The sequence below is a fragment of the Bufo gargarizans genome, chromosome 1 (genome assembly GCF_014858855.1).
Source record: "Bufo gargarizans isolate SCDJY-AF-19 chromosome 1, ASM1485885v1, whole genome shotgun sequence".
Classification (NCBI taxonomy): Eukaryota; Metazoa; Chordata; class Amphibia; order Anura; family Bufonidae; genus Bufo; species Bufo gargarizans.
In genome coordinates this window covers 396,785,985-396,930,163 of record NC_058080.1, presented here as the reverse complement: position 1 = coordinate 396,930,163, position 144,179 = coordinate 396,785,985, and the positions used below count along the sequence as shown (strand labels likewise).

At 45.1% G+C, this 144,179-nt stretch overlaps 1 protein-coding gene across 1 annotated transcript; it reads right to left on the bottom strand.

Moving 5' to 3' along the window:
- Window positions 1–59,765: 59,765 nt before the first annotated feature.
- LOC122920961 (maternal embryonic leucine zipper kinase-like) lies at window positions 59,766–128,704 on the bottom strand. The gene is made up of 18 exons (XM_044270811.1): window positions 128,628–128,704; window positions 118,583–118,675; window positions 118,158–118,243; window positions 101,963–102,079; window positions 96,282–96,425; window positions 96,122–96,190; window positions 95,259–95,351; window positions 93,061–93,159; window positions 92,914–92,982; window positions 92,675–92,773; window positions 92,064–92,150; window positions 82,351–82,479; window positions 81,939–82,076; window positions 81,168–81,381; window positions 70,067–70,154; window positions 69,108–69,276; window positions 68,888–68,991; window positions 59,766–60,129 (listed from the first exon to the last, which is right to left on the bottom strand). Exons 2-18 carry the CDS (start codon window positions 118,644–118,646, stop codon window positions 59,943–59,945), a joined length of 1,956 nt encoding a protein of 651 aa, XP_044126746.1. The 5' UTR covers window positions 118,647–118,675; window positions 128,628–128,704; the 3' UTR covers window positions 59,766–59,942.
- Between the last annotated feature and the right edge of the window lie 15,475 nt (window positions 128,705–144,179).

Genomic DNA, 144,179 nt, shown 5'->3' with positions numbered 1-144,179 from the left:
CCGCTATTTGTTTGCTCAGAACCGAATGTGTAGACACAAAAGGTAATCTCTTATTTTCGGTTTTCGTTCTAGTCATGGTCAGCAAATGAGTCTGCGTATGTTGCCTGACTTTGTCAAGATGTCTCTGGACCAACTTTTTGGGATATTGTCTGGCTATGAACTTAGAGCTCATTGCCTGCAATCTGTCATCCACTTTTTTATCATCTGAAATGATACGTCTTACCCTAAGGAGTTGGCTGTATGGGAGAGAACTCAACATATTTTTTGGATGGGCGCTATCAAAACACATGTTATTTCGGTCCGTTGGTTTGACAAAAATGTCTGTTTGAAGACCCCTCTCAGTCACATAGACTGATGTGTCTAGAAATTGTATAGAGTGTGGCGAGTCCACTCTAGTAAACTTCAGTTGCGTATGGACACTATTGATGTAGTCATGAAACTCCCCTAACTCCGCGTCTGTCCCTGACCATATGAGGAAGATGTCGTCTATATACCTCATCCACCCGGACACAAATTGGAACAGGGTGGATGGGTATATAGACGACTCCTCCACATGTGTCATATAGATGTTAGCATATGTCGGGGCCATATTAGACCCCATGGCGGTCCCACGATTTTGGATGTAGAACCTGTCGTCAAAACTGAAATAGTTGCACGTCAGCAGGATCTCCAACAGTGAACTAACAAATTCACATAGTTCCGCGGGATAGTCAGTGTGTCGCAAGGCCCACTGAACCGCCTCCAAACCCTTTTCATGTTCAATGCAAGTGTATAGACTGGTGACATCAAAAGACACCAATCTATCACCTGCACCAAATGTTAGCTGTTGGACCCTGCTGAGAAATTCAGTCGTGTCCCTCACATATGACTTCGCCCCTGTAGCCGAAGTCCTCAACAATTTGTCGATGAACACAGCTGCAGGGGCAAAGACTGAATCTATACCCGCCACTATGGGACGTCCTGGCGGGTTATATAGGTCCTTATGTATCTTTGGTAAGATATAAAAGGTGGGCGTAACTGGATGTTTCTCTATCAGATAACTGTGGAGTTTTACATCAATTATGTTATTGGCATAAGCATTATCTACCAGTATTTTTATTTTTTTCATCACTCCGAATTTCGGATCTTCATTGACCTGTCTATACACTTCTGTGTCTTGCAGTTGTTTCTCTATTTCAGTAGCATATTTAGTGGTATTTGTAATGGAACGCCTGGCACGCCGACCGGGTACCTCCATCGATAGATGCTCCTAGTGCTTTCCGAGGACTCCAAGCACTCCACTTGACACCGTACGCACTGCAGACCCTACGAACCGCCGTAGCTTGGTTGGGGTCTCACCGTCCTCCACCCACGCTGGACCTACTACAAGGCTCCAGGCTCCAGTGGGTAAACCTCTCCTACATCCAGAGAGCAGAAACAGCTCTTACAAGAGCTAGTAGTTATGCCAGGGGAGTATAGCAAATCTTCAGCGTATAGCAATCCCCCAGTTTGATCAGTTATCCAAACACCAGTCTCAACATGATGAAGGATAAAACAGGAACCCTTTATTGAGGGCTACCCGCCCGTATTTATGCAGGTCCCCATCTGGTGGACACGCCCCCAGGGGACCAGAATGGAGACTGCGACACACCGAACAGATACAACACATCCCCACAATGCATCATGGTTTCCTCCTCTCTGCCCCAGAGACAACCGAGGAATAATCCAATTATCTCTCAGGACACAGGGGAAATCGCCAATACACATGTGGGGACAACAGGACAGAAATCACCATTTAAACACACAATGTCACACCTCTCCCAGCAAACACAGACATTTAACATATTCCCAGATAGCTCAAGTCTGAGTGCATATCATTAGGCGAATGGCACTCAGACCACACGAATACAATAAAACTAGCCATCTGGGTACCCTCACATAACAAAATACAATTCCAAAGACAGATTTAAGCTGTGCGGCCGGCCTGTCTTCTTTAAAGTTAGTATGGGCCATAATCCTGAGGCAGGAGGCTGGCAACCAGCCCCCTCCAAAACACAGTGGCGAGGTTGGTTTCGTCACACATCTCCCCCTCCCAGGGAAGACTAACCAGATACCTGACCTCACGGTCAGTACCTGAGTTAGTCTGGCAGCCCAACCACAACCCCATACTGGACCTGTTGAATTTTGGGGCCTGGCTCTGTTCTGTATGTCCCCAGCTGTTGAGTGGGCATCTGCGACTCTTTGCTGCCTTGTGGTTCTCAAGCTTGGAGCTGTAGGTACTTGGTGGGCAGAGGCCGACTGCGCTCTGCCCAGATGCCAGCTCTTCCGCTGGGGTCGCTTGTAGGGAGTCCGGCTCTGAAGAAGAGGATAGGGGAGGGCAGAGGCCGACTGCGCTCTGCCCAGATGCCAGCTCTTCCGCTGGGGTAGCCTGTGGGAAGTCCGGCTCTGAAGAAGAGGATAGGGGAGGGCAGAGGCCGACTGTGCTCTGCCCAGATGCCAGCTCTTCCGCTGGGGTAGCCTGTGGGAAGTCCGGCTCTGGAGTAGAGGATAGGGGAGGGCAGAGGCCGACTGCGCTCTGCCCAGATGCCAGCTCTTCCGCTGGGATGGGGTCAGGAAATCCTATCCCCAGGACCTTGTTGCAGATCGGCTGTGGAGAGGAGGAATCGCTTACCTCCTCCTCCAGGCATTCCTGCAGGGTTGGTGGGGGATCTGAACCGGCTGTCCAGCATCCCGGTAGGCCTGGTGCAGAGACCACGGTCCCATCTGCACCATCGAAGTTAGGGGTGCTGTCCCCCTGTGGTTGGGCATAGAGACCGGTTGTCTCTTCTCTCTTTACAACACACTGCTGCTAAGGAGTCAGACCGACTGTCTCAACTCTCTGTAACGCTGCCTGGTGCTGGGTAGTGGGTGCGACCATCTCCACTCCTAGTAATGCTGGTTGCTGCAGGGACGGGGGACTGACAATCTCCTCTCCCTGTGATCCTGTCTGCCGCTGGGGAGAGAGACCGGTTGTCATCTCTCCCTGTAAGTTAAGCTGTCGATGGGAAGTCAGACCGACTGGACTCCAGGTAATGCTGGCTGTAGTTGGGGATCTGGGACGGCTACCCAGCATCCCTGTAGGGCCGGTGGAGAGACTTCGGTCCCATCTCTACCTGCCGTCGGGACGTCTTCCCAGAACCAGTCAATGAAGTTCCCTACTTTGGGAGTTGGTAGGGAAGCAGGGGGTATCGCCGGCAAGTCTTCCCAGTTGTAGGAGGGCAGATCTGGCTCTACTTGTCGAGTAGGTTGGGGATGAACAGAGCTGAGCAGGTGTTGGTAGGTCTGCTCCAGCTCCCACTCCCTTGTTACCAGGTGGATCATGTCTTTGCTCACCTCCCTTCCGTCAGCATAATCATGCATGCCCATCCGGTAGTCGTAGATGTCCCAAAACCTAGACTCCTCCGTGCTGCCAAGATCAATGTCCTCCTCCAAGGCATCCCATAGTAACCCAGGTCCATCATAATCCTCACCCTCGGGTCTGTCGTGCTCAGCCATCCAGGGGGAATGTTGAATGACATGCCACCTTAGGGCCTGGTAAGCGTCCTCTAGCCAAAGCTCCTTACATACCAGGTTCTGGAGCTCTGTTACCCAGTCATCCAGGGGCTGCTCTCCCAAGAGACCCATCCGCATCGCCACACGCTTTTGTAGCCGCTGCTCATAACTGGGGAGACTCTCACCTCGCCGCCGCTGGGCATTTTCCAGGGCATCATACCAGACTTCCTTTCTGTCTGCATCCCTGTAGTCCGCGGCTGCCTCCTCCTCCTCGTCATAGAACGCTGTCCGAAGACTAGCCGATTCCATCCTGTTGTAGCCAGGGGCACTGTACGGATACTAGCGTTGCCCTCAATATACTCCACGAACGGTGTCTCCGAGCTGCTTCTCCTCACACTAGAACGCCATCCCACTGCTGCCACCAATGTAACGGAACGCCTGGCACCCCAACCGGGTACCTCCGTCGATAGATGCTCCTAGTGCTTTCCGAGGACTCCAAGCACTCCACTTGACACCGTACGCACTGCAGACCCCACGAACCGCCGTAGCTTGGTTGGGGTCTCACCGTCCTCCACCCACGCTGGACCTACTACAAGGCTCCAGGCTCCAGTGGGTAAACCTCTCCTACATCCAGAGAGCAGGAACAGCTCTTACAAGAGCTAGTAGTTATGCCAGGGGAGTATAGCAAATCTTCAGCGTATATCAATCTTCAGTTTGATAAGTTATCCAAACACCAGTCTCAACATGATGAAGGATAAAACAGGAACCCTTTATTGAGGGCTACCCGCCCGTATTTATGCAGGTCCCCATCTGGTGGACACGCCCCCAGGGGACCAGAATGGAGACTGCGACACACCGAACAGATACAACACATCCCCACAATGCATCATGGTTTCCTCCTCTCTGCCCCAGAGACAACCGAGGAATAATCCAATTATCTCTCAGGAGACAGGGAAATCGCCAATACACATGTGGGGACAACAGGACAGAAATCACCATTTAAACACACAATGTCACACCCTCCCAGCAAACACAGACATTTAACATATTCCCAGATAGCTCAAGTCTGAGTGCATACCATTAGGCGAATGGCACTCAGACCACACGAATACAATAAAACTAGCCATCTGGGTACCCTCACATAACAAAATACAATTCCAAAGACAGATTTAAGCTGTGCGGCCGGCCTGTCTTCTTTAAAGTTAGTATGGGCCATAATCCTGAGGCAGGAGGCTGGCAACCAGCCCCCTCCAAAACACTGTGGCGAGGTTGGTTTCGTCACAGTATTCATCACTACAATTGCCCCTCCCTTGTCGGCTGCTTTGATCGTAAGCTCTTTGCGCCGACTAAGGGAGGTCAACACAGCTTTTTCTTCCTTGGTCAGGTTAGATCTGGAGACATCATCACTCTGTTGTCTCAATCTAGTAACATCCGACCGGACCAAGGATATGAAAGTATCTATTGCTTTATGGTATATAGGGGGTTGAAAATCACTCTTAATGTGTAACCCCAAATCAGTCAAGGTTAAAATACTGTGTTCAATATCGTCAGAGGCCTCAGGAGGTAATCCATCCCTAGGTCTCTGAGTCTGACCATCGAAAAAAACTCTCAGCTTAATCCGCCTAAAGAAATGTAACAAATCAATCTCATTTTAGAACCAGTCAACCATAGATGTAGGGCAAAAAGACAGTCCCTTATTCAATACTCTTAGTTCCACATCGGTAAGATCATAAGAGGAAATATTTACCACCAATTAATTTACCATTCATTGTGTCAACTTCTGTACACCTCTCCTCCCCTGTTGTAATACAGGAGTTTTGGTTCCCACTGGTGGTTTGGCTGACCGCGTTGAGCGAACATTGATGGATGTTCCTTCTGTAATGGCGATGTTTACATCCTCCCCTCCGTCTTCTCCTGTGTCTTTTGGTAGTCCCAATCCTAAAAAATCAGTCCCATTGCCGCATTCAGTAGAGGAGTCCGTATCCGTAAGATCTGTGCGTCGTCCCCTTGGCCTCTGGAATCTGCGGTTCTTCTGTGACCTAAATTTGTTGACCTCAGGCTGTGTTCTTTTGTAGATATTGCCCTTGGCATAATCCTCCTCATCTCTAGACCACTTTTGTCTTTTAATTTCCTCAATATTTAGACGGTACTTATACAAATCCCCTTTAATTTGTTCAAGGAATTTATCATAGTCCTGAGCGCTGGTAATTTATTTAAGTCGCTCCTCGTGTTCCTGGACCCTTGTGTTGATCTTTATTGTGTCCTTCTGTAAGTACTCCATGTTTAATAACATAATGTCCATAGAAAACCGATTCGCTATTTCCATGAATTTATTAAGAAATTCTTGATTCTCAGGGAACAAAATTGGCCTGAGGTGGGTCCTCAGACCGGAGGTATGCCACTTACCCTATAGTATTCTCTTAGGGTTAGGAGATGTAATTCCGTATTGATGAGTTGTTTTCTTTCATTCACCAACCTGCGCTTGATGGAATCAGCAGTCGGTTTGTTCAGGAAGGCTCCCTCCCCCTCGTCGCCACTTAGGATGTGAATAATTTGTTCACTTGAATAAACAGAGCTGTGTGGTGTGGCCATTGTGCTAATGCCGCTCAAATCCATGAAAAATAAATAGAAAAAAACTATTTTCAATCCATGGACAGTGTGCAAGTCCTCAGGCCCATGCGGATCAAACAAAAATGGATGGTAGGACAGCACCACTTACTTGGATACACTCAAGAGGCTTTGCGGCGGTGCTCGTGACGTCAGGTCTCGGCCTCAGAGACCCCAAAAATACCAGTAAAGATGAAGAAGGTCACGGCACTCCACAAGCTTGTTCAATGTTCTTTAAAACACCAAAAGTTCAGCAGCAACGTTTCGACAACAGTCTTTATCAAGCTACATACAAGTTTACAAGTGACTCACATTATATAAGGGTACTAATTCATACCAATTACTCAGTGGGTGTGCTCCAACAATAGTCCCGCCCCCTCTCAGGTACATACAATCATATGATTAATTCAACCTACCAACCACAGTGTATATTAATGTAAGGCTTACCAAGCGTTCATATGAGGGCTGTTACTCTGTGGTGTATCCATGGTGCGCGGCGTATCTTACCAAAGATACATAAGGACCTATATAACCCGCCAGGACGTCCCATAGTGGCGGGTATAGATTCAGTCTTTGCCCCTGCAGCTGTGTTCATCGACAAATTGTTGAGGACTTCGGCTACAGGGGCGAAGTCATATGTGAGGGACACGACTGAATTTCTCAGCAGGGTCCAACAGCTAACATTCGGTGCAGGTGATAGACTGGTGTCTTTTGATGTCACCAGTCTATACACTTGCATTGAACATGAAAAGGGTTTGGAGGCGGTTCAGTGGGCCTTGCGACACACTGACTATCCCGCGGAACTATGTGAATTTGTTAGTTCACTGTTGGAGATCCTGCTGACGTGCAACTATTTCAGTTTTGACGACAGGTTCTACATCCAAAATCGTGGGACCGCCATGGGGTCTAATATGGCCCGACATATGCTAACATCTATAGGACACATGTGGAGGATTCGTCTATATACCCATCCACCCTGTTCCAATTTGTGTCCGGGTGGATGAGGTATATAGACGACATCTTCCTCATATGGTCAGGGACGGACGCGGAGTTAGGGGAGTTTCATGAATACATCAATAGTGTCCATACGCAACTGAAGTTTACTAGAGTGGACTCGCCACACTCTATACAATTTCTAGACACATCAGTCTATGTGACTGAGAGGGGTCTTCAAACAGACATTATTGTCAAACCAACGGACCGAAATAACATGTTGCGTTTTGATAGCGCCCATCCAAAAAATATGTTGAGTTCTCTCCCATACAGCCAACTCCTTAGGGTAAGACGTATCATTTCAGATGATAAAAAAGTGGATGACAGATTGCAGGCAATGAGCTCTAAGTTCATAGCCAGACAATATCCCAAAAAGTTGGTCCAGAGACATCTTGACAAAGTCAGGCAACATACGCGGACTCATTTGCTGACCATGACTAGAACGAAAACCGAAAATAAGAGATTACCTTTTGTGTCTACACATTCGGTTCTGAGCAAACAAATAGCGGGTTCGCTCAGACGAAATTGGCAAATCCTGACACGCTTATTCCCAGATATTATGGAGTTTCAGACACCACCGCTCATGTCCTACAGGAGGTCCAAAAATCTGGGGAATCAGTTAGTACATTCTTTTCTGCAGAGGCCTGATAAATCACGCATCTCCAGAAAAGGGTGCTACCCCTGCCTCAACTGTTGCAATTGCAATAATGTACTGAAGGGACAGACCTTTTTCCACCCACACACTGGAAAGAAGTATGACATAAAGGGTTTTTACACATGTTCCTCTGAATTTGTGATCTATACATTGCAGTGCCCGTGTGGTCTCATCTATGTGGGTGAGACCACACAGGCCTGCAAACTGAGGATTAACCAGCACAGGTACTCCATCCGGAAATTGTTTACAAGGATGGAGAATACGTCTGGTAATTTGGAAAGTGAACTCCCGGTCCCGGAACATTTTTATAGACATAAACACAGCGTTGCACAATTGAGGTTCAGGATTATTGATGGCGTCCCCGCGCCACGGAGAGGTGGTGATCGGGAACGACTATTAAAACGTCTGGAACTCAGATGGATCTTTGAACTGGACACCATTGAGCCTAAGGGACTCAATCGGGAGTTCAAGGTGGGTTCCCTCTTCTGAGTCGGCATATGGGATGTGAAAGTAAGTTTTTTTTTATATTTATTAAGTAACAGTACCCGATATTGCATCGAGATTATTTATAAATTTTATTCTTCCTGTTTCACTTTTTTTGTTTATCACTAATAGATAAGGCATCCATGCGGAATATGGGCGAGAGATGGACTAAGGTGTTCTGGGAGCAGTGACCTGGGAGCCGCCCAGCAGGTTTATTATACTATCACACGAATTGTGTGTCAGGTTTTATTCCATTGACTGGATATGCGTGGCGGATGTGTACCACATATATGACGGGTGATTTGACAAATCCTAAATTATTCATCTTGGGAGCTGATCTATGTAGGCGGGCTATCTCGAGGTTCGGTGGCGTAGGGTGTTGCTTATATGAAATATCACAATTTTTTTTTTCTATATTTATAGGACACAATGGGGATAAGCGTGGTAGGGGTCTTCCACCTGGCGGTGGGGCCCAGACCAGGCAAGGGCTCGCATCGGTGGTCTCTCTTTTGACAGAGGGGGGCGATGGTTGTAGCCCTAGTATCCCTTGTCCAATAGTATTCTTTAGCATGTTTGGGGTATAGCACACCGCTACACCCCTGGGTATTTACCTATGGGGGGCAGGGATTTGATTACTCTGTACCGTGCAAAGCACGGGATCTCACCCTATATGCCATTCTTGCCACTTCTGAACTCATTCTCTTGTAAATGAGCGTCAGGAGGACCGCATCTTTTGAACAGCCCCGAGCCTTTTTTGGAAGGATCCCCTTTATGGCTATATTTATCTGTGGCGTTATACATTTCCGCTTTTCGTATACCCAGTTAGGTACTGAACCGCAGTATTGATATGATTGAGTTTTTTTAGATATCCTGCCGGGATCGGTTCCTATGTCACTGTCAAACAAACCTATATTGTCATTAAATGATGTCACCTCTCTGGTGTTGTGTCCGTGGTGACCGGTGTCTTTATAGTTGGTTATACGCATTTGAAATAATACTAAATGAAAAGCTCCACACGGAAGGATATATTTTCTCTGCAGGACCTGTGGTCACCATGACAGCGATTAGACGCCTAGACGCGTCACCAGTCAGGTGACCGATGGTAGCGTCACTGAACATGTGACCATTCAGTTGATGATGTGATACATGAGAATCCCGTTTGAATACTCGCGCAGCCGCAGTTGTATGCGGAAGACGCCGCGCACCATGGATACACCACAGAGTAACAGCCCTCATATGAACGCTTGGTAAGCCTTACATTAATATACACTGTGGTTGGTACGTTGAATTAATCATATGATTGTTTGTACCTGAGAGGGGGCGGGACTATTGTTGGAGCACACCCACTGAGTAATTGGTATGAATTAGTACCTTTATATAATGTCACTTGTAAACTTGTATGTAGCTTGATAAAGACTTGTCGAAACGTTGCTGCTGAACTTTTGATGTATTAAAGAACATTGAACAAGCTTGTGGAGTGCCGTGACCTTCTTCACCTTTATGGTACTAGAAGAGCACATAGATGTCATTGGTGTGTCTGAGACATGGTTGGACTCTTTGCATGACTGGGCTGTTAATAATGTGGGTTTAACACTATTTAGGAAATATCGGGTCAATAGAAAAGATGGTGGCATGTGCCTGCATGTGAGCAGTGATCTGAAGACAAGAGTGAAAGAGGCAATGGTGCGTGAGGATGGTGAGGATGTGGAAACCTTATGGGTGGAAGTTCAAAGGGATATAAACACTGAAAAAATAATACTTGGTGTAATCTATAGACCCCCCTAACATCACAGAAGAGATAGAAACGCAACTGTATAACCAAATAGAGCAGGCTGCACAGGCTTCAAATCCACATTGAGTAATTGCACTACAAAATGTATTCCTTTAGGTAAAAAGTATAAACAGCTAAAATTAAACCCCCATGGTTTACAGCTACTGTAGAAAGAGCAATAAAAGACAAAAATCGGGCATTTAAAAAATACAAATCTGAGGGATCAGCTGTAGCGTTTGAAGATTACAAAAGGCTTAATAAAATCTGCAAAAAAGGAGATAAAATTAGCAAACATACAAAACGAACAGCAGGTAGCAAAAGAAAGCAAAACAAATCCCCAAAAGTGTTTTTAAATATATAAATGCTAAAAAACCTAGGTCTGAGGAGGTAGGTCCCTAAATATTGGTAAGGGGGGGGGGGGGTAGTCACTGAAGATAAGGAAAAAGCAGAGTTCCTAAATAGGTTTTTTAGCTCCATATATAAAAAAGAAGAGAAAGGAGCTGATATCTGTGGCGCTTGGGCTGTTAGTACATCCAGTAATATACGCAATTAGCTAACTGTAGATATGGTCCAAGAGAAGTTTAATAGGGTTAATGTAAACCGGGTCCAGATGGATTACACCTAAGAGTGCTTAAAGAGCTCTGTTCAATCATTGCTGTGCCCCTGTTTATAATTTTTAAGGATTCTCTAGGGACTTGTACAGTGCCAAGTGATTGGCGCAAGGCAAACGTGGTGCCCATATTCAAAAAAGGATTAAGGTCCTCCACAGGTAATTATAGACCAGTTATTTTAACTTCTGTTGTGGGAAAAATGTTTGAAGGAATCTTAAAGGACTATATACAGGAGTATGTGACTATAAATAATATTATAAGTGATAACCAACATGGGTTTACCAAGGACAGTAGTTGTCAGACTAACCTGGTTTGTATTTAAGAGGACGTGAGTAGAAGCCTGGAGAGAAGGGGCGGCTGTGGATATAGTGTTTCTAGATTTTGCAAAGGCTTTTGATACTGTCCCTCAGATGCTTAATAAGTAAAGTAAGGTCTATTGGCTTAGAAAGTATAGTTTGTAATTGGATTGAAAACTGGCTGAAGGACTGTGTCCAGAGAGTTGTGGTCAATGATTCCTATTCAGAATGGTCCCAGGTATAAGTGGTGTACCCCAAGGTTTAGTGCTGGGCCCTTTATTATTTTATTTATTTATTATTGATATTGAGCACAGGATTAATGGCACCATTTCTATTTTTGCAGATGACACTAAGCTGTGTAGAACTGTACGGTCTATGGAAGATGTCCACAAACTACAAGCTGACTTGAACACTCTGAATGATTGGGCATAAACTTGGCAAATGAGGTTCAATGTGGACAAATGTAAAGTTATGCATCTTGGTAGTAATAATCACTGTGCTTCATATGTCCTAGGTGATGTAGCACTGGGAGAGTCACTTATAGAGAAGGATTTGGGTGATCTTGTGGATGGTAGATTAAATTATAGTATACAATGTCAATCAGCTGCTTCTAAGGCCGCCAGGATATTGTCATGCATTAAACGAGGTATGATATCTCGGGGCAGGGATGTAATACTACCACTTTACAAAGCGCTGGTGCGACCTCATCTGGAATACGCAGTCCAGTTCTGGGCACCAGTACATAGAAAGGATGCACTGCAGCTGGACAAAGTACAAAGTAGAGAAACTAAAATGATAAGGGGCATGGAGGGTCTTAGTTATGAAGAAAGAGTAAAAGAATTGAATTTATTTAGTTTTGAGAAGAGACATCTAAAGTGGGACATGATTAACCTATACAAGTATATAAATGGGCCATACAAAAAATACGGCGATAAGCTGTTCCATGTAAAATGTGCTCAAAAGACAAGGGGCACTGCCTCTGACAGGAGAAGAAAAAGTTCAGTCTCCAGAAGCGTCAAGGCTTCTTTACTGTAAGAACTGTGAATCTGGGGAATAGACTTCCTCAGGACGTGGTCACAGCAGGAACAGTGGACAGTTTCAAAAAGGGTTTAGAGAAATTCTTAAAAGTAAAAAAACATAAATGCTTATGAAAACGTGTAGAAATCTTAGTCTCACTTCCTTCTGCGATTCGTGTCCCCACCTATCCCTTGGTTGAACTTGATGGACGTTTGTCTTTTTTCAACCGTATTAATTATGTAACTATGGTCTTGAGTACTATTAGAACTTGCCCTGCAATCATACTGATGTCTTACTTTAGGCACTACTAGATTTACAGATGTTCACAGCTGTCGGCAGTGGGCAACATCACTGCAGAATGCATGAGAGTTCATACATGGAAAGGGTTGCACAGCTGGGAAGTTTTTGCTTGCTCGGTGCTGGGAGTGCAGGCATTATATACTATGACAAAGTGCCACTTTATAGCCAATAAACCATCAAATTGCACTATGCATTCTGTCCTAGCGCCCAGGGAGATCGATTGAGTGCAAAAAAAGGAGCAGATCTGCAAATACTGTAGACATTTATTAGAGTCAAAATGAAACTTATCTACTATTTCTTGCCATGATAATAGTTTTTTGATGATTATATCCTGTAAAACTACAAACTGTTTAAATTTCCGTTGTCCAAATAGTTTATTGGGCCGAGAGGGACCATAAAGGCATAATGTGCTTTATATAGATCTATAATTTATATAATTTCAAATCACTTTTCATGCAGCTAAAATGTATTTAATTAATAAGCTATGCTTAAAGGGAACCTGTCATGAACTTTTTGGTGACCTCCCTGAGGACAGCATAAAATAGTGACAGAAATGCTGATTTCAGCGGTATGTCACTCATGAGATAAAAGTAAGTGGTTGCTGAGAACCAGCATCATAATCATTGCAGCCCAGGCCTTGAGAAGAGTCAAATGCCATCCTCACCAGTGTAGGCATTTTTCACCAAGGTGCTGGGGCACATTATAGTGGCGGTATGCAGTATATGTGGGCAGAAGGTGAGCGGCAGCCAAAGTGCTAATGTTGGGATGATGGCCCTGCGTCAACACATGGAGCGTCACAATAAAGTGGTGTGGGAAAACCATGCCAATCATTTAGTGTTAGTGCACCAACCACTGCATCTCCCACCTGCCAACATCCCCTCTCCAGCAGTCAGAGCTCGACAACATCAGTAGAAGAAAGCGGTTGTTCCTTCCCATTGACTTCAATGTCGTCTATTGCTCCTGACGGGCCTCCTCCTTTTCACTTATTTCAACAGCAATGGATCACCAAGGCGATTCCACCAAGATAATAGTATGCATGCACTCATCCAACGGTGCAGAAGCTGAACGTGCACCGGGCCAAGTTGCTGGTACTACAGTCCCTTCCGTTCCATGTAGTTGACTCTGCACATTTCAGAGAACTGTTGGCTTGTGCCCACCCAGTGTTCCTAGCCGGCATTACTTTTTACAAAAAAGCTGTACCAGCCCTGCACATGTACATTGAGCAGAAGGTGGGCTAGTCCTTGTGCATCTCGGTGTCTGGTAAGGTTCATGCCAGCACTGAATTATGGAGTTGTAACTATGGTCAAGGAAATATATGTCATTCACAGCCCACTGGATTAATGTTGTTCCAGCCCAGCCATACCAGAAACTTGGCCAGATGATGGCAATGCCGCCTCCGCATTGTAATGCTGGGATTGTTCTGCACCTGGTCAGCCTTGGTGAACAGAGCCACTCCGGGGAGAAACATCTCTGCATCATCAATGAAGAAATTGAACACTGGCTGTCCCCTCGCCATCTGGAGATAGCAACCATGGTTACTGATAAAGGGAATAACACTTTGCGTATGCTGCATCTGGGAGGGCTGACCCATGCTCCCTGCATTGCGCACGTCTTCAATCTCATTGTCAACTGGTTCCTCAAGTCTATCACTGAACTGCAAGAGCTGTTAAAACTGCGCATACACTTCAGCCACTCTTACCATGCAAAACATGCCCTCCTTGAGCTGCAAAGGCAAAATGCTCTTCCCCAACATCGCCTGATATGCAATGTATCCACCCGTTGTAGCTCCACACTCCATATGTTAGACCGCCTGTACAAGCAGAGTAAGGCAGTCAATGATTTCTTAATGCTGCAGATGGACAGGTCTACTCCTCGGTGTAACTTCCATGTTAGCCAGTGGCAGCTGATGAATGACACGTGCCATTTGCTCAAGCCATTTGAGAAGGCAACTCCATTTCTTTACCACCTGAGCCTCGAGGAGGATGAACTGGCAGTGAAGGAGGACAAAAACACCCAGGAATTTTATTCACAACTAGGTGGTTTATCTGCCCAAGAGACAAGAGCAGAAGGAGCTAGAGAGCAACGATGAAGAGGAGGTAGATGACCCCAACAGGACATGGCAGTATCCAGTGGAGATGGAAGAAGGGAGGCCCTCTGAGTCCCTTGCGCAAATGGCCAGATGCTGTCATGTTTGTCTAGATAGCCGCATTGTCATGACTCGTCAGAGGGATGACTACTGGCTATCCACATTTTTAGACCCTCACTACTGGTCAAAAATGGGGGCATTTTTCAGACCTTCTAAGATTTAAACCTCTCCGTGTTTTTCTTGTCCTATCAGAGGAAGTCAGTCTCAGGATGTGGTGTCATGGAGACGACTAGGGAAATGGACTACTATAGAGACATGCTATGTAGTCAGTTGGTCACTGCCTATGAGCGCCATCAGGAAGGTCTGACCAGGGGAACCTTCTGCGGTTATGCTCCAATGCCATGACTGGTGGGTGGGGATAGGATCAGCACCAGCTCCATATGCAGCAACTTCAGTCTGGAGTCTATGATGAGCAGTTTTCTTCAGCCGCCTACTGATGAAGCCACCCAGTAGCAGCAAGGAATACTGCAGAACCTCAACCAGCAGGTGGTGACATACTTGGACTGCACCCTGTCACCCCCGATCCAAGATCTACTGAACTTGAAGTGTGGCTGCAAATGCCCATGCTTTGCTGCTAAGTCAGCAGTGTGGCATCAGAGTGGGTGTTCAGTGCGGTAGGGTCAACCTTCATAAAGATGAATCTGGCATGGATTAACCCAGATTTCCAGACTCTGGTGTCCAATGCAAAAGAATAAATCATTCTGCCACTAATGATCACACTAAAAGTGTGCTGCCACTTCTGGACACATGCTGCTGCCACCATTCTGATGCTGTCACCCGCCTGCTGCCTCTACAGCAATTTCTACAATGGGGCTTATTGGGCTGCTGGAATGTACGGTACATGTTACATTTTTAAAAGGATATGCATGCCACTGGCGCTATCACACTGCTGTTTTTGGGTTATGCTTGCTACTGTGATCTGCCACCCTCTTGTGCTGTATGCCACCCACTGATGCTGCCTCTCTCCCTACTCTGTCATGGGGCCACTATTGTCCCTGTTACTGCCACTGCTGTTGGCCCCCATCCCTACTCTGTTATGGTGCCACTGTTGTTCTTGTTTGTCCTTGTTGATATCATTTATTTTTCTGTTCTTCTTATCCGTCTTTAATAGCCTCTTTGATCAGTATTTATAAGCAAAAAGCAGGAGTGGGTCCAAAACACAAAAGAGATGCAAATATTTATATTATATTTTATGTCTGCATTGGACCCACTCCTGGTTTTGGCTTACAATTACTGACTAATTCGTAATGAATCGAATTTCTTGTCAAAGTTCGGCGAATTGGCCGAATCAAATTTTTTAAAACTTTGCTCATCTCTAGATTTTATGTTGCTCTTTGAAACTTATTTTGCAGGATCCCGGTAAAGAACCAGGTTGTCAATATGTTCTTTATTGTTTTGGGCATAGTCCCACCACCACAATTTGTCACTTAATATTCCGATAGGCGCCACAGACAGTCCATCCCCTTCGGGGTGGCATCTACTATGTTCATCAACACTGGTGTTTGATCAGATATGACCATGTCTACCACTGTGACAACTGCAGCAAACGGGGCGAGACCAGAAAATAGTCAATGCTCGATCATAATTGCTAGGCTCGAGAAAAGTGCAACCAATTGCAAGGCTCGAGAAAAGTGCAACCATACATCTACTAATTGCGTGGATTCTATTAATGATTGTAAGGAGAGAGATTCCAGTCAGTCCTTCCAAATATCATTTGACTGCTCTTGCTGTACTGCTTTCTATCTTCTGATCTATTTTGTACTTACTTAAAGTCCCCTTCTATCAAGATACCAATGTCCCCTTCCTGCAAATTGTTACTCTCCATGGAAAGAAAAAACGGTTTGGCTTGTTCATATTAACTCTATGGGTATCTTCACATGTAGCAAAATTGCTGTGTATTTTCTGTAGCAGATCTGTCCGAAATCCACAGTGGGGGAAAAGCCCCAAATCGTGTGGATTTTGTTGTGTTAACGCTGTAGATTTGACACAAATTTCACCCTCTGCATTGCAAAGGTTGAAATCCACAGCAGACATCTGCAACATAAATTGACATGCTGCGAATTTAAATTCCGCACCAAACGTCATATTAGGTACAGATTCCAGTGGAGACACAATCACCAGCACTTGGATGGGATTTTTTAAAATCTCACCTACTTTGCTACCATTGTATATTTATGCAACAATAGAACATGCCTTTAAATAAAGTTTCAGGGCTCTAATTCCAGCTTTGCAAATCGACCTGAATTCCACAAGGCTAGAAAAAAATGTTTTTAAGCTTTTCATCTATTCTTCTGTATCGTACTATTATCTTACCGTATTTTTCTTTTTATATTGCTGTTTAAATTTTTTTTTAAATCATACGTTGTGAGTGTGTAAGTTATTGTTAACCAATATTTGATGTAAACATGCCAAAAAAAAAATAAAAAAAAATTAACTCTTTCTGATAGCAAAGTGTACTTGTCACATGGAAATATAATTAATTTTTTTTCATCAACAGTTCTCCATGTGTTCAGCTGTTTCTGTGACAGACCAAACTCTAGGCTTACTCCCCAAGGAAAATTACATTTAATCACAGGTTGCAAATCTCTATAAAGAAAGGAGATACAAAACTAACAAATATGTTCTGGTTGTGCATGATCCTTTCCATTCAGCTGTCTGGCTGAGCAGCTTGCTAGCTAGAATTTGTGCTAATTTTCTATGATGAAAAGCCGCTTTTCTCTAGGGAACTACCTACAGTCTTCAACAGTGGTCAGGTCTGGCAGTTTTATCATGCACACTAAGAGAAGACATAATCAATTCCCTGGTTGGCACTTTACACTGAATACCTACTTTTTCAGCTCGATAGCAGGACTAAATTAGTTATTTAGCAACCAGATCCTAATTTAAAGTGAGTCAGTGCCTTGACAGGAATCATTGTTCAAGGCTTTTCTCCTTTTGCCTTCCTATAAGAGGTCCACAAATCCCTGGAAGGTGATAAATAGACAATTAGAAAATAGATATATTTTGCTTGATGTGCAAAGCTCCTTGGCGCTGTCAGACCCACAATAAAGGGGGCTTCTGTAAATTGGTGGGCAATGAAAGCCAGCTGTACTGTCATCACTTCTGTAGACATGCTGCCATATGTGGCCATTTATAGGACATTCTCAAGAATAGATTTCACCAGCAAGACCAGAGGGAGCTAAAAAATACTCGATAAAGCTGACTGCTCTTCATTTAACAAGAATAAAAATATCTAATGGAGTGTAATGAGGAATATACTTCATTTCTTGCCATGCTTTACTTTAATATGCTACCTTAAATACCAAAGGTAACTTTTCTAGATGGTAAGTGGAAATGAATATAGCCACACTGAATCAAGATTATGCCCTGTAAGTAGCTATAAATATTATGTACACGATAATGACTGTGTATAATTAACTCAGAATAGAAGGAGGAAAATAGAAATAAATTACCATGAGTCCGCCTGTAGCACAATGCCCACATATTAAATTTTATTGTAATGCAATTGGGAACAAAAGTAAATCAAATGTATACATTAAGATAACATCAATGGACAAGTTACTGTAGACCGTTATTTTTGTATTATGTTCTATATTACAATATGGATTCATCTCATGCAAAACACTTATACAGTACTTACTGCATGGTATGATATGGACCTGCAGGAAAAAATATGTATTTCTAAGTAAAGTTAATTATGATTATTATAAAAAATTAATGCATAATTAGAAAATGGCATATTTAAATCATGTTTTCATTATAAAAACATTTTTAAACATTTAGGCGCTCTTTTTATTTTTTATGCAGTTACCAATTGTCTTTGCTAAAGTACTGGAGGGTGTTTATATCTCACCCAGATTGCTTAGGCTACTTTCACAGTTGCGGGAAGGAACTCCGCCAGGCTGTTCCGGCAGGTAAATAGCCTGTCAGACCCGTACTGCCGCTATGCGCGCGTGCTCCCGGACTACCGCTCCGGCCCCATTGACTATAATGGGGGCGGGCCAGGCGGCCGGAATAAAACTACGACATGTCGTAGTCAATTGGGCCGGAGTGGTAGTCCAGGAGCACACTTGCACTAGTGGCAGCACTGATTCAGCAGGCTGTTCCGGCGGGTGAAGTTCCTTGCTGCTAGTGTGAAAGTAGCCTTAGATGGGTGAGATAAAAGGAATTCAAAATGCTTTATGGTTTCAGCAAACGATAGTTTTCTGTAACTGGTTTATTCAGCCTTTGTTTATAAGCTGATTTTTATTTTATTTTTTATGGTAAGAAGGATTGGTAGAGGGACCTACTATTCTACCCACACCAGTAAAGTTATTCCCCCTAGACTGAGGTATTCTCTGGTGTGGTCACTGGTATTGTTACTGGGGAATAAATAGATGCCTCAGACTGTCAGACTGGGTCAGAGTCTTGAAGCTGGTAGAGCTGTCTCCTCTGAAAGCCTGATCTCCTTGTGACGTGTACCTTGCTGAGGTACTGTTTAGTAAGTGCCCAGACGGGCAAGGTCTTTGATTTGTGCTTATTTTGGTGACGTGGCCTCACCCAAGTGATTGCACAATTTAGGCCTGTATAACACCAACAAATTATCTGAGCATTATCTGTCCAATCAGACCAATAGTTGGCGTGTATAATAAAAGATCTGTGTGTAATAGGCCATCTGACCAATGATTGGTTAGAAAATCTGTCAGATAATCTGTTGGTGTAATATAGGCCTTAGTTGTCCTGGAGTTTGCTTGATGCTATTAAAAAACCTGAAATGGACTGTAACCGCCGGCCTTGTTCACACACACAGATCCCTGCACCATATGAAACCAATTATAACACAATAGTCTAAATCTTGGTTTTCTCAGCTCACTTGTTAAGTTTGCTGTATAGATTGGGAGAAAATGAGCAAAGTAATCTCAATATAATTAGAGGGTGAGTGGTTTAATGATAGCTCTGCTGTATTGTTGGAGACCTAGATAAAGCAAAATAGTTACACATAGCTTAGCTAGGATTTCTTTGACCAGGGTAAAAGATGCATAGTTGCTCCCTACTCCATCTAAAATTTCCATTCCATTTATTTGAAAGGAGCTGGTTTGACGTTCTCTGGACAGCCTGGTGGCCATGAACTTCCCTTTGTAGAAAAAAACTAAACAAACGCTCAATTGAAATTCTTGGTATTCTGGTGCTGCTCTAAATGGAATTAAATTAGGAATTGTATTTTAAGCAACATCAATATTTATTAACTAGAAACATGGTTAAGGTGTGGACATGGCATGCACTTCATCAGGTTCATACTAGGAATAAACTGTGAAGGGGCCACAATGCTGAAGTGTTTCATTCTCCAGATTGCAGAACAAAAATACCTCCACACAAAGGTTACATATTACCACCACATATTAACTGAATTGCACCATTTGGTTTCTGAATCATGCCACTATATGGATACCAAATGTTATCACTACATAGTAACTGAATAATACATTCCTACAGTTATTAATAATACCACTACCCAGGGACCAAATAATTACTCTACACCATGCCAACATATAGCCACCAAAAAGACCAATATAACCAGTAATATCACTGCACAGTGCGCATATAGTGGATATGTACCAGTACAGAACTGGCTACTGAGTATAATAAAGTGGTAGACCTATAAGTAAATACAGTTTAGTTACATGCAGTGACTCTAAGGTCCCCTTTCCCCTAACATTTCCATTCAGTCCAGAACATCATGGTGATTTCTTCAGGCCATGACATATCTATGCATCTGTCATATGTTTAATGCCCCACACATTAGTACCTTATTATATATTAGTGCCTTACATAGTAACTGTAACTCCTTATTGGCCCATAATAGTAGCCCCCCTTTGTGTCTCACACACTAACTGTGCCCTCTTAGTGTCTTCCACACAATAATAGTGTCCAATGCCTGCCTCCTACACTGTAATTGTGCTCCCAAATAGTATCTATCTATAGTGTCTATTCCATGGCTCTCTCCATGCTAGGAGAGAAAACTCCTCATTAAGACAATTCCTCTCCAGTGCCATGGACAATTCCGGAGTGCATCCATGTGATTGGCAGCATCATGCTGTTCCCTGCTTCTCTGAGCATGACTGAGTAGATAGGCACCAGCCAAACAGCATAGTAAATGGAGCTGGAATTACTGATGGAGATGTTCGGCTGGTGCCCCCATTCTGTTCAGTGTTTACTACACCCATTTACAGCACTTACTACACCACGGTTCTGAGGTACTAGTCAGAACCAAAGCAGAGTTCAGATCCAAGTTTTAAATTGGTTTCTAGTTTAAAAATCAAACACCGAAGTTATTTCCTGAAGTCTTGCGAAACTTTGGGAATCACTGACTGTCTTATTGGAGGCCATACATCTTAATGCTGTACGGAGATGGATCTCTGTTCAGCATTAATCCAAATGTATGATGCTCTCTCTGGTTGGCGTAAATGATCTCGCTGAAAAAGTTGCTGTGCTAAAAGTCCAAACAAAGAACCAGGACAGAAGGCACAATATATTAGGTGAATTCAAAAATTATATCCACAAAACCTGAAGGTCTATGGCAAACATGAAATGCAGACCACACAACATTTTTTTCTTCTGGCTTTTCAGTTAATTTGGTGGAGTATCTTGTCTTTCTGGTTTATTCTGGTTTATAAAAAAAAAATGCAGTTTGCTGGAGCCTTGGTGCATTTTCACATCACCTTTGTATATAGGGGGAAAATGCTGTCTCTTCACCTAGGATCTGTCTAAAAATGGGTGCAAATTGGCGCATATAGGGTTTATACAATTTTTTTAACTTGCTTGAAAATCGGTGGAGACCAACAGAAATGAGAGGTGGGAAAAGAGCATGGCAGAAGATGCAACAAGTTAAGCCTAAAATGTTCCTTGATTCTTGCGTAAAATCATAACTCAAAGTAAGCCAACCAGTACAGAATTAGACAAAAGTGTCTAGCCATACACCACATTTGTCATCCAGCTTGAGTCACTGTGGTGCAGGTGTAGACAGTCGGTCTAGATTTACACCATCTATGTTTAGTAAATTTGCCCCGTTTGCAAAAAATGCCCTAAAAAGTCACAAAAAGTTTGTAAAAAAGGCATGTGGTTATTCTGACATTTTTACAGCCCTTATATAGTACAAAATGGCTCAGAACTTTTACTTTGCTCTAGTTTACTTTGTAAGACACGTGGCAGTTTGCAATATTTCTAATTCCTTAAATGCAATGAATACAATTATAACGCACATATATTTTAGTTGGTTTTATGATGAGTTATGATCATGTCACATTTTTATTCTTTAATTGGATTCACTTTTTAATCCGACCATGAGCTTCCAACTTAATCCTTGCTCAGTTTTAGAATTAGCAAGTGTTTACTTGTTTCCAATTATCACTAAAATTTAATCATGGAACTGTAGAGCACAACAAAGTAATAGAGATTAGTGGATGTAAATAAAGACAGAACGACTAAAACAATGTCACCTATATTAAACAAGATTTCTAGAAAAGAATTTAAACTCACACATGGACACACTGAAATGAAAACCTCTGGGGATGTGAGAACGTAGCGTCCGGCTATTACAGAATCATTTAAATTTAAATTAAAATGGTAACTGTTTGCTGCAGAAGAAATAGGTGGTGTTATAATTGCAGTTTGTGGGAACCATCCTCTAGGAAATGCAACAATGACTAAAAATACTAATACCTTTCCTTACAAACACAATAATTCTATAAAGCCAAAATGTCTGGGATTACATGATATTCTTTAATGAAGCACATGTCTTGCATAATGATAGCTTGTAATTCTCATTTAGGTTTCAGGGCTTGATTTCATTTTGAATTATATACATGGAACAAGAGATGAGTGAATCGATTCTACACAAATCAAATTCATTACGAATTTCCCAATAGCTTTGGTTTTCAGCAAATCTAAAACTTTTGGAATTCATTCCGCATGAATATCAGAACAACGTTTTTTCAGATCAGAAGACAGAGAAGGTTAAGAAAGATAATCTATGACCTCAAACAGAGCCTTGGGTTGGAGGGCTTGCCCATAATGCCTTGCAGTCAGCATCAGCCAATCATGAGGGACTGTAGGTGTGATGAGTTTGGACAAAGACACTATATAACATCCCAACGGGGAAATGCACGTGTTTTCTGGGGTTAGACATAGGAGTGAGAGGACATCTGGTAGATATAGATCTTAAGGCTTGTTTCACACTAACGGTAAAACAGATCCAGTAGGCTGCTCCGGCCAGGAACAGCCTGTCGGATTCATCCTTGGCAGGCCAAGCCATGGGCTGCCGCCACCCTGTCTGGCCCTATTGACTATAATGGGGTACGGCGGAGATCCAGCCACAACCTGGCAAAAAATGCAGATGAAAACTGCTGCCTGACATACCACTATGCATTATAGTTATTTAGGAATTTTAGTGGAAATAAATATATCAAGTTAATTAAAGTGTGCTCTAATCTGACGTATTGTGTCAGCTTTATTGCAAATATAGTGAACTCTGTCAGAGTGAAAAAAAAAAAAAAAAGACGTTGATAAAGTTAATTGAACAATTTTGGTTTCTCAGAGTGCACCCCAACCTGGCATATTGTTCTGCACATCAGTTATATCACAATTATAGTAGACCATTGAAAAAATCGTCCAAGTGATAATTTTATTTTATATTTTCCAAAGCTAATAAAATAAATTCAGTTAATCAAAGTATTCTCTAGTCTGACGTATTGTTCTGCATCACAGTTATTTCACAATTATAGTAGATTCTGTCCAAGTGACCATTGAAAAAAAATGTCAAAGTTAGGCCTCATGCACACGACCGTTGTGTGCATCCGTGGCCGTTGTGCCGTTTTTCGGAAAATGCACCGTTTGGCAGCCGCATCCGTGAGCCGTGTTTCCTGGCCGTGAAAAAAATATGACCTGTCCTATTTTTTTCACGGCCAACGGTTCACGGGCCCATTCAAGTCAATGGGTCCGTGAAAGAACACGGATGCACACAAGATTGGCATCCGTGTCCGTGATCCGTGGCCGTAGGTTTTAGTTTCATACAGACGGATCCGAAGATCCGTCTGCATAAAAGCTTTTTCAGAGCTGAGTTTTCACTTCGTGAAAACTCAGATCCGACAGTATATTCTAACACAGAGGCGTTCCCATGGTGATGGGACGCTTCTAGTTAGAATACACTACAAACTGTGTACAAGACTGCCCCCTGCTGCCTGGCAGCACCCGATCTCTTACAGGGGGATATGATAGTACAATAAACCCCTTCAGGTGCGGCACCTGAAGGGGTTAATTGTACTATCATATCCCCCTGTAAGAGATCAGGGCTGCCAGGCAGCAGGGGGCAGACCCCCCCCCCTCCCCAGTTTGAATATCATTGTGCGGCCCCCCCCCTCCCCTGTTGTTAACTCGTTGGTGGCCAGTGTGCGCACCCCCCTCCCTCCCTCCCTCTATTGTTTTAATACATTGGGGCCAGTGTGCGCGACCCCCCCCCAACCCCCCCCTCCCTCCCTCTATTGTTTTAATACATTGGGGCCAGTGTGCGCACCCCCCCAACCCCCCCCTCCCTCCCTCTATTGTAATAATAGCATTGGGGCCAGTGTGCGCACCCCCCCCCCCCCCCCGATCATCGGTGGCAGCGGAGTAGAAGATTTTCATACTTACCTGGCTGCTGGCTGCTGCGATGTCTGCGTCCGGCCGGGAGCTCCTCCTACTGGTAAGTGACAGCAATGCGCCGCACAGACCTGTCACTTACCAGTAGGAGGAGCTCCCGACCGGACACAGAGATCGCAGCAGCCAGCAGCCAGGTAAATATGAATCTTCTACTCCGCTGCCACCGATGATCGGGGGGGGGGGTTGGCGCACACTGGCCCCAATGCTATTATTACAATAGAGGGAGGGAGGGGGGGGGGGGTTGGGGGGGCGCGCACACTGGCCCCAATGCTATTATTACAATAGAGGGAGGGAGGGGGGGGTGGGGTTGGGGGGGCGCGCACACTGGCCCCAATGCTATTATTACAATAGAGGGAGGGAGGGGGGGGGGGTTGGGGGGGCGCGCACACTGGCCCCAATGCTATTATTACAATAGAGGGAGGGAGGGGGGGGGTGGGGTTGGGGGGGCGCGCACACTGGCCCCAATGCTATTATTACAATAGAGGGAGGGAGGGAGGGAGGGGGGTGCGCACACTGGCCACCAACGAGTTAACAACAGGGGAGGGGGGGCCCACTGGCCACCAATGAGTTAAAAACAGGGGGGGGGGGTCTGCCCCCTGCTGCCTGGCAGCACCTGCCAGGCAGCAGGGGACAGTCATGTACACAGTTTTTTTTGTATATTCTAACCTGAAGCGTCTCCATCACCATGGGAACGCCTCTGTGTTAGAATATACTGTCGGAAATGAGTTTCACGATGTAGCTCATATCCGACAGTATATTCTAACATAGAGGCGTTCCCATGGTGATGGGGACGCTACAAGTTAAAATATACCATCGGATTGGAGAAAACTCCAATCCGATGGTATAACAGAACTCCAGACTTTACATTGAAAGTCAATGGGGACGGATCCGTTTGAAATGGCACCATATTGTGTCAACATCAAACGGATCCGTCCCCATTGACTTGCATTGTAATTCAGGACGGATCCGTTTGGCTCCGCACGGCCAGGCGGACACCAAAATGACTTTTTTTTCATGTCCGTGGATCCTCCAAAAATCAAGGAAGACCCACGGACGGAAAAACGGTCACGGATCACGGACCCACGGACCCCGTTTTTGCGGGCCGTGAAAAAAAACTGTCGTGTGCATGAGGCCTTAATTAAATAAATTCAGCAGATCAGACTGTGCCTGGCATCATTTTGTGAATCAGTTATATAGCAATACTATTATACAGCGCACATTTAGTGGATAGATGGCATGACTTCTGATTATTTTTCATTATAACTAAAGTTAACACTAAAATGTCTGGTTAAAGACAAGATAGCAAGAGATGGGGTAATGTAAAACAAAACACCTGTGTCATGTTATCCACCAGAGAGAATGTGAGTGGCTGCAGTGCAAGCAGCAGCACCATAACGATGAGCGGCATAGGCAATATTCAAATTCGCTAATTTTTGGCCGAATATTCGGCATAAATTCACAAATGTGAGAATTCGTGATCTCCAGTCATTGTTTACTTGATTGCGATAATCAGCAATGTAAAATATTTGCGATACATTTGCGATTACAATAGTCAACACTAGGCGCGAATACGAATATATAGCACTATAACTTAAAATTTGCAATTCGAATATTCGTGCTCAACACTACTACACCAGCCTTCTGGTCAGCAGTAGCAGGCCACAGTAGTAAACAGCATATTATTGCAAGGGAAGCAGCTAACATTGTGGAGTATATGGCTTATTCATCATCTCAGTCACATCAGGATGATGTTGATGTTACTTCTGATTTAGAGGATTAGGTTTAGGATATGACTGACTGATATGCATAGCTGCGATGGTAGTCATTGTAGTAGCATTTGTAGCCATGTTCATAGTCAGTGGCATCCTAAGGGGGAAGTGGCGTGCTAAGGGGGTGGGGGCGGTCCTCACTGGGTTCCCGCATGCAGGGGGGTGCCAGACGCAATGATAGCCTCCATCAATGCAGACTCAGCACTGGCCGCTCAGCTCCTCACGCTCCTTCGCTCCTCCAGCATGCTGCTCCTTGCTCCACCATTCAGTCTACAGACACAGGTCATGCTGCTGGCCTGTGTGGGAGGAGCTTAAAGTCTGGGAATCTGCCTAAGCTCCTCCTACATAGTGCTGGACTTCGATCTGTGTCTGCAGGGGAGAGCTGGATCTGAGCTCAAGGAACGGGACAAAGTAAGTAGGTACTGTGTTTTTAGTTTTTTTTTAACACAGAGGAAGCAGAGATGGCATTACTACTACAAAGAGGGCACAGAGGGCATTACACTATTAGGGGGGCATTACTACTATGAAGGGGCACAATGGGCATTATTACTGTGAAGGGAGCACAATGGGGATTATTATTATGAAGGGGGCACAATGGACATTACTACTGTGAAGGGGAACAATGGGCATTACTACTGTGAAGGGGGGACAATGGGCATTATTACTATGAAGTGGGCACAATGGGCATTATTACTATGAAGTTGGCACAATGGGCATTACTACTAGGAAGGGGGCACATAGGGCATTACTACAGTGGAGGAGGCACAATGGGCATTGCAACTGTGAAGAGGGTACAATAGGCATTACTACTATGAAGGCGGCACAATGAACATTACTACTGTAAAGGGGGCATAATAAGCATTACAACTGTGAAGGGGGGTACAGAGGGAATTTATCCTATGAACAGGGTGGGCATAAGTTATCGGGCACAGAGTGGGCATTATTACTGTGAAGGGGCACAATGGGTATTACTACTGTGAAGGGGCACAGAGGGTATTACTATTGTTATGGGAGCACAGTGAGGGCATAACTACTCAGAATGGGCACAGATAGGGCATTACTACTGTGAGGGGGCACAAATACCATGATGGGGCACAATATGGGCATAACTACTGTGAAGGTTGCACAATGAGGGCAATACTACTGTGAGGGGGTAATTATTATTTTTTAAGTATTGGGGGGGGGTCGATGCCAGAGAAAGGACTCGCCCCGGGTGCCAAACACCCTAGGCACGCAACTGGTCATAGTAGTTGCACTTGGGAAAAATATACAGTGGGAATCATTAGAAGGCACGGAACCCATGACATATCAGACTGAGAAACGTCTCAGGAATGAAGATGATGATGACTGTGTTGTACAGGATCTGGGAACTGGATAAGAGCAATGAGGAAGTGAAGAAGACATCAGAGGAGGGTGGTGGTGGCGCGAACAGAACAAAGCCAACGTACAGCCAAAACATCAAAGGAACCTGGGGAGGGGGCAAGGGCAGAACGCTTTTAATATGCTCAACTTGGGAGGAGGTGATGCCACTGCTGCTGTTGGCGTAGGTTCAAAAGTTATGAGACCTAGGGCAAGCTCAGCTGGTGGTGGTGGCAGAAATGTTGCAAACACTGCTAGTGATGGCTGTTTGGGCATCTCCTGTATGGGAATTTTTCTGTACATTGCAGTATGCAAGCTCTACATGCAGAGAACAAGATATGGGCATTCACGACACAAATGTAAGAACTACAGCTCTCCTTCAGCACATGAAGCGACACAACAGGCTCACATGGGACAAATCAAACTGCTCAGCAATATGAGCAAGACCACCCTCCTCCTCACTGTCATCATTCTATTAGCCAGGCCACCTCCACAAGTAGTACATGGCCATTGCCACTGCCTTTAGGCAACTGATGGTGTGTGCTCAGCCAGGTTGCTACAAATTGTTTAAATTACAGTTTAATCACAAACCCAAGGCTGGCTGGTAGACTGAGTACACATACACAAATCTATGCCCTATGCTCTGCTATACGCTTTTCAACACTCTCAACTTAGTGTATCATAAGTGTATTATCAGGAGCAACATCATCACCAGCCAAATTTGATATCATGTGGCGGTGTCTCATGTACTTGTATGGCCATCAGACGTGGATGGTGCACACAGCTCACTTCTATTATACTTTTAGCCTACCAGTGGGCATGGTTGAAGTTGAGTATTACGAGCAATCTGTGTATATACTTAACACAAGTTCATTAGTAGCAGTATACATAATTGTCTCACAAGTAACATTTTCTGATGTGACTAATATTAGCAATGATTTTCAGAAATGTGCAATCAACTTTTATTGTAGATTTTTTTGTGGATTTAGACGAGACAAAAGTTAAATGGAAAATATTTGGAAATAAAATTATTATTGTTACATGTAAATGGGCCTTTAACCCCTTAAGGACACAGGGCGTACAGGTACGCCCTTGTGCCCTGGTACTTAAGGACACAGGGCGTACATGTACGCCCTGTGTATTTTCGATCACCGCCGCGCGGCCGGCGGCGATCGGAACCCTGTGCCTGCTCAAATCATTGAGCAGGCACTTGGGGCAAATGCGTCAGGGGGGGTCCGGTGACCCCCCCCCATGTATGCGATCGCAGAAAACCGCAGGTCAATTCAGACCTGCGGTTATCTGCGTTTCCGGGTTATTCGGGTCTCTGAAGACCCGATAACCCGGAACAGGATGGTCATGGTGGTGTGATTTCACCCCACCAATCACCATCCAGCGATCCTGAGTGGTGATGGTGACATCACCACTCAGGATTGCTTTCTGATTGGTCTGTAGGAGGTCCGGCACGATATTCAAAAGAGGCAGGCGCTCCTCTTCTCCTCCTTTTGTGTTCCGGAGCCGGAGGAGAGAGGAGCTGCCTGCACGTGTCTGCCACCGCTGCCTGCACCCCGATCTGTGCCCCCAGGACCCGATCTCTGCCCCCAGCACCCCATCAGGTACATAGGGACAGCATAGGGAAAGTTTGGGTTAGGCAGGGGAAAAAAAGGGAAAGGTAGTTTTTTTGAATTTTGATTGCATCACCCCAGTTAGGGTGTCTGGGGTCCACAGCACAGCTGTGTGACCCTAGACCTCCCAGGGGTGCTGCCACTTGCCCCCTCCCCCCGCCACTTGACCCCCACCCCCACCTTTTTTGGGGTGCTTTTTTTTTTGTGTACGCTGACTGTGGCCGGCACTTAGCGTCCAGCAACTGTTAGCGCATCGCACACCCTACCGCTGATCAACTTCGGATGGTTAATCAGCGGTTTTGAATTTTTTTTCCCACATTTTTTGCCCTTTTTTTAGTTAGTTTATTTTTTTTTCTGTTAGTTTTAGGGTGAGTTCGTGAACACCCGTGCCCCCACACACACGCACACCAAATAAAGAGTTACACACACGCACATATACACGCAGACACACACTCCCCTATGGCCCGCCGGACGTTCTCGGGTGAGGAGGCATACGCCCAGCTTGCCTCCGACTCCGAGAGTCCCAGTGAGGATGAGGATGACCCCACATTCCTGTTGTCATCCGCATCCTCCTCATCATCTAGCGATGATGATGAGCCCCCAAGGCGGCGGAGACGCCGCCAGGCGGAGCAAGGGGACCGCCATGTTAGGGACCCTGTGGCCCACACTAGTACGAGTAGCTCTGGGGCTCGTACTGGTTTCCCGGCCCACCAGTTAAATCCACCGGAGCACCCTGCCAGTGAACTAGTCTGGTGTAGCCCAGAGCGATATGAGCCCGTGATTCCTGATTTTGTAGGCCAATCAGGAATACAGATTTCCACAGTGGGCTACACTGAATATGACTTTTTCTGTCATTTTTTCAGTGACCCACTGGTAAATCTGATGGTGGAGCAGACGAATCTGTACGCCCAACAGTTCGTCGCTCAACACCCGGGCTCCTTTTTGGCCAGGCCCGGTGGCTGGATGCCGGTCAGTGCAGCCGAAATGAGGACATTTTGGGGCCCCGTGCTGCATATGGGCCTGGTCAAGAAACCCAGTGCCAGGCTGTACTGGAGTGGGGACGTCCTATACCAGACCCCACTTTACAGTACGGCCATGACACGCTCCCGGTTTAAGGCCATCCGGAAATGTCTGCATTATTCCGATAATGCAGCATGTCCCCCCCGAGGTGATCCTGCCCATGACTGTCTGTATAAGATACGGCCAGTCATCGATCACTTTGGGGCCAAATTCATGGAGGCCTATGTACCTGGAAGGGAGGTCGTGGTTGATGAGTCTCTCATTGCGTTCAAGGGGAGACTCATTTTCCGCCAGTATGTGCCTTCCAAGTGGGCGAGGTATGGCGTGAAGCTATACAAAATTTGTGAGAGTACCTCAGGGTACACTTACAAATTTTGTGTATACGAGGGGCGAGATTCCCGGATTCAACCCCCAGAATGTCCCCCCACTCTGGGTGTTACCGGAAAACTTGTGTGGGACCTTATGCACCCACTGCTGGATAAGGGTTACCACCTGTACGTGGATAACTTTTATACCAGTATCCCCTTGTTCCAGTCCCTTGCCGCCAGATCCACGTCCGCTTGTGGGACCGTGCGGAAAAATCAACGCGGCCTCCCTGTCCACCCCCTTCAGGTACCTATCCCCAGGGGTGAGACCCGTGCCCTTACCACTGGAAACCTGTTGCTGGTCAGGTATATGGACAAGAGGGATGTCCTTATTCTGTCCACAATTCATGGTAACGGCATCACCCCTGTCCCTGTGTGAGGTACCGCGGCAATGGTCCTCAAGCCCGATTGTATCGTCGACTACAATCGGTATATGGGAGGAGTTTATCTCTCGGATCAAGTCCTCAAGACATATAACGCCATGCGCAAAACCCGAGCATGGTACAAAAAAGTTGCTGTCTACTTGGTACAGGTTGCCATGTACAACTCTTTTGTACTATCCCGAAGCGCTGGCAGCACAGGGACATCCCTCCAGTTCTATGAGGCAGTCCTCAAGGCCCTGATCTTTTCGGACCGGGAAAGAGCAGGCCGGAGTACCTCGGGAACTGTAGGCGCCCGGATCGTCCCTGGCCAACACTTTCCAGGTGTGGTCCCCCATACTGGAAAGAAGGGACGAACCCAAAAAAAGTGCAGAGTGTGTCGCAGGAGGGGGATACGGAAGGACTCGACTACTCAGTGCGACACGTGCCCCGATCATCCTCTGCATTGACGGTTGCTTCAGGGAGTATCACACTTCCATGGAGTACTAAATTTATATCCCAATTTAGCACTGACATCGGATAAAAAAAAAATGGTTCTCAGACTTGAGACACCCAAAATAACTAAAATAATTTATTAAAAGTAGACATATTAGGTATTACCGCGTCGGTTATAATCTCCTCTATAAAAATGCCCCATGACCTAACCCCCCAGATTAACACGGTCCAGAAAAAAAAAGATGCATAAAAAGTTTAATAGCAAGTAGAGTTGAGCGAACACCTGGATGTTCGGGTTCGAGAAGTTCGGCCGAACATCCCGGAAATGTTCGGGTTCGGGATCCGAACCCGATCCGAACTTCGTCCCGAACCCGAACCCCATTGAAGTCAATGGGGACCCGAACTTTTCGGCACTAAAACGGCTGTAAAACAGCCCAGGAAAGGGCTAGAGGGCTGCAAAAGGCAGCAACATGTAGGTAAATCCCCTGCAAACAAATGTGGATAGGGAAATTAATTAAAATAAAAATTAAATAAATAAAAATTAACCAAAATCAATTGGAGAGAGGTTCCATAGCAGAGAATCTGGCTTCCCGTCACCCACCACTGGAACAGTCCATTCTCAGATATTTAGGCCCCGGCACCCAGGCAGAGGAGAGAGGTCCCGTAACAGAGAATCTGTCTTCATGTCAGCAGAGAATTAGTCTGCATGTCATAGCAGAGAATGAGGCTTCACGTCAGCCACCACTGCAACAGTCCATTGGCATATATTTAGGCCTAGCACACAGGCAGAGGAGAGAGGTCCCGTAACAGAGAATCTGGCTTCATGTCAGCAGAGAATCAGTCTGCATGTCATAGCAGAGAATGAGGCTTCACGTCAGCCACCACTGCAACAGTCCATTGGCATATATTTAGGCCCAGCACACACACAGGCAGAGGAGAGAGGTCCCGTAACAGAGAATCTGGCTTCATGTCAGCAGAGAATCAGTCTGCATGTCATAGCAGAGAATGAGGCTTCACGTCAGCCACCACTGCAACAGTCCATTGGCATATATTTAGGCCCAGCACACACACAGGCAGAGGAGAGAGGTCCCGTAACAGAGAATCTGGCTTCATGTCAGCAGAGAATCAGTCTGCATGTCATAGCAGAGAATGAGGCTTCACGTCAGCCACCACTGCAACAGTCCATTGGCATATATTTAGGCCCAGCACACACACAGGCAGAGGAGAGAGGTCCCGTAACAGAGAATCTGGCTTCATGTCAGCAGAGAATCAGTCTGCATGTCATAGCAGAGAATGAGGCTTCACGTCAGCCACCACTGCAACAGTCCATTGGCATATATTTAGGCCCAGCACACACAGGCAGAGGAGAGAGGTCCCGTAACAGAGAATCTGTCTTCATGTCAGCAGAGAATTAGTCTGCATGTCATAGCAGAGAATGAGGCTTCACGTCACCCACCACTGCAACAGTCCATTGGCATATATTTAGGCCTAGCACACAGGCAGAGCAGAGAGGTCCCGTAACAGACAATCTGGCTTCATGACAGCAGAGAATCAGTCTGCATGTCATAGCAGAGAATGAGGCTTCACGTCACCCACCACTGCAACAGTCCATTGGCATATATTTAGGCCTAGCACACAGGCAGAGCAGAGAGGTCCCGTAACAGACAATCTGGCTTCATGTCAGCAGAGAATCAGTCTGCATGTCATAGCAGAGAATGAGGCTTCACGTCACCCACCACTGCAACAGTCCATTGGCATATATTTAGGCCTAGCACACAGGCAGAGCAGAGAGGTCCCGTAACAGACAATCTGGCTTCATGACAGCAGAGAATCAGTCTGCATGTCATAGCAGAGAATGAGGCTTCACGTCACCCACCACTGCAACAGTCCATTGGCATATATTTAGGCCTAGCACACAGGCAGAGCAGAGAGGTCCCGTAACAGACAATCTGGCTTCATGTCAGCAGAGAATCAGTCTGCATGTCATAGCAGAGAATGAGGCTTCACGTCACCCACCACTGCAACAGTCCATTGGCATATATTTAGGCCTAGCACACAGGCAGAGCAGAGAGGTCCCGTAACAGACGATCTGGCTTCATGTCAGCAGAGAATCAGTCTGCATGTCATAGCAGAGAATCAGGCTTCACGTCAGCCACCACTGCAACAGTCCATTGTCATAAATTTAGGCCCAGCACCCAGGCAGAGGAGAGAGGTCCCGTAACAGACAATCTGGCTTCATGTCAGCAGAGAATTAGTCTGCATGTCATAGCAGAGAATCAGGCTTCATGTCAGCCACCACTGCAACAGTCCATTGGCATATATTTAGGCCTAGCACACAGGCAGAGGAGAGGTTCATTCAACTTTGGGTAGCATCGCAATATAATGGTAAAATGAAAATAAAAATAGGATTGAATGAGGAAGTGCCCTGGAGTCCAATAATATATGGTTATGGGGAGGTAGTTAATGTCTAATCTGGACAAGGGACGGACAGGTCCTGTGGGATCCATGCCTGGTTCATTTTTATGAACGTCAGCTTGTCCACATTGGCTGTAGACAGGCGGCTGCGTTTGTCTGTAATGACGCCCCCTGCCGTGCTGAATACACGTTCAGACAAAACGCTGGCTGCCGGGCAGGCCAGCACCTCCAAGGCATAAAAGGCTAGCTCTGGCCACGTGGACAATTTAGAGACCCAGAAGTTGAATGGGGCCGAACCATCAGTCAGTACGTGGAGGGGTGTGCACACGTACTGTTCCACCATGTTAGTGAAATGTTGCCTCCTGCTAACACGTTGCGTATCAGGTGGTGGTGCAGTTAGCTGTGGCGTGTTGACAAAAGTTTTCCACATCTCTGCCATGCTAACCCTGCCCTCAGAGGAGCTGGCCGTGACACAGCTGCCTTGGCGACCTCTTGCTCCTCCTCTGCCTTGGCCTTGGGCTTCCACTTGTTCCCCTGTGACATTTGGGAATGCTCTCAGTAGCGCGTCTACCAACGTGCGCTTGTACTCGCGCATCTTCCTATCACGCTCCAGTGCAGGAAGTAAGGTGGGCACATTGTCTTTGTAGCGTGGATCCAGCAGGGTGGCAACCCAGTAGTCCGCACAGGTTAAAATGTGGGCAACTCTGCTGTCGTTGCGCAGGCACTGCAGCATGTAGTCGCTCATGTGTGCCAGGCTGCCCAGGGGTAAGGACAAGCTGTCCTCTGTGGGAGGCGTATCGTCATCGTCCTGCCTTTCCCCCCAGCCACGCACCAGTGATGGACCCGAGCTGCGTTGGGTGCCACCCCGCTGTGACCATGCTTCATCCTCATCCTCCTCCACCTCCTCCTCATCCTCGTCCTCCTCGTCCTCCAGTAGTGGGCCCTGGCTGGCCACATTTGTACCTGGCCTCTGCTGTTGCAAAAAACCTCCCTCTGAGTCACTTCGAAGAGACTGGCCTGAAAGTGCTAAAAATGACCCCTCTTCCTCATCCTCCTCCTCCTCCTCCTGGGCCACCTCCTGTTCCATCATCGCCCTAAGTGTTTTCTCAAGGAGACATAGAAGTGGTATTGTAACGCTGATAACGGTGTCATCGCCACTGGCCATGTTGGTGGAGTACTCGAAACAGCGCAACAGGGCACACAGGTCTCGCATGGAGGCCCAGTCATTGGTGGTGAAGTGGTGCTGTTCTGTAGTGCGACTGACCCGTGCGTGCTGCAGCTGAAACTCCACTATGGCCTGCTGCTGCTCGCACAGTCTGTCCAGCATGTGCAAGGTGGAGTTCCACCTGGTGGGCACGTCGCATATGAGGCGGTGAGCGGGAAGGCCGAAGTTACGCTGTAGCGCAGACAGGCGAGCAGCGGCAGGATGTGAACGCCGGAAGCGCGAACAGACGGCCCGCACTTTATGCAGCAGCTCTGACATGTCGGGGTAGTTGTGAATGAACTTCTGCACCACCAAATTCAGCACATGCGCCAAGCAAGGGATGTGCGTCAAATTGGCTAGTCCCAGAGCTGCAACGAGATTTCGCCCATTATCACACACCACCAGGCCGGGCTTGAGGCTCACCGGCAGCAACCACTCGTCGGTCTGTTGTTCAATACCCCGCCACAACTCCTGTGCGGTGTGGGGCCTGTCCCCCAAACATATGAGTTTCAGAATGGCCTGCTGACGTTTACCCCGGGCTGTGCTGAAGTTGGTGGTGAAGGTGTGTGGCTGACTGGATGAGCAGGTGGAAGAAGAGGAGGAGGAAGCCGAGAAGGAGGAGGTGGCAACAGGAGGCAAAGAATGTTGCCCTGCGATCCTTGGCGGCGGCAGGACGTGCGCCAAACAGCTCTCCGCCTGGGGCCCAGCTGCCACTACATTTACCCAGTGTGCAGTTAGGGAGATATAGCGTCCCTGGCCGTGCTTACTGGTCCACGTATCTGTGGTTAGGTGGACCTTGCTACAGATGGCGTTGCGCAGTGCACACTTGATTTTATCGGATACTTGGTTGTGCAGGGAAGGCACGGCTCTCTTGGAGAAGTAGTGCCGGCTGGGAACAACATACTGTGGGACAGCAAGCGACATGAGCTGTTTGAAGCTGTCTGTGTCCACCAGCCTAAATGACAGCATTTCATAGGCCAGTAGTTTAGAAATGCTGGCATTCAGGGCCAGGGATCGAGGGTGGCTAGGTGGGAATTTACGCTTTCTATCAAATGTTTGTGAGATGGAGAGCTGAACGCTGGCGTGTGACATGGTTGAGACGCTTGGTGACGGAGGTGGTGGTGGTGGTGTTGGTGGTACATCCCCTGTTTGCTGGGCGGCAGGTGCCAACGTTCCTCCAGAGGCGGAGGAAGAGGCCGAGGCGGCAGCAGCAGAATAGGCCGAGGCGGCAGCAGCAGAAGAGGTAGCAGGGGGAGCCTGAGTGACTTCCTTGGTTTTAAGGTGTTTACTCCACTGCAGTTCATGCTTTGCATGCAGGTGCCTGGTCATGCAGGTTGTGCTCAGGTTCAGAACGTTAATGCCTCGCTTCAGGCTCTGATGGCACAGCGTGCAAACCACTCGGGTCTTGTCGTCAGCACATTGTTTGAAGAAGTGCCATGCCAGGGAACTCCTTGAAGCTGCCTTTGGGGTGCTCGGTCCCAGATGGCGGCGGTCAGTAGCAGGCGGAGTCTCTTGGCGGCGGGTGTTCTGCTTTTGCCCACTGCTCCCTCTTTTGCTACGCTGTTGGCTCGGTCTCACCACTGCCTCTTCCTCCGAACTGTGAAAGTCAGTGGCACGACCTTCATTCCATGTGGGGTCTAGGACCTCATCGTCCCCTGCATCGTCTTCCACCCAGTCTTGATCCCTGACCTCCTGTTCAGTCTGCACACTGCAGAAAGACGCAGCAGTTGGCACCTGTGTTTCGTCATCATCAGAGACATGCTGAGGTGGTATTCCCATGTCCTCATCATCAGGAAACATAAGTGGTTGTGCGTCAGTGCATTCTATGTCTTTCACCGCTGGGGAAGGGCTAGGTGGATGCCCTTGGGAAACCCTGCCAGCGGAGTCTTCAAACAGCATAAGAGACTGCTGCATAACTTGAGGCTGAGACAGTTTCCCTGGTATGCATGGGGGTGATGTGACAGACTGATGGGGTTGGTTTTCAGGCGCCATCTGTGCGCTTTCTGCAGAAGACTGGGTGGGAGATAATGTGAACGTGCTGGATCCACTGTCGGCCACCCAATTGACTAATGCCTGTACCTGCTCAGGCCTTACCATCCTTAGAACGGCATTGGGCCCCACCATATATCGCTGTAAATTCTGGCGGCTACTGGGACCTGAGGTAGTTGGTACACTAGGACGTGTGGATGTGGCAGAACGGCCACGTCCTCTCCCAGCACCAGAGGGTCCACTAACACCACCACGACCATGTCCACGTCCGCGTCCCTTACTAGATGTTTTTCTCATTGTTATGGTTCACCACAACAACAAATATATTATTTGGCCCAATGTATTGTATTCAAATTCAGCGGGATATAAATTTGAGGCCTAGTATTTAGGCGCTGGGTGACCGGTATGGATTTAGTGACAGAATTAGACTTGGAAATGCACAGAAGCGTGTGTGTGAAGTTATTCTGAATGACCCAATGTGCACCTTGAATATTATATACCCTTTTGGGATAGATTTCAAATAGCTCTGATATAGCAGGAACCACTAAATTATGAAATTGCTAAATTGGGAATTGTACTTCAACCCAGAACAAAAAATGTGCTTTGACGGGCACTAAATAACTTTCCCAGCTACAACAGTACAGCGGTAACGAGAGATTTAGAGGGATTTAAATTTGAGGCCTAGTATTTAGGCGCTGGGTGACAGGTATGGGTTTAGTGACAGAATTAGACTTGGAAATACACAGTAGCGGGTGTGTGTGAAGTTATTCTGAATGACCCAATGTGCACCTTCAATATTATATACCCTTTTTGGGATAGATTTCAAATAGCTCTGATATAGCAGGAACCACTAAATTATGAAATTGCTAAATTGGGAATTGTACTTCAACCCAGAACAAAAAATGTGCTTTGACGGACACTAAATATCTTGCCCAGCAACAACAGTACAGCGGTGGGTAACGAGAGATTTAGAGGGATTTAAATTTGAGGCCTAGTATTTAGGCGCTGGGTCACCGGTATGGATTTAGTGACAGAATTAGACTTGGAAATGCACAGAAGCGTGTGTGTGAAGTTATTCTGAATGACCCTATGTGCACCTTCAATATTATATACCCTTTTAGGGATAGATTTCAAATAGCTCTGATATAGCAGAAACCACTAAATTATGAAATTGCTAAATTGGGAATTGTACTTCAACCCAGAACAAAAAATGTGCTTTGACGGACACTAAATATCTTGCCCAGCAACAACAGTACAGCGGTGGGTAACGAGAGATTTAGAGGGATTTAAATTTGAGGCCTAGTATTTAGGCGCTGGGTGACAGGTATGGGTTTAGTGACAGAATTAGACTTGGAAATACACAGTAGCGGGTGTGTGTGAAGTTATTCTGAATGACCCTATGTGCACCTTCAATATTATATACCCTTTTAGGGATAGATTTCAAATAGCTCTGATATAGCAGGAACCACTAAATTATGAAATTGCTAAATTGGGAATTGTACTTCAACCCAGAACAAAAAATGTGCTTTGACGGACACTAAATATCTTGCCCAGCAACAACAGTACAGCGGTGGGTAACGAGAGATTTAGAGGGATTTAAATTTGAGGCCTAGTATTTAGGCGCTGGGTCACCGGTATGGATTTAGTGACAGAATTAGACTTGGAAATGCACAGAAGCGTGTGTGTGAAGTTATTCTGAATGACCCTATGTGCACCTTCAATATTATATACCCTTTTAGGGATAGATTTCAAATAGCTCTGATATAGCAGAAACCACTAAATTATGAAATTGCTAAATTGGGAATTGTACTTCAACCCAGAACAAAAAATGTGCTTTGACGGACACTAAATATCTTGCCCAGCAACAACAGTACAGCGGTGGGTAACGAGAGATTTAGAGGGATTTAAATTTGAGGCCTAGTATTTAGGCGCTGGGTCACCGGTATGGATTTAGTGACAGAATTAGACTTGGAAATGCACAGAAGCGTGTGTGTGAAGTTATTCTGAATGACCCTATGTGCACCTTCAATATTATATACCCTTTTAGGGATAGATTTCAAATAGCTCTGATATAGCAGAAACCACTAAATTATGAAATTGCTAAATTGGGAATTGTACTTCAACCCAGAACAAAAAATGTGCTTTGACGGACACTAAATATCTTGCCCAGCAACAACAGTACAGCGGTGGGTAACGAGAGATTTAGAGGGATTTAAATTTGAGGCCTAGTATTTAGGCGCTGGGTCACCGGTATGGATTTAGTGACAGAATTAGACTTGGAAATACACAGTAGCGGGTGTGTGTGAAGTTATTCTGAATGACCCTATGTGCACCTTCAATATTATATACCCTTTTAGGGATAGATTTCAAATAGCTCTGATATAGCAGGAACCACTAAATTATGAAATTGCTAAATTGGGAATTGTACTTCAACCCAGAACAAAAAATGTGCTTTGACGGACACTAAATATCTTGCCCAGCAACAACAGTACAGCGGTGGGTAACGAGAGATTTAGAGGGATTTAAATTTGAGGCCTAGTATTTAGGCGCTGGGTCACCGGTATGGATTTAGTGACAGAATTAGACTTGGAAATGCACAGAAGCGTGTGTGTGAAGTTATTCTGAATGACCCTATGTGCACCTTCAATATTATATACCCTTTTAGGGATAGATTTCAAATAGCTCTGATATAGCAGAAACCACTAAATTATGAAATTGCTAAATTGGGAATTGTACTTCAACCCAGAACAAAAAATGTGCTTTGACGGACACTAAATATCTTGCCCAGCAACAACAGTACAGCGGTGGGTAACGAGAGATTTAGAGGGATTTAAATTTGAGGCCTAGTATTTAGGCGCTGGGTGACAGGTATGGGTTTAGTGACAGAATTAGACTTGGAAATACACAGTAGCGGGTGTGTGTGAAGTTATTCTGAATGACCCAATGTGCACCTTCAATATTATATACCCTTTTTGGGATAGATTTCAAATAGCTCTGATATAGCAGGAACCACTAAATTATGAAATTGCTAAATTGGGAATTGTATTTCAACCCAGAACAAGAAATGTGCTTGAACGGACACTAAATAACTCGCCCAGCTACAGCACTAGGGACAGATTTAGCTGGATATAAATTTGAGGCCTAGTATTTAGGCGCTGGGTGACCGGTATGGATTTAGTGACAGAATTAGACTGGGATATGGCCAAAAAATGAACAGACTATTGCTGGTTAAATGCACTTGGTGTGACAGCTTCACCCTGATGTAGGCTTTAGCCAAAAAACAACCACACCATTGAGGGTTAAATGCACTTGGTCGCAGCTTGTGCTGGCGCACCACAAGACACAAAATGGCCGCCGATCACCCCAGAAAAATGAGACTGACAAACGGTCTGTGCAGCCTAAAAACAGTGAGCAATTGAGGATCAGCAGCTCAATGATCCACAGCTGCAGATCGATCAGTTAATCAAGTCCTTTGGAGGAGTTAATCTGCCTAATCTCGCCCTACTGTCGCAGCCGCAACCTCTCCCTACGCTAATCAGAGCAGAGTGACGGGCGGCGCTATGTGACTCCAGCTTAAATAGAGGCTGGGTCACATGGTGCTCTGGCCAATCACAGCCATGCCAATAGTAGGCATGGCTGTGATGGCCTCTTGGGGCAAGTAGTATGACGCTTGTTGATTGGCTGCTTTGCAGCCTTTCAAAAAGCGCCAAGAAAGCGTCACAAAAGCGCGAAGAAAGCGACGAACACCGAACCCGAACCCGGACTTTTACGAAAATGTCCGGGTTCGGGTCCGTGTCACGGACACCCCAAAATTCGGTACGAACCCGAACTATACAGTTCGAGTTCGCTCATCCCTAATAGCAAGCCATCAAAAAGTCATATAGCCCCCAAAATAGTGCCAATAAAACCATCGTCTCATCCCACAAAAAATGACCCCCCACATAAGATAATCAGATAAAATAAAAAAAATTCAAAATGACTCAGACTTTAGAGATACAAAAAACATTTTTGGGTAGCAAAAAGGATAATATAGTCTAAAACCTAAATAATTGCAAAAAAAACAGACTTATTAGGCATCGCTGCATCCGTAAGAATCTCCTCTATAAAAATACCCCATGACCCAAACCCCCAGATTAACACAGTCAAAAAAAATAGGTGCAAAAAAATAATTTTTGGGTCACCTTACATAACATAAAGTTTAATAGCAAGCGATCAAAAAGTCATATAGCCCCCAAAATAGTGCCAATAAAACCGTCCGCTCATCCCGCAAAAAATGAGCCCCCAAGATAATTGGATAAAAGAAAAAAAAAATGACACAGACTTTAGAGATACCCCAAAAAAAATTTGGATCAAAAAAGATAATATAGTCAAAAACCTAAATAATTGTAAAAAAAAAAGTAGACTTATTAGGTATTGCCGCGTCCGTAAGAATCTCCTCTATAAAAATATCCCATGACCTAAGTACCCAGATTAACACGGTTAAAAAAAAAAAAAAAAAAAAAAGTGCCAAAACCGCTATTTTTGCCACTTTTCCATTTCAATCCGTTTTTTCCGGTAACATAACAAGGGTTAACAACCAAACAAAAGTTAAAATTTATTACCCTGATACTGCAGTTTACAGAAACGCCACATTTGTGGTCGTAAACTGCTGTATCAGTAAAAGGGAGGCCGCAAAAGGAAAGGACCGACATGGTTTCTGGAAGGCCGATTTTGATGGCCTTTTTTATTGACACCATATCCCTTTTGAAGCCCCCCTGATGCCCCCCTAGAGTAAAAACTGATTATACAAACTTTATTAACCCTTTAGGTGTTCCTCAACAGTTAATGGCAAATGGAGATGAAATATCAGAATTTCAATTTTTGGTAACCTTGCCTCACAAAAATGTAATATAGAGCAACCAAAAATCATATTTACCCTAAAAATACTCCCCAAAAAATGCCACCTTATCCCGTAGTTTCCAAAATGGGGTAACCTTTAGGGAGTTTCAACTCCAGTGGTGCATCATGGGGGTTGAAACAGGACACGGTGTAAATAAACCGGTCCATAAAAATCAGCCCTCCAAAAACCAAACGGCGCACCTTTCACTCTACGCCCCGCTGTGTGGCCGTACAGTAGTGTACGGCCACATATTGGGTGTTTCTGTAAATGGCAGAGTCAGGGTAATAAAGATACAGTCTTATTTGGCTGTTAACCCTTGCTTTGTTAGTGGAAAACATGGGTTAAAATGGAAAATAAGGCAAAAAAATGAAATGTTCAAATTTCATCCCCATTTGCCAATAACTCTTGTGCAACACCTAAAGAGTTAACAACGTATGTAAAATCTGTTTTGAATACCTTGAGGGGTGTAGTTTCTTAGATGGGGTCACTTTTAGGGAGTTTATACTCCAGGGGTGCATCAAGGGGGTTGAAACAGGACACGGTGTAAATAAACCGGTCCATAAAAATCAGCCCTCCAAAAACCAAACGGCGCACCTTTCGCTCTACGCCCCGCTGTGTGGCCGTACAGTAGTGTACGGCCACATATTGGGTGTTTCTGTAAACGGCAGAGTCAGGGTAATAAAGATACAGTCTTGTTTGGCTGTTAACCCTTGATTTGTTAGTGGAAAACATGGGTTAAAATGGAAAATAAGGCAAAAAAATGAAATGTTCAAATTTCATCCCCATTTGCCAATAACTCTTGTGCAACACCTAAAGGGTTAACGACGTATGTAAAATCAGTTTTGAATACCTTGAGGGGTGTAGTTTCTTAGATGGGGTCACTTTTAGGGAGTTTCTACTCTAGGGGTGCATCAGGGGGCTTCAAATGGGACATGGTGTAAATAAACCGGTCCATAAAAATCAGCCTTCCAAAAACCAAACGGCGCACCTTTCACTCTACGCCCCGCTGTGTGGCCGTACAGTAGTTTACGGCCATATATTGGGTGTTTCTGTAAACGGCAGAGTCAGGGCAATAAAGATACAGTCTTGTTTGGCTGTTAATCCTTGCTTTGTTAGTGTAAAAAATGGGTTAAAATGAAATATTTGACAAAAAAATGAAATTCTCAAATTTCATCCCCATTTGCCAATAACTCTTGTGCAACACCTAAAGGGTTAACAACGTATGTAGAATCAGTTTTGAATACCTTGAGGGGTGTAGTTTCTTAGATGGGGTCATTTTTGGGTGGTTTCTATTATATAAGCCTCGCAAAGCGACTTCAGACCTGAACTGGTCCCTAAAAATTGAGTTTTTGTAAAAATTTCAAGATTTACTTCTAAATTTCTAAGCCTTATAACATCCCCAAAAAATAAAATATCATTCCCAAAATAATTCAAACATGAAGTAGACATATGGGGAATGTAAAGTCATCACCATTTTTGGGGGTATTACTATGTATTACAGAAGTAGAGAAACTGAAACTTTGAAAATATTTTTTTGACTTAATTTTACCAGTGTCATGAAGTACAATATGTGACGAAAAAACAATGTCAGAACGGCCTGGATAAGTCAAAGCGTTTTAAAGTTATCAGCACTTAAAGTGACACTGGTCAGATTTGCAAAAAATGGCCTGGTCCTAAGGTGTAATAAGGCTGTGTCCTTAAGGGGTTAAAGAGGTTGTTCAACGGCCTTTTGGACAGTTTGGCCCGACCTGTGAAGGGAGTGATACTTACCTGATTCCATGGTGCTGGCTCCTTCGCTCTTCTGACTCTGCTGCAGCTCTCAGGTCACCCATAGGGGACATGTAGACATTGCAGCAGTCATGTGACCCATATAATACTGGCTATTGATGCCGGGACACCGAAGATCTGCAGCGAAGCTGGGGGATCAAAGAAGTTGGACCCCATCTGTGGGGATCAGGTACGTATAAGTCCTTTAATAGATCCAAAATTTGCAAAATGGAGTGGCTCTACCAATCCGTAGGATAGAAAGGTGCTCAATATCTGAGTGCTTACTCCAAAACACCAGAGAGTTGAGAATTATATAATAGTGGAGATATGGCACTCAATATCTGGAAAGTCGCTCAAAACAAATTACTTTATTGGTGTAATTATCGTATTAAAATAATTAAAATGTCATACAAGATACGTAAATTGTACAGAAATTAAATAACATAAGGATAAAATGTCACAAATGACGATACAGTAAAAAACACTCAAGGTATATATATATATATATATATATATATATATACACGTCAGACAGCAAATAAGTACTCTCTCATATTCTGATTGATTCACCACAGAAAATTAAATTGTTGACAATATAACACTATATATGTTATTTATCGATAATTCTATGAAAATTTTTCGATGAGAATTAATCGAGTCACCATTATTTCGATATAATAATCGTTGATTTTCATTACTATAATGCAATTGCAGGCTCTTCGATTTAATTATAAACTGTTATTTCGAATATTTGGGAGAGTCACAATAATTCTTATGTCACAGTTCTTTAAGCTTATCGAATTAAAGTTCGGGAGTTATTAGCTCTAGGTGGCGTCCCACCTATTTTCGAGCTATCTTATTCCCTTACCTCCAACTTCTCAATGTGGCTTGTTTAATCGCCGTTTCCTCAGCGTCCCACGTGTTCGATTTCTCCTTAGTTTCGATTAAGTTGAAAATGGGAGTGTATCACTCCAAGGAGTTTTCAAGCATGAGCTCATATGTAGGACGAGTTGATCACTTAAGAGGTTATTGATAAGGAGGTATAACTGTAGATATCCTTGCGTACGTCAAAAATGGTGGTAATGTGGGGTCCAGATTCCTTCCAGACGCGTTTCGAAGTCCCAAAGGGTGCTGACTTCTTCCCCAGTCACACCTTATAAGCCCTGTACACATTCAGGTTTTGATCAGTATTTGTTCAAGTATACTTTCTCTTCCTAATGATCCCATTATGATCCACATCTAGTTTTGGTTTCAAAACCTGCATCATAAAGTCTGGTGAAAATCTAAATGTGTATGGGCAGCCTTTGAAGTAGGAGCAGTGGTGTAACGTGGGCTGCCAGCACCCGGAGCAAGCCAAGTATTGCGCCCCCTTAAACCAGTGGCCACTCCCCTTTTTTACAGATAATGTAGTAGATATCACTTGCAGTCATATGTAACACCACAGATAACACAGTGATAACTCTCTGAGTACAGATAATGTAGCAGTCATAGGTAACACCACAGATAACAGTGATAACGCTCTGAGTACAGATAATGTAGTAGATGGGTGTGAGCCCCCAGAATTCAGAACAAGCACAGTGTGAACTAAAGTCTGGGGCCAGGATGCTACAGTGTGTGCCAAATTCTATATCCACCCTCTCATCGCTACAGTACCTACAGGGTAATACAGCACACATACCTCTTACAGCTAGTGATGTCGTCTTTGATGTAGATGTTCTCTTTCCTCATCTTATCCTTTCAGACCAGACCACAATTTTTCAGCCATTTCTCGTCGCTGCAGTTTCACAAAATGAATAATAGTTTACTACTTTTCCATCATCCCCCCATCTTCTGGACAAATCATCCTACCACCCCCAATACTGTGATCACCAATATTATACTGCAGAAACAGATAAACCCCCTGATAATAATAGTACCATGCAGATAGTGCCCTTCAATAATTATTGGCACACGGTGCCCTAAAATAACTGCGCCCAGCAAATTGTGGTAAGCTGATACTGTGCCAAGGTGCCCCCACAGTAATAGTGCTCCCAAAAGTCCCATTAATAGTAATAATTCTCTGCTAGAGCACACATGGTAGTAATAGTGCTCCTACAGGGCCCAGATGTCCCCACTGTGCCCCAGAAGTAATAAGGCTCCCATAGTGTCCAACGTAGTAATCATGTTCCTCATAGACCTCCAGTAGTAATAAAGCCCACCATAATTCCCCCCCAGTAGTAATAATTCTCCCTATAATGTGACAGTACAAAAATGCTCCCTTATAATGTGTGCCAGTGCAAAAATAACCCCCTTTTAATGCCCCCATAATTTGCCAGTATAAAATACCCCTATATAGTGGCCCCCAGTAAATTCCCCCATAGTGCTCATCTCCCCCCTCCTACTGCCCCCCATAATGTACCAGTATAAAATGCTCCATATATAGTGCCCCAGTAGATGCCCTCAGTGTCCACCATAATTTGCAAGTATAAAATACCCATTCTTAGTGCCCCCCATAGATGACCCCATATTACTCCTCTCCATCCTTCCCCATAATACCCACTATAATGTGTCCTGTTAAAAAATGCCCCTATACAGAGCCCCCCATATAAAATACCCCTTCTTTGTGGCCTCAGTAGATGCCCCCATAGTGTTCCTCTCCCCCCTTCCCCCATAGTGCCCCCCATATAAAATACCCCTTCTTTGTGGCCTCAGTAGATGCCCCTATAGTGCCCCCATAGATACCCCCCAAATAATGTGCGAGTAAGAAGTGCCCCCCAATCATCTGCCAGTAACAAGTGCCCCCCCAATCATGTGCCAGTAACAAGTGCCCCCCCAATCATGTGCCAGTAACAAGTGCCCCCCAGCGCTCCTCTCCTGTATTGTACCATATAAAAAAATAAACTCACATACTTACCTTACCTTACCACGCTGTATGGCTCAGGCGGTGCAATGACAGAATCGCGCTGCCTGCACTGGCCTCTGATAGGCTGCAGGCCTAGTGCCTGCAGCCTATCAGAGGAACGGGGGTGGGAGACGCCTCTCCCCTGCCCCACAGCATCTATCTCTATCGCTGTCCTGAGGACGGCGATACAGATGACTATGGAGATGAGCTCTTCCACAATGGAAGTGCTCATCTCCCTGTGGCCTGCTGCCGCCCCCCACTTTTCCCAAGGGCCGCACCTCCTGAGGCAATCACCTCACCTAGTTGGCGGTGCGGCCCGGCTGGCGCCCCCTGCAATTTTTTACCCAGGGCAACTCGCACCCCGGCCCCTCCCACGCTATGCCACTAAGTAGAAGCCCCTATCTTAGTTTCCAGAATTTTGGTATCCTAACTCTGCATCTGAAAGCATGCCTTAAAGAGGACCTTTCATTACAATAAAAAAACTAAACCAAGTATGCTGACATGGAGAGCGGCGCCCAGGGATCTCCCTGCACTTACTATTATCCCTGGGCACCGCTCCGTTCTCCCGGTATAGGCTCCGGTATCTTCAGATTTTCGGCTCAACCGGGAGGAGCCTGCCCTGGGAGAAAGAAAAACTCTCAGGCTATGAGCTGAGCGCTGCGATTGGCCAGCGCTACAGCCTGGGAGAAGGAGACGCCCAAGAGAACAAGAGCAGGCTCCTCCCGGTTGAGCCGAAAATCTGAAGATACCGGAGGCTATACCAGGAGAACGGAGCGGCGCCCAGGGATAATAGTAAGTGCAGGGAGATCCCTGGGCGCCGCTCTCCATGTCTGTATACTTAGTTTAGATTTTTTATCGTAATGAAAGGTCCTCTTTAAATCTATCTAAGGTCATACAGTTCCAGAATAAACCAGTATAACAATAGCCAGAATTCCCAGATAACAAATATTTATCTTAAGAATAAGAGTAGTAGGAATAAGGGAACCTGTAACCATGAAAATGCAATGTAAGCTTCAGACAGCATGGATGAGCGCAACAGATTTGCCTATAGTTTTATGGGAAAAGATTCAGTATAACATGTCATATTTAAATTCCTGCTCGTTCTGGGTTTTGAAATGAAGGAGGAGGTCCTATCAGTCATTGACAGCTATTTCTGTATGCACAGTCATAGAGGGAAGGCTGTCAATCACTGATAGGATAACCTCCTTGACTTGAAAGCCCAGAGTGAAAAGGAATTTTAACTTATAAATGAGAAGTTGTACTGAATCTTTCACGATAAAACTATATATCAACCTGCTCAGCTCATCCTGCTCTCTGACATACAGTCTGCAGCTCAAACACTATGTTCAACGTGATATGTTCCTTTTAATTGCTGGCACTTATACTTCATTAACAGATGTGGTAGAGGGAGCAAGGATTATCAGATTTGCAAAAGGAACTAGGCAATATTTTCACAGATTATGTTAAATATGTTGTGCATATATGAATGCAAAATGGGAACAAAGATCATAGAATACGTTCCTACAGGATTTGCAATATTTATTGATGTCCTAACTGTCACAACAGAAATTCCCACATTTTTACCATTAGAGGATGTCTTCAATATATTTTATTAGTTGATCAGGAGATTAATGGATAAAAAAGAAACTATTGCTACTAACCTCACTGATCCCACACTGCTGATGTTCAGCAACGCCAATTCCCTCTCCTCTGCACTTCCTTGTCTAGGGCTTGACATGCCAGAAATGCCTTGAAATGCCCAGTCATTCTCAGTCATTTCCTGCCAGAGAACAGGGAGTGGAGATGGGCAGGAACCAGAGCTTTAGCAGGTGATCAGTAAATCTGTAAGGTATGTACATTTCTTTATTTTTTTTTATGAAGGCCTTAGAGAGACACTTGGATTTTAAGCAAGGTGATACCACACATTTCAAGAGGAGCATACACAACTAAATATTTTAGGGATTGATTAAGACAGGTTTCCAAAGTTCCTTTCCATAAAGGTTCTAATAATTTAAACTGATCTGACGCACCACATTCTAATCTTAGGTCTTTTTTTTTTTTAACTAAAGTAAGAATATCAGTGATTTTTTAAATAAATGTAATTAATTGATTAAAGTTCGTTTTTTTTTTATGGAGGAGGTAGAAAACTTTTGCGTTGGAAAAAATACTCCCAAGTGAGAGATCCCTTTTCAACAGAATTCAATGTTAAACATAAAAAATCCTATTTATGACCCTAATCTATTAAAGTGAAGACCTGAGGGAGATTTTTCTAAACCAATGTTCCCATATGCCAGTCTTGATTGCCTGTGTAAGAGGCAGATGGTTGAATTTACTGAACTTTTCTGTGGCACTTAGGTAGGCCAGACCAGTGCACATCTGCAGACATGAACATCGTGCAACTTGTGAACCTTCTCAGAAATAGAACAGCAGAGAGAAAAAATGTGAAACCTTCTAGGGACAAACAGATTCAAGACCACAACTATTTGGAGATCTGAAAAGAGACACTTCGATTCAGTAGCCATTCCCTATTCTTGAGTGTCTACCTGCTGAGATAGTCTGGACAGTAGGTTTACAGAAGAAACAGCAGCTACATACTTTTCCCCCAGGTAAAAATCTTGGCCAATACTGCTGCCACCTTCCTGCTTTTTGCGCCTCCTTTTCTGTCCTGGTAAAAGAGTGTGGTCACTTTGTCTGATTTTGACATATCTGGGGCATGAAAGTCAGCTGTCAGTTCCCGCAAGCTGGAGGGGGCTAGACTCCTCTCTGGCTCCCAAATGCCCTGGAACATGGAATGGGAAGTGTAAACTCCCCAAATCTGACTACTGATGTTGGAGATGATCATAGTCTGATTTTACTGATACACCAGGACTGATTATTTATCATGAACCAGTCCAGAGGCAAGGCGATGAATTCTAGTTTGTATCCTGATTGTATCTTTCCCATTTTGGATGGGAGAACCTGAGCCTGTTCCCCATAGGACTGACCTTCTTGTGATTTATGGGTCGAATTGTTTGGATTGAAGAGGAAAGTTTTGCCTTTTCCCTTTGGTGGATTTCCACTTGTCAGTTTCTGCTTTCCTATTCTGCTCTGGGCTATTCTGTCCCTGCTTTTGACAACAGAATCCACTTACCTTGTTGTACTCCTCCAAGATGTTGTCCAAGACTGATCCAAAACATCTGTCACCTTCGCAAGGAATAGAACACAGGCAATTCTTTGAGCCAACATCTCCAAAGCAGGAAACAAATCCAATAAACACACAGACCAACACGTCATACTCTAGCAGTATATATATATATATATATATATATATATATATACACACACACACACACAGAATGTTAGCAATCACTGACAGCATGTATACACAGATAGCTGTCAGTCACCAATCAGACGGCACTGTGTACAGACGAGTTTAAAAAGAGCAAAGAATTAAATGCATAAATTAGAAGTTTTGCTTCTTCTGCAATTTGTAATGACATGTTCTCTTTAAGGGGCTAATGCAGTACAGTCTAATGAGTGTCTAAATGGCTCAATGCATTTTATTCACAATGGTCCATTATTTTAGTTTATGCAGAAATAAAATCATGTATGACAGCCGAAGCACACTACAAAAATGGCTTATGGTCAACAAACAGTTCCCATGATTTAACAATTCTTATCAGCGGTATAAACTGGGAATGGTTAGGAACGGAATGATGAAACAGTCATAAATTTACCTGTGGGCACTGGAGTTATTACTAAACTCTGGAGTTTTACTTTGGTAGTTTATTATAGGTTCAGCAATCCCCGATTGATTTATAGCTTGGCATTCTATCCACATTCATTACCTATTTATATCCTTCACTCTGTCAGTAATAAAGACAGGTAGTTGATGTACTTTTATTCACTTTTACATACACGCTGCCTTTATAAGGGAATATATACGGTATTCAGACACCGGAAATATATATCATTTTTTTCCCTCAGGTTGCAAAACAAATACCTGTGTTAGCACACGTTGCATTAAAATTCAGCGCCTATATAACAATTAAATAATCTTAAGGGGATTATATATATATATATATATATATATATATATATTTTATATATGTAAAAATAAAAATATTTAAGATCTAGAAAAAAAAATATAATAAAAATCTGCAGCACTCCTTGAAAGATGAAAACAATTTTGCTATTTATTCACACGTCAACGTTTAGGTTCTCTCTCAGAACCTGTTTCAAGCCAAGACCTCCACAGTGCCCGCCCCTTTAACAGTGACCTCCACAGTGTCCGCCCCTTTAACAGTGACCTCCACAGTGTCCGCCCCTTTAGCATTGACCACCCCTTTAACAGTGACCTTTTTAGTGGCTGCCCGTTTAACAGTGACCTTCACAGTGCCCTCCCCTTTAACAGTGACTTACAGTGCCCACCACCTTTCACAGTGTCCGCCCCTTTAACAGGGACCTTCATAGAGCCTGCCCCTTTAACAGGGACCTTCATAGCGCCCACCTATTTAATAACAGTGACCTCCACAGTGCCCGACTCTTTAAAAACTGTGACTTCCATATTACCCGCCCCTTTAAGCAGTAAAGAAAAATGGCTGGGTTGTTATGGAAACCTGGAGTAAAATTGTGTTTATAGCAGTTGGGATTTGAAAAGAAAGACTTGCAATTTTTTTTTTTTGGGGGGGGGGGGGGCTCATTTTTGGGGACTCTCTCAGGAACGGTACATCCTAGAGAGTGGAGACCCGGTCTAAAACCTTCGGACACCTGATGTACTGGTGTGCTAAATTTGGTGAAGATCGGTTCAATCGTTTGGTCGTGCATAAAGAACCACTTATCATTAAGCACATGACAGAGGCTGCCAAACAGCCTATGATCAGCTGTCTGAAAGTAAAGAGAAACTTCACTGGACCGGTGGTGGCTTAAACGAGTATTATACGATGGACAACCCCTTTAAATGATTTATAGTACTTTCATATTACACTACAAGATGAAAGACATTGGGGGATTTCCATGCGCCAGTTTTGATCCTCCTGCACTGGAGTAAGAGGCACCTAATTTATTAAGAGGCAGATGCCTCTTAGGGCTCATGCACACGACCATATGCCCTCCGAGACATGAGGTCCGTGAGCGGGCCATATGTCCCGGAGCGGCATACATAGTGCGCACGGGAGTGCACAGCATCATAGGTTACTATGATGTGCGCATTGGGCCGCCCGCGGGACTATTGTGATATTATGAGTGCGGGATAATAGCCCCGTGGGCGGCCCGATGTGCACAGCATCATAGTAACCCATGATGCTGTGCGCACAATGTATGCCGCTCGTGGACATATGGCCCGCTCACGGACCGTATGTCTCGGAGGACATACGTCATGTGCATGAGCCCTTAGCAAATTAGGCGCGTCTTTGCTCTGCCGTGCGCCAGTAACTCAAGTATACACCAGCTAGTAGATGGAGCAGACAAGCTATAACTTACAGTTTCAGGCATAAGTCACAATAAATCTAGCAGGCCACTCTAAACCCCGGCAACTTTTGAAATTATAGCGTAAATAGGGCATGTGCCATAGTTTACAACTTTTTTTTTTTTTTACACCACTGTTGTGAAGTAAAAGCTTTGATAAATCCCTCACAATGAACACTCAGATTTTATCAAGAGTAATGAAAAGGAACTGTGGAGCAATTGATGATGGCAACCAGCTACAACTTGGATTCACTGCTTTGGACAATCCCTACTTGTTAGAAAAGTCCCTTGATAATAAATAGATCAAAATATCCCACCTGCTTGTAACCTCTGATCAGGTGACAGCACTCCATAATCTTTTGGTTTTACACTAGCACTAAACAGTTCCAGACGGATACTACCTTTCCCCACCATTACCGAAACAGTCTCGCAGAACTGTTCAGCGCTAGTGTGAAACGAGCCTAAGGTCATTCTCACGACTATTTCTGGGTCCGCATCCATTCTGCAATTTTGCAGAACGGGTGCAGACCCATCCATTTCAATTCGGCTGCAAAAGAGGAGGACAGCACACAGTGTGATGTCCGCATCTGTAGTTCGGTTCCCAGCACCGCAAAAAAAGATAGAAAGGCCTATTCTTGTCCGCAATGTTCTATCATAGGGTTGACTGTGTGCCTTCCGTAAAATGTGGAACGCACATGGCCGGTCCAGTGTTTTGTGGACCGCAAAACACTCAGTCGTGTGAACGGACCCTTAGACAGAACAAGAACATTCCTCCAGAGGGCAACATGCTCTTTTAACCAGTATTCCCTCTGGCCAAAAGATGAAGATCCAAAACAGCGGACACCAGTCTAGGGACTTTAATTAGGAATATGGAAGAGAGTTTTCTTAAGAAACTGACCTCTTCAATTACCCAAAAGTCCCTCTGTGCTAGAAGTCTACTATCTAAAAAGGTCCAGAAATGACAATGCTTACCAAAATGATAAAAAAAATGGCTTTAAAAGGGTTTCTGTCATTAAAAATAACGTTATGTAGCTGACTGACATTGGCGATATGCTAATGTCAGCAGTACATAGCAGTGTGCTTTATTACTCCCTGCCTGCTGCCGTTCTCTTAAAATAATGACTTAAAATATACTAATGAGCCTCTAGGTGCTATTAGAGCGTTGCATCAGCACCTAGAGGCTCGGTCTACGCACCCTTTGGCACACCCATGTACAGTTGATTGACTTTCAAGTTCTCCTCAGTGTCCCGTAAATCCCGCGCCGTCCATTTAGTTGGCGCAGTCAGTGAAGGACTCGCTCCTGCTGCCGGCTTCCTTCCTTCGGCGCAGTGAGGAGGCTGGCAGAAGGAGCACGTCCTTCACTTACTGCGCCCATACCAAACGGCACGACGCAGGCGCGGGATTTACTGGACAATGAGAACTCAGACGTCAATCAACTGGACCTGGGCGTGCCAAAGGATGCGTAGACAGAGCCTCTAGGTGCTGAAGCACCTAGAGGCTCATTAGCATATTTTAGAAGTCTTTATTTTAAGAGAACGGTGGCAGGCAGGGAGTTATAAAGCATATATGTTATGTACTGCTGACATTACAATCGTAACTTATGATACAGTCCGATTGTGTGGCTATTGTACTGTACTCACATCACCATGTAAATTAGGCTACTTTCACATTGCGTTTTTGCTGGATCCATCATGGATCAGCAAAAACGCATCAGTTAGGATAATACAGCCATCTGCATCAGTTATGAACAGATCCGGTTGTATTATGTCTAAAATAGCAATCACGGATCAGTCACCAAAACCATTTTCTTTTGTGTCTGAGAAAGCGGATCCGTCACTATTGATTTACATTGTGTTTCATGCCGGATCAGTCTTGCTCCACATTCCATGACTCACACTAAAACACTGCTTGAGTGTGAGTCATGGGAACGCGACGGAACGGAAAACATTCAATTCAGTTTTCAGAGAGCTCTTGTAGGAGTCTGGCCATACACCTCAGGCCAGATTCTCATGTCCATATTCCAGACATGTGTCCCAGCCCAACTGCTCATTTACGGAACAGAACTCACAGAATCATAGGGTTATTGAACCGGTGGTTGGGCTGGGAAACCTGTCCAGAATATGGACCCTGAAAACATGAATCCGGGCTAAGTAGCCAAAGCTGAATGTGGTAGATTTATTAAAACTAGTATAAAAAGAAAACTGCCTTAGTTGTCCATAGCAACCAATCTGACTCCACCTTTGAAAAATGAAAGGTGGAATCTGATTTGCTGCCATAGGCAATTACCTTTACGCCAGTTTGATAAAGGAGGGTTGGTCCGCTCCAACCCTCCAACAGAGAAGAGCCTTGGCCCCCTTCACTGCTGCCCTACGAGACCACAACATACCTTATCGTTGGGGCTTCCCCACTAAGGTTTTGATCCAAAATCAAGGCACGATGCATGCAGTACATTCCCTGGACTCAGGAAGAAAACTTCTGGCAGATTGGAACATTTCCATGAAAGAACCTCCCGAACTCCAATCAAAAGGACCAGAACCTATTGCACTGGACTGGCAGACGGTCCCGGCCAGGCGTAGGCCACATCGCTGACTGATGATCGGTTAACTTGTTGAATGTTATTCGATTAGGTTTAGGGCTCAGGCGGTCAGTTGGGCAAGGAACTGCCTCACAAGTCCACACATTAGTGCCTGATGGCTATCAGGTGCCGTTCCATAGTTATAGTTCTATCCTTTTTCTTATGTTTATTCCTTATGTCTCTTTTGTTGTTGCTTTATTTGTCCTCTACAAGTACCAATAGATAACTTACCGAGGGGTCAGAAACCAGGGATCATGTATATGGGAGCCCTAGATCACTATTTCATTCTCATGTTCATATTGATGTAGGTTTCACCTTACAGATCTGCTATTCCCTCCTTCCAACATGGTTCTAAAAATCGCCGCTTTAAATGTAAGGGTTTGAATAGCCCTTTTAAGAGATCCATGTTGTGGAAGGAAATTCGCAAGCTGAAATGTGATATTTTCTGCGCCACAGAAACCCATCTGCTCCAAACTGATGGCCACAGAATTCATCATCCTAGGTTCCCGCATATCTACCAGTCTCACTTCTGTAAAAAACAAAGGGGAGCGCTAGTGGCCATAAGCCATTCAGTGGCTTTCTCTTTGAAGTCCTCAGTCCTAGACCCTAATGGCAGATATATAATTTTAATATGTTCTATTAACAATGTTGACTATACGTTGGTTTTTCTTTATTCTCCTAACAGACATCAATTATCCTTTCTTCGCCGCCTAGCTGCAAAAGTACGTGGGCTGAGGTCTGGCCATGTGATCTGGAGTGGAGACTTTAACTCTATATTAGACCCAAGCACAGATACCACAACTCCCTCCAGAGAGACTCCTGGAGCTATTCTCCTTTTCTGCAGGAAGACCTGTATGACATTTGGAGAATACAACATGGATCTGAAAGAGACTACTCTTTCTTCTCAACAGCATGCCGATCATATTCCAGAATTGACATGTTTTTAACCAGCAGGTCAGTGATTGCGAACACGATTTCGTCATCCATCCACACGATCACATGGTCAGATCACGCCCCAATCACCCTATTGCTGAAGGAATCTCATCTTATTAAACCTTATTCTCCTTGGCGTAACAACACGTATGTAATTGACCATCCTGATGTGTCCCTAGAACTCAATTCCGAATTAACCGAGTTCTTTCACATAAATGACGGATCTGTCAATAATCCCTCCACCCTATGGTGTGCCCACAAGCGTTTATCAGAGGAGTCTTCATTAAAATAGGTAGCAGACTCCAGAGGGAACGCAAGGAAAAAATAAACAAAATTACTAAATGAGATAAAGAGAGTTGAGACCCTTAACAAATCTTCAGTTTCTTCTTTACATTTAGATAATCTCAAAACACTTAGATCTCAGCTATCTGCCTGTCTCCTTTATAGGCATGAATTTCGCTTAAAAAGGACACAGGCCACCTTTTACTCTCAGGATAATAAAGTGGGTCGCTTGCTGGCAAGCCGCTTAAAACAGAGAGCAGCTAAATCTAAGATCTCATCTCTTCTAGACCCTTCCTCAGGGAAGAAAATAGTATCCCCAATGGAAATAGCTGATGCTTTTGGAGATTTTTATGCCTCCCTATACAATCTATCCCCCCCAAAAACTAGTCACACTACCACAACCAGATCTCATTGACGCTTTTTTAGACAGGCTAGGCCTTACACAATTGACTGCTGCCCAACTACAAACTCTCAATGCCCCTCTGACCATTGAAGAACTCAAAGCCATTGTTAAAAAACTACCCCCACACAAAGCCCCAGGTCCAGATGGCCTATAACTCCTATTATAGAACTTTTTTTGATCAGCTCTCCAAGTATATGCTACAATCCTTTGAATCAGCCAGAGAATCAGGATCCTTCCCCAAAGAGATGCTTGAAGCATTAATAGTGACTATTCCCAAACCCAACTGATGATCCAAAAAATTTCCATCCAATATCACTTCTTAACACGGATATAAAGATATTTGCCAGAATCCTATCATCCAGATTGGCCCCCCCCTCATCCCCTTAGTACACTCTGACCAGGTCGGTTTTGTCAAAGGCCGCCAAATACAAGAAAACTCTAGAAGAGTCTTAAATTTACTCTCCCATATCCAAAAAAAGAAAACCCCGGCACTCCTTGCGACACTTGACGCTGAAAAAGCGTTTGACAGCATCTGCTGGTCCTTTTCCTTTGCGGTTTTATCCAAAATGGGGATAGAGGGCCCTGTCCTTGCTTCTATCCAGGCCCTTTATAAAGGACCCGTCTGCTAGAGTCTGGGTAAATGGGACCTTGTCTAGATCGTTTACCATTTCCAATGGGACCAGACAGGGCTGCCCTTTTTCCCCCCTAATGTTCATCTTATCTATTGAACCCCTTGCCCAGGCCCTGCGATTAGAGAGGGAAGTATCAGGTGTCCAGATAGATTGCAATCATAAATTGAGTTTGTATGCTGATGACGTGATACTTATGCTTACAGACCCTGCATCCTCCTTATCCTCAGCCCTAGACATTATTACCCTTTTTGGTCAACTTTCTTACTATAAGTTGAACTCATCCAAATCCCAAGCTTTACCCCTTAATTTGACCCCCCAAACAGTTAAGCTTCTCCAAGAAAAATTCACTCTAGATTGGCAACCTGACCAAATTCAGTATTTGGGTATAAACCTTACCTCCTCAACCCGTCGGTTATATATGGCCAACTACCCCTCCTTGCTATCTGGTATTAAGAATGACCTACAACAATATGATAAGTTTGAAATATCTTGGTTAGGCAGACTGGCCACTTTCCAAATGTTTGCATTGCCTAAACTTCTCTACCTATTTAGGGTTCTCCCCATTAAACTTCCAATATCATTCTTCTCTCAGTGTAACAAGATATTAAACGCTTTCCTGTGGCGTGGCAAGAAGCCTAGAATTGCGTCGAAAAATCCTGCACACCAGGAAACAAATGGGAGGCATTAGTTTGCCAAATATCCATGACTATTATCTGGCGTCACAAATTGGCCCATTGGAAAGCTGGTGGAAGTTGGATTTCTCTAAACAATGGACTCATATCGATTCCACAGAGGTTTTAGGGGGCAACCTTAGAGACTTATTGGTAGCCTCGCTATCGAAGACTTTTATTAGACGAGACTTTTCCTTCCTCGCCTCTAATGCCCTAGACTGTTGAATAAAATATTACACTCTCACCACCAAAGACACCCATTCCACTATTGTCCCCAACACCATTAGTTGTTCTAGACCACCTTATCCCTGATCTGGGTGTGGGAATGTGGAGCAAATATGGTTTGACAGAAATCCCCCAACTGTATCAAGATGACAGTCTGACCTCCTTTGAATGCATACATAGCACATTTATGGTCCCCAATGCAGAATTTTATAAAAATCTTAGAATTAGGCACTTCCTAGCTGAAAATCCCACTTTACCTGCCATCAATAGACGGATATTGGAGACATGGTCACTACAGAGCCAAATTTCTAAAACCCTACGTCCTTTATACTCCCAGCTTAGTAGCAAAGACAACTTCACTAAATCCGCACTGCTGTTATCTTGGGAACAAGATCTTAAGTCCAAATACTCACCTTTACAATGGCAATCAGCTTTTAAATATGTTTCGAAGAACATAACCTGTGTGACTCAATATGAATCATTTGTAAAGACCGCCCTAAGGTGGTATTTCACCCCTGAAAGGCTGCATACTATATACCCGTCAGTCTCCCCTTTATGTTGGAGGAACTGTGGTTGTAAGGGTACGCTGTTTCATATTTTATGGGACTGCCCAATAGTTAGGCCTTTTTGGGTTGAAGTCTTCTCCCCGATTTCCCAGCTCTCAGATTCAAAGTCAACTCTGAGCTCTCCCTCCTCCTCCCCCTCTCTAGCATTATTGAGGATTGACATCATGGATGTACCCATATCTTACAGGGGTCTAGTTTGTCATATCCTCCTCTCAGCCAAGTTAGCTATCACTTCAAAGTGGAAATCTCTTCACCCACCCACTATTCTCGAAGTAATCCAAAGGGTTAATAAAACTTGTCTATATGAACAAATCATGGCCTCTGCATCTAATAATACAACCTGTAAGACAAAGAAATATGAAAAAATGTGGAGGTTGTGGAAGTCCTCAAGATACATGTTCCCCTCCTGATCTTCCTCGCTAAAGTAAGATGAAAACCCTTCACTCATACTTCCCTTCCTTCCCCTTATTGGTATACTCTGATGAACTGTTGATTTTCTATATTTCTGTATTATTTGTTAATTTACTTTATCATCAGTACGGACCTATGTCTTCATTCCCTTTGTGTGGGATTTACATGCTCAACTATGACTGTACTCACCTGCGAGTGCAGAACAGTACCATCTGTATTCTATTTTTTTTGTTGTTGATGATATACCATAATAAAATATTTTTTTGACTTTAAAATGACCCCCCGGCCCCATCCCTTTGACACTTAGAAAAAGTGTAATCCTAGTATTCCTAAGGAATAATGGCAGTGGGGTAGATATACTGCTGCAAATGAGCCCGAATTATGGTGCACATGCCTACACCAAATTTATTAAGGGTATGGCTTCATAGCGATTTTGGGCGCGACACGTGTTTGCTGCCAGCACTGCTGGAATTTTCCAGGTTTGAGTGTCGCGCTGTGACCCCATTCATTCCTATGGCAGCCCTACTACACTGCAATACTTTGAGCGCAACATGATCAGCATTACCGTGTAGCCATACCCCGAGTGTTTTAGACACTTTTCATCCATGTCCAGCAAGAAGACGCTGTTTAGGAGAAAGCGGCCATGGCTTAAGATGACATAACGTGCGCAAGATTGCCCAAAGAAAGCCATCTAGTAGGGGGTTTAAACTCAGACTAGACAAAGTAAAGGACCAACAGATTTACCGTCCAGCATCAGCTGCTGTGATAAGTCTAGAGCATTTCTAGACTGTCTCAGCTAATCTTAGGGAGGATTTTGAAGACAAAAATCAGGCGTGGATCATGAAAGAAAATATTAAGGACAGATATGAATTTGTTTTTTCACTCCCGATTATGGTCTTAAAAAAAAAAAAAACTGAACATGTGGCCGAACCCTCAGACAGTATTAGAAAGTCTGCTTGCATGCTCGTCTCCATTTGTATTTTATGAGAATTTTTTTTTTTAACCCAAACAATGCATCATTGCTACTACAAGGATCCTAATGTAAAAGGCTTTGATGACCTTTCAAAAGGAATTAGCAAGACACATTCTCAGTTCTGATCATTACCAGTTGGTCTTATACCAAAGAAATTAATTTACATTTCATTACAAAGCATTCAGCTTCATAGTCGGAAGCCTGGCATTTTGTTGACTAAAGAATACATTTATTGGAGTCAATCCTATTTTACTCCTCATATTGAGCATACAGTTTGACTCTAGTAACCCCAGCTGTGACTTAATTAACAACCTCAATAAATCCTACTTAAAAACCACAGACAGCAAAAGATTATGCAAATTTTTCCAAACACCCATGTCTTCGTAAACATTCTATGTTCAGAGGAGAGATTTCTGTTACCCTCTAGAATAGTGGATGAAACAATAATTAATACTCAAAAGTATAGTGTTAAAATTATTTTATTTTAAATCCAACAAAAAACATTTAAAAAGGTCACAATTAAAAAGACAATTGACTTTACATTTATTCACATACTTACGCAAGACTTAACCCAATGGCTAGCTAATATCTCCGACATTTATATTACAAGACTATTATACAGAACAGGAATATTAATGTTGGTATTCTATGTACACTAAAAACACAATTCTCGGGAGTAACTAGACCACCGTGATTTTGCAGCTTGAAAGAATGTCTTCTACTAGTCGCTTGTACACCCAGGCATCACCTTTAAGCCGCTGTCTTCTGATCCCTACTACATCAGGCTTGTTGAGTTGGCACACCTCTAGTTCGAACTGCATTGTCACCTTCCCAAAGTCAGACTGTGTTTTGCATTTTAAAGTATACCTGAAAATCATAAAATTCCAAGAGTTTATAAAAAATAAATAAAAAAAAAGCCTCTAATCATTCTCACAATACCTGCAAGATGCTACCATTTTCAATCATGTATTGGATCCAGCACAGAGAGTTTAATATATACAGACTCTCACAGCACGAGAGTAGCTAGTGGAGAAATACTTAGGCATCTAGAGAATTATACAAGACATGTGGGTGCAGAAGCAGGCTGGACACAATGGGGGGAGTTTATCATTCCCCTTACTCCTCTTTTCACCGCCATCCTCGCTACTTTCCTGAATACCAGGTGGGGCAGCAGGCATAGCACATTTATCGCCTTTCACGCCAGTTTTCTGGTGTAAAAGACGACTGCTAGGCGCTGGCATAGATTTTAGTGCCGGAGATGAGCCCAGTTTACGGCCTGGCCTGTTGCTGGAATGAAACCCTTAGGCCCCTTTCACATGAGCGAGTATTCCGCGTGGGTGCAATGCGAACGCATAGCACCTGAACTAAATCCTGACCCATTCATTTCAGTAAGGTCCATTGTGGGTCTATATTACACACAGACAAAAAAACAAAAACAAAAAAAAAAAAAAACAAACAAACACACACACACACACACACACATATTTTAGACCAGAGCTTCACCACATAAAATTCTATAAGTAAAGGCAGCGGCACAGGAGTGCCGATGCAGTCTCAAAAATGCTGATTGGCAGGTGTCGGACCCACAAAAATGCTGATTGGCGGGTGTCCGACACCCACAGATTAGATATTGATGACCTAACCTGAAGATATATAAGAATCTCAGAAAACCCTTTTAAAAATGTACATCAATGTAGCCATAGAGGGGTCATTGTGGGACAAGTTGCATTATTCTGTGGCATCATTTGGGGGCACAGATAACTTTTTTTTTTTTTTTTTTTACTTCGTCTTTTTATAGAGCAGAATAAATGAGGTGTTACCCTAATCATACAGACCAACAGAATAAAAAAGGTAAGAAATATGTATAAGCAGTCTATGTTATACTACTTTTGCATAATAATGGCACACAATAGGAAAAACAAAATAAAAAATTGGTATTTTGTCACCTCAAACCAAGAGGCATAACTTATTTTCCCCATCAATGTGGCATTGTTCTTTTGTAGGAAGTGTCATATCTTTAAAAAATAAAGTCTTATTTTTATTAATAAACTGCTCTACTGCAATTTTGTAAAAAAAAATACTTTAAACATCCATATATCAATTCTGTGGCATCCGCAAAAATATAGAACATGTCCTATTCTTGTCCACACTATGGACAAGGAGAGGAATGTTCTATTATGGGCTAGACTTTCATTCCATAAAATGTGAAATGCATACGACCAGTAGCCATGTTTTGCGGATCCATGTGGACTGCAAAACAGACCACGGTCGTATGCATGAGACTTGAGGGCCTCAAGTCCCTCTCTCTCTGTTTTACCTCCTAGATGTTGCAGTTAGAGTTTACCATTATTTTATTGTTTACTTTTTATTATTTTAAGGAAAGAGGGTCGATTTAATCTTTTATTTTTCCTTTATATATTTTTTAACACACTTAAATCTGACTACAATATTAAGTAGTCAGATTTGTTTAAGCCCTTTTTTAGTTCCCTAGAACTACAATATACCGTGACCTGAATTTACTGTTATAGTATATTGACCTGCCACCTGCAGGACAACATAGGAACTTCAGCTTTAATACACTGGTCTCTTCAGAAAGACTCTGGGTATTAGAAGGAAGGACTGGCTTCCCTGAACACCGCACGGGGTAGCGGGGTCTTAACTAAGAAGCACACACTTGTTTTTTTTGCCATTTAGATGCAGTAGTCACGCTTGACCACAGTATCTGAAGAGTTAAATGCCTGCAATCGACATCGTCAGTCGCATACATGAGCTGTGGGATTCTGCTGTTTGAAACAGCAGAGAACCGCAAGCGCTATATTTAACGTATTTTCGCTTTCACCTGACGTACCTAGGTTTTTGAGGAGGAAAATTTGAAAAAAATAAATATTTTGAACTTTTGGTGGGTCTTGTACTAATGGTGATCTGTGGATGACCCACTGTTATGGCGGGGACGGACATGGGGGACGACGACCCACGACCTGTGTGGACGACCCACTGTTATGGGGGGGGGGGGGGGAACCGACGACCTGTGTGGACGACCCACTGTTATGGAGGACCACGACCTGTGGATGACCCACAATAAGTGTCCCTGTGTAAATAATGACCCCAATACACTGGGCCCCACACAGCAATGTTCATATGTAAAGTGTAGTCATGTAATCCTAATAAAAGTAGCGCAATCCTCTGCAGTAGTACTTACTATCAAACTACTGAAGCAGGCCAGCCGCGTGCGTCACCCGCTTCATCATCCGCCTGCTCCTCCTGCTTCATTAGTAAAGTGGGAGGAGCAGACACATGACGGAGTGAGTGACGTTACATGGGCGTCCTGCCTGCTATGGTTGTTTTCATACTAAGTACTACTGCAGAGGATTGCGCTACTTTAATTAGGATTACATGACTACACTTTACATATGAACATGTATATGTACGGTGTGTCTTATAAAGCGATTGCTGCAATTTTTACTTTCACTGATGCATCGCCGGCCGCTATGATGCACAGCGCGGCCTGTGATGTATCAGCATGTATAGAGGAGGGGCTAGAGGACGGCAACTCGCGGCGGGGCCCGGTTCTGTTATTGTACTCTATTACAACGGGCCCCGCCGCGAGTTGCCGTCCTCTAGCCCCTCCTCTATACACGCTGATACATCGCAGGCCGCGCTGTGCAGCATAGCGGCGGCGATGTCTCTGCGAAAGTAAAAATTGCAGCAATCGCTTTATAAGACGCACCGTACATATACAGTGCTGGGAGTCCAAGTTAAATCCACTGTCACCATTTAACATCGCATATGATGTAGTAGGAAGCAGGAAAAAAATAAAAATAAATTATTCCAAATGGGGTAGAATTGGGGAGGAAAAAATAGAAAAATTAAGATTCCACTATAAAGTTTTACGTTTATTTTTTTTGTTTTCAATTTACGACATGCGATAAAACTGACAAGTTACTTTCATTCTACAGGTCACTACAAATCCAGCAATAACGTGTATATTTATCGTTTTTATTGCACTTTGATACTGACAAAGCTCTGGCTCGTCCGATCAGCTCGGGATGGGAAGAGCCAGCTTCTGTGTTTCAACGGGCTAAGATGTCGTGGTCAGGATTGAGCCGCGGGTGTCTGCTGTATGAAACTGCAGGTACCCCGCAGCTAAGGCGCCTGCTCTGCTCAGTAGCACGGGCCATCTTTAACCCCTTCACGCAACATCACGTACATGTACGTGGGGGAATGTGGTGCCTCACCGCATTACCACGTGCATGTACGTGATCGGCTTTCACTGTCAGCGCAGGGACCGAAGCGCTGAAGGTTCAGTGAAGCCGGTGTGCTGGGGTTGCTAGGCAACCAGAGAAGCCGGAAGGAGCTGTATTGGACCTCTGACCCGCCCACGATCGCTGTGATTGGTCCAATACTGCAGAGGGACTGTGTGCCTCTCCTTCTCTGATCGTCCCCATTCCTGTCAGGGAAGCGATCAGAGAAGGAGAGAGTGACAATGTATACTAGTCATGGAGCACTGCTACTTAGCGCTCCATGACTAGTATACTCGTCATCGCATTTAACTGTCACCATGTCTGCAGACATGGTGACAGCGCTGAGTGCCGGCTGTTACACACAGCCAGGCACTCGGGCTCAATGACGAGGGGGGGGTCCTGTGACCCCCCCCCCCCCCCCCCCCGATCAGAAACCTAAAAATTGCCAAAAATCTAATTTGTTTAACCCCCCCTGCACCCCTGAATTCATTTATGTGGCGGGGTGCAGGGGGGCGGTGCGGCAGTTGCGGGAGGTGCGGCAGGCGGAATCGCGATCCCCCGCCCGCCTCCCATTATAATAATCGTTGGTGTACAGTGGGTATACCAGGGTGTCAGCACATTGCTGACACCCTGGTATAAACGGCTGACATCGGTGATGCGATGTCAGCCGTTTAACCCTTTCCATACCGCGGTCCGTACGGACCGCGGTATGGAAAAAGTTAACAGCTCAGGGAGCTCCCTCCCTCTCCCATCGGAGGGCTGCTGTACCTTTGCAGCGCCCCGATGGAGAGGGAGAGAGCCCTCAGACAGCCCCCCCAGAGCCCAGTCCTTACCCTTCCCCGTCTGCGCAGTTCTGACCATAACTGAGCAGACGGGGAAGGTTCCCATGGCAACAGGACGCCTGTTGCCAAAGTAAAAAAAAAAAAATATATATAAAATCAAAAAACACATTTATCACTGATTAAACATGAGAAAAATGAAATTCCCTACACATGTTTGGTATCGCCGCGTCCCTAACAACCGGATCTATAAAACAGTCATGTTACTTTTCCCGAACGGTGAACGCCATAAAAATAAAAAATTTAATTCTCAAATTTCATCCCCATTTGCCAATAACTTGTGCAACACCTAAAGGGTTAACAAAGTTTGTAAAATCAGTTTTGAATACCTTGAGGGGTGTAGTTTATAGAATAGGGTCATTTTTGGGTGGTTTCTATTATGTAAGCCTCGCAAAGTGACTTCAGACCTGTAGTGGTCCCTAAAAATTGGATTTCTGAAAAATTTCAAGATTTGCTTCTAAACTTCTAAGCCTTGTAACATCCCCAAAAAATAAAATATCATTCCCAAAATAATTCAAACATGAAGTACACATATGGGGAATGTAAAGTCATCACAATTTTGGGACTTAATTTTTCCAGTGTCATGAAGTACAATATGTGACGAAAAAAAAAACAATCTCAGAACGGCCTGGATAAGTCAAAGCGTTTTAAAGTTATCAGCACTTAAAGTGACACTGGTCAGATTTGCGAAAAAGGACCTGGTCCTTAAGGTGAAATAAGGCTGTGTCTTGAAGGGGTTAAAGACCCAGCCAATGTTTGAAGCATTGACATCCACAGTATATGTGACCGATATTGCCAAGGAGTTAAAGGTTGGTTTTTTGGAGGGTTAGAAACGCTACAATTTTACCTGTGGACACATTTTCAGCATGTTTCATAAGTGTTACCCATTTGTACCTGGAGCATAGCGCAAAAGACTAAAAAACCAATTGAATTCTGAAACGTACGGTATTTAAACAAGTTTTGTAACTCTGGATAGGCCATCAGTATCTGATCATTGGGGGTCTGACAGCCGGGACCTATGTCGATTAACTGATTGAGAAGGCACTGGTGCTCGCAATAGTACCGCTGCCTTATCGCAGCTTTGCCTAGGTCATGCGACGTCATGTTCATTGGTCAAATGGCCTAGGCGCAGCGCAGCCTTACTAAAGTGAATGAGGCTGCGATACAAAGCACAGCTGTTATACAATGTAAACTGATGTGACTGGTAAGCTGCACGAAGGCAGTGGTGCCCACACGACCAGCGGTGCCATCAACAACAGATCGGTATGGTCCTAGGTGTTGGACTCCCACCGATCAGATACTGATGACCCATCAAGCTAGATAGGTCATCAGTACGAGATTCTCGGAAACGCCATTTAACAGTTTATGCAAATTGAAATCTAAACTAGATTTAGTGACACAATGAGAAAACCGTAATTAGACTTATCGGTAATTCCGTCTCCTTGAATCCACCATGACGGCTACACATGAGATTGACCCCTTGAGCTCTGTAGGAACACACAGTTTAAAAGCCCCCACCCACTCGCACCCACTAGCGTTTCCAAACCCAAGTGGGTGCATGAAAATTATTCATTTATATTCCGGCAGGCAGTTCCGTCGTCGGAACTGCCTGCCGGATCCGGAAATCTGGATAGCATTTGTAGACTGATCCGGATCAGTCTAATAAATGCATTGAAACACCAGATCAGTCTCTTCAGTGTCATCTGGAAAAACGGATCCGGTATTTATATTTCTTTGAATTTTTAAAGGTCTGCGCATGGGAACACCGGTTCCATTTGGCCGGAACACTTGGTGCCGCATTTTAATGGAAAATAATGCTGTAGCCAGCATTCCGGCAACTGTTCCGGAATTTTAGACAGAGAAAATACTGCAGCATGCTGCGGTATTTTCTACGGCCAAATACGGTAAGAGTGACTGAACTGAAGACATCCTGATGCGGCGGACTCTCGAATTGCTCTCCATTCAAAATGCATTAGGACAAAACTGATCAGTTTTTTTTTCCCGGTATTGAGACCCTAGGATGGAACTTAATACCAGAAAAGAATAACGCTAGTGTGAAAGTACCCTTACTTCATACTCCATATTTGAACAATTAAGGGAGGGAATATACGAGCCGTAATGGTGGATTCAAGTCCAAATTACGGTTTTCCATTTCATCCACCATGACGGCTACACATGAGAACTAAAAGATTAAGGGTCCATTCACACGTCTGCAATTCTGTTCCGCATTTTGCAGAACAGAATTGCGGACCCCTTCATTTCTATGGGGCCGCACGATGTGCTGCCCGGATACAGAAATGCGGACCCGCACTTCCGTTCCCGAAAAAAATAGAACATGTCCTATTCTATTGCGGACAAGAGTGGTGTGCAGTACACAAAAAGCGGAACACACATTGCCGGTGTCAGTGTTTGGCGGATCTGCAAAACACACACGGATGTGTAAATGGACCCTAAACGGTGGGTGGGTGGGTGGGGGGGGGGGGGGGGGGGGGGGGGGGGAGAGCTACTGCTTACAGAACTTTCTGGCCAAAAAAAGGTCAGATCTGTAGAAGCAGAGACATTTAGACAATCATGCTTTATGAACGTACTTATACTTGACCAAGTAGCAGCCCTACAAATCTTGTCAAGAGATACACCAGCCTTTTCCGCCTAGGAAGAGGCCATTGCCCTGGTGGAATGGGCCCCTAACGTTAGGACTTGTAAGACCCACTAGGGAGTAACAGCAGGATATTGTGGTTTTTATCCAGCGAACTATAGAAGCTTTGGAAACCTCCTTCCCTTTATTGTGACCTGCAAACTGAATCAGAAGATTGTCATCCTTCCCAAATTCCTTAGTCGCTGCTAGGTATTGGATAATTGTCTCCCTTACATCTAGGAGCTGGAACTGTTGTTCTGTTGGGTTTTGTGGGTCTGTACAAAATGAAGTTAAGATGATTTCCTGGTCCCTATGGAAGTCTGAGACCACCTTTGGAAGGAAACCAGGATCTAATCTTAGCACTATCCTGTCAGGAAATATTGATAGATAGGGTTCTCTGCAGGAGAGGGCCTGAATTTCTCCCAGGCGTCTAGCTGATGTTATAGCTTTTAGGATTTCGATATTATAAAAAAAAAAAAAAAAAAAAAAAAAAAAAAAAAAAAAAAAAGGAAGTAATCGAGATACTCGATACCAAGCGACTTTTCGACTGTGGCTAGATGAGATAGAGAGATATATAGAGATATAGAGAGAGATATAGAGAGATATAGAGAGAGAGATATAGATATATATCTCTATCTATCTGATTTATACTTAAATATATCATTTTTTAAAAATAAACTATTTCCCCCCTTTTGGCCGAAGTTGACGGAGCCGTATCTTAAGCACCTGAATATTAATTTATAAATACTTACAAAATATAAATACTTTAGATTTTTTCCGCACATAGTCCCCCAAACATCTCACCCTGTACTGACTGGGGTTTTTGGATATCATAAATACCCATGGTAGCCCTTAGTAATTCCTCCATTTCCTCAGAGGAAAAGTAGTAGTATTTAATCATTTCCCCCTCTGACAATACATCATTTTCAATATGTCTAGAGATGGAAGCCTCCTAGTCCATGTCCTCTGTGTCAGAGGATGGAACTGATAACCTAGATTTTTTTTTTTCGCCGGAGGCGTAGGAGGAACTGGTGTAAGGGAAGCCAGGGAGGATTTAATTTAATTTTGAATCATAGATTTAACCTCCATAAGGATAGATGGTTGCTCTTCCTTTAAAAGCTCACTAATGCAAGATTTGCAAAGTTTCTTTTTATAATTTTCAGGGAGGTTTTTTTTGCACAAGTTGCGCATGTCGCATACTTGGATTTAACTTTACATTCGTTCACTCCCTATAAAAAAAAGCAACCAGGTATCAGAATTTGCACACCAGCAAAGCATGAAGACAAATGCAGATTTTTTTTCCCCCCCCACAGGGAAACTCAACAGGAGCGGCCGAAGGTGGATCTGCACTTTCCATGTGGCGTCCAAGGCTTTCAGGAGCAGACATGCTGTAGCTTTTCCAGGAGCAGGAATCAGTGGAGACAGCAATGGACCGAATCGCCTGCTCTTTTACTCCAAGAGCGACATCTGACGTCACTCACAAGCGTGCACCCGCGCTCCCCACGTGCTCCCTGGCTCCGCCTATGCCAGGAACTGGGCTCAATCTGCGGCTCACACCTCCCGATCGGCATGCAGTGTCCCGCACTCTCTTGTCCGCTTCCTCACTAAAGGGAAGGAAGATCATGTGGCAAGGAGTGAAAGCAGGTCCCCGCTCTCAGGGATGAGAATCAACTCCTGATGGAGGGCAGAGGGGAAAGGAGGAAGTAAGACAACCCATATTCCTTAAAAGGTACCTGAAAAATAAAAAAACTTCACCTCCCACAAGGACAGGAAACACTGATGGGCGAGTTGTGGGTGGGGGTTTTTAAACTCTGTTCCTGCTCCTACAGATGTCAACGGGTCAATCTCATGTGTATCCGTCATGGTGGATGAAATGGAAAACCTAAATCTAGTAATCCAAATGCACTCACCCCTTCTGTACATAGTCGACATTCTTCGCTGGCAGCACTCTGACTATTTCATTTAGTAGCTGGTCAGGAGTCAGTAGATTAATCATGGTTACATTGTAATGAGCCTTAAAAACAAACAAATTTCAGTATACACAATTATAGTCCTTTCTTATAAACATGAAATGATATACACATCAGGAACACGTGTCCTGATCCACAAATATGCTTCAAGAAGTCTTACCCTGAGCTTTCTGGGTCCATCTCTTGTGCATCCTTTTCGTTTGCTTGGCGTTAACATTGTTATTACTTTATCAAGTCCTCTTTCCAGACTCCCAAATACCTTTGCTCCTTTTTTCTTCTGAGCACTATCCAAGTGTGCTTGATTCAAGTCCAAATCCACAGAGCGACAACTTAAAAAATAAAAATAAATGAGAGAATAGCTATACAAATGTACATAACCATGTTTTAAAGCCCTGTGACACCACCTAGTGGACAAACTCAACTGCATTCCACAAAAGTCCACATTCTCATTTCAATTTGAGATCACATACAGGATTTTAAATCTAAAATGTACATATGTAGCTTAAACTGTGAAGCAGGTAACACTTGAAAATCTAGGAATGCACAAGTTATAGCCATTGCAGCAAAACAGCAAGCACTTTGTAAAAAGATTAAACAGTTTCTATTTGTTAATGTTGATAAGCTGTAGGCTCTTACTGAGGGTAATGGGAAAGGTTTTCTTTTTTCTAAACAGAGCAATCTATTGTTTCATGTGCACCTTCAACTTTATTAAACAGCTTGTATAGAATGTATTAATAGTGATTATTTGCACAAGCAGGATGGGTGCACAAAATGGGCTTATGGGGTGAAGCCTCACCTGAGCCATGGTCCCTGTGGGGAAGATGTGTAAGAGAACATTACGATAAATGGCACTTCTATTTGCGGACCATGATGCAGAATGCTCTTATTAGGCTTCCAGTGCCAGCAGTGAATTGAGAGAGTTAGTGATGCGGAAAGGGGGAGGGGCGGCTAATAAGAGGAATCATATTTCTCTTAATATAATATATTACAACATTTCTTCTATTTGCTTGTATTATTTTATTTTTCCAATAAATGAAAACAGCAATTACTCACTTTAGTTTTCTGTTCTCTAAACCTAAGTGCGTCCTACAGTCAGAAAAACATTTTGTGATCACTTACCGCCTTTCAGGACTCATTACACCAGTCATCTCACTGTCAGGCTGGGCAGCTTTCTTTATAGGAGTCTCTTTGGTGGTAGAATTTATTTCTGCAATAAAAGAAAATTTACATTCAAAATTTCAGTTTCTCAAAAAGCAGCAATAATGTAGAGAGGACCCATCACTTATTTTTAACCCAATACCTTTACTTGTTCACCCTAAGCAGATGCCAACACTTTTTCCTTCTCCCTCAATCGGTCCCTCTGTGTCACCACATTGCGACCCAAGGCCTGTTTCCGGCAGAGGATCTCAAAACCAGGCCAAAACGTATCAGTCTTGTCCCCATTCATTATCAATAGGGACAAAACTGATCAGGATGCATTCCGTTCCTTTTTTTGACCAGACACAAAACCTGCTGGTTTTGTGTCTGGTCTGCGAAACAGAGCAAACCGGAGCCGGCATGAAAATCAATGCAAGTCAATAGTCAAAAAATGGATCCGCCGCCCATTGACTTACAAGGCTTTTCATACCAGATACGAGTGCGGACCACAGCCAGGTGTATAGATGTGCTGTTCTTCCAAGATTTATTAGGATCTTGTGAGAAATTCCTATGTAAGCAAGTAATTCCAGAGCCAACAGCATTGTGATGAGCGGAGAAGACACAGAAGGAGTAACTGAAGACCTGAGCAAAAGGTTCAAACAAATGTTCCTAGAGCTAGTTGACAACATAGTTAAAGTTCAAAGGGGCTCTGCAGTTTTTTTTTTTCAATAGATTATCAGCATGTGATCGGCAGGGGCCCGACACCCGGGACCCCTGCCGATCAGCTGTTTGAGAAGGCAGCGGCGATGGCAGTAGCAGTGCGCCTTCCCGCTGTTTACCGCAGGCCCAGTGACGTCACGACTAGTATCAATGGCATGGGCAGGGCTAAGCTCTGTTCACTTGAATGAAGCTTAGCCACGCCCAGGCCTGTGATACTAGTTGTGACATCACTGGGCCTGCGGTAAACAGCGAGAAGGCCACGGCACTACTGTCAGTGCCTTCTCAAACAGCTGATCGGCAGGCGTCCCGGGCCAATCAGATGCTGGTAATCTATCCAGAGGATAGATCAGTTTAAAAAAACTGCAGAACCCCTTTAAAAAGGAATATTGGCTACACTACCTACATGTGGAAGAAAGAGGAAGCCATCATAGTCTGTCATCAAATTCCTTATGAGGCAGGTGGTTAAAAATGCTTGCGTTACCTCAAAAGACTTGCAGAAGATTTGGTGGAAGCAGACACTGAAGTTCCCAGTTAAAACAGTAAGGCCAAACACACAAAAGAAAGTTCAATGTGAGAAACTTGTCAGTGAGAGGTTCTGTTATTACCATCACTCCTCTGACCGGATCACACAGCACCATAATACTTTATAATACGGTGTGACCCTGAGAATCCTGGAATCTACTGAATTACACAAGACACAAAACTGTCAGAGTAATAGAAAAATGAATGGGTTTGCATCCTATCCGAAAAAAACAAAAAAACAAAACACATACACACACACACCACACACCACACCACACCAAAATGGACACGGAAACCAAATACATTCATGTGCATGAACCCTTTCGCTATCAGCGCCGTAAGTGTATGGCGCTGGAGCGATGGGCAAACATGGCGCCTGCTCGCACGTGCAGCGGACGTCACAACGGGTGGGTCTCTGCTGTTTCAAACAGCAGAGACCCGCAGCCAATTACCGCTATAGGCAATCATGCCCGATTGCGGTAATTGAAAGCCTTTAGATGCCGTGATCAAGTGAGATCACAGCATCTGAAGGGTGAAAAACACGGAAGCTCGCTCTTCCGTTCTTTTTAAAATCAGCATACTCTGCGGCCAATGAGGATGCCAGTAATTGGATTTAAATGTGCTAGGTCTCACTGAAGACACCTAGGGCATTTAAGCTGCAATTCCTTTTTTGGCAAGCAAATGGCAGGCCAACATTGGAAATAACAAAAAAGTAAAAACAAAACTTCATGGGTATCACCAGGACCGAAAACACCCGTAATATTAAAATAATTTTTCCAATACCACGAATGGCGTAATGGAAAAAACGAGATTTTTGTATTACTTACCAGTAAAATCTCTTTCTCGCTCTTTCCTTGGGGGACACAGAAGACCTTGGGTATAGCTCATCTCCCTAGGAGGCGTGACACTAAGAAAAAACTGTTAAGCCCCTCCTCCACAGCTATACCCTCAGCCTGGAGAGAGAGGCTGCCAGTTGCGTGTCCAAGTAGTGAAAAAAGGCAAAGTCCAAAAGTGGAACCAACAAGCCAACTACCCAACGGGTAAAACAACTCGGAAACCGTGCAGAGAAAACCAAAGAATGGGTGGGTGCTGTGTCCCCCAAGGAAAGAGCGAGAAAGAGATTTTACTGGTAAGTAATACAAAAATCTCGTTTTCTCGCCCAGTTTCCTTGGGGGACACAGAAGACCTTGGGACGTTCAAAAGCAGTCCAAGAGGGGAGGGACCACAGCACCAAGGCGAAGCACCCGAAGGCAGCAAGGAAATGCCGCCTGCAAAAACCAGGCGGCCCAAGGCAGCAGCCGCCGCCGAAGCCAGAGTACGCACTCAGGAGAACCTGGTAAAGAGTGCAAGGAAGACCGTGGCCACCCTGCACAATGACATGGCTGAAGCCCAAGGCCTCCGGCCCCGGAGGCACCAACCGCTCTGGTGAAATGAACGGTGACACCAAAAAAACAGAACCCTGCCCTTGAGCAGTAACCACAGCAATAGCCATTTGGTTAAAGCGGAGGAAAGCACCCAGGAGCCGTTAACCTTGGCGCGGACCTCCTGGAAACAAGAGACGAGCGTCGACAAGAGTCGGAGACGTCCAAACAAAAAACCGCAGACACTTCAAGTAACAGAGTCCCAGTCGCAGGTCCAGGCCAGACTGGAGAAGACCGAATCATGGGAAGAGAAAGGCAGAATTGGGTGAATGACCAGCTTCCTAAAGAACCCCAGGGAAGACCCTAAGTCAGACAACAGAACCTGGACGAAGCACGGCCGGGAGCTAACACTAGTGTGCTCGCTGGACTCGTCTGGGCAGACGGGAGGAAACCCAATGCGAGTAAGCGCAAATCAGTGACACGGGCAAAAAGGTCGGGAAAACTGGTCCCGTCGGCCCCCGAGCAACGCCGTCCCGAATCCACGCGGAGTGGGGGAGCAGATGGACAAACGGAAGGAACCGAAAGGGACCCGGCCAGTATCCAACAGACTCCAGGACAAGTCAGGCTAAAGTCCTTGTCGTTGTAGCCACCACAAGAAGGTGGTGTTCTACAGTCCCGGTGTGGGGGCCTGAAGGGTAATCTTGACAGAAGAAAGTAGGCCCGCCAGGTTACCGAGAAGGTAAAGTCCAAGTAGGACCATCGCCCAGAAAGGTAAAAGTAATCTGCACCCAGCGGGAGGACAGAATGCGGCAAACCCGGTAATAGGCACACAGCTAGTACAGCCAGTGTGAACCATGGAGACAGTACGAGGTCATAAGGAACACCGGGACCATCCATATGAACAACCATGGTCTCCCCAGGGGGGAGGGCAGTGAAGGAACAGCCCCTGAAGCCTGGCCGGGGCAGAAGCCACATCGGAGTAAAACTGACCCCGGAGAAGCCAAAACAGAGCCGTCGAGAGAAAAATAGCCGAGAAGACGGATGACAGCCTCCAACCGCAAGGAGGAGCGGGCAACAGGGAAGCCACAGGACCGCTCAAAAGCAGAACTCCGCTACTCCGAGATGTCCGGCTCACCAATTCGCAGAAGGCGAATACCCTAACGAATCGAAAGTGGAGGTCCCTGAGACCTGGGTAATCGAGCAACCAAGAGAAGTTGGGCGACCTGCTCGAAAAGAGCGGCTAGAACCTGGTAGCAAAACAAACTGAAGCACGGAGGGTGCCAACAGGAAGGACTCAAACCAAAACGCATCCAAGAGGAGGAAAGGCAACAGGCGAGGGAACCGTAATCCCGCCAGAGCCAACGTAGACTGCGAGGGACGCTGGAGACAGCACTCTCGACCATGTGACCGCTTGCGCTGGGAAGCAATGCCACAGGTTAACTAATGGGTACACATCTAGGAACCACAAACACTCCCCAGGCGGAAGGGCCAACGAATATGGTGGATACCGTCACAACGGAAACACCAAATATACCCTCTGAACAGAGAATGGATACCACCCAGCTCGCTGCAGTAGAGAGCAATAGAGCCCGTCCAGGCCAGGTGAACAGAAAGATCTCTTCAGAGAAGAATGCCAGGCCGGCGGCAATCACCGTATCCCAAGAGAAAAACGTCAAGTCGCAGGAAGAATGGAGGCATACGTACAAGCAGCCCCATAAGCAGTGAGAAAGCCAACCCACCTACGGAAGGAGAAGGCATACACGGCCCAACAACGCACAGAGTGCCCAAGAGCGTCCGCCCACTGCGAAATAGTCAAACAGCAAGGAGGGCCAGCCACAGAGTCCCACAGAATCCACGGAAGTGCAAAGTGCAACCGGAAGGGGGGACATACACAAAGGACTAGTATGGCATGCGACGGAACGCAAGCAGTCCGCCCAGAAGAGAGGGCAATGTACTTGGCAAACATTGCGGGCAGCAAGCATGCAAAGCCCGCCCCACAAGGGGGTGATGCCCAAGACCAGCACCTACTTCAGAGAAGTAAGACATACCATATTCCGCCCAGAAGAGGGCCATGCACATGGCCACACCGCATCCAGCAGGACGTCCACCTAGTGAAAAGTGGACATGCACAGGGTAATCCTAGCATTAAGTGAGTGTGCAATAATCCACCAAACACCGAATTTTGTGAGAGTACAACTACTCCGCCAATGAATGGGGACAAGTACAAGTCCAGCACAGCATATACAAGGACAGTTGTGAGTCCTGTGAGCGCACAAAAAGTCCACCCATGGAATGAGGGGTGGTCACGCACAAGGCCAGCACCGTATCCAATGGGAGTGCAAGCATTCCACCCATCTTAGAGGCCAGCAACGTATCTGGTGAGAGTGCAGTATGCTGCCCAGAAGGGGGAGCCATGCCCATGGCCAGTATTGCAACCAGGGAGAATGCGAGCACCCCGCCATGGATGGGGGTCAGGCACCTGGCCAGCAGCACACTGGCGAGAGAACAAATACAGTCAGTGAGAGTGTGTGTATGTTGCCTGAGGAAAGGAGACATGCCCATGGCCGGCAGCGAATCCAGAAAGAGTGCCGTACACCGCCCACGGAAGGGGGAACATGTATATGGCCGGCAGTGGATTTAGTGAGTTGCAAGCATCCCACCATGGAAGGGGGTCATGCACGCGGCCAGCAACTTACCAGCGAGAGAACGACCCCAGTCAGTGAGGGCGTATGCATGGCGCTTGAGGGACGAAGGCATGCCCAAGGCCGGCAGCGAATCCAATGAGAATGCAGCATACCGCCTATGGAAGGGGGTTATGCACATGGCCGGCTGCCCAGCACCATAACCAATGAAGTGCAGTATTCCGCCTAAGGAAGGGGGTCATGCACAAGACCGGCAGCGAATCCAGTGAGTGCAGCATTCCCCCCCTGGAAGGGGGTCATTCACAAGACCGGCAGCAATCCAGTGAGTGCAGCATTCCGCCTATGGAAGGGGGTCATGCACAAGACCGGCAGCGAATCCAGTGAGTGCAGCATTCCGCCTATGGAAGGGGGTCATGCACAAGACCGGCAGCGAATCCAGTGAGTGCAGCATTCCGCCTATGGAAGGGGGTCATGCACATGGCCGGTATCAAATCCAGTGAGTGCAGCGTTTCGCCTATGGAAAGGAATCACGCACATGGCCGGCAGTGAATCCAGTGAAAGTGCAGCGTTCCCCTATGGAAGGGGGTCGTGCACCAGACTAACACCGTATCTGGTGAGAGTGCAGATTCCACCTATGGAAGGAGGACATGCACAAGACCGGCAACGAATGCAATGAGTGCAGCATTCCGCCTATGGAAGGGGGTTGTGCACATGGCCTGCAGCGAATCCAATGAGTGCAGAGTTCTCGTGCACATGGCCAACACCGTATTCGGTGAGAGTGCAGTATTCCACCTAAGCGGGGGGTCATGCACCAGGCAAGCCTGCAACCCGAGAGAGTGCAGTATCCCGCCTAGGAAGGGGTTGTCTGCACATGGCAGGCACCATAGCTGGAGGGTGACGAACTCTGCCTACAGAAAAAAAGAGAGCGCATGCACTTGGCCAGCGCTGTATCCCGGAGAGGGCAAGAACCACTTAGAAGGGAAACATGCACCAGCCGGGGAGTGCGACACAATGCCGCTCATGGAAGGAGCACGCATACAGGCGGCGCTACCGAGATAAGGCTGCAGCGTCCTGCGCAGCGCACAAGATATCCATTAGTTAACCATTTTATGCATTTCTAAATAAAAAATAGCCTCACTGAGGCAGAAAGAAGTGCCACCATACAGGTGCCCAGCATAGAAGTAGAGGGGGGAGGGGCGCCAGCCATATAGGCCCATCGGGAGCCGCCGGTACCCGAAGGGTTAACAGCCAACCAACCTGGAAGGGAGGAGGAGGCGGCGCCGTGATCCCCTGGGGGCGGGGAACCTCCAGGCGGGAAGGATTCGCGCCCGGAGAAGTTCCCGCCCCCTCAACAGAGGCCGGAAGATTGCGGCCTAGCAGGCCGTGAAGCCGGGGCCTAAATTTTCTGCGGCACCCGGCTGACCGGGGCCGCACAGGAAACCGGAGCGGACTGCCCGGACAAACCGGCCGCGGAAGCCCACCCCGCGGACCGGAAGTCAGGGGCCCGGGTGGAGCGCCGGAATGCGGCCCAGTAGGCCCGAAGCCTGGGCCAAAATTTGCGGCGCCCGGCCGACCGGAAGTCGCCGACGGCCGGCCGGAATCGTTGGAGCATCGTGCTCAGCCAGATGCCGGCCGCGGGAGTCTACCCCGCAGGCCAGAACAGTCGGGGGCCGGGAAGGAGTGCCGGAGTGCGGCCCAGCTCGGAGGTGCGGCCCAGCAGGCCGGGAAGAAGCGCCGGAGGTGCGGCCGAGCAGGCCGGTAAGTAAAAAACCCAAGCAGCACTGCCGTCAGGAAAAAGCCCCCGGTCCAGAGCAGCGCATCGGTGAGGGGATGGGGGGACCCTGAGACTGGGTGCCCGTGAGGATGCGAGCACAGCGTTCCCAGGAGGGACGCTGATAAGTGAATGCCTATTCTCAGCATTCTGCTGCTAAAACGTCCCATGAGGGCCAGAAGGGAGGAGAGGGAGCAGGAGGAGAGGGAGCAGGAGTAGAATGTCGCCCCGCAGCACCCCAGGGGCCAGCCTAGGTCCAGCAGTGACCGAAGGGTCCAGAGGCCCAGTATGGGGGGTCAGGCACGCAGGAGACCAGGGTGGGGGGTGGGGGACGTAGGGCTGGAGAAGCCACTCTCTCACCATAGTCGTCTTCACCCTCGGTCCATTCCAGCAGGGTCGCCCCTTCAGCTACTGGCACCGTAGTGGCAGGACGCTGGAAGAGGGACTTGGCGTGCGGGCGACCCTTGCGCTGGCGGGATGTAGGGGAGCTGGGCTGCCCTGATCCACCTTGTCTTCTGTGGGGGAGGCAGCAGTGCGGATGACCGGCACTGGCGCAGCTCAACCCCGGGAGAAACAGAGAGGTCTAGTGCGTCTCTGTTGTCCCTGATGATCTGGAACAAAAAGAAAAGAAAAAAGTAAAAATCTAAATTTAAACAAGGAGAAAACAGCCCTGCAGTAGCAGGGAGTGTCTTGCCTCCTTGGACACTAAGCTAAAACTGGCAGCCTCTCTCTCCAGGCTGAGGGTATAGCTGTGGAGGAGGGGCTTAACAGTTTTTTCTTAGTGTCACGCCTCCTAGGGAGATGAGCTATACCCAAGGTCTTCTGTGTCCCCCAAGGAAACTGGGCGAGAAAAGGGTCAAAATAAAACTATGCATTTTTTCATTGCTTCTCTAAAAATAAAAAAATTATAAAATGATCAAAAAAGCCACACGCCAAAATGGTATCAATAAAAACTACAGATTGTTGTGGGAACAAAACTTGTAAAACTGGAAGAATTTATTCCCCTCCCCCAATTCCACCCAATTTGGAATTTCTTTCCACTACATTGTATGCCATAATAAATGGTGGCATTAGAAAGTACAACTTGTCCCGCAAAAAATAAGCCCTCATATGACTATGTGAATGAAAAAGTGAAAAGTTACGGCTTAAGGAACATAGGGAAGAAAAATGAAAACCGCAAAAAAAAATAAAAAATCCTCCGGTATCATAAAGGGTTTATGAAAGACGACTGAGGAGTAAACCACTGTTGAAGACAAAAAAAAAAAAAAAAAAAAAAAAAGGATTCTGCCAAAATGCATATTGACAAGCCACAGTTTCTGGAAAAAATGTCCTTTGGACACATGAGAGAAGACTGGAGCTTTTTGGAAAGTCACATCAGCTCTATGTTCACTCAGAAATGAAGCATACAAGGAAAAAAAGAACACTTCCGTGAAACAGAGGAGGTTCGGTTATGTTTTGGGGCTGCTATGCTGCATCTGGCACAGGGCGCCTTAAAGGGAACCTGTCATCACCTTAATGCTGCCCATACTAACAGCAGTATAAAGTAGAGACAGGCGAGTTGATTTTAGAGGTCTGTCATTTAAAAGTTAAAAAAGTAAGTGGTTGCCGAAACCCAACATCACAATCATTGCAGACTCGGCCTGGAAAAGAGTCCCGGCCACCTGAGAAGAGTCCTGGTTATTCATGAATTCCTGCTTTCCCCGCCCACCTGCTGATTACTGACCGGCTTCTACTGCCAATCAGCAGCAGATTGGTGAGAGTAGGAGATGATGAATAACCATGACTCTTCTCAGGTAGATTTGACTCTTCTCAAGGCCTGGGCTGCAACGATTATGATGCTGGTTCTCAGCAACCACTTACATTTAGCTCATGAGACACACCGCTGAAATCAGAATTTCTGTCACTACTTTATACTGCCCTCAGGGAGGTCAGCATAAAGTTGATGACAGGTTCCCTTTAAAAGAGGACCTTTCACCGGATTTTATTAATTGAAATAAGTACCTGTACTTGCTGATGCTGCCACCCTGCCGGTTTTGTTAAAATAGCGCTCCTATACCGCGCTGTGCCCCCGGTATTTTCCCCGGGGGTGCACAGCACAGCGTAGCATAGGTGCGCTATTTTAAACAAAACCGGTACCCATTTCAATTAATAAAATCTGGTGAAAGGTCCTCTTTAAATCTGTGCAGGGTACAATGAAATATCAGGACTATTAGGGCATTCTAGAGGGAAATGTGCTGCCCAGTGTCAGAAAGCTTGGTAGAGGTTGCAGGTCATGGGTCCTCCAACTGGATAATGAGCCAAAACACACAGCTAAACACATCCAAGGATGGCTAAGAGCAAAGCATTGGACTATTCTGATGTGGCCTTCTATGAGCCCTGATCTAACTCCTATTGAACATCTGTGGAAGGAGCTGAAACATGCAGTCTGGAGAAGGCACCCTTCAAACCTGAGACAGCTGGAGCAGATTACTCACAAGGAGAGGGCCAAAATACCTGTTGACAGGTGCAGAAGTCTCATTGAGAGTTACAGAAATCGCTGAATTGCCTCAAAAGCATGTGCAACAAATTATTAAGTCAAGGGTACCATCCTTTTTGTCCAGGCCAGTTTCAATTCAAAAGAAATGTCTAATTTTCGGTAAATTTTTTATTTATTAAATTACTTTTGCCAGTTTCAAGTTAATTTCAGTGACCATTGTGGGTTCTCTTTCTTTAATGGAAGAGAACCAATAATTTTGTCCACATGTGTAGATGCTTGCTAAATCAAGACTAAGTGAATATGGCCACTAGAGGGCACACATTCTTCATGCAAGCCAGTTCAATCATCATCTTTACTCTGCAAGAGCATGAAGTCAAGAGGGGCGTAGTGCCAGCGCAGCTAGGACTACACTTTGGATTCGCAATAAATATGGATGACATCCGTGTGCATTCCGTATTTTGCGAACGGAACAGCTGGCCCCATAATGCAGACAATAATAGGACATGTTCTATCTTTTTGCGGAACGGAAATACAGAAACGGAATGCAGACAGAGTAACTATTTTTTATTTTTTTTTGCAGACCCTTTGAAATGAATTATTTCGTAATTGCAAGAGGCCTAAGTGCTACATACAGTAGTAAACTGCAGCAATCTCAGTGTCAGCTTGAAAGCTGGTTCACTAATCAGTGATTTCCAGCAGTGATAGTGAGCCAAAACAGTTGTGGGTCAAAAAACACAAAACAGGTGCAAAAAACGTTTTATACTTAATCTCTGTAGGCTCCAGTCCTGGTTTGGGCTCACAGGCAGGAGGCTCTGTCTCCTAATACATAGCTTTGAGCAGCCCACAGCTCAGAATGTGGCTGGTCCGTGAAGCTACTTAAAAGCAGAATCTGTTGTGCAATGTATATAAAAAAAATAAAACTATTAGGGTAGGGCCAGACAGCGACCTTGGTCTAGCTATAGAAAGGAATGGGATCATAGCACTCCTGAAACATTTGCAGTGACCGCAAAACAAAAACCACTCACTTTGTTTTCTGCGATCCTGGGGTTGCGGTTAACGCGCAAGTCACGCTGTGACCCTTTCATTTCTATGGCTCCCCTGCTACATGCGATATTTGGGGTGTGATGGCTGATGCATAACCCAGATTGTCATGTAGTCCTACACAGCACACTCCTACCCAATAGTTTTTTTCACACGATTGACGGCACGCTTCAAAAGGGGTAGTGCCAAGTTTTCAAGTTACTTCCTATCCACAGGACAAGGAATGATTGGTGGGGGTCTACATGATGGGATCGACGGGGATCCCAAGAATGTGGGTTCTGGCCCAATGCCTTTGTGTAGCGGCAATCTGCACGTGTCTTGCCACTCTATTCATTCTCTATGGGACCGTCCGAGAGAATGAATGGGGGGGGAGCAGGACCCCCATTCAAATGGTCGGTTGTTGGTCCAAACAACTGGACCCTCACGATCAGTAAGGTAATGTAAGTTATTACCCTACGGTTAAGTGATCACTTGAAAACATGGAACACCTTTTAAAAACACTACTATTTTACAGTAACTAGATAAAACACACACACACGAAGAAAACTACCTTTCCCTGGCAGCAGAATATTGTTGTTGGGGGTGGTCAGTATGCCTTTCTTCTTCGTAATAGGAGTCCAAGGTGCTGGATGCAAGAACGGACCTTCGTTCTTGGATAGCTTTGAGTCAGAGTTTTCTTTATCTTCTTTTACTCGAGTCTTTTGCTTCATTGGTGTTGAAGGCTCAGAATCAACACTGCCCAATTCAGCACGAAACTTAGTGCGCTACACGAACAACACAAAGAAGTCAGCCCAAATTTAAAGGGATATATTTCAGTAATTTTAATAGGATAAGGGACAAATATTAGATTGGTGTAGGTCCTGCCACAGGGCCCCACTTCTCCCCACCATGAACCAATGGAGCAGCAGGTTGAGCATGTGCACTGCTGCTCAGAATGGTTGGGGTCCCAGCGTTGGGTTAATGCGACATCAGAATACCTCTAAGGCTACCTGCACACAGTTGCGGGAATGCTTGCAGAAATTCTACGTAAATTTCTGCACGAAATCTGCATGTTTTCCTTGGACTTGACTTTACCTGGATTTGATGCGATTTTGCAACAGATCTCATCCTTCCATTGAAAACAGGTGAAATCCACCCCAAAAGTGACACAGTTGACATGCTGTGGATTTCTAAAACTAAATCTTTACTGGCAGTGTACTACGCTGCAGTTTTTACCCACACTAGAATCCATGTGGAGAAACTGCACACAATCTGCAACACGTACAAGTAGTCTAAGATTACTGTTCAACCCACACGTCCAATTCTGACGACTGCTATATACCTCTTTAATGGTAATCGGTTCAATACCACTATATGTGGAGTCTTCAAAAAACAGCTCATCATCTGAGAACTCCATGGATCCAAACACGTACGGGAGTTCATTACTATCCGCCTCGTCAAAACTCAACTTATTCCGTGCCTGTTAAAAGTACATTTAAAGAAATAAAAATCAAAAGATGTGCCATGTACAAAACTAAAATAACTGACATTATGAAATATATTGTTGAAATAAAGCCAAAATGGAGTTCTCACTTTTATTAGCCAACTGTAGATGCAGGTATTCTAACACTGTAAAAATTCACTTCTACTGACCAGATTTATTTAAAATCTAACACCAAAATACCGCTGATGTACAGTGCATACTATAAGGAGGATTAATTAGAGAATTACTTATATTTAGACAAATCACATACCCCAAGCTCTTTAAATCTTGAACCACAGGGCTCCACAGCAGCTGAAGAGCGTACCAAGCGAACAGGCTTCCCACGGTTTTTCTTAGTTTGAAGCAGTAGATAAGTGGCTGTTGTGTGATCATAATTCCACTAGAATTGAATAATTCGTAAATCAAAATGGTTGAAGGCCCAAAAAATAAATAAATAAATAAATAATTAAAAAAATTGCTGGCGAGATTTAATTAAGCCACTGGCCACTTTAGAAGTCCAGCTTTTCATCACAGCACAATATTAGCGCAAAGGAATTCTCACATTGCAAACATTTGAGCAGTTATTGTGGCATTGTACTTAGGGGAAAAGTTTTGATACATCAAGTGTATCAAAAGTTTTGATCAATAGGGGGTCGGAGCGCAGAGAACCATGGCAATCACTAGAGAAGCTCTCATCTAGCGCACTCACTGCAGGAGATCGACTCAACAGAAAGTCTACGGACCTGTCTCCATTCCATCTCCTGCAGAAGGGAGGGTGGGTTAACTTGAAATTATCAGAATACCCCATGACCTATAAAAAAAAAAAAAAAAGTTTCCCCAAAGAATAGTGCCACTTTAAAAGAGTAACTCATTTAAATTTTTAAAAACAGGATACACAAAAACAAGGACACCACAAGATGCAAAACCCCTACATGCTGGTATAAAACTAAACCAAACACACAGATGGCATGTAAAAAGGAGGAGGTCTTCATACCTCCAATTTATTATCATCATGTACAACACAGAACACACACACCCCAATAAAACATTTAATGGTGTGGTCTGTACTGTACATAATCTCTAGATACAATAAAATTGGATTATTTCTATAAGGCCTCCTGCACACGAACATTGTTCTTCCGTTTACGCTGCATTTTTGGCGTTCCGAATATGAACCATTCGTTTCAATTGATCCGGGTGAGAAAAAAAAAAAAAAAAAAAAAAACCCACACACACAAAAATTATTATATAATAAGAAATAACCGAATGCATCCGTATGTCTTCAGTATCCATTTTTGCTGAACCATCTATTGAAAATGTTATGCCCAGGCCAATTTTTTAAAGTACTTACTGTTTAAAGAGAACCAGTCACCTGGATTTTGGGTATAGAGCTGAGGACATTGGCTGCTAGATCGCCGCTACCACATCCGCAATACTCAGTCCCCATAGCTCTGTGTGCTTTTATTGTGTCAAAAAAACAAACGATTTTATAGATATGTAAATGAACCTTAGAGGAGGAGTCCTGTCTCCGCCATGCTTGAGAGAGGAGTCCGGCGTTCTGACTCCAGCCACGCCTACTGTGAAGGAGCCTGGCACTGCCCCTCATCCTCCGAATCTCCTCCTTGCTCCCCACGTCACAAAGCTACAGAGCCATACGCGAGCTAGCGCATGCGCAGTTCGTTCCCTGAGGCTGATGCCAGCACAGGGAAGGAACACTATGCAGACACTGCGCATGCGCTAGCTTGTGCATTGTAAGATTACAGGCTGGGCGATAGATAGATATTTTATATATTATATTATATAGATGAAAAAAGGACAGCACTCCAGGCAAAAAAGCAATGGTGTTTAATCACCCATGTGGATGGCAACGTTTCAGCTCAAACAAGAGCCTTTTTCAAGCCGCTTGAAAAAGGCTCTTGTTTGAGCTGAAACGTTGCCATCCACATGGGCGATTAAACACCATTGCTTTTTTGCCTGGAGTGCTGGCCTTTTTTCGTCATTGTTCATCTGGGGTGAGCGGTTGCATCCCTGGACCTAGCGGGCTTGTCTCCAGTGCCATCTCTCTCTATATCTCAAAAATAATTTTTTTGGACACAATAAAAGCACAGAGCTATGGGGACTGGATTTTGCATATGTGCTAGCGGCAATCTAGCAACCCATGTCAGTCTATATCCAAAATTCAGATGACAGGTTCCCTTTAAAAATTATTGTATGCTTCAGTTTTCGATCCACAAAAAAAAAAAAAAAAAAAAAAAAAAAAAAGATCAAACGGAAACCAAACTGAACAGAAACACTACTGAAACAATAAAACTGAAAAACTGATCAGTTTAAACCATACGGTCGTGTGCAGGAGGTCTAAATGTGTGATTACATCCATATTTACATACCATCTGTTTTATTTATTTTCTATACAATTTGAATGACAGGCTCAGGTATGCCCTTAAAGGGGCTGTCCAGGTTCAGAGCTGAACACGGACATACCCATAATCTCACCCAGGCAGCACCCCCTGACAAGCATCGGAGCAGTTTATGCTCTGATGCTCCCCCTTGCCCTGTGCAGGATTGGGCAAGGGCTCTTTTATTTACTATAAACACACTGCTGGGCGGAGGCTTCCGCCCAGCAGCGTGTTCGGTGACGTCACAGGCTCTGATGGGCGGGCTTTAGCGCTGCCCTAGCCGTTTTACATGCTAGGGCAGAGCTAAGGCCCACCCATCAGTGCCAGTGACATCACCAGGCTCACTGCTGGGCAGAAGCCTCCGCCTGGCAGCCCAATGGAGAGCTCGGTTCGTCACCGGAACTCCACAAAATGCCTTTGAACTGCTCCGATGCCCTTGTCAGGGGGGCTGCCTGGGTGAAATTCTGGGTATGTGCGAGTTCAGCTGTGAACCCGGACAACCCCTTTAATATAAAGGATATACTGGCTAAAGTCTCATTTTTAAAGGGAACCCGTCACCTCCAAAAACCATCCCAAGCCGCCAGCAGTACCTGAGAGTAGCCAGCAGCGTGTTTCTGACGATCATTTTCTTCCTGAAGGCAGATGCAGCAAAAGCTCCGAAAATTTTCTTTTATCCTCTGCTCGGGCGTTTTTCTAGTCATGCTTGAAGTCAAGGTAACCGCGCCCCCTTCCCTGCCTCTTCGCTGTGACTGACAGCGCTAATGCACCAGAGTTCGGCTGGGTTTGTCGAACTGCCAGTTACAGGCGAAGGGGCAGGGAAAGGGGGCGCGGTCACCTTGACTTCAAGCATGACTAGAAAAACGCGCAGGCAGGGGGATAAAAGAACGGTTTTCAGAGCTTTTGCTGCATCTGCCTTCAGGAAGAAAATGATCGCCTGAAATACACTGCTGGCTAGTCTCAGGTACTGCTGGCGGCTTGGGATGGTTCTAAGAGCCTTTACATTTGTCATCTGATATGATTTTGATTATGTCTTCACAAATGTGCATCTAAACACTGTATTAAATACAATTATTGTTGTGGTTTTCCAGGTTGACCAGCAGGTGGCAGCAATGGATTGGTAAGGAATTAGTTTCAGTTTAGTATATCTAGGCTGGAATGGATTATTCCAGCTTAGCTCCACCTTCTGTGGGAGGTGTGGACTGTTCCCACCTCCTGCACCTTGGGTGGAGAAGGAAGTTAGAGGCAGTGTAGCCCACCCCCTGCTAGGGGTAGGGTGTGTGCATAGGAGTCCCCCTGCATAGGGAAGAAAGCCAGGATCTTGTCTCGGCTGAGACATTGATCACATACCCAGGCTGAGCCCTGCAGCCTCAGCTGAATGACAAGAAAGCAGACAACCTTCAAAGTTCCAGGACAAAAGCATTCCCTGAGAGCCTGTGAGTAAAGTCCAGAGACCTAGGAGAAGCCATATTCTTCCTCAGCTAATCAGTCTTCACAAAGCAAAAGATAGAGAAGCACAGAAGATAAATTCCTGCTACAGTTTCAGAGCTACTAAGCAGACGTCTTATCCTGCGAGCTCCAGATTTATAGTGCAGAAGATTTATTCCTGCCAACCATTGCCAAAACCTGCTGGGACCAAATACCAAAGCTGTATTCTGTTTGGATTCAAGTCATCATCAGTAAAGAAAATGTTTGAACCTGATCTAAAGGTCTGGACATCATTTCTGCTGCAAAATTACTCTATTACTCCTACTATCACTACACTCAAATGTATTGCAAGTGAGCCAGAAGTCCAGCCGTACCCAGGTAGGAGACACAGTTGACACAATTACCACCACCCTATAGAGACATTATAGGCCATTACACCACTTTGGCATTCCTAACCTGGGACGTGTGTTATAACACCTTGGAAGGGCCCTCTGATAGTACCCTGCGCACGCTGCAATTGGCGTCACAAACAAAACAGTCCATCTACACCTGACCCAGTCATTGCATAATTTGGCGTCAGCGTATACCCGTATCCTGCTCATTGCACAGCCACCACAATAGTACACCTATTCTTGTAATTATAATTTTTTTTATTTCATTTTTTTATGGAAAAACTAGAAGTACAAGTGAAAATAAGCTTTGTAATAGATCTTTAGAGGAAAATGCCTCTCTTTCTCCACTTGTCAGATTCCTCTGCTGTCTGAGGCCGTGATCACTCACTCTAAACTCCATTCTGAAATCCATAATCAGTGAAGATGGACTAGCATCTAAATGAAAGATAAAGATTAGTTACAGACTACAGCCCATAGAATTCTATGAAGAGGGGAGAAGCTGTTGAAGAGAAATCACAGAGGCTGTATACAGACACTGCTGCAGCAAGTAGTAAGTTTTCTATTTCACCCCAGTGGTGGATTCAAAGCTAAACTGCTCATTACTGCTGTATAATGTCCTCTTTGCTGCTACAGAGATATGGGAGAGTAGGATCTCTACGTGTGGAAGACATAACAGCTAGTCTCTGCTCACAAGATAAAAACTAATAAAAGATATAGCGCCTACAAAAAAAGGGAAAAGCTGGTGATAAATGCAAACTACAAGTCATATAGTGCTATTCTTCCATGCACTCTGACATGACAGCTTACTCTGAAAAGAGCCTGAATGATAAGTTTTTTTCTCTACATAGAAAGTTAATTAAAATAATGTACTTTTATTTGTATGCTGTATGTACATAAAGCTAGAATGTTCAGCTATTAAACACTATTTTCTGTCACATCTGATTTATGACAATATGACCGCCGTGTCCATGTTGTGGACCGTGGGTATGCAAAATACGGGCACCAGCCGTGAGAACGCTGCATCGCGGTGTTGACCCAATGACTTGAATGGGTCCACGATCCAAAATATATGGCAAAAGATAGGACAGAAGCGATGTTAATTAGGCTGAGAAGCAGTTCTTAGATAAAAGCATAGTATTGAAGATGTGCGATCCAGTTTCACCCTTATATTTTACACATTTTGTAGAATCTTTGCCTTTTCTCCGTCTGGTATCAGCACTCCTCCCCATTCGGCCCAGGTGTTTTTAATTAGTAGGAGTCTGCATAAGGGCTCGTTCACACGACCGTATGGCTTTTTCCGGTTTTTGTTTCAGGTTCAGTTTTTCCCCTTTGGCATATACAGTAATTACATAGAAAAAAATTCGGCTGGGCATAAACTTTTCAATAGATGGTTCCGCAAAAACGGAAAGAATACGGAGTACATTCCGTATGTGTTCAGTTTTTTTTTTTTGCAGACCCATTGACTTGAATGGAGCCACGGAACGCGATTTGCGGGCAATAATAGGACATGTTCTATCGTTGAATGGAACGGAAAGCATACGGAGTATATTATTTTTTTTTTTTTTGCGAAACCATTGAAATGAATGGTTCCATATACGGACTAGGGCTGCAACGATTAATCAAAGTTATCGATAATTTAAAAAACTGGATTAGTTGACAACAAATCCTGTTATCGAATAATTGACTGATTCATTGATATGCGGGCGGTCAGGCGCTATGCCTGCGGGTTCTTAACCGGCAGTAACATTTACTTGAACTGTAAATCAGCGCATCTTTATTACCTTACAATGAAGCTCCGGTAACAGGCGGCTTAACATCACTCGCGTGACGCGCCTGCTCCATTTATAAAGTGGGCGGAGCAGGCGCGTCATGTGAGTAAGTGACGTTATGCCACCGCACGCTCTGCCCGTTACTGGAGCTTCATTGTATTTGTAAGGTAATAAAGTTTAAGTAAAAAGTTATTGCCAGTTAAGGAATACTCTTTAGATATTCTACTGCTGTGAGCAGTGGGGCCGGTGTATTGGGAGATCTGTGTCATCCACAGATCCCTCCCTATAGCAGTGTCATCCAACTTTGAACATAATTTTCCAAGTAAAATCATAAACACTTTGTCATTTTGGCGTTTTTCCTGATTAAGCGATGAAATTGACAACTAATCGATTATTCAAATAATCGGTCGCTGCGGCCCTAATACGGAACTCAAAAACGGTCGTGTGAATGAGCCCTGAGGGTGTAAAAATTCCTACCTCCTCTCAGATGGTACAGTACTGCGTGGTGGCAATTGTTGCTTTGGTGCTGTGCTGGTGCGGACCAGTGCCATGGTGGCTTTACCAGAAAGCGGGGGGGGGGGGGGGGGGGGGGGGGGGGGGGGTTTGCCAGTGGTCGCCGCGCTAAATTTAGAGTACAGTAGGTTTGCATTCAAAGAGGCAACCTTGTTGTGGCGAGTAGGTCTATGATTTCTTTTATCAAATTGTATACTAATGCCTCATGTACAGCATGCAACATAGGGGTAGGTATATGATAAATTGCTCTGAGAGGCAGTTATTAGATAAAAGCATAGTATTAAGGATGTGCGATCCAGTTTCACTCATTTTACACAAAAGATAGGACATATCCTATCTTTTGCGGAGCGGAAGCACAGACTCGGAAGCCCACAGAAGGGCTTATGTGAAAAATAAACAGTGTTTAGGGTCACTAAACAGATACGTTTTATTGAATGACAAAGGGCTATTCCAAGTTCTTAATTACACAAAATAACAAAAGTATTCAGATTGATATACGGTTTGAAAACTGTACAATATTTTTAAGGGACAACCCCTTCAAGTTTTTTTTGGTCACAGAGGACGCAATCAAATGTTCGAACAGCGCGTTCGCAGCGGGCCCTATTCACTTTAATGGCAGGCGAACCTGAAAATCCTTCAGGTCATATTGGCAGCCAGCAAATACTTACTAGAAGTGCACAAATAATCCCACAACATGGACAGTGACATACCAGAGGGGGATCAATGGCAAAAATTCCCACAAAAAAAATATGCATTTTAAAATCAGGGGCCAGTTTTATGCACCTTAAAAGGGAAACTGTCAAAAATGTGTCCTGCTGATGCATAGAAAATTTTTATTTTAGGCCACAGGAGTAGAGGCCCCAGAAATTAGGCATTCACCTGACAGAAAAAGCCTTTTATGCCACTGTATATACACACAAGACAAGGAACATTTCTTGTTCTGGGTCGGGGCAGATATTTGTGGGCAGGCATGAGGAAATTCAATTACACATGGTCGTCACAGGTGTTGAATTCCTCCGAGATCCATGCCTCATTCATTTTCAGAAAATGTGAGGTAGTCCACACTGTCGTGAGCTAGGCGAGTGCACTTATCGGTCACAATCCCCCCTGCTGCGCTGAACGTCCTTTCGGACAGGACACTTGACGTGGGGCAAGCAAAGAGTTCGATGGCAAATTGTGCCAGCTCTGGCCACAGGTCAAGCCTGCACACCCAGTAGTCCAGGGGTTCCTCACTTAGAGCGTCCACATCGGCCATTAACCCTACAGTTGGACACCCGTCGGTCTAGGCGTTCCCTGAGGCTGGATCCGGAGGGAGTCTTGATAAGTTGGCTGTAAGAATAATCTCATATGCGAAGTGACCAACACATCTTCAAACCACCCTCTTCTTGCATGCGCTGTAGGATTGGTAGCCGCACCTGTTTGGCAGAGCAATTTCCACCCACAGCTAGAGCCTGCAACAGCAGAATGCAGCATCTCTCGTTGCAAGGCCTGGAAATGCTGCATTCTGACAGCCCTCTGATGCTGGTAACATGTCCGCCATTTTGTGTTTGTACCGGGGGTCTAAGTACGTTGCCACCCAGTACTGGACCTTGACCTTTATGCTTTTTATACGGGGGTCCCTCTTCAAACACTGGAGCAGGCCCCCTCATTTGCAAGCGGTGGAAGGCCCTGGCTCATCGCCCAGGAGAATGTTGTCCTCCCTAAAAAGTCCCCCTCAAAGTCTGCTCTTCTTACTCCTCCTCCCCCCAGCCACCATCCTACTCTTCAGACTGCTGCTGACTTCTCAGATGGAGTAGCTCAGCAGATTGGCACAGTTGTCGCACACCACTTTACAAACTGTCAAATTGAGTGGGGTGAGACACTGATCGGCCTGTGACAGCAGAGCTGAAAGCAGTGCAGGACCGGTGTGGCTCTTGGCTTCCGGGCACAACAGCCACAGCACAGCATGGCAACGTCTCACAGGTTCTGGGGAGCTTGGAAGGTGCATCGGAAGAGGTGTTAGCAGTGGAAAAGGACGAGTCAGCCGAGGAGGAGACGGAGGATGGAGGAGAAGAGGCAGGCCTGCATGCAATCCGTGGCGGTAACACCAAATCCACACAGATGCCACGGGTTACATGCTTGACAGCCGTCAGAAGGTTCAACCAGTGGGCAGTAAGTTCGCCGCGAAACAACCGCCGGACGAACCGCAAGGCCATCTCTAATCTCACGTCTTCAAAGTGTTTCCCTTTATGAGCCAAGGACATATCTTATACGTGTAGCTACTACATATACAAGCCAGGTCTTGTTCTTCCAAGCATTTAACAAAAGACCAGGCTCACTGCAATAGCTGTATCTCTCTCAATCAGATTTCTAAAAGCTGCATCATGGCTAGCACCACCACAATTCCAGTTATAAGCTTAAAATATATAGATATATTTTCAGCTGTACAATAAATCCTGGCTCGTCTCTCTAGCCATCTAGCCTAAGATACTACCCTCCCTGCCCTTCAGCCAGCTATATTCTCATTTAGCATGGAGGAGGATAGACTGGGGGAAGGGGAGGGAACGTGCCAGCAGTTGGCAGGGAGGAGGAGAGATACTGTAAATATTCCTCTCCCTGTAAAAGTGCACATGACCCCAGGGGGATAGGCAACATGCATATCTGTGCATGTTGTTATTAATCCCCTCTCCATCAGACAGCATACAAATAAGTTGCAAACACTAACAATACACACACACCAAAAAAAAAAAAAAAAAAAAAAAAAAAAAAAACATTTTAGGTCTCATGCAAAACAGACGCATTTTTAGCCTGCGTCTGATTAGCATTTTTTGCGGCTCATACGTGGTCAAATTCATTTCTACAGGGCTGCACGATGGGGGTCCGCATTTCCGCTCCCGAAAAAAAAAAATAGAACATGTCCTATTCTTGTCCGCAATTGCGGACAAGATTAGGCATATTCTATTAGTGCCGGCAATGTGCGGAACGCACATTGCCAGTGTCAGTGTTTTGCGGATCTGCAAAACACTTATGGACGACTGAATGGAGCCTTAGGAGTCTTCAGTGCTTGTCCTGCTCTCACCACCCTCCTCCTCCTCCTCCTAGCTGGATCATAAGAGTAAAGTAGCTCTGACCATTCTAACATATTGTAGTGTGAAGATAGCACGGGTGAGGTTTTTCCATGCAAGAGGGACTGTCTTAAATTAGCAATGCAATGAAAAGCAGGAGCAACTTCTGATATGTTGAGCAGCTAGCAGCTCTTAGCTGTGGTGCTGCTGCCCCTGAGCAGGGTTGGGATGTAGTTTTGGGCTTAGCACTTAGTAGCTACTTTGATGAGGTGTGCTCTGCCTCTTGGAGTTTAAGAGGTTACCTGCTGTAAATAACTGCCTCCTCCAACCAGCTATTCCAAATTCTACAACAGTGTGCTGCATTCCTCCTCCTTTACAACTATCTGGCACCCCATGCCATTGAACCCCCCCCCCCCCCCAACAGATGGTAGAAACAGCAGTTTACCTCCGAGATGAGACGAGACATGGTTTCTTTACTGTGCTTGTTATACACCGATAGTTCTGTAATGCAATCTTCATCAATGTATCCAAGCTAAGTGCAGAACAAATAAAACAATTAGTTCAAATGACTTTCTAAGAACCCACTACCTCTTCTACTCCCTGTTCAAGCGCCACTATTCCACGCCGCTGCAGCCATGACCATATTCCAAACATGATAAAATCAGGAAAACAAATCAAGTTGGAGAAGAGGCGCTGGAACAGAGGGATCAACTGAATAGGCCATAAATATTTCCCCATAGCGACAGAAGCTGAGAGCTGGCTAGGATTGTTATTCCGATTGACGGATTAGAGTCGGGAAGGAATTTTTCCCCTAAAATAACGATAATTGGTTTCCACCCAAATTTTATTTTTTTGCCTTCCTCGGATCAACTTGCAGGATCAGAGGCTGGACTGGATGGACGGATGTCTGGTATACAAACTATGCTAAATATGGCTCTCTTCATTAACTGAAGACTGGTTCACAATAAAATATGTTGCTTATATTGTTTAGTAAATCTCTCCTGATGTACGCAGAGCAATATCAGATCAATGAGGTTTTCCTGTGGGAAGACTCACAGGGCATTTACTATACCATTCGACAGGACAGTGGTAACCTGGCATGAGCCATGGGTGTCTCAAAAGATGCTTCACTGAAATTCTTTTTTTGGGATCCACCTAGGAGACAACATAAAATATATTTTAAGTCCCAACTTTATATTTGCAACAGATATGAATTACATTACCTAGGAAGCAATCATCTGCACTGATTTTGAAGCATTACAAGTACAAGATCATATGTGAAAAGTGGTCATTACCTGAAGCATTTGACTAAGCAGCAGCACACTGCCAGGTGAAAGCCATTTTGGGATTTCATATTTTCCTCGCTGCAGAAAGAAAAACAGACCTGTAAGTTACTGGAAATAATGAGCTGGAATTAATAAGATAACAAGCCAATAACTTACCATTATCTTTTTATACAAAGCCATGACATTGTCATCATCAAATGGAAGATAGCCACACATTAGTGCATACATCAGCACTCCCATGCTCCATATGTCCGCCTGCAAGTATACAAGGTTATTCTTGGCTCAGCAAATTTCACAGCTTATACATTTAACTCTATGGTAAAGTCTATTCCAACATCATATCTTTTTACATTGTTAAATGGGATTAAAAGATAAAAAACTTTAGACCATTCCCGGCCTGTGCCCCAGTTTTAGCCAATATCTTTAAAAAGTATTTTCCAGGATTTAAAGGCTATGTACACCTTTCTGGACAATTTTGTTTTAGGATTGAATTTTACTTATTTGGGGCTAAAAATAAAAAAATTTCAATTAGTCGTTATGAAAAAAAATAAAAAAAATTGAGCCATTCTGTCACAAAGGGTTAACCGTTTTTCTAGCTGTGTGCATCCTACTTCCACTTTGTGCCGTCATCTCATAACCCTTATTGCTAAAATTATTAAGAGGTTATAAATAGGGATGATCGAACTTTATGTTTGCAAGTTCAGGTTCGGTGGTTATGGATTTCATGATCACGGAATATAACTGAATTCAATTACGGAATGCACCACGGTAGCATTTAACAGGTATACCGCAATAACAGAAGCCTATGGGCAGCATAACGGATCCGGACGGTTTCCGTTATGTAGGACAGGACTTTCCACCGAACCTGAAAACATCAAGTTCACTCATCCCATGTCAAACAGTTATTTAAAGAGGACCTTTCATGGGTTTATGTTAGAAACTGACATGCTTACCAGATAGGAGCAGCCCCTACAAATGCCTGCACTTTTTTTTTTTTTTTCAGCCAAGGAAGGAGAGGTGTTTTTTTTTCTCTCTTGCTGTGACGTTCTCCACTGCGACTGGACCGGACTACAGCCAGGGAGAAGGAGACGCTCATTGAGAAACGCGGCTGTCTCCTCCTCCCTCCCGGTGGACACAGCGCCGGAAAGGAGGGGTATTTTAGAGGGATAAAAATAAAATAGTGCTGTAGAGGCCGTCCTATCTGGTAAGCATACCAGTTTCTAACATATAAACCCCATGAAAGGTCCTCTTTAAGCCACATTCTTATCAGCAAGATAAGAACTGAGCTATAAAATGAGTGTTTATAATGTCAGAGAGCAGAGATAAGGAGCCCATCAGCTGTCTACCTGACAGAGCAGAGAGAACATTCAGATCCAGCTAGTAGAGCATCTCAGCTCTGTACAGAGAAAAGTACTCCATATTTTTAATAAAGATAAAATGGAAAAAAAAAAAAATATAAAAAAATTTGCTCATTATAAGTACAATGCACTAATATATAAAAACTAAAAAATTAATAAAATAAAAACACTGATGACCTCCCCCCAGGTTATCAATATTTGATCAGTGCAGATCCAACGCCTAAGCACCCTTCCTGATCACAAGTTTAAAAGGTCTGCACTGCTCAGACAAGCATTATGCCCTCTTCATAGTGTACCAAGCAAAGCACCGTACACTGTATAGTGCCTGTGCTTGGTATCGCAGCTCAGTCCCATTTATTTGGATAGGACAGAGTTGCACAAAGGACATTTAACCAGTGGACACAACATTACAGGCAAAGGAAAAAGGATATTGTGCCGGCACAAACGCCCCAGCCCCTTCCAACACCTGACTGACAGGGAGTCAGACCCTGTGCAGTCCTGTGAATAGGTCAGCAATTTTTAAAGGGGTTGTTCCACAAAAAATATTCTACTTTTCAAACCAGCACCTAGACCTTAATAATTTTGTAATGGCATGTAATAAAAAAAAAAAAAAAAAAAAAAAAGAAGTATCTTTATAGTGCCACTTAAATTTCTTTGACCTGCTCACTGATCAGGCCGCACATGCTCAGTTTCATCATTCATCTGCCTCCTGAGCTGTGAAAGGGAGACCATGGACACGCCCCCTTAGCTATACTGGAAAAGACACTCCCCGTGAGCTGTCAGCTTGATAATCCAGCAGAGCAATGAATGGGGAGATCTCTGGATCCATGTGAGGTACAGGGCTGGTTCTAGCTTTGTAAGAAAGAGGTTGTCATGTACTGTACGATGTCCAATTTGTATTTTTTTCATTATTCATGGCATAACCCCTTTAAGTCCCAGAGAACAAATTTAAACTACCTCCTAACCACAGCTATGTTCTTATATCCAGTGACTTACCTCAGAGCCAATATAAGCTTTTCCCTGTATGAGTTCAGGAGCTGCATATGCTGGGCTTCCACAACAGGTCATTAAGTGATAATCCATGCCACCCTATAGAAGGAAGGAAGGGAAAAGTATACTGCAGCAAGTTTATATATAGTACCCACAGTACTGCCATTCTAGAGGTGCTCCCCGACATTACCACTGGACAGATTTTGAGCAGTCGCCACTTGCTGTACTACTGGCATCATGGTTAAGTGATGATGAGAGCAAAAGTATGGCACATGACTGCTGGGCCACCAAATCTTTGCAATCCAAAAGTTCTCGGATAGTGGTGGTAGTGGGCGGTGCGCATGTTGTGGGAGAGAGGTTACTACTGTTTTTTTTTTTTTTTTTTTTAAACCAGTTGCATAACTCCTGTAAAAAGGCCAAAAACACGTATGATGGCTAAAGTATAACGAACCTTCAGTACAGTATATGTTATATAGTGAAGTAGCTGGTTGGATTAGTGTCTTTCTATCCCAGCTAGGAGGTCAGGATGTCACTTTTTCATACCAAGACACACTATACACTGCATACAGAATATACAAGCCTGAACGGCTTGTATTTCATAAAATTATGTATTAAACATTTACTGACGTACAGACATTCAAAGTAACACCGGTTTTGCCTAATGTTTAACCGAAGAGATTTTATAGGTTTTGATTTGAGATCTTGGCTGTAGTCACCAGACTTAGCAGTAGAGGGCACTAGTGTTCACATAATTTTTAATTGATTAAAATAGGAAAAATAAATAATTTAAATAAAATGTATCTTCCTGATGTGTTCCCCCCCCCATTACAAAAAAAAAAGAATACTGTTTGCCATCAGCACTTTTATACCTTTGGCTTTGCGCAAAGCCCAAAGTCTATTAATTTCAGGTTCTGATCTTCATCAATAAGTAGATTTTCCTACAAAAAAAATAATAATTTTTTTTTTTTTTAAAACAAAGCAAAGCATATCACATGCATAATGGGAAAACAAAGAATATGATCAACGCACCGGTTTTAGATCTCTGTGTGCATATCCTTGGCTGTGAATATAAGCAACAGCAGATACAATCTGCCGGAAAAACACCCTAGCTTCATCTTCAGTTAGGCGGTCTTTTGCAATTATGTAATCAAATAGTTCTCCACCTGGACAGTACTGCAAGAGAAAAACACTTGTCTTATCACAGTGTATGGAGATGAAGGCCCTGTATGTGCTGCCATATAGTTACCTGTACAGCAATGTATTACATTCACTCCCCCTAGAAGCATCTCCTAATACAGTATCCATAATTCAATATGAATCAGACGGAAAACCATAAGGGTCCATTCACAAAACAGTTAGTGTTTTGTGATCTGCAAAACATGGTAGCGGCTGTGTACGTTCCACATTCTACAGAACACACATGGCCAGCCCTATGATAGAAATGTCTATTCTTGTATGCGATTGTGGACCAACTAGCTTTTTTGCAGGGACACCGAACAGAACTATGGGTGCTGTCTGTATCTATTGCTGCCCCACTGAAATGAATGGGTCCACACCAGAAATCACCATTCGTGTGAATGGACCATAAGAAGTCTGTACAATATGACCTCAGACATATAGTAAGCAGGTTAATGTATTAACAAAAGGATAATCTATCAAGATGCAAACGCTAGTACAAATACAGCTGCAGATACCCGCCGTCCACAGGTATTTTGGCCCTCTCCTTGCGAGTAAACTGCTCCAGCTGTCTCAGGTTTGAAGGGTGCCTTCTCCAGACTGCATGTTTCAGCTCCTTCCACAGATATTCAATAGGATTTAGATCATGGCTCATAGAAGGCCACATCAGAATAGTCCAATGCTTTGCTCTTAGCCATCCTTGGATGTTTTTAGCTGTGTGTTTTGGGTCATTATCCTGTTGGAGGACCGATGACCTGCGACGTAAGGTTTCCTACACCGTACAGCGCATTTTGCTCCAGAATGCCCTGATAGTCTTCCGATTTCATTGTAACCTGCATCGTTTCAAGACACCCTGTGCCAGAAGCAGCCCCAATACATAACAGACATATGTCCAAAGGATTTTTTTCCCCAGAAGCTTTGTGGCTTGTCAATATGCATTTTGGCAAATTACAGTCTCACTTTGATTTGCCTTCAACAGTGGTTTGCTCCTCAGTCGTCTTCCATCAAGTCCACTTTGGCTAAGACAGTGACGGATGGTGTGATCAGACAGTGATGTGTCTTGACTGTGGAGTTCACCGCTAAAGGTTTTTGGAAGTTGTTCTGGGTTTTTTCGGCTGGTTGGCTACAGAAAAAAGATACTTAAAGAGGACCCATCACTACAATAAAAAAAAAAAAAAAAAAATCTAAACTAAGCATATAGACATGGAGAGCAGCGCCCAGGGATCTCCCTGCACTTACTATTATCCCTGGGCGCCGCTCTGTTCTCCCGGTATCTTCATATGTTCGGCTCAACTGGGTGGAGCCTGCCAGCGTCTCCTTCTCCTAGGCTGTAGCGCTGGCCAATCGCAGCGCTCAGCTCATAGCCTGAGGCAGGCTTCACCCAGTTGAGCCGAACATATGAAGATACCGGAGCCTATACCGGGAGAACAGAGCGGCGCCCAGGGATAATACTAACCCTGGTTTCACACCTAAGCGTTTCGCAAACGCGCGTTTTTATGCGCGATTTTGACGCGCGTTTTTAGTAATAGTAAACACGCGTTTGGGTGATTGACAGCAGTGTTGTCCAAAGAGTCTATGGCCCAAACGCGCGTCAAACGCGCCAAAAAAAGCTCCTGTACTTGTTTGAGCGTCGGGCGTTTTACAGCGCGTTCAAACGCGAAAATGTGAACCAGCCCCATAGGGAAGCATTGGTTTTCATGTGCTGCGCGTTTTACAGCGTGTAGGAACGCGCTGTAAAACGCGCAAGTGTGAACTTAGGGTTAGTGCAGGGGGATCCCTGGGCGCCGCTCTCCATGTCTGTATGCTTAGTTTAAATATTACTTTATTATAAATATATTCCCAAATACCTGTCATTAGTTATAGTGGCTAGTTTTGTCAAGGGAGCAAACAAAATGGCCACCATACTAACTTATGAAAGGTATTTGGGAATATATTCATAATAAAAAGTAATAGTAATTTCTGAATAATATTTACAACTTTAGTAACAGGAACATCAGGCTGTTTGGTGATGGTCTCATAGCCTTTACCTTGAACAGGTTTGTCTATAATTTTCTTTCTATTCTGAGACAACTCTCTCCTTAGCTTTTGGTCCACGTTCAGTGTGGTGCCCACCGTGACACCAAACAGCACAGTGACTAGTTTTCACTCTTCAAATAGGCAGACTGACCGATTAGGCTACTTTCACACTAGCGTTCATGGATCTGGAAAAACGCTTCAGTTACCATAATACAACTGCATGCATCCTTCATGAACAGATCCGGTTGTATTAAGTCTTCTATAGCCATGACTGATCGGTCCTGAACACCATTGAAAGTCAATGGGGGACGGATCAGTTTTCTATCGTGTCAGAGAAAACCGAGCAAGATGGCTCCGTCCTGACACACAATGCAAGTCAATAGGGATGGATTCATCTTGCTCCGCACCACATCGCGGACAGAAAACACTGCTTGCAGCATTATTCTGCCCGCGATGGGAGCACAACCAAATGGCACGGAATGCATTTTGGTGCAATCAGTTTCGTTCAGTTTTGTCCCCATCAACAATGAACGGGGTCAAAATTGAAGTGTTTTCATATGACGGATCTCAATAGCGGAATTGAAAACGCTAGTGTGAAAGTAGACTTCGTTTAACATATGGTCGAATTATTTTCAATCTTTTCTAGGAGTACCATCTTTTTTGTCTATAGTCATTATTATTTTTTTGTTTTGTTTTTTATTATTCTGTGGAAACAAAATTCAAAAGCAGGTATTTTGGCCCTCTCCTTGCGAGTAAACTGCTCCAGCTGTCTCAGGTTTGAAGGGTGCCTTCTCCAGACTGCATGTTTCAGCTCCTTCCACAGATATTCAATAGGATTTAGATCATGGCTCATAGAAGGCCACATCAGAATAGTCCAATGCTTTGCTCTTAGCCATCCTTGGATGTTTTTAGCTGTGTGTTTTGGGTCATTATCCTGTTGGAGGACCGATGACCTGCGACGTAAGGTTTCCTACACCGTACAGCGCATTTTGCTCCAGAATGCCCTGATAGTCTTCCGATTTCATTGTAACCTGCATCGTTTCAAGACACCCTGTGCCAGAAGCAGCCCCAATACATAACAGACATATGTCCAAAGGATTTTTTTCCCCAGAAGCTTTGTGGCTTGTCAATATGCATTTTGGCAAATTACAGTCTCACTTTGATTTGCCTTCAACAGTGGTTTGCTCCTCAGTCGTCTTCCATCAAGTCCACTTTGGCTAAGACAGTGACGGATGGTGTGATCAGACAGTGATGTGTCTTGACTGTGGAGTTCACCGCTAAAGGTTTTTGGAAGTTGTTCTGGGTTTTTTCGGCTGGTTGGCTACAGAAAAAAGATACTTAAAGAGGACCCATCACTACAATAAAAAAAAAAAAAAAAAAAATCTAAACTAAGCATATAGACATGGAGAGCAGCGCCCAGGGATCTCCCTGCACTTACTATTATCCCTGGGCGCCGCTCTGTTCTCCCGGTATCTTCATATGTTCGGCTCAACTGGGTGGAGCCTGCCAGCGTCTCCTTCTCCTAGGCTGTAGCGCTGGCCAATCGCAGCGCTCAGCTCATAGCCTGAGGCAGGCTTCACCCAGTTGAGCCGAACATATGAAGATACCGGAGCCTATACCGGGAGAACAGAGCGGCGCCCAGGGATAATACTAACCCTGGTTTCACACCTAAGCGTTTCGCAAACGCGCGTTTTTATGCGCGATTTTGACGCGCGTTTTTAGTAATAGTAAACACGCGTTTGGGTGATTGACAGCAGTGTTGTCCAAAGAGTCTATGGCCCAAACGCGCGTCAAACGCGCCAAAAAAAGCTCCTGTACTTGTTTGAGCGTCGGGCGTTTTACAGCGCGTTCAAACGCGAAAATGTGAACCAGCCCCATAGGGAAGCATTGGTTTTCATGTGCTGCGCGTTTTACAGCGTGTAGGAACGCGCTGTAAAACGCGCAAGTGTGAACTTAGGGTTAGTGCAGGGGGATCCCTGGGCGCCGCTCTCCATGTCTGTATGCTTAGTTTAAATATTACTTTATTATAAATATATTCCCAAATACCTGTCATTAGTTATAGTGGCTAGTTTTGTCAAGGGAGCAAACAAAATGGCCACCATACTAACTTATGAAAGGTATTTGGGAATATATTCATAATAAAAAGTAATAGTAATTTCTGAATAATATTTACAACTTTAGTAACAGGAACATCAGGCTGTTTGGTGATGGTCTCATAGCCTTTACCTTGAACAGGTTTGTCTATAATTTTCTTTCTATTCTGAGACAACTCTCTCCTTAGCTTTTGGTCCACGTTCAGTGTGGTGCCCACCGTGACACCAAACAGCACAGTGACTAGTTTTCACTCTTCAAATAGGCAGACTGACCGATTAGGCTACTTTCACACTAGCGTTCATGGATCTGGAAAAACGCTTCAGTTACCATAATACAACTGCATGCATCCTTCATGAACAGATCCGGTTGTATTAAGTCTTCTATAGCCATGACTGATCGGTCCTGAACACCATTGAAAGTCAATGGGGGACGGATCAGTTTTCTATCGTGTCAGAGAAAACCGAGCAAGATGGCTCCGTCCTGACACACAATGCAAGTCAATAGGGATGGATTCATCTTGCTCCGCACCACATCGCGGACAGAAAACACTGCTTGCAGCATTATTCTGCCCGCGATGGGAGCACAACCAAATGGCACGGAATGCATTTTGGTGCAATCAGTTTCGTTCAGTTTTGTCCCCATCAACAATGAACGGGGTCAAAATTGAAGTGTTTTCATATGACGGATCTCAATAGCGGAATTGAAAACGCTAGTGTGAAAGTAGACTTCGTTTAACATATGGTCGAATTATTTTCAATCTTTTCTAGGAGTACCATCTTTTTTGTCTATAGTCATTATTATTTTTTTGTTTTGTTTTTTATTATTCTGTGGAAACAAAATTCAAAAGCAGTGTCTGATTTTTATTAGACAATATTCAGTAATTTTTTTATTACTTTGGTCAGTTTCAAGTTTTGTCAGCGAGTTGTGGGTTTTTCTTTCTTTCTTTAACAGAAGGGCACCAACACTTTTGTCCACATGTGTATATAGACTTTACATTTGGTAGCCCACTTCTCCATGTAGCAAAGATTATCAGTCATCTGCAGATCCCATTTAAAAGAAGCTCATACTGGAGGAGGTACTCCTGTTCCAAACGGTACCATCATGTTCTCTTAGGAAAAAAATGGTACTCCCATTAAACATAGCAGTACCAGAGAAACTTCAGGGAGGGTTTGTGCCGCAGATCTTGTTGCTTCCAGCACACCACCATGCATGACAGACTGATGCCAGCCAGGATAGAAACAGAAGAGATGGCCCCACCACAGCCTACCATGCTGATCCCTAACAATATAATGTTGTTCAATCTTAAAATCAAAATGTTCAGTTTATCCCGATTTTCTTTTTTTTGGGTCATAATTGCTCAGTCCTAGTACAAAGTGTTTTCTTCAATCTCCACATGAAATTATATTTTACAAAAGGAAGCTAACCTCAAGAATCATGAAGATCTTCTTTGAGGTTTCAATAACATGATAGAGTCTACAAACATGTTGATGGCTCAAATTCTTCATCGCTTCAATTTCTGTTTTGACACGAGGCAAATCATCCTTAAAGAGATACGTAAGGGCAAGGTCAAAATGTGCAGCCAACATGTTAAAGGGGGTTTATCAACACCATGAATTCTTCTTCCAAAGAGCAATACCCTACCAATCCTCTGCCTTCCTTGATACTCCACTGGTGTTTACAAGGCTTCAGAAACAATGCGGTGTCTTGCACCACAAAAGTCACCATTAAAGACAGGGATTGGCTGCAACGGTCAGCTGTCAAGATGACATTGCTGGAGCAAGGTAAACCGTGACCACTGGGAAAATTGGGAAGCATATGCATTGGAACAGCAGGGGATTACTACTTTTTCTATTTGATACCATTATCACCAGCATGTAAAAAGTTTCATAGGGTTAGGAAATCCTTTAGGGTAGTGTCACACACAGTCTTTTGTGGCATTTTGTTTCCTCGTCCAAAGCCATAAGTAAGTTGGAAAGAAATTAGAAATATGAAGGAAAGACTTCTCCTTCCTGACAGATCTACTTCTCTCTTTGGGTCAAAAAAACTGCCACGAAACCATGTGTGTGACACCAGCCTTAAATGGGCATTTCAGCATTGAGATGACAAAGATGAAAGACTGCTGCAGAAAAATTACACAAAGTCTGCTACAGTACAAGACTAAGGCTTCGTTCACAACTGTTCAGCCTTTCCGTTCTCCTGCTCCTTTTAGGAACAGGAGAACGGAAAGGACGGAGAAGGCACATAACTGAGCCCTTAGGACCCCATAGACTATAATGGGGTCCGTTAAGTTTCCGCTCAGAAGAAGCAGAGACAAAAGTCCTGCATGCACAACTTTTGTCTCTGCTCCAAAATCATCATCTGAGCGGAAACATAACGGACCCCATTATAGTCTATGGGGTCCTAAGGGCTCAGTTATGTGCCTTCTCAGTCCTTTCCGTTCTCCTGCTCCTAAACGGAGCAGGAGAACGGAAAGGCTGAACAGTGATGTGAACAAAGCCTAATACTACAAAATTAGATATATAGATAGATCTCTTTTTTGGCACACGGTTGCGCCTCATGTGCGACTCCATGGTGCCACAAGCGTGGGAGTGTCTCCAGCAGCAGCCTGTAAGTGGAGCACACTACAGTTCCCATCATGCAAAGGTTACATCTTTCTCAGGCTGTTCTCCTGACCTTGTATGCCCCTGGCTCCCCCACTTCTGTATTTCATATTCCTCTTGTCCTCGGGCAGCACTGAATAGGTTTAAAGTCAGTGTTCTAATTGGGATGGAAGAACAAACACGCAGTGGGCCAGGTTCACATGACCACTATTTGTTTTCCATTGATCTCCCCCTTTAGAAGAGCAGAACAATGAAAATAACGGAAGTACCGAATAGGGCACATAACTGACTCAAACATTTTCTATTGACTACAATGGAGTCTGATCAATTTCTGTTCGGAATCCTGCGCTTTTACAGGACAGAGAAGTTACCATATTTTTTGCTGCCTTGTGTAAGGACTTGCTTACAACATGAGTGGCCCCAAGACTCTAGTTGGTCAATTGGTCAAGACCTTTTACACAGTGTGCCAAGGGAGAAGATATTTGAAACCTCATCTACTTTAAAATTGGCTGGTGACTCAGCGATTTCTCGAGGATACTCCTAGTCTTTCAGTTAAAAACATGATGACCGTCAATTCTGGTCATGGAACCTTATAGAACAAACCACGGAGAGGAGATTTAGCATCTAAAACATAATTTCTGGTTTTTGTCCTCTCACCTTTCCAGTCTTTTTGGTAAAAAGCTTAGCGGGGTTATCCTCTGCAGCCCGCAGCCATGGGCAAGAAAAGGCATTTTCTATCATAGTGTCGGCCATGTGCGGTCTGCAAAATGCGGAACGCACATGGCCGGTGACCGTGTTTTGCGGATCCTCAATTTTATTTGCGGACTGCAAAACAGTTGGACTTATGAATGGACCCTTGAGACAAAAGCAAATAATATTTTTTTTTTTTTATTACAATAATTCGCTATATTCACCTTACTACAGAGCCTTAAGGAGATACTAAAATAATATGTAGCAAATATTTTCACAACAGTACCAATCCACTTTTCAATAGAGAGTAATCCAAGTTCTCCTACCATATACAAAAATTTAAGATTACACTTACCGGTAATCACTTTTCCATAAGCCCATGACAGCACCCTTGAGAGACCGCCTCCATCCAGGACAGGAAACAGGAACTTTCGTGGAGAGCTCATAAGGAGGAGCATGGCCCCGAGACCACCAGTTAATCGCAAGAACTTGTCCTAGACCACACTCATATATATATATATATATATATATATATATATATATATATATATCTTTTTTTTATTTTTTTTTATATGTATATCAGGGTGGGAATAAACCCGGGTGCGGTCATGGGCTTATGGAAAAGTGATTACCGGTAAGTGTAATCTTAAATTTCCCTTTCGCCCATGACAGCACCCTTGAGAGACGACTAGAATAGAAATCCCTTTATTTCTTAGGGTGGGACTACCGCCTGGAGGACTTTCCTACCGAAGGCTAGCTGTTCTCTATTGCCTAGGTCCAATCTGTAGTGATGGAAGAAGGTGCCAGGCGACTGCCATGTGGCTGCTCTACAAATTTGTTCTAAGGTAGCGTCAGCCCTTTCTGCCCAAGTGGTGGAGACTGATCTTGTAGAATGAGCACCAAAGCCCCCCGGGGGAGCCTTTCCAGCTGAAGAATAGGCCAAATTAATGGCTCTCACGATCCATCTGGAAAGGGTTTTAGAAGAGGCTGGGAGGCCCTTATTTTTCCCACTAAACTGAATGAAGAGTTTTGAGGTTTTCCTCCACTGACTAGTAACCTCCAGATAATGAGATAGGCATCTTTTTACATCTAAACAGTGCAGTTTTTCCTCTTTTTCATTTCTCGGATCTTGGCACAGGGAAGGAAGGATAATGTCCTGCGTTCTATGAAACATAGAAACCACTTTCGGTAAGAAGGAAGGGTCTGGTTTAATGAGAACCCTATCATCTAAGATGTTAGTGTAAGGAGGCGAGGTAGAGAAGGCTGAAATCTCACCAACCCTCCTTGCTGAGGTAATTGCCACAAGAAACGCTGTTTTGAAAGACAAGATCTTTATAGGTAACTGTTTAAGTGGCTCAAAGGGAGGTTCTGTGAGGCTAGTGAGGACCAAGTTGAGGTCCCAGGGGGGAATTGAAGGTCCAGGTATAGGCCTAAGCCTGCTGATGGCTTTAAAGAATCTTCGGACCCACGGGTGGCTAGCGATGGGAGAATCAAAGAACGCACTCAAAGCGGATACCTGTACTTTAAGAGTACTTGGCCTCAAATTTTTTTCATGTCCAGCTTGCAAAAAATCTAAAATCCTACACATAGGTGGGGGATTTAAAGGATTCACTGGATCCTTGGCAAACTGGAAGGTGTTCCAAATCCTGAGATAAATAGAGTAGGCGACATCCTTTCTGCAGGATAGTAAAGTGGAAACTACGCTCTTGGAGAGTCCTCTACTTTCTAGGATTTCCCCCTCAAGAGCCATGCTGTTAGGTGTAACTGCTTCACACTCGGATGATTGACTGGTCCTTGGGATAGAAGATCTTGCCACTCCGGGAGAATCCAAGGGTCCGTCAAGGATAGCTTCCTCAACCAGGTGAACCAGGTTCTTCTGGGCCAGAAAGGAGCAATTAAGATCACTGTTGTTCTTTCTTGTCTCAGCTTCTGTAAGAATCTTGGAAGAAGTCTTAATGGAGGAAAGGCGTAGAGGAGCTGGTTCGGCCAGGGAAGGGAGAAGGCATCTATCCCTGTTGGTGAATCTCTCGCGCTGAGGGAAAAGAAACAATGACACTTTCTGTTTTCTCTGGTGGCAAACAAATCCAGATGAGGACGACCCCAAAGTCGAATTATTTGATCGAACACCATTTGGTTCAGACACCATTCCCCCTGGTCTAGTGTATTTCGACTTAAGAAATCTGCCACCTTGTTTTCTGTACCTTTTAGATGTATTGCCATAAGGGACGGCACAGAAGGAATTATAAGGGAAAAGATACCCGTTGTTAACTGCATAAGATTTTCTTATCTTTCTTTCTATCTGGTTCCTCCTTGTTTGTTCAGATAGGAGACCACTGTGGCGTTGTCTGAAAAAACTTTTATAGATTTTCCCTGTAGTAAAGGAAGAAACTCTTTTAAGGCGAAAAAGACCGCCCTCAGTTCCCTCATGTTTTGGGAGTCTAGACTCTGCTCTCTTTCCCAAACACCTTGTCTTAAGTACCCTTGGCAACAGGCCCCCCAACCGGAAGGACTTGCGTCGGTGGTAAGGGTAACAAAGTCTTGTTGGAACCAAGGGAGCCCCTGGGACAGGTTTACGGGGTTCAGCCACCAGTGAAGGGACTGGATCACTTGGGGGGTGAGTGTGAAAGGTGTATCTAATGGGCGGAGGGAGCCCTGCCACACCTTCAGAATTTGCCACTGTAGGGGTCTGGAGTGAAGATGGCTCCAACTGACCGCTGGTATAGTGGAGGTCATTCTGCCCAAGACCACCATTGCTTGTCTGATAGTAGGGTTCTCTGCCGATATCAGGGACTGAACCTGTTGTATTAATCTCTGAATCTTGTCCTGGGGTAGAATACAGAGTAGTTTCTTTGAGTCCAGTATCATCCCTAAAAAGATACAAACTTGGGAAGGTATTAAATGGGATTTTTCTCCGTTTATTTGCCAGCCGAGGTCTTCTAGGATCTGCACTACTTTTTTGAGGTGTGCTTCTAGAATGGATTTTGACTCTGCTACCACCAGGAGATCGTCTAGGTAAGGAATTAGTAAAATGTCTTTTTCCCTTACATGAGCCATGACTTCTGCCATGACTTTTGTGAAAAGTCTGGGAGCTTGAGAAATCCCAAAGGGAAGGGCTGTGTATTGTAAGTGCTGGATGTGACCTCCTATAGAAACCGCGACTCTGAGGAATTTTTGACAGTCTAGCCGAATGGGAATGTGGTAGTACGCATCTCTTACGTCTATCGTAGCCATGAAGCAGCCCCTGAATAGATGTTTTATGACTGATTGGATCGACTCCATTCTGAATTTTTTGTAAGAGAGGAATTGATTTAAATCCTTTAGATTTATAATAGTTCTGAATGTTCCATCCGGTTTGGGGACCAGAAAAAGGGAGGAGTAAAAACCCTCGCCCTTCTCTGCCTCCGGCACCTTCTGTATTAAAAACTTTATATTCTCGTTAACGGGAAATACTCTAGATTTTTTCTGCCCGAGATCACCAAACATGATATCCTGAACGGATCTTGGGTCTTTGGGTTCGTCTACTTTCATAGTCGCACGAACTGCTTTTAGTAAAGCTTCCGTATCATCGGGGGAAAAAAGTAGCCTGCCCGTGGATTCTTCATCCTGGGACGAGTCTGGGCTATCTAGGATTTCTCCCGTATCACTATCCTCTAAGGGATCTGAGTCAGATCTATTAGCCGTGCTTGATCTGGTTCCCAGGGAGGTAGAGGCTACAGCGGGAAAGCTCTTTTTGAAATCTTTCAGGGAATCCGAGACCTCCGTCTTTACCATCTCCCTAATACTCTGTAGAAGGGATGGGGACTCCTCCTCCACTAGTTTCTCAATACAACTTTGACATAGCTTTTTCAACCAAGAGGGGGCCAGTTTCTTTTTACAGACGGCACACTCCTTCCCTCTGGTCTTTGAAATTGCCTTTCTAGGGCCCTCTTTTGTAGTCTAAATGCAGGAAGAAACAAGAGGGAAAGGAGATTTAGCCTAAAAAATGAAATAAATGGTGGGGAATGATCCCCCTTACCCCACCAGGAGTACCGGTCTGATCTCATGACCCTCCTGTTGATCGGCGCGTTGGGCACTCTCCTCCTCCATACTGCTGTGGGATAGAGAGTGACTCCCCGGATCCAAGGAAATCTGGCTTCCTGTAAGGCTGGCTGGCTGGCTGGGCTGCTGCTGACCGTGCGCCTGTGGGTCCAATCTCCTCGGTCGGGTCCTGCTGGAAACCCTCTGCGTCCTAAGTAGGAGAAGGCACTTCCTACTTCCGGAACGCACGCTACGTGCGTTCCAAAAACCGGAAGTCTCTACCGAGACCCGGATCTCGCTGGGATCGCGAGATTTTGGTTCCCCCTGCGCGCGGCAAGAAGGCCCCGGCCCGCCTGAGCACTGTCAGGAAGGACCGGCGTGCCGAACGCACCTCTCAGTGAGCCCGGGACTGCAGAGTATCGCCAGCGCAGCGTAAGCCAGACCCCAGCAGCAGACACCAGACTCCGGCCGGCGGCTCCTAGAGGAGACTTATGCCGGAACAGGTAACCCCACTTTAGAAAAATTCCTCCGGGGCCCTGCAGCCTAGCTTTTCTCTCCTCTTCTCCACGAACCGTCCTCTGTCTAGGACAGGAAACAGGAACTGGTGGTCTCAGGGCCATGCTCCTCCTTATGAGCTCTCCACGAAAGTTCCTGTCCTGGATGGAGGCGGTCTCTCAAGGGTGCTGTCATGGGCGAAAGGGAAATATGGTTATCCATAATGAACCGCAAAATACATACAGTCGTGTGAATGCAGCCTAATAAGTTTTTAGGACAACCGCTTCTGTGACGGCTCTTTAAAGGGGTTCTGTAGTTCTTTTAAACTGATGACCTATCCTCTGGATAGATCTCTCCAGCCCCATACCCCAGCAGAGGAGGGGGGCCACCCGCAGAGGCCATCAAATTTAGTGCTAAAAGAGTCCACCACCTGACGAAAGAGCTGTGCAGTAAGAACCCAAGTATGTAATGGTAATGCAATACCGCTCCCACAGTAGTAGCCAGCACTTGCCAAACTGACGTCCAAACTGAGGGGGGAGGCCTGAGACTATCCGTAGAAGCCATGCACCATACTGCCCCGGTTAAGTAGAGCTAACCTTAAAAACTCTACCTAGAAGGGCATTGAACATGCGCAACTGCCAAGCTAGCGCCAGGGTAGGACCCCTACCTGAGGGGGATGTCCCACTGCAGCGACCACAAACTCAAGCATTAGCAAAAAGCTGCACCTGTGGAGGAGAACAAGCTGTAGCAGCTAAACCAGAGTGCCAGCATAACCACTTTCCCAGAGAAGGAGTGGTGGATAGAGAATACAGAGTCAGTGAACACTCGACTCGCTGGAACGTACTCACCATATATGTGCAATGGTGTACGCACTACGTATTGATGCGGACTATATCATGACCGACTGTAACAATGGAGGCCCAATGGAGACCATAAGTGATGCTAGGTAACCCACTGTCAAAAACCAGCACCAAAAAGTTAAAAGGATACAATGAGGAATAGCCACCGTATCCACTGGCGGTACCCATATACCACTAGAGAAAGAGTACCGGGCACCCGCGGGTACCGTGCCACACCCCCTAGTGCAATAAGCGAAGGCACCTAGAGCCATGGCGCAGTTGAATTGCAGCATCCGAAAAATGTTTAGTTATTCCCCCGCTAGTGGAAGGGGGTAATGAAACAGGAAGCACAGTGATGTTCAACACTCCGCCTATGGAAGGCTAGCGCGACAGTCGGACCGTATCCAATGGTGGTGCAATTACCCTACCTATGGAAGGTGGAATGCATACGGCAAGTACTTAAGCCAGTGGTACGGAAAATACTACACCTATGAAGTGGGTTAATGCCCACGGTGAGAACTAGAACTAGTGCATGTGGAGAGTCCTGTACCCTGTGGGAGGGCACCCAAGTAAGGGGGTAATGCATACAGCACACATTGTAGCCAGTGATAATGTCATCGTGCCACCTAAGGAAGGGGCTAATGCATATGGCAGGTACTGAACCCAGTGGAGATGCAATTCCGCCACCTACAGAAGGGGGAAAATATACGTCCGGCACCGAAACCAGTGTTACTATACTTAGTCCACCCATGTCATGGGACAATGTATAAGGCAAGTACTGTATCCCAAAGTAGTACAAGTACTCCGCCTATGGAAGGGGGTAAATGCATACAACAAGATCTTGGAGATTACTTTGGATTCATGTGAGTGTCTGAATCAGCGATTCGCTCAGTGCTTCATTCAGACTTTGAGAAACAGACATTTTTAGGTGAGAAAGTTTAACTATTGTGCCATCTCACTGCTGAGCACCGCATATTAGTTCCCGTTACATCCTCCTCATCTACTAGTGCTGAAACTGAGCATGTTCAAGCAGCAGAATTACAGGTCATAACCCTAGGTAGCAAGCTATGAACAGCATATTTGAGGCCAGTAAGTGGCGAAAAGGTTTAATCACAATATACAGGTCCTTCTCAAAAAATTAGCATATTGTGATAAAGTTCATTATTTTCTGTAATGTACTGATAAACATTAGACTTTCATATATTTTAGATTCATTACACACCAACTGAAGAAGTTCAAGCCTTTTATTGTTTTAATATTGATGATTTTGGCATACAGCTCATGAAAACCCAAAATTCCTATCTAAAAAAATTAGCATATCATGAAAAGGTTCTCTAAACGAGCTATTAACCTAATCATCTGAATCAACTAATTAACTCTAAACACCTGCAAAAGATTCCTGAGGCTTTTAAAAACTCCCAGCCTGGTTCATTACTCAAAACCGCAATCATGGGTAAGACTGCCGACCTGACTGCTGTCCAGAAGGCCATCATTGACACCCTCAAGCAAGAGGGTAAGACACAGAAAGAAATGTCTGAAGGAATAGGCTGTTCCCAGAGTGCTGTATCAAGGCACCTCAGTGGGAAGTCTGTGGGAAGGAAAAAGTGTGGCAGAAAACGCTGCACAACGAGAAGAGGTGACCGGACCCTGAGGAAGATTGTGGAGAAGGACCGATTCCAGACCTTGGGGGACCTGCGGAAGCAGTGGACTGAGTCTGGAGTAGAAACATCCAGAGCCACCGTGTACAGGCGTGTGCAGGAAATGGGCTACAGGTGCCGCATTCCCCAGGTCAAGACACTTTTGAACCAGAAACAGCGGCAGAAGCGCCTGACCTGGACTGTTGCTCAGTGGTCCAAAGTACTTTTTTCGGATGAAAGCAAATTTTGCATGTCATTCGGAAATCAAGGTGCCAGAGTCTGGAGGAAGACTGGGGAGAGGGAAATGCCAAAATGCCTGAAGTCCAGTGTCAAGTACCCACAGTCAGTGATGGTCTGGGGTGCCATGTCAGCTGCTGGTGTTGGTCCACTGTGTTTTATCAAGGGCAGGGTCAATGCAGCTAGCTATCAGGAGATTTTGGAGCACTTCATGCTTCCATCTGCTGAAAAGCTTTATGGAGATGAAGATTTCATTTTTCAGCATGACCTGGCACCTGCTCACAGTGCCAAAACCACTGGTAAATGGTTTACTGACCATGGTATTACTGTGCTCAATTGGCCTGCCAACTCTCCTGACCTGAACCCCATAGGGAATCTGTGGGATATTGGGAAGAGAAAGTTGAGAGACGCAAGACCCAACACTCTGGATGAGCTTAAGGCCGCTATCGAAGCATCCTGGGCCTCCATAACACCTCAGCAGTGCCACAGGCTGATTGAAGCTGTCATTTCTGCAAAAGGATTCCCGACCAAGTATTGAGTGCATAACTGAACATAATTATTTGAAGGTTGACTTTTTTTGTATTAAAAACACTTTTCTTTTATTGGTCGGATAAAATATGCTAATTTTTTTAGATAGGAATTTTGGGTTTTCATGAGCTGTATGCCAAAATCATCAATATTAAAACAATAAAAGGCTTGAACTACTTCAGTTGTGTGTAATGAATCTAAAATATATGAAAGTCTAATGTTTATCAGTACATTACAGAAAATAATGAACTTTATCACAATATGCTAATTTTTTTGGAAGGACCTGTATTGAGGATTTTTACTGTACCAGAATACCTCCATGTAAAAAGCTGAATACAGACAGTTTTGATTTCATATGAATGTGATATGTCATGGATTTGTTATTAGAAATAATCATTAGGGTCTACATGGAGACTGTTTGCACTGCAATAGATTGAGATGTATGCAATCTTCTGGAAAGCCGGAATTAGACTTACCGGTAATTCAATTTCCACGAGATCACCACGACGGCTACAAGGAGATTGACCCCTGACCTCTGTAGGGGCAGGAACAGAGAGAGGGTTTAAATCCCCCCCTCCCACCACCAGCACCAGTGTGTCCAAAATTACAGAGACAGAAAAAAGGTGGTGAGAACAAACATAATAAACCAAGAGGGTATTACTTCATAACCTCCCAGGTAAGGCTAAAGGAAGGGTAGGGAATATATGTGCCGTCGTGGTGATCTCGTGGAAATTGAATTACCGGTAAGTCTAATTCCGGCTTTCCACTTCATCACCACGACGGCTACAAGGAGATATAAAAAATTATAGCTTAGGGGGGGACGACCGCCTGAAGGACTTTTCGTCCAAAAGACAAGTCTGAGCTAGATAGGTCTAACCTATAGTGTTTTGTAAAGGTGTGGATGTTAGACCACGTAGCGGCTTTACAAATGTCTTCAAGGGAAGCTCCGGCCCGTTCTGCCTGGGAGGAGGACATGGCCCGGGTAGAGTGAGCTCTTAAATTTGAGGGGCAAGACAGGTCTTGGGACTCGTAAGAAATGGAAATGGAGTCTTTTATCCACCGTGCTAGAGAGGATCTGGAGGCTTTTAGACCCTTATTCTTCCCCGAGAAGAGGACAAACAGGTTATTTGATCTACGGAAACCTTTTGACACTTCAAGATACCGTAAGACAGAGCGTCTTACGTCTAGAGAGTGGAAGTTAGATTCCCTATCGTTAGAGGGATTATTGCAAAAGGAGGGTAAGACTATCTCCTGGTTTCGGTGGAAGTCCGATACTACCTTAGGCAAGAAACCCGGATCCAATTTAAGAATAATCCTATCATCGGTGATACGGAGATAGGGTTCCTGTATCGATAATGCTTGGATCTCGCCTACCCTTCTTGCGGACGTGATGGCCACCAAGAAAGCAGTTTTAAACGACAGATGTTTGATGGAACAATCAAATAGGGGTTCAAATGGAGCGAGAGTTAAGCCAGTGAGTACCACGTTAAGGTCCCAGCTGGGGATCCTAGATTTTAGAGAGGGACGTAGACGGGAGGCAGCTTTCATGAATCTCCTGATCCAGTGATGACTGGCTATATCTCGATCAAAGAAGCAGGCTAGTGCCGAGACCTGTACCTTTAGGGTAGAGGGTCTGAGACCTAGTTCGAGTCCCTGCTGGAGGAAGTCCAAGATCTTCAAGAAATTGGGCGGCTCTAAGTTTGGGGCCGGGTTCCCCATCCATGTACAGAATCTCTTCCAAATTTTTAAATAAATTGAGAAGGTAACCTTCTTCCTACTCGCTTTAAGGGTAGTTATCACTTGGTCCGAGAGCCCCTGTGACCTCAACTTCTGGACCTCAGGATCCAAGCTGACAACTTGAGGAAGCTTGGGTCTGGATGTAGTATTGGGCCTTGGTGAAGCAGGTCCCTCCTGGCAGGAAGAGGCCATGGGTCCTCTACTGATAGATTCCTTAGAGCAGGAAACCAGCTCCTCTTCGACCAATAGGGAGCTATCAGGATTAGTGTCGTATCTTCTAGGTAGAGTTTCTGGATTATCCTGGGAAGTAGAGGCAATGGTGGGAACGCATAGCTGAGATCCCAGTCCCAACGAATTGTGAGCGCATCCAACGCCCAGGGATTGTCCCGTGGGTTTAACGAACAGAACGTCGGTACCTTTGCGTTTCTTTTGGATGCGAACAGATCCACCTGTGGAGTGCCCCATCTTTCTGCCAGTAGCTGGAACACTTCTGGATTCAAGGACCACTCTGTCTGGTCTATCGACTGGCGACTGAGATAGTCCGCTTCCACGTTCAGTATCCCTTTTAAGTGGATTGCGGAGATGGAATTCACGTGGGATTCTGCCCAGTTGAAGATCTTCTTTGTAATAGACATCAGTTTCTCCGATCTCGTGCCTCCCTGGTGAGATAGGTACGCCACAGTCGTCGTGTTGTCTGAAAGAATCTTTACGTGTTGACCCCTCAGAAGTATCTCTGCGGTTTTCAGGGCTTTCCAGACCGCTTCTAGTTCCCTGAAATTGGAGGACTGAGAGCGGATAGTTGGGGTCCAGGAACCTTGAAACCAACGGTCTCCCACTGTCGCTCCCCATCCTTTCTCGCTTGCGTCTGTAAGTACCTGAATGTAGGGGATTTTCTCCCAAACGACCCCCAAGGACAGATTGCTTGTGTTTTTCCACCAATCTAGGGAGGTTTTTACTGCCAGAGGGATCAGGACCTTCTGATCCAAGGAGGCCTGCTGTCTGTTCCAAGCTCTGAGGATCCACGACTGGAGGGATCTGAAGTGGGACTGGCTCCATGGGACGGACGTGATGCAGGACGAGAGAAGACCCAGGAGGCTCATAGCTTCTCTTATAGGACAGGACCTCCTGTGCTGGAATCGTCGGACCTTTAATTGAAGGTTTCTGACCTTGTCTGGCGGAAGGAAGGTATGTTGTGTTCGGGAATCCAGGATAACACCCAGGAACTGGATAGTGCTGGAGGGCACCAGGTTTGATTTCTTCAAGTTCACCAACCAACCCAGATCCTGAACGAGAGACAGAAAGGTTTGTAGGTCTCTTCTGAGTTCTTTCTCTGAATTGCCAATTAGGAGGAAATCGTCCAGGTACGGTATGATCACCAGTCCCTTGTGTCTCAAGAAGGCCATCATTTCGACTACCAGCTTTGTAAACACTCTGGGTGCAGATGATATCCCAAAGGGAAGGGCCGTAAACTGGTAGTGACGGGTTACCCTCTTGTGGTCCTGGATGGCGAACCTCAAGAACCTTTGTGACTCTGGATGAATTGGGACGTGATAGTATGCGTCCTGAAGGTCTACTGAGCACATCAGGGCATTCCTCTTTATCAACGGAATCAGGGATTTCAGGGATTCCATCCTGAACTTTCGATAGATGACAAATTTGTTCAGGGCTTTCAGATTTATGATTGTACGGAAAGAGCCTTCTTTTTTCTCTACCAGAAACAGGTTTGAGTAGAAACCTTGTTTTTGCTGTGTTGGCGGGACTTGTACTATTACGTCCGTTGCCAGAAGGCTTTGAATTCCTTCCAGAATCTTTCCGCGTACTTTGGGGGAATGTGGGTTGGTAACAATGAAGCTGGTTTGGGGGAGATGAGAGAGTTCGATCCGGTACCCGGATCTTATGATGTCCCGGACCCAAGGGTTCGGGGTAATGGACTCCCAAGGAGTCAGAAAATTCTTCAATCTCCCCCCCACTCTGACGTCATTGTTTATCCGAGGGTTTACTCTGGGAGGAGGAGGGGTTATTCCTACCCCTGCCCCCTTTGGGGTAACTCCAGCGTCCTGACTTCCCTTTACCCTTAAAGGGATTGTTCTGGCTAGTGGGGGCCCGAAAGGGATATTTCCTTTTGTAGGGTCTCTCTTCTGGGAATCCCTTTTTCTTGTCAGCCGCTTTCTCCAGGATACGGTCTAGGACGGGGCCAAAGACGTATTCCCCTGAGAACGGGATGGAGCAAAGCTTCATCTTTGATGTGTTGTCGCCCGACCAGCTTTTCATCCATAGGGCGCGACGGGCCGCATTGGAGAGTCCCGCGTCCTTTGCAGCGAATCTGACCGATTCCGCTGAGGTGTCAGCCATAAATGCTGTGGCGGATTTTAACAGGGGGAGGGATCTCAAGATCTCATCCCTAGGAGTATTATCTCTGATACGAGATTCCAGTTCCTCTAGCCACAGTTTCATGGATCTTGCAACTGAGGTAGCTGCGATGTTTGTTTTTAAGATAAGCATCGCTGCTTCCCATGATTTTTTTAAGAGGCTATCTGCCTTCCTGTCCATGGGATCACGCAGTTGAGAGGTGTCTTCAAAGGGCAAGGCAGTCTTTTTATTGACCTTTGCGACCTGAATATCGATTTTCGGTGTTTCACTGAAGATTTTAACTTCGTCCGTGTCAAACAACAGCCGGTTTTTAAAAGACCTGGACACCCCCAACCTCTTTTCTGGGTTGGACCACTCGTCCAACACCATATCCCGTATGTTCTCATTGATTGGGAACACCCGGGTTTTTTTAACCCTGAGTCTCCCAAACATCTCATCCTGGACTGAGTGTGCTTTAGGGGTTTCTTCGACCCCCATAGTGGCCCGGACTGCCCTTAGCAGGTCTGGCATCTCGTCCAAGGAGAAGCAGAATCTTTGATCTGATTCTGAAGTCTCAAGATCAGAGGAGACCGCCTCGTCCTCCCGTGTTCTGGAGGACGAGGCCTCCTCCTCTATAATCTCTGGATCAGATAGGGAAGGGGATGGGCCCCTATGTCTTTTTGAAGGGGGTGCATCCCTAGGTAAAGGTATCTGGGATAAGGAGGTTTTAACTTCCTCATGGATCATGGACCTTAGATCTTTAAGGAAAGAAGGCTGTTCCTCGGCGATCACATTAGATATGCAGTCCTTACAAAGCTTTTTACGGTAGTCGTCCGGTAGCCGTTTGAGGCAGGACACACATTTGGACTGTTTTTTGATCTTTTTCTGAGCCTCCTTAGTGACCTGGGGAGAACAACCCTTATTAGCTATGGTAAGTACACATGCTAACAGCAGGTTATAGCCCCAAGCCAGAGATGTGGAGGAGGAGGAACAAGCAACCTGGTACAGTGTATAGACAAGTACAGGGTAAAGAAAGAAGCGCTTCCCCACAGGGGACTTACTACAGGCGGCACAGAAGGGTCTCCAGGGGAGCGGGGTTCAGCCGACATGACTGCACGCTGGCTCCGATGTACGCCGGTACACTGAGACATTCGGCGCTGCTGCGCGCGAAAATTTGACTCGGAGACGCTTCTGAATGACGTCACTTCCTTCGGCACCCGGAAGTGACGACGGCCGTTATCCTGAAGCGCTTAGGCGCGCACCCGGCGATAGCCAAACAGGCCCGGCGGGAGATCGCGACCGGGAGCAGGCTCACATATAATAATGGAGCGAGGCCTCCCTCCTTCGCCCCTGCCCAGCGTTAGTACGGAGACCGCAGGAGGGCAGGGGGAACACCCGGTAGGTGTCAGGAAGTTCCGCTTTCATCTTCATCTCCCCGCAGGGAGACTCTCTCTGCCCCTGTTCTCTGTAGGGACAGGAAAAACACTGGTGCTGGTGGTGGGAGGGGGGGATTTAAACCCTCTCTCTGTTCCTGCCCCTACAGAGGTCAGGGGTCAATCTCCTTGTAGCCGTCGTGGTGATGAAGTGGAAAATAAAGTTAAGTCTACTTTAAAAATCAGTAGAGCTACAAAAAGTCTCCAAGTGGCCCAGGTCTTATAGGAGTTAGGCAAAAGACTAGGGATGAGCGAATCAACTTTGGATGCTTCATCCAAAGTCGAATCGCATAAAATATTCTTAGAATATCGTACGGAGCGAGCACTGTAGAATATTAGAATGTATTGGCTCCGATGAGCCAGAGTTATTACTTCGGGTAATTAAATTTACAAAGTTATTTATACAGTTTTTTTGCATGAAAATAAATAAAAAAAAAAAAAAAAAAAAAAATCCGGTCAATAATACAACCGTCTCCATCTGTTAGGAACGGATCCGGGTGCATCATCTCCAAAATGAACTAGACTGATTCGGCATTAAAACCATTGTAAGTCAATGGGTGCCAGATTGTTTTTTTTCATGTCCAAGAAAACCCTGAACAAACTTGATCGGAGTGCACCAGAATGCACTCTGTTTCGTTCTCATGACGGACACAGAACCACTGCAAGCATGGGATGCTGAACAAGACGGATCCGGCACCATTAACTTACATTGTGTTGCATGCCGGATCCGTCTTGTTCAGCATCCCATGCTTGCAGCGGTTCTGTGTCCGTCATGAGAACGAAACAGAGTGCATTCTGGTGCACTCCGATCAAGTTTGTTCAGCGTTGTCCCCATTGAAAATGAATGGGGAGAAAATTGAAGAGTTTTGCTGCAGTTTTAGGATCCTGTGACAGATCTCACCTGTTATTCCACTGCCATGACTCTGGTCCTCCTTACAGCATTTGTATACAAGGCTGCAGCAGCGATATGCTGTACATGACCACAGTAGCCAATCACTGACCTCAGCGGTCTACAACATAATACACAACCCAAAATTAAAAATAAAAAAGTAAATACCCTAAGGGATTCCTTGTCCATGATCTTGATTGCGACTTTCTCACCAGTGAGAAGATGAGTTCCAAGCTTGACCTTAGCAAATCCTCCTACCACAGGAAGACACAAAACCAGATCAACCATTACTTCTGTGACCATGTACTGTAAGTAGAGATATACAGTAACACACACACACACACACACACATCTTCAAAAACCTTTACCTTTAGCCATGCCAGTGGAGGGCTGCCTTCAGACACCATATGGACATATCTGGTAAATGTAAGTCATATTGTACCCCTGGTTTGGAGAAGCATTCGCTTCCCTTCAGAACATCCCACCAGCAGTATACTATGTTACTGCAGACAGCATCATTTCCAATACTGCATGTACCAAAACTAGATAGAGGGTGCCCATTATTGTGAGCTGTACAGAAAATGGAAAGTTACCTGTTCCGATGGTCTCATGCAGCTGATAATGCTTGAGCAGTTCCTCATAATCATCGACGGTCATGATTTTAAGCCCGTATTCACACACAAGGCCTGCAAAAGTAACATGTAGATTCAGAATACACATATATAAATAAATAAAATAAAAAACACGATTGACTGCAGTAAAATGTGTGAATTATCCCTTGCTGTTTCATCTCATTTTTTGGGAATCTGTCTTTGGGCTCACGCACACGAACGCATGTTCTTTCAGTGTCCGCTCAGTTTTTTGGTGGACCGTATACGGATTCATTTCAATGGGTCTGCAAAAAACCCAGAAGGTACTCCGTGTGCATTCCGTATGTCTGTATTTCTATTCCGCAAAAATAGAACATTAACATTCCGCATTACAGACAAGGATAGGACTGGTCTATAAGGGGCCAGCTGTTCCATTCCGCAAAATGAGGAAGGGGGACCGCAAAATATATACAGTCGTGTGCATGAGGACTTTGAAATACTTACTAGGCTCCTCTTGGAGCGTAAAGGTGTGTATATAGAAAAAGACTAAACCTACAAATTGATGGCCAATGTAAATGTCATATTAGAAGACCATAATATGGCTGCATTTTATAGTCCACCAGCTGAAGGAGTCGGCTTCGCAAAGGCATATTTAATCTACCGTGTTTTCCGGCGTATAAGACAACCCCCAACTTTTCCATTTAAAATATAGGGTTTGGGCTATACTCGACGTATAAAAGACTACCCCTGAATGCCCAGCCCTCCCTGTCTTCAAGACAATCTTCTCCAGTCCAGGGAAATGACTGGGATCTGTGAATGGCATTGTTATGAGGAGATCTATGGATGACACTATATAGCATCTTATGCTATATGTGCCACCCACAGATCTCCTTTCCCCCCCCCCCCCCCCCTCCCCTAAACAGGGCCACCCACAGATCCCCCTCCCCGACGCTCACAGGAGAACATTTATAAACTGTAATCCGTAACTTTAATCAGCGCTCATCTGTTTACTAGGGTACCTTACTCAGCTTCGGTAACAGGCAGTGCTGGCGGCGCTCACTCACGTCACGTGCCTGCGCCGCCTAGTGGGAGGCGCAGGCACGTGACGTCAGTGAGTGAGCGTTGCCCGCACTGCCCGTTACCGGAGCTGAGAGTAAGGTACCCTAGTAAACAGATGAGCGCTGATTAAAGTTACGGATTACAGTTTATAAATGTAGTCTAGGGATAGGCAGATACCGATAATTTATACAGATATTATGGGAATTTTCATTTTTGAAAAAAATTAAATTCCTACACAAATCTGCTGAAAATGAATTTTTTTTTTTTTATTATTTTTTTTTTTTTCCTCCCCCCCCATTTATACTTCATATGTTGGTGTTTTTTTAGTATTAGCCCCTTTAGGGACTAGAACCCTTGTCATATTCACCCTGATAGAGATCTATCAGGGTGAATAGGAGCTCACACTGTCCCTGCTGCTCTGTGCACACAGCAGCAAGGGAGCTGACTACGGCAGCCAGGGCTTCAATAGCGTCCTGGCTGCCATGGTAACCGATCGGAGCCACAGGATTACACTGCTGGGGAGAGGGGATCCTGTGGCCACTGCCACCAATGATCAATACTGGTGGGGGAGGGGGCACACTGCGCCACCGATGTTTTTAATACTGAGATCGGGGTGGGGGGCGCACTGCACCACCAATTAAAATAAATCTCTCTCGTTAATTCATATACAGGAGGCGGGAGCTGGCTGCAGAATCACATAGCCGGCTCCCGACCTCTATGAGCGGTATCTGCGATCCGCGGCACCTGAGGCGTTAACTACCGCAGATCACAGCTACCGCTCATAGAGGTCGGGAGCCGGCTATGTGATTCTGCAGGCCAGCTCCCGCCTCCTGTACATGAATAAATGAGAGTTATCTTCATTGGTGGCGCAGTGGCCATAGCCCCTCCCCTTCTCTTGTCCTCCTTCCTCTTATTGGCGGCAGCAGCACAGGGGGAGGGAGACACTGCTTCCTTCTCCCCTGTGCTGCAGAGGGAACACAGAGGGCGCTGTCAGCAGCGCGATCTGTGTTCCCCATACATTATCGGAATATCAGCAAAATAGATGCCGATAACAGTCAAAATCCTGAATATCGTCCGATATCGGTAAAACCGATTATTGGTCGATCCCTAAAATGTACTCCTGTGAGCAGCAGGGCCCTGTATATTCTAACCCCCAGGCAAGCATCCCGTCACCATGGGTTAGAATATACCATCGGATCTGAGTATACCCGGCGTATAAGACGACCCGACTTTTGAAAATAATTTCATTTAATGTGTGTGTCGTTAAAAGATAGACAGTATCCACTATAACAGTGACATCTACAGCCCCCCCACCCCTTAACACTGACCACCCCCCACAGTGCCCCCGCCCTTAAAATGGGACCTCCACAGCAGCCCACCTCCTTAACTTTGACCTTTACAGCAGCCTGCCCCTTTAACAGCGAGTTCCACAGCACCTCACCCCCTTTAACAGCGAGTTCCACAGCACCTCACCCCCTTTAACAGCGAGTTCCACAGCACCTCACCCCCTTTAACAGCGAGTTCCACAGCACCTCACCCCCTTTAACAGCGAGTTCCACAGCACCTCACCCCCTTGACAGTGACTTCCACAGGGGCCTGCCCCTTAACACTTAGCATAAAAGTCACCATTCCAGGCCCCTTTAACAGTGACATAACAGTGGCCTACACAGTTCCTCCCTTAACAATGACCTCCACAGTGGCCTGCCCCCTTAACAGTAACAAACAGCACCCTCCACTTTAATAGTGACCTCCGTAGTACCCTTAAAGGGAACCTGTCACCAGGATTTTGTGTATAGAACTGGAGGACATGGGTTGCTAGATGGCTGCTAGCACATCCACAATACCCAGTCCCCATAGCTCTATGTGCTTTTATTGTGTATAAAAACTGATTTTATACATGAATAATCGTTTTGCTGACACCCTGGTATAGACGGCTGACATCTGTGATGCATTGTCAGCCGTTTAACCCTTTCCATACCGCGGTCCGTACAGACCGCTGTATGGAAAAGGTTAACAGCTCAGGGAGCTCCCTCCCTCTCCCATCGGGGGGCTGCTGTGCCTTTGCAGCCCCCCTCCTTACCCTTCCCCATCTGCGCAGTTCTGGCCACTACTGAGCAGACGGGGAAGGTTCCCATGGCAACAGGACGCCTTCTCAGGCATCCTGCTGTCCATGGTGCTGAACAGATCTGTGCTAAAGGCATAGATCTGTTCAGACAAAGTGTAAGTAAGATACAGTACAAAACACTATATTATATTGTGTACTGTAATATACAGACATCAGACCCACTGGTAAAAATAAAAAAGTAAGTAAAAATCAAACAACACAGCTGAAGGCTGTCCAGGCATGCTGGGAGTTGTAGATTTGCAACAGCTGGAGGCACACTGATTGGAAAACACTGCTTTATATTACACTTTTTGTGAGGCAAGGTAACAAGAAATACCGGTAGCTGTTTTGGCATCGTTTTTATTTTTTGTTATTTTTGTGTGACTCTGATCGCTTGCCATTACACTTTTTGTGATGTAAGGTGACAAAAAAAAAAAAAAAAAAGTTTATTTAGCACAGTTTTTATTTTTTTACGGTGTTCATCTAAGGGTAGGTCATGTGTAGGGGTGCACCGAAAATCCGGCGGCCGAAAATGGGCCTAATCCATTTCGGCCGATATTGGTACATATCGGCCGAAAATATGGTTTTGCCTCCTAAACACTTGCCGCTCTAAAGAATCTCCGGCTCAGTGCTGCGCAGCCTGCTGTGTCTGCTCTGTGCTACTGCTGTTGTTAGTGTAGCGTGGCCGAGCTCTGTTCGTTCCGCGGTACAGGAGCTTTTGTTTCCTGTACCCGGCCGGACTGACAGGAAGTGCTCACTTATACCAGACATTTTTTTAGTGACATGTTGTTTTGTACAATCACTTGTGTATGAGGAAGCACCATGTTATATAATATGATTTATTAAATTCATGAAAAAGAATTAATAAAATAATAAAAAAATAAAAAAAGTATTTTAAAAGTATTTGGGCAAAAAGGCAGTTTCGGTTTTCGGTCAAGGGCATCCAGAATTTTCGGTTTCGGACCAGAATTTTCATTTCGGTGCACCCCTAGTCATGTGATATGTTTATAGAGCCGGTCGATACAGACGCGGCGACACCTAATATGTATTATATCCTATTTTTTTTACCAATTTTTTTTTTTACTTTATTTGCGGAAAATGACAACACACACCAAAATATTAAGTACCGTATTTTTCGCCCCATAAGACGCACTTTTTCTTCCCCCAAAACGCGGGAGAAATGCCCCTGCGTCTTATGGGGCGAATGCTTGCCATTTTACATCGCAAGCTGCGATGTAGATGCGAGCGGGTACTCGGGGAGGGACTGGGAGGAGGAGCTGGGGCCGGCAATAGCGGCGGGGCGGTGCAGTCAGTGTGGTATCCCCGCCCCACCGCTCCGGTATAGTAATATAAGATGTCATAATCATTTATTGGTTATTAAACATGCCCCCTCAGTCGTATTACTACCTTATATCCTAATCGCATCTGTAGAATTCATGCAGGCCGGGCGGGCAGCAGCAAGTCTTGTCATGTGCCTGCGCTGCCTACTTTATGAATGAAGCAGGCGGCGCAGGCAAGTGACGTCACTGAGGGACGCGCCGGCCGGCCGTCTGGCCTGCATGAATTCTACAGATGCGATTAGGATATAAGGTAGTAATAGGACTGAGGGGGCATGTTTAATAACCAATAAATCAATATAACATCTTATATTTGTATACTGGCGGCGGCGGCGCCGGGGGGGGGGGGGGGGGGGCATGGGCTGCGATCAGTGGATGGCACAGTTATGGGTTGGGGGGGGGGGGGGGGGGGGGTCTGTGGATGGCACATATATAACAGTGTCCGTCATCCACAGATCCCCCCCCCCCGTAACAGTGTCCGTCATCCACAGATCCCCCCCCCCCGTAACAGTGTCCGTCATCCACAGATCCCCCCCCCCCCGTAACAGTGTCCGTCATCCACAGATCCCCCCCCCGTAACAGTGTCCGTCATCCACAGATCCCCCCCCCCGTAACAGTGTCCGTCATCCACAGATCCCCCCCCCCCGTAACAGTGTCCGTCATCCACAGATCCCCCCCCCCCCGTAACAGTGTCCGTCATCCACAGATCCCCCCCCCCCCGTAACAGTGTCCGTCATCCACAGATCCCCCCCCCCCCGTAACAGTGTCCGTCATCCACAGATCCCCCCCCCCCCCGTAACAGTGTCCGTCATCCACAGATCCCCCCCCCCCCCCCGTAACAGTGTCCGTCATCCACAGATCCCCCCCCCCCCCCGTAACAGTGTCCGTCATCCACAGATCCCCCCCCCCCCCGTAACAGTGTCCGTCATCCACAGATCCCCCCCTGTAACAGTGTCCGTCATCCACAGACCACCATTAGTTCCAAACCCACCAAACACACAGCACACCTTTTTGGTTAAAAATATTTTTTTTCTTACTTTCCTCCCCAAAAACCCAGGTGCGTCTTATGGGCCGGTGCGTCTTATAGGGCGAAAAATACGGTATAAATCACCCCTTTCCAATTTTACATATAAAATATACAAACAATAAATAAACATTACATATCGCCACGTCCGAAAAGTCAAAATTAATATATGAAAAAGATTTATTTAAAATTATCCTATGCGGTGAATGCCGTAACTAAAAAAAACAAAAACACAAAACAAAAAAAATTGCAAGATTCGATAAAATAGGATCGGACTGTTCTATTATGGGCTGGACAGTCCATAAAATGCAGAATGCATGCAGCTTTTTTTGGTGTGTTTTTTTTCCCGCGCAGTATCAAGTATCGCAATACTTTTTTATGGTATCGAATTTTGTTATCGAAACAACCCTAAGGCTGGTTTCACACAGGCGTTGCGGGAACACGCGCGATTTTTCCGCACGAGTGCAAAACATTGTAATGCGTTTTGCACTCGAGAGAAAAATTGCGCATGTTTGGTACCCAAACGTCTTCACAGACATTCGGGCTTGGGATCGGTGTTCTGTAGATTGCTATTATTTTCCCTTATAACCATGTTATAAGGGAAAATAATACATTCTGAATACAGAATGCATAGTACAATAGGGCTGGAGGGGTTAAATGAAAAAATAAAAAATTATATAATAATAATTTAACTCCCCTTAATCCACTTGATCGCGCAGCCGGCATCTCCTTCTGTCTTCATCTTACGCTGGGTTCGCAATTGTACCGGCGTTTGCAATCGCGCATACAGAGACAAGCGAACGCCCATTGTCGCGCGTTCCCGGCAGTCTAGGTACGGGAACGCGCGACAAGACGCCCCAAAGTAGCTCATGTACTTCTTGGGGCATCGGACGTTTTACAGCGCGCGCGCTGTAAAACGCTCAGGTGAGAACCATTCCCATAGGGAATCATTGGTTCTTGACTGTTGCCACCAACGATTTATTACAATAGAGGGAGGGAGGGGGGGGGGGGGCGATGGTGGGCGCACACTGTGCCACCAACGATTTATTACAATAGAGGGAGGGAGGGGTTAATTGTGCTGATCACGGCCCCCTGTAAGAGATCGGGTGCTGCCAGGCAGCAGTCTTGTACACAGTTTGTAGTGTATTCTAACTAGAAGCGTCCCCATCACCATGGGAACGCTTCTGTGTTAGAATGTACTGTCGGATATGAGTTTTCACGAAGTGAAAACTTGATCTGAAAAAGCTTTTATGCAGACGGATCTTCGGATCTGTCTGTATGAAAGCAACCTACGGCCACGGATCACGGACACGGATGCCAATCTTGTGTGCATCCATGTTCTTTCACGGACCCATTGACTTGAATGGGTCCGTGAACCGTTGTCCGTCTAAAAAAATAGGACAGGTCATATTTTTTTGATGGACAGGATACACGGATCACGGCCTCGGCTGCAAAACGGTGCATTTTTTTTTTTTGAAAGTCAATGGGTCCGCGAAAAAAAAAAAAAACGGAATACGGCACAACGGCCACGGATGCACACAACGGTCGTGTGCATGAGGCCTTAGGGTACTTTCACACTTGCGTTTTTCTTTTCCGGCATAGAGTTCCGTCACAGGGGCTCTATACCAGAAAATAACTGATCAGTTTTATCCCCATGCATTCTGAATGAAGAGTAATCCGTTCAGGATGCATCAGGATGTCTTCAGTTAAGTAGTTTTGACTGATCAGACAAAAGAGAAAACCGCAGCATGCTACAGTTTTATCTCCGGTGAAAAAAACTGAAGACTTGCCCGAATGCCAGACCCGTCCTTCCGGTCTGCGCATGCGCAGACTGAAAAAAATAATGCCGGATCTGGTTTGCCGGATGACACCGGAAAGACGGATACGGCATTTTAATGCATTTTTTCGACTGATCAGGATTCTGATCAGTCTTACTAATGCCATCAGTTAGCATACATTTTGCCTGATCCGGCAGGCAGTTCCGGCGACGGAACCGCTTGCCGGATCCCTCTGCTGCAAGTGTGAAAGTAGCCTTAGGGCCCTTTCACACTTGCGTTGTTCTGTTCCAGCATAGAGTTCCGTCGTCGGGGCTCTATGCCGTTAGAATCCTGATCAGGATTATCCCCATGCATTCTGAACAGAGAGAAATCCGTTCAGGATGCATCAGGATGTCTTCAGTTCAGGACCGAAACGTTTTTTGGCCGGAGAAAATACTGCAGCATGCTGCGCTTTTTGCCAAAAATCCTGAACACTTGCCGCAAGGCCGGATCCGGAATTAATGCCCATTGAAAGGCATTAATCCGGAACCGGCCTTAAGCTAAACGTCGTTTCGGCGCATTACCGGATCCGACGTTTAGCTTTTTCTGAATGGTTACCATGGCTGCCGGGACGCTCAAGTCCTGGCAGCCATGGTAAAGTGTAGTGGGGAGCAGTATACTTACCGTCCGTGTGGCTCCCGGGGCGCTCCAGAGTGACGTCAGGGCGCCCCACGTGCATGGATGACTTGATCACATGGACATGACATCTATCGCATGGGGCGCTCTGACGTCATTCTGGAGCGCCCCGGGAGCCGCACGGACGGTAAGTATACTGCTCCCCCGCTCCCCACTACTACTATGGCAACCAGGACTTTAATAGCGTCCTGGCTGCCATAGTAACACTGAACGCATTTTAAAGACGGATCCGTCTTCAAATGCTTTCAGTTCACTTGCGTTTTTCCGGATCCGGCGTGTAATTCTGGCAAATGGAGTACACGACGGATGCGGACAACGCAAGTGTGAAAGAAGCCTTAGCTGTGTGCAGTAACAGGACCTGTGGTGACGTCACTCCGGTCATCACATGATCTTTTTCCATGGTAATGGATCATGTGATGGACCATGTGATGACCGGAGTGATGTCACCACAGGTCCTGTTACTGCACACAGCTAAGATGAAGACAGAAGAGATGCCGGCTGCGCGATCAAGTGGATTAAGGCGAGTTAAATTATTATTTTTTTACCCCTCCAGCGCTATTTTACTATGTATTCAGAATGCTTTTCCCTTATAACCATGTTATAAGGGAAAATAATAATCATCGGGTCTCCATCCCGATCATCTCCTAGCAACCGTGCGTGAAAAATCACACCGCATCCGCACTTGCTTGCGATTTTCACGCAACCCCGTTCGTTTCTATGGGGCCTGCGTGAAAAATGCAGAATATAGAGCATGCTGCGATTTTCACGCAACGCACAAGTGATGCGTGAAAATCACCGCTCATGTGAACAGCCCTATAAAAATGAATGGGTCAGGATTCAGTGCGGGTGCAATGCGTTCAACTCACGCATCGCATCCGCGCGGAATACTCGCCCGTGTGAAAGGGGCCTAACACATTAAGTTTTTCTGGGCAGCAGATTGTGCAGTGTAAAGAGCGATCTGCTGCCCAGAAACAATGAATCCATATGAGGACAGGCAACTGCAGTAACCATTGCTTGTCCTCACACAGTGGAGGTGATCGCTGCTTGAAAATGTAGCCCTGACCTCCACTGAAGAGCAGGATATTATCAGGACAGAACAGTTCCTTCCCAATAATTGCCTACTCCATCAGCATTAGCTTGCTTGAAGCTATTGTCAGGCGCCACAAAGAGCATTTTGTGTACCTTCACGTAGTGCTTCCGTTCCTTATCTCCAGATTTGCGGACCCGTTGAAGTGAATGGGTCCACATCCATGATGCTGAATCCACACAGAACAGTGCCCCGTGTATTGCGTATCCGCAAATGCGGTCTGCAATACAGCCACGGAGTGCACATGAGCTCGTGTGCAATAAGCCTAAAGCTGGGGCTGATTGGGAGCACATTCAGGGCGTCACTTGTGCATCATACAGGGTTGTCACATCCTCCAATTTCAATGATGAGTATTAGAGAAACATACTAATCACATATGAACATTTTTTTTTTTTTTCCCCCATTTCCGTTCCATTTTTTACGGGTCCGCATGCGGAACTATTTACTTGTCCATATGTCCATCCCGCAAAAAAAAAATAATAGAACATGTTCTATTCTTGTCTATTCTGCAGACAGGCATCGTTACAACAGAGCCACAAAAAAATATAATAATAATAATAATAGATATGGATACAACGCAGACATCACATGGATGTCAGTTTTTTGCAGATGTGTGCTTTGTGGACCACAAAATACATAGTCGTGTGCATGAGCCCATAGACAGAGCTCTAGCTGTCAGCCACCCAAACACCCTGACAAGACACACCAGTATAGCAACCTCCAGCTGTTCAGAAACTACAACTCCCAGCATGCACACTTGCTAAGTCATTCTTGGAACTCCTATAGAAGCAATTGGGGTATGCTGGGAGTTGTAGTGCCCAAGTTTGCTGACCACTACACTGTTCACAGATTTGCTGGTAGCTAAACCTTGCAATAATGCAATCCTTGATTACTTGAATCTAGGGTCAGCATACACACCCAGCGGTTCACATATCAAACCGCAGCAGCCATAACATTACACAATCTTCGCTGCAGGGAACTCACCTGTCACTAGCTCCTCACTAACCGACCTGCTGCAGAGCCTGACTATGACGTCTAATGGTACGAACACTTAAATTTGCCGGGGAACAAAGGCAACTTCCGGCCGGAGAGCACTAACCAATCAAATCAAACCTGTAGAGCCAAGCGCAGGGCTGCGGCGCTTTGCATGCCGGGAGGGAGGTCATGCAGTGCTGTGCAATGCAACATGGGACGGCGGCGGCGCGGAAACGCCATGATGGTGCAGGAATAGATATCTTGTACGTAGTGCTGACGCCACATGTAGCCATGGCTCTGCACTGCTTACCGAGCCCAATGGATTGCGAGGGACGCGATTACTAGTGCGCTGGCCAATGCCTGTTGTAGGGCAGGCACCCTCATTGTGTCACTGTAGGTCGCTGCACACCCATTACAACATTGGACTTTTAAAATAGATACAATTCCAAATCCTTCCTCCCCCTTGTCCACCCAAAAGTCATTGTGGATTTATCAAAACTGGTGTAAAGGAAAATTGGCTTAGTTGCCCGTAGCAACCAATCAGATTCCACCTTTCATTGTTCAGAACACTTTTGGAAATGTAAAATCTGATTGGTTGCTATGGGCAACTACACCAATTTGCTGAATCTCCCCTATAATGCTTTTTAAAAGGACAATTTTGCAGGCAATTGTCTTCTCCACAGTCAGCAAGCTTCTCCACAGTCTGAGGAGCAGTGATCACTATTGCAGTTAGGGCTCTTACACACTTGCGTTGTCCGGATCAGTCGTGTACTCCATTTGCCGGAATTACACGCCGGATCCGGAAAAAAACGCAAGTGAACTAAAAGCATTTGAAGACGGATCCGTCTTCAAAATGCGTTCAGTGTTACTATGGCAGCCAGGACGCTATTAAAGTCCTGGTTGCCATAGTAGGAGCAGTATACTTACAGTCCGCGCGGCTCCCGGGGCGCTCCAGAATGATGTCAGAGCGCCCCATGCGCATGGATGACGTGCCATGCGATCACGTGATCCATGCGCTTGGGGCGCCCTGACGTCACTCTGGAGCGCCCCGGGAGCCGCACGGACGGGAAGTATGCTGCTCCCCCGCTCCCCACTACACTTTACCATGGCTGCCAGGACTTTAGCATCCTGGCAGCCATGGTAACCATTCAGAAAAAGCTAAACGTCGGATCCGGTAATGCGCTGAAACGACGTTTAGCTTAAGGCCGGATCCGGATTAATGCCTTTCAATGGGCATTAATTCCGGATCCGGCCTTGCGGCAAGTGTTCAGGATTTTTGGCCGGAGCAAAAAGCGCTGCATGCTGTGGTATTTTCTCCGGCCAAAAAACGTTTCGGTCCGGAACTGAAGACATCCTGATGCATCCTGAACGGATTTCTCTCCATTAAGAATGCATGGGGATAATCCGGATCAGGATTCTTCCAGCATAGAGCCCCGACGACGGAACTCTATGCCGGAACAGAAGAACGCAGATGTGAAAGAGCCCTTACTCGTCCTCATCCTGAATCATTGCTTACTGGGCAGCAGAGGCTGTTTAGACAGCACGATATGCTGCTGCCAAACGACGAGAAGCCTGCACAAATGATCCTTACCAAGGGGTGGTGCGTATGTTAGCCCCACCTATTTTGGGACTGGGATAGCCCAAATTTCCTGGAAATGGTTCTGGAAATCAGGGACAGCCCCTACAAATTCAGGACAGTTCATCCGTTGGCATTGATGCAAGATCTGATGCTTCAGTTTTTGTTTTTCGGTTCCTATACTGGAAGCGAAAAAGGAACAAGCACCACAGATGTGAACAAAGCCATGGGGATGGATTTATATGGTGTAGTATTTAGGGCTCATGCACGCGACCATGGCCTGTTTTGCGGTCCGCAAGTTACAGATCTGCAAAACATAGTAACACAGTACATAAGGCCAAAAAAAGACATTTGTCCATCCAGTTCGGCCTGTCATCCTGCAAGTTGATCCAGAGGAAGGCAAAAAAAACAAACTGTGAGGTAGAAGCCAATTTTCCCCACTTTAGGGGAATAAAAAATTCCTTCCCGACTCCAATCAGGCAATCAGACTAACTCCCTGGATCAACGACCCCTCTCTAGTAGCTATAGCCTGTAATATTATTACACTCCAGAAATACATCCAGGCCCCTCTTGAATTCCTTTATTGTACTCACCATCACCACCTCCTCAGGCAGAGAGTTCCATAGTCTCACTGCTCTTACCGTAACCCTGGGTTCAGACCTGAGTGTTTCTGAGACGCGCGTTTAACGCGCGTTTTTTGCAATAGTAAACGCGCGTTTGACGCGCATTTGTGTGATTGACTGCAGTGTTGTCCAATGAGCAAATATCCCTGTCTATATGAAGTTTTGCCAATCATAGGGCATTGTAGGTGTGAAATTCCATGTGTGTTGGTAGAGTGTGTGGTTTGGAGTCATCATGGAATGCTATAGACGGCGATGTGTTGCGGCACTTGTTGCAGCTATCCACCTGGAACGCTTGAGGAGAAGGCGGGACAGCAGGAAACGTTTCTGGGTCCATCCTGTGATTGCCAATAGACAGGAGAGGGGCCAGTTCTGGGCACTGTATGCCAACCTCCGTGCCCATGAGGACAAGTTTTTTGACTACACCAGGATGTCCATCCACAGGTTAGTACGTATAAGTTGTTGCAATGTTTTTTCAATGGTTAACCTAAGTGTTTTGTGCTTTTTGTATTGTTAACCATGAACATTTTATTGTTTCCCAGCTTTGACGAGCTCCTGGTGCTGTTGTCCCCTCATTTGCAGCGTCAGGACACCTTCATGCGGGACTGCATCCTACCAGTGGAAAGACTGGTCATTACTTTGCGGTAAGCAGCCTATTATTGTGGCCATTTAAACCATTTGCAGTGTGTTGTGCCAGGATCTAAGTTTCACCGTGTTTCTCTTGTTGTTTGTGACGTATGAGTGTTTGTGCTGGGGGTATGTGACGTGTATGTTGTCAACGTGTGGCATAGATATCCCATACATGCATCATGTATCCACATTTGGCCATGTTTTACCCCTCACTTTCCAAAAATAGTCCAAACATTTGCTTCAATATTTTTTTCTTTGGTGAATGTATTAACATTATACATTTCCAAATAAAATGTGTTAACTCTGTTTAACAAACAAAGGAGCAATTTTTTTTAAATAACATAAAAATATTAGAAACCTTTTCCTATATATGTGACCTTTTTGGCTCCAAAACCCTTGAGCCTGAGAATTTCACTCTTATAATTTTCAAAGGGTTTCATATTGTGGCCCTGAAAACTCCGCCTCGGGATCACGCCGTGTCTCTCTGGCTCCGCGAGACTGATTGGCGGGTGGCATTTCAGTGGTGGTGGTGGTGGAGGTGCTTGGGCCCGTGCTTGTAGAGGGATATGGGTATGATGTGTGTTGTGTCTGCCATGTGTCAAGAGGGTGTTGTATGTTACTTTGTGTGTATGTGTGTGCTGGGTATGTGTGAGGGTGTTGTTGTGCATGTTGGGGATGTAGTGGCCCATATTGTGGGCCATATTGTGGCCCATATTGGGGGAAATATTGTGGCCCATATTGTTGCCCATATTGTGCTGGCTGCTGTGGGGCCTGCTGTGGGGCACTGATAGACGTTGGGATCTCATAAGGGATGCAATACTTATCAATGGTCTTAGTCACCTCATCCCTTACTTTTGTGACCAGATTTCTGGGCACATGTAGCATTTTCTCCTCTAGACTGAGGAGAAAATGGGCATCACTGGTAAGTTTTGGCACAGGATGTGCCAGGGCATCCAGGCAGCCTATTAGCCTGTCCTCATGCCTCTCTGTTCTCCTCCTTTTATGTCGGGGCTGCTGACTTGCCTCTGGGACGGCTTGGACAGTCTGCATGGGGCTCACGAAACTCGGAGGGGGTGGGGGGCCTGGAGGACTCATTGGCCCCATAGATGGTCCGGGCTCACTGTCCATGGTTGTGCCCTCGTCCTCTTCCTCGTCATCTTGCGCCTGGCTGGGTTCCCAGCTACTATCGGTGCTGTGAAGTGGAAAATATAGGTAAGTATGTTCCCCATATGAAATTGAATGTATGTCATGTCATACCACATCCTCTCCTCAATGTGTATGCCCTTGACTCACCTCCGCATTTCCGTGCACGGTATCAAAAATGACATCTGTTGGGCATGCACATAACTGGAGCGTGCGCCTGGGACGATCCACTCCTCTGCTCCCTTTCTTTGCGGCGATGGCGGATAAAGGCGTCTTTCAGGCTTTTCCATTTGCCTTTGATAGTGTTGACTATGAAAAAATAAATTAAAAACATCCGTTACATTTGTTTCAGGTATTTAGCTACCGGACAGTCATTGGCCAGTCTACACTTCGCCTTTTTTAATCGGGAAGTCCACAGCCAGTATGGTCGTCCGGGAAACCTGCGTGGCAATTTGGGACGTCCTTCATCCTGCTGTGATGGCCCAACCACAGAAGGAGGACTGGCTGCAAATTGCGGATCATTTTTTAGAATCCTGCAATTTCCCGAACTGTGTCGGCGCAATAGACGGCAAGCACATCCGCGTTAAGAAGCCCATCAGGAGCGGGAGTCAATTTTTTAATTATAAGATTTTTTTTTCGTTTGTTCTTTTTGCAGTGTGTGATGCAAACTATTGCTTCAGGTACATTGACGTGGGGTCCTACGGCAGCAGCTCAGACTCAGCTGTTTTGGGGCATTCTGCCTTTGGGCAAATGCTCAATAATAATGAGCTGGACCTCCCGGGGAACACCACACTGCCTGGGACCACTTTTCCGGCTATGCTCTTTGTTTTTGTGGGGGACGAGGCCTTTGCGCTGGGGGAGCATCTGATGAGGCCGTACTCCAGCAGGGGACTCTCCATTGCCAGGCGGGTATTTAATTACCGGCTGACAAGGGCACGCAGGGTGGTGGAGTGCGCCTTCGGCATTTTTGGTGGAGTGCGCCTTCGGCATTATAGCTAACAAATGGCGCTTTCTCCATTCTCCGATTCATTTAAAATTGGAGACCGCCATCTCGGCCGTGAAGGCAGCGTGTGCTCTGCATAATTTTGTCAGTGTACGGGATGGCTTTAATTTTGAAGATTCCCTCAGCCATTCCTTGGAGAGTCCTAATCCGAGCGGTGTGCGTGGGACCAGACACGGTGCGGCTGTCCGGGACCACTTCAACGCATATTTTTTGTCACCACATGGGGTGTTACCCTGGCAATTGGAAGCCATCTAAGTTTAGGTTAAATTATATTTTTCTTCTGAAAAGAGTGTTTCAATATTATTTTATTTTCAAATTCGGTTGTTTATTACTAGGGCTAAATTACAAAATTTTAAACGATCTTTTGTGCATTTCGGTTTTTTCACCTATATAGTGCCCCTTGAGGATGCCCCTATAGTGGCCATCAATAGTCGCACATTAACAAGGGTTAAAAATGTGGGCGAAATCAAAGTGTCCCATTTAAGTGCCCAATACTCGCCCAGTAGAATAAAAGCCAATGTGGGTGAAATAACGGATCCCATCAAGGTGCCCAATACTGGCATGTTAGAAACCGAAGCACCTAACATATGCCAGCCCACCCATAGCCCACAAACAGTCTAATTCTAAAAAGTACACAATATCAATAACAACTTAGGATTCAAATCCCTCAACCCAAACTTAGGCCTACATTTCAAAATGCCACTACATTTGCGGATTGAAAGACCGCAGTCTGGCACAAGACAGTGGAACCACTGCAAATTGAACATACTGGGCCATTGCATTGTACCAGAATGTGGGGGAGGGTGAACCAGGACAGTACTAAAAACTAAAGGGGTGAGGGGACACTATACAACATGTAATGTGCACATCATTCTTTGTAAACTTAAGGCCACTGAGTGCCCATATACAAGAACAGGGATGGTGATGCTGCGTCCCTCTAGCTGTTGCTAAAATCCAAGTCCATGCATGCCTGCACAGGCTCCAGCAAGGAAAATACAGGCCAGCATTTGTGGAGGTGGCGTTTGACAACAGCTGGAGGGCTGCAGGTAGAGCTGGCCACGGCTATTACATATAGTTGGGACACCACTGCACACAAGGAGTTTACTTTTCACATTAGAACACACATGGAAATACCTTTTCCCTGTTTCACTGTCTTGCTGAAAGTTGTCCAATCTGGCCAGATGCTTTTTGCGATATCCTCCCAGGCCTGCTGCCTGCTCCTCCTATTTTTGTACTTGCCATCCTGCGTATCATACAGGCAGCGTTTGGCTTGCACCAGCCTGATCAGGGTCTTGGTGTCACACAGAGACTCCTCCATGCTGGATTCTCTCCAAAACTGTGCTTTGCACCTGGTGTTGGGCCTTTTCCAGCATGTTGCAAAATCCAAAACGCGCGTTCGAACGCGCGTTTTCTGTGTCAAAAACGCGCAAAATACAAGCGTTGCGCGTTCCCATTGAAGTCTATGGGCCAAAACGCGCGACAAACGCCCCCAAAAAAGCTCAAGAACTTGTTTATGCGTCGGGCGTTTTTCAGCGCGTTCGAACGCGCTGTAAAACGCGAAAATGTGAACCAGTCCCATAGGGAAGCATTAGTTTGCATCGGTTATGCGTTTTACAGCGCGTTCGAACGCACTGTAAAACGCTCAGGTGTGAACTTAGGGTAAAGAATCCTCTTCTATGTTTGTGTACAAACCTTCTTTCCTCCAGACGCAGAGGATGTCCCCTCCTCACAGTCATAGGGATAAATAGCTGATGGGATAGATCTCTGTACTGACCCCTGATATATTTATACATAGTAATTAGATCTCCCCTCTTTTTTCTAAAGTGAATAACCCTAATTTTGATAATCTTTCAGGGTACTGTAGTTGCCCCATTCCAGTTATTACTTTAGTTGCCTTCCTCTGGACCCTCTCCAGCTCTGCTATGTCTGCCTTGAACTGTACACAGTACTCCATGTGTGGTCTGACTAGCGATTTGTAAAGTGGTAGGACTATGTTCTCATCACGGGCATCTATGCCCCTTCTGATGCAACCCATTATCTTGTTGGCCTTGGCAGCAGCTGCCTGACACTGGTTTTTGCAGTTTAGTTTGCTGTTTATTAAAATTCCTAGGTCCTTTTCCATGTCAGTGTTACCGAGTGTTTTACCATTTAGTATGTACGGGTGACTTGCATTATTCCTTCCCATGTGCATAACTTTACATTTGTCAGTGTTAAACCTCATCTGCCAAAACACGGATACCGACTGTGTACCTTCCGCATTTTGCAGAACGGAATGTCTGGCCCATAATAGAACTGTTCTATCCTTGTCCGTACTGCGGACAAGAATAAGATATGTTCTGTATTTTTTCGGATGCCTCAGAACAGACATCCTTTTGTGGCCCCACTGAAGTGAATTGGTCCGCATCCGACCTGCAAAAAATGTTGATCGGATTTGGACAAAAAATAAGATCGTGTGCACTATCCCCTAGGCCTCATTCTGATGACTGTAATAACTGGGAGGCACATATGCAAACTGTTGTAATTCCTACACCGATTACCTGATTTGGATGTAAATTCCCTCAAATTAAAGCTGACAGTCTGCAGTTAAAGCACATCTTGTTTGTTTCATTTCAAATCCATTGTGGTGGTGTAAAGAGCCAAAAAAGTTTCAATTGTGTCTATGTCCCAATATTTATTGATCTGACTGTAGGTACGGGTCCCAGTGGTTGGACACGCAACTATAAGACAATGGGGGCATATCCTAGAGATATGTGCCGATTGTCCATGATGAGACAACCCCTTTAACTATAATGGGTCCAGCAGAGATCCGTCCGCAACCCGGAAAATATACCAAGAATCAGACGGACTAAAACCGCTGCTGATCTCACAACACTAGTGTGAAATTAGCATAAATAGAAAAGTGCTGTGGATTTGCAGTGCTGTATACTGTCACTGTGACTATAGGAGATCATAATGGATTGCAGAGCAGCAGAGATAATTATAAGCAGGATACACAGTCATCAGGCTATGAAATATGCATTTAGGACGACAAGAGAATTAAGGCTTCTCTTTTAATGCGTATATTGTTGTGTGGACAATTTTATGTTCCCACTTTGTATACAGTCTGCATTATACTTTTCAGAAGTATAAAATATATTGGCCATAGCAAGCATATTTTCTTCCTTTTATTGGGCTGGTTTTATTAGTAAATAGTGTTCTACCCGTGTTGTGTAAAGGCTCATGAATTACAATTTACTAGGCATTCATTTTTCCCTTTGTCTTTCTTTCTTATTAGGTTTGTTTCGGAGTTATCTTGCATCTAGGGAGCGAAGGTTTTGATCTTTCTATAAGACATTAGCTGAGGCATATTCTGTATTGCTTAGCAAAAGAAAAAATGCCTTTGTTCATACAGGTCATATTGAAAAAAAATAATGAATGAAAGCATTCCTTAAATACTAAATGTCTGCAGAAATGTTCATACTTACCATTTTAGTTGGTAAATTCGGGGCATATAAGCCCTGCACCTAGGAACAGCATAAAACCACCCAGGGGCGGACTGGAAGCTTAAAGTGGCTCTGGAAAAAATACTAAAAGTGGCCCTTTTTTGTAGACGGGTCTAAATTGATGGAAGGCAGGGCCAGCAATACCATATTGCTGCACATTATGCCACAGTCCATCACAAAATACTGCGAACAGCACAAAATACATCCCCAAAAACTTCCACTGGCCGGCCATGAGGAGGGCCCAGATGGCCCCCTGGGCATCAGCCCACCACGAAATTTCTCTGTAATGTCTATGGCCAATCTGCCCCGAACCCACCCAGGAATGTCGACTGTAGGGCAATATACGGACCCCTTTACCTCATTGTGTCCCTGTCAATGATCTCGGTAGTAAGCTTGGATTAAGTCTTGTACTGGTACCAGGAGGGTAAATAAGAATGAAGACCAGACATGTGCCTTGTTCCAATTCACTCTAGTTTAATTGCAGGGGAGTAACAGTTGATATAGGAGGGGTTGAACTTTCTTTACATCCAATCATATGTTAGCATTTATCTCAACCTATAGTATGTATACACATGAGCTCCGCATTAACATAATAGATGACTCATAGTAACAACATTTGACCAATCAGGTATGGACACATAGGCTACCAAGCATCAGAGCTATGATGACCCTATAAGGTGAAACTGTTCAAACTTTAGGAATGTTTGTGTATCTTGAAACCGCTCAGGAAGTTTCTCACATTCCAAAGGGGGTAAGGGAGATCTTGAAACAGATGTACAGGTCAGATGTAATCCATAATACACGTTTACTTAGAAAGACAAAATGGAGTTACCTATATCCCATCAATCCCCTCTTTAGAACCTTATATATCTTATACTATATGGTTCTTTCTCTGTTCTCCCTTGGTTTACTTATAATCCTTTAGGTATTCCATATACCCTTCAGGAGTATAATCCTCAGGCTTTGTTGAGGTTGTGTTTACCTCTTCTACCTCTACTGGAGTATAGAGGAATGTTGAGTGTACCCCTCTTTCGGCCACATTTTTACATATAGCAAAAAGGGAGGGCACACATTGTAGACAACAGCAGAGACACACTATTGCAGCAATCACAGCGAGTACCACTCCTAAAACATACCTTATTTGACCAAAGTCAGGTATCCAGCCAAAAAGCCAGTCCCACCAACCTTGATCAACATTTTGTTTTATATGTTTTATCATCTCTTCTAATTGGCCTATTTTATCTTTTATTCCATGGGAATGATCTGATAAATTGAAACAACACATCCCTGTGAACGCTGAGCAACCTATACCATGTTGAAGCAATAAATAGTCACTAGTTGCCCTATTCTGCAAGATAGCCTTTTTATATGATTGTATATCCAACAGCATATCTTGCAGAATTGCACCAGTGACATTTATCTGTTTTACCATAGAACAGGCAAGTTTTGATATTGTCCTATGGTTATATATGGCCAACCCAGGTACCCATATATGGGGAAGTGTCTCTCGTGTGTCGTGTCTGCATTGCTGGGAATAGTGATATCATTGCTAATGTCAACCTAGCTATTGTACAGGGTCCCTCTGTAATATTGGCTGGTATGTACGAGTAACTAAAATTTCCACAGGCCAATACCCATCCTGTTGGTAGAGGTACATGTTTATCTAGGGATGGTACTGTTTTGGTAATATTACATTGCATATTTTTTCCTGATACTATGTCTTTACAACTACCTAGATCTCTATCACAAATACTTGGCTTACTCTTGTTCTGCATTTTTGCTTGTATGAAGGGAGGCAATAATGTCTCATCACAGGTGAAATTATAACATATTTCTGCCGCTGTAACAAGACCTGTAATTATTTCTATCATATTACTTTGCAGAGTCTCATATGTATGACAGTTATAGCAAGCATGATAAGGATTTATATATCCATATCTAACATCGTGACCCTCCAAGTCTGTGTCATTCCATTGTGAACGTAGGAGCCCCATCCATACATCTACTGGGGTGGGGACTGCTACCAGACGTCTCCAAAATGTTAGATGCAGATAAAGTGGTTCGGAGACAAAAATCAGTTAAGTTCAGAGTTTTGGCCAGGTACAGCCATAAGTTCTCCTTTGTCTTCCACAGATTATCTTCCCCTCTGCATTCCGTTTTCAGGTATGTCTGTCTGTTCCACAGTCGTGGGACAGTAAGTAGGAGACACAAAATTGCAAGTATTAAGGCACTGTATCTTAGCCATCTCGAGGAATTTCCTGACTGCGTCATCCCGTTGGGGGTCAAGGCTGTCTGCCTCCGTTAGCACCCCTTCTGTATCTTCTTCGAGGTCAAGGCTGTCTGCCTCCGTTAGTACCTCTGGGCCTTGTTGGAGGTCAGGGCTGTCTGCCCCCGTTAATACCTCTCTTTTCTTCACCAACTTAATCCTTGTGGCGTGGATCCACGTGGGCGACTGTTCAGTGAGGACTGCTGTTCTGGTGATCGCGACTACCTCGGTGGGTGGTCCGTAGGTGAAACCTCCTGGTTCCTTTCCCTTCTTTAAGATCTTGATCATCACCTGGTTGCCTACTCGGAATGGATGGGTTGGTTCCTGTGAAAGAGAAGGAGACTTACAAGCAACTTTTTCTTCAGTTTTACTGAAGACCTTGATCAGGTTAGTAACATACCCCTCTCTGATCAGGTCCAAGTCCCCTTCCTGCACTACCAGGGGGCATCTTGCCCATGGTGTGGGGAAAGGCCTACCCATGAGGATCTCAATGCTATTTATGTCCTACTCCGTGGAAATGTGCTATTTAAGATGGAAGCACTGTGTTGGGGGATGCATAGCTTCCCCTCTTTGCAGAATAATCCTGTCTTAGGATTTTTCTGCAATACTGGATAACACCAGTCTTACTGTTCCTGTTCAGTGGCATACCACTGAAGATCAGTAAGCATTTGCAACATCTCAGGGGTTGAAGATGCCAGACATGGCATCTCCCAATAGTTAAACAAACCTGTGAGGTTGCATTTGGCCATTCGTTTCGCCACCTCATCTGCCAGCGCATTGCCCTGTGAGACATGATCCTTACCATCTGCTGCCGTGAATCCTCTCCTCTGCCAAATCATACCATGGTCTCACACTACCCCATGTGTGTACTTACTATCAGTATGTAGAATACATGCCCTAGTGAGTGCAATGAGCTCAGCTGCCTGCTGTATTGAGTGTGGATGCCCTTGAGTAGGCCCACAACATCATGAATGGTGTGCAAAATGGTGTAATGTCACATTGTGAAAGAAGTTGTCAACTCTACTATCATAGCACAGGCTGCAAGAGAACACAGACATGCCGGCATCCCTTTAACAGGGGTGGGCATTACCTTTGAGAAAAAACACACAAGGACGCAACTTGCCTCCGTTTTCTTGTGTCAGTACACCCGCCATGGTTTTACAATTTTGGCGTGCAAACATGTGGAAGGGCATATTATAGTCAGGGAGGCCCAGCCCTGGACTCGACATGAGTAAACATTTCAAATAATCAAATGCATTGTACATTTCAGAAGATCTTTTAATCAAATCTGGATTTTCGTCCAGAGTGGCTTGCCTCAAAACATTGTCATAGTAGGAGCAATCAGGAACCCATTGTCTACAGTAGTTTATCATACCAAGGAAAGACAACATTTCTTTCCTGGTGTGCGGGGTGACCAGACCCGCAATAGACTGGACTCTTTCTGCGCTGATTCTCTTTTCATCTTTTGTGAGGACAAAGCCCAAGTATTCAACCTGCATTTTACACCATTGCATTTTCTTAAAGGGGTTATCCCATCATAATGATCACTGTTAAATCTGTTAATGATTTGACAGTGATCATTTTTGTAAATATACTTTATTAACAAATTCCCACCGATTAGGATAAAATTCATCCCCACTTACCTGATTGTTGTGACTCGGTCTCCCCTGGTTACGACCACTGCTCTTCTCCAAAAGCCGGAAGGTCGCGCTTGCCCAGAAGACGACTCCTTTTCTCCAGGCCGGTCCGCTCGCTGTTCTGAACGCGCACGCTGCCGCGCATGCACGACGGTGACTTCTTCCCGGCCAGAATAGTACAGAGCTGCGAACGCGCACGCAGTCTCTGTAGGAATAAGTCACCATTGCGCATGCGCGGTGGCATGCGCATTCAGTCCAGCGCGCGGCACGGCCGGGAGAAGACTTCAATCAAGATGAAGCCCGCCCCCAGCCAGAATCCAGGAAGTGAACGCGCGGTGGCAGCAGGTAAGTATAAAAACGCTAAGTGGGATAACCCCTTTAAGTGTCACTTTGTGACCACATCCTGACAATCATTATAACAGTGATAAACCATCCTGAATGCTGGCCTCCGCTGACATGCTACACAGTAACAAATCATCGACATATTGCAGCAGCACAGAACCTTGGGGGGAGGGGGGGTACCATGGTTTTAACATTGCTTGGAGGACCATGCTGTACACTACAGGTGAATCAGCATATCCCTGGGGCATTCTGCACCAGGTCAGTTGACTTCTGTCAAAGGAAAAACCGAAAAGTAGTCTGGTTATCTTATCAACTGGGATAGAAAAGAATGCATTTTTCAGATCTATCACACTGAACCAAACAGCGTCTGCTGGAATGGCAGATAATAATTGAGTGACATCAGGTACAACAGGGGCTATTAGGCACAATGATGTTGTTGATGGCCCTTAAATCCTGTACAAAGCGGGTAGTACCATCTGCCTTTGTCACTGGATTCACGGGCGTGCTGTAGGGTGAAATCACCTCTTCCAGGATTCCCTTTTGTAGGAATTCTTCTATCATTGGCCTAAGTCCATCAAGTTTCTCTTTTGACAGCGGGTATTGTTTCTGATATACTGAGATGACACCTGGTTTCACAGTAGCTGTGTAAAGTGTGCAATCTATGAATCCTGTGTCATATTCATTTAAGGACCATTATGCAGGATTAATGTTATTAAGTTCTGGGTGGTCCTGTATGTTTGCAAGAATCAGTGGCCCCGGTGTAGAGATTGGAATGAGACCCGAGTGTACTCTTATGCCCTGATTCTTTGCTGATACCTGCAAGTCAAGCTTAATGAACAAATCTCTCCCCAACAGACTGACTGGGCAATCTAGTATAATGCTAAATACATGATCTGTGATGTATTCCCTGTCCATTTGCTCGAGTGGTAGTGAGTCAGTTTTGAAAGGTTTTGTCAAAACTCCATTACTTCACATAGAAGGCTCAGATTTTCCTTCCTCCCACTCTTAGGCATCTTAAGTCCACCCCTTTTAGTCGGACACTGTGGTCCTCCTTCTGTCTGTCATTAGTATGCCAGCTGTCCATAAGAACAGAGCTCTGATGTTAAGCACAACACTTAACATCTAACACATAACTCCAAACATTGAAACAAACAGATCGGACAATACAGACATGAACACACAAAAAGGCCCATAAAAACTTTTCATTGACTTCAATAAATAAAAATGTACAGCTTGATCAAGGCTGTTGGCACCAATAAAAACCAAAAACTTCCAAGAAAAATAAAATAAAATTCTCAATGCGCATGTTATTCACATTTTCATAAACAGCTCATAACCACGCCCTTACACATAAAAACTGAATTGCACACACAGCTCTGCTAAAACATCTCAGTCTTCGTACATTTTTCAACTCCTTTTACAATTCAAAGCCACATTCATATTCCACTAAATCATTCATCTTTCAATCTAGTCACACAATTTCTTTGTTACATTCCAAAACTTGTAGCACAGACAAACACAGCTTTCCTGGAAACAGATATCCACACCACACCCAGAATTGCTAATGGTCTGTCACTATTAAGTTACTTTTTCCAATATCTTCTGGTCTTTACTCTGTGATTAATCAACTCTACGTGTTATAATCATACAGTAAAGTAATTTTGTTAAAATCCAAATTATCTTATATGCCATGTGGTTTTAGTTTAGTGTTGCACACATCGTCACTTACTCTATATAATCCCCCTTCCCTCATTTCCTTTGCCTTGCGTCTCTTATCTCAAGAATGTTTCTTTGTTTAAGGCAGGAGAAGTAAATCCGTCCATCACAGAACGTTCTACTTAAATATTATCTGAATAAGGACTTAGAATGGGTGGAACCTTAGATTGATAGGATTGAACATGGGCACTTTCTTAACTAGTGGATTTGCAAACATCATGAACAGGAAAAGTTCTTGTGGAACTACAGGTAAAATAATGACTTTTGAATGTTACAGCAGATATGGTGGGGGGAAGGGATGCCACATGGCAACTTCTTTGTTCTCTGTAGGATTCAAAATCCTCCATCTTGTAATAAGAAATGCTACTCATTTCTCCAACCTTTAATTTCTCCCAGTCACTTCCATGGACACTTTTCACCATAACTCAGTATGCACCAGCCTATTATTATCTTTCAACCAACTTCTCTTTTCCTTCAATACACTTATCTTCCTGACACTGCTCTATTTTCTCACTCACCAGAGCCACCAGAGCTCTGATGTACACAGTCTGTAAGCTCTAACTTCACAGATTCTCACAGATTTTCATCCCTGTTGCCAGACGGGCATAACATTCTGTTTCACAGTTAAAATCAACTTGTCTGACAAATTGTTTATAAATGTGGAGATAATCAAACTATCATTGTCACGTACAGGTAGCCCGGCCTCAGTCTTCCAGCAATCAATGAATCTTTTCCAGAATTCAGTGACTGTTTCAGCAGATTTCTGTTTGCAGGCCACTGCCACGGGCAATGAAGATTTTTTGTTTGAATACCTCATTCATATGGACCTCAATCTTCTCCCATATTCTTTTCTGACTTCTCTTCTGTATTGCATATATAATCTGGAGCATCACTGCGTTGTGCAATCATAGATATGGATTTGACCTTTTCCCAATCCCATGTTGTGTGTGTTCCTATAATACCATCCAGGATAAGCCTTAAATCTTCCTGTGTATAGTTGCGCCCTCTACAGGCCTTTTTTAGGTATGTAATAGTCCCCAGTGGGGCTATAGAAGGTTTGGGACAATATTTAATAATTTTGTTGAGATCCTCTATTTCTATGGGCTTTTTTACTAAGTGTTGCCCTACTGTCAGAAAGGGAGCGAT

Bases quoted from the DNA above. Each gene is read 5' to 3' on its own strand.
- LOC122920961 (XM_044270811.1), bottom strand. From the start codon at position 118,646: ATGACCGTCGATGATTATGAGGAACTGCTCAAGCATTATCAGCTGCAT. The intron at 92,983-93,060 runs GTAAGTTATTGG...TTCTTTCTGCAG, and splicing joins CTTTGTATAAAAAGATAATG to CGAGGAAAATATGAAATCCC. The intron at 69,277-70,066 runs GTAAGTGATCAC...TTATTTTTTAAG, and splicing joins GTAATGAGTCCTGAAAGGCG to TTGTCGCTCTGTGGATTTGG.